The sequence below is a fragment of the Typha latifolia genome, chromosome 15 (genome assembly GCF_019914945.1).
Source record: "Typha latifolia isolate L0001 chromosome 15, TyphaL0001v2, whole genome shotgun sequence".
NCBI classification, from domain to species: domain Eukaryota; kingdom Viridiplantae; phylum Streptophyta; class Magnoliopsida; order Poales; family Typhaceae; genus Typha; species Typha latifolia.
Genome location: NC_133100.1, coordinates 510,614 through 637,135, shown reverse-complemented (window position 1 = coordinate 637,135; position 126,522 = coordinate 510,614). Strand labels below are relative to the sequence as shown.

Below are 126,522 nucleotides of genomic sequence, written 5' to 3'. Positions count from 1 at the left end.
GTAGCAAATTCCACCGCTGGGCGGGCCGTAGACGATCCTCGCCACACCCGCAGGAACGCTCTCTTTTTCTCTAGTCTTTTAGGGTGCTGCCTTGCAGCTCTAAGTGCTCAGAAAGTTATTGGCTCAGCTCCAATCACAAATAATTATTATAGAAAAAAATATTTAGTGATTTAGAGGTTTAATGGCTTGGATCAACAACTTTACTTTGTTAATAGCTCGACTGTACGATTTGCTTAGAAAATCAGCTCGGTAGTGCAACGACTCCATACATGGAGCCTAGACTATGCGACTTAGTATATTGACTAAAACTTGGTGAGGCCTAAGTATCTTTGTATCTAGAAAAATGTCGGTCATTTATGCAATCTATATCTAGCCTTCGGGATCTTAAATAATTAAAAAAAATATTTCCAAGAATATTTATCTTTTCAAAATGGCAAAAATATCATTGTATAATTTAACAAAATAGAAGAGTCTAAAAATAAAGTATAGGTATAATTGTCATTTTACTTCTATTTGCTTATATTTACATACATACTATACTATACTTACTATGGTTTGTTTTATGAATAATTATACTAAGATCATCTTCTTATGTATCATTTCTTTGGTACATGTTGAACTCCTAAACTCGTCAATATCATCTTAGGGATAAACCTTCGATCATTGGGCCCCTTAAGAGGAAATAATTGATGTATGTTAACATGATAATGAATGGTGTAGCTCTCTATTTTTTAATGTGAGAGTTTCTATAATGAGAGTAATTAATGGCAAAATATGTCTTCCTATCTAATACCATCCATAAGGTCTTCTTTCTTATCTAATAATATTAGGGAGTGATAAGCAATGTTTTGACTAATCATCCAAACCTTATCTAATTCTTTTTTTATTTTCTATTATTTATTCTAGTGAGGCGTAGTCTTTTAATCATTTATCGATATATATGGATATATTAAAAGTGAGAGAATTAAGATATCGTATACATTATCGATCTATTAACATATAGATCATCAATTTTTTTTATTAATTATCTGTCCATATGTAGTATATAAGAGCCTAATAAAGATAGACAAAGACATGATATATATTATTAATGTTTGCCACTTAATCTTTTCAATTAATTAGTTATAAGACAATATGTGAGTTACTTCTTGCATTATAAACGGGTTGAGCCATCTAACCAGTTATTAAAAAGATCATATTTATATATTTCAAAATTTAATCCATTTATATAACCTGCCAGCAATATTTATAACATGATCTGCCAACTAATTTAACACCGTCGTAACTCGTCTGCGACTAACTAATTTACTTATATCAAAATAATACATATAACTCGTGTAACTCGTTTGAGAAACATCAGTGGTTTATATTCCAACCCATTTACTTTTCCTTTTTTTAAATCTTTTTTATGAAATCCTAAATTACTAAGTTAGATAGCGAGTATAGATACTAATCATAGATTAAGTTAAGTCAAGATGTAAGGACATGTAGTGCACTCAAAAAACATCCACTAAATGCATCAAGAAATTGCTTTCAAGGCAGCTGAGATGAGATGGATCACTCCAAATATTATTTAGTTGCAACTACCAACCGTCCATGGGTTCATCACCCTTTCGTGCTACTAACTACAATGTTTGGCATTACTAATTTCCAAGTAGGAGACATGCAAGCCAATCCCACTGGGGCACCATTGGTGTGACTGATTTGAGAATATAAATTCCAAGGTTGGGTATTTAAGATTCATATCAAATTTAGATTAATTAATTCCACCATATGATTCTATCGTTTGTACTCTCTTTCTCGGTGTAATCGATCAGTTTGAGGCATTCATTAAAATTAAGATGACAATTGACATCTAAGTTTGAAATGATCTATTAATCTTAGTTTTAATTTAAAGCCTTACTATTTGACCAAAAGTGTAAATTAGAGGAGGACAATGGACCAGCATTTTTCCATTCGTTCATGTAATATTTGTAAAATTAATATTTTTCTTTCTCATAGTTTTGAATGTCAGGTCAAGTTTAATTCCTAAATGATTTCACCAATAAAGTGTAATGTTCTAAAAATTGAGATGGTAATTCTGATTAAGAAAAGAAAAGGCAGTCCCAAAGCTATTTGCCAACTGGGGCCCCCCCCCCCCCCTCCCCCCTCTATTGCATTACATGTAAAACGCCCTCCACGCTACTCGATAAAAAGGTCTCTCCTTTTGTCACAAACGTTTACTCCCATATCTAACTCTCTTCTCTTATCTTTTTCTCTTCTGTGCCTCTCTCTGTGTGTGTGTGTGTGATGGATTTGGTGAATGGGTTAGCAAGTGTGGTGCTGCACATCACCATTGCCGTGTTCTTGGCAGTCTACTTCCCAATCTCCCTTGTTTGGAGGATGATTCGCAGAGGGTTTGTGAAGCCCTTCAGAAAAGAGGACATGGCAGGGAAGGTGGTCCTTATAACCGGTGCCTCCTCAGGCATCGGAGAGGTCAGTTGATAGTATAACCTATATATATATATATATAGCTCTCTCTAGTCTCTATTCATTATCTATATTTCACTCTTTTAATCTATTTTGTTGTCACACTTGGTAATAGTTGAGCATTAGCTTTATGTTACAGCTTTCCTTAGTTTCTGTTTGATCTTTTCTTTTCATTAAGAAAATTTTACATGCTTGTCACACGATCAATTTTAGTTGATCTGGAAATGTTCCACTTATGTAAAGAGGAAACAATACAAGAGATGTTAAACATAAAATGGTAAGCTGGCATTTTCCATCTAAGCCATAAAGAGGACGGGGAGATTCCATATAGTTGAGAAGATCAAGTTTCTTCTGTTGAGAGTTGCTATCCTACTGAGATCGAAACATCCATCTTAGGCCTACTTTATGTTCTAGCTTGTAAACTTATTTTCACAATTTAAGAAAATTTTCAAATAACGCCTATATTTTTGTGATTTTGTGTTCGACACCAAAGCTTCAAGCTCTTTTAATCCGACCCCTTTTTTCTATATAGTTTTCATATTTCTGATTAAGACCTCATATTTGAGAGATATTCCTAGTGATCATGAAAGAAGTTCAGGAACATTACCTCGGATCCTCACAGAAAGAGGGAGGACTATAGAAGTTCAGGCATTGTAATGAACAAAAGGGAAACTTAAGCATAAGAGTTTACCTTGAAATGGCTACAGGCCTAGAAGAACTCTGCACCAGCTTCGTTACCACCCATCCTCTATGATACATTCAAAAATGAACATCACAGAGGAAGTTAAATGGAAAGAAACAAGATGGGTATCATGAGAAACAGTACAATTCATACCTCATATGCCTCGACGTGTCTTTCGATTGAAGGCTGGTTTGAAAAACAGTAGACCTTTACATCTAGTATGCTGCTAATCTAATCCAAAATTATTTATTTAAAAGGGTGGTTAAACATAATTATAGTCAAGCACATCCATTGCAACTTGCATAACCATATGATCCACCAGCAAATTTGACACTTAGGATAATCTAACAAAATGTCATGAAGCTCAAAACTATGAAGGCAAATCAATTGCAAACTACAAGAGCAGTAAAATGTAGTACATTTATGTATCTGAATAAGGTGCAAGTTGTATGTCATCCGCAGTTCTCTGTTTTCCATCGCTTCCTCTTAATTTCCGGCTTTCCACAGCAACTGGCTTATGAATATGCCAGAAGAGGGGCATCCATGGCTCTTGTGGCGAGGAGGAAGCAAGCTCTCCATGATGTTGCCCTGACTGCTCAAGACCTCGGTGCACCTGATGTCCTTGTCCTCCCAGCCGATATTTCCAACCCTGACGAGTCAAAGCGGGTTGTTGAGGAAACAGTTGCTCACTTTGGTCAATGTTAGTATAACGCCTCTCTTACTCGCTTTCCATAAGGTCCAGTGAGGTTTTGTTTGATTTACGAGCTTCTTTTGCAGTGAATCACCTGGTGGCAAATGCAGGCATTGGATCCAGCTGCTTCTTCGAAGATATTACCAATATCACTGCGTTCACCAAAGTGATGGTAACACATTATTAAAGTTTTCAATACGATGCATGAGAAAGTGCAGTATGCCAAGGATACAAGTTGATACAGATTACATTAAAAGTACTTTCAATTTGACATAATTTTCAAAATAATTATGTAAACCTTGAAAACATCATTTCTTAAGAGTAACAAAAGATCTTGTTGACGCTCAAATGAAAAAAAATGACAACTACTACATTTACATCTTTTTCAGCAATAAATTTACTATTTATTAACAGTTTATTAATCTACGGCAAATAAACCAGAACTACAATGAGTACAACAGCAAGGATCTACTTAATTGATGATTTAGGTTTTTTTAAATCATATTTTCCAAAAGATTATGAGAATTAAGTCATATTACCTTTTCTAGTAATATTGAAGATTAATATACTTCAAAGATAAATTATGAACGTTAGCTTGTCAATCACAATTAAAAGGATAATTTAATTTTCCACAAGGACATCGAATTATGCCACAAATTTTACTCAGGATGTCAATTTCTGGGGTGCTGTTTATCCAACCTATTATGCCCTTCCACACCTTAAAAAGAACAGGGGAAACATCATAGCAACGGCTTCAATAGCAGGACGAGTCCCTGCAGCAAGACTGAGCTTCTACAATGTAAGGGACAAATTTCCAACATATAGCACTCAATATTTGTCTTTAACACTAATGGTCTTCTAATTAGGCAAGCAAGGCAGCAATGATCAGATTCTATGAGACAATAAGGTCAGAGTTAGGCTCGGAGATACAAATTACAATAGTACTTCCTGGATATGTTGTTTCAGAGATTACCAAAGGCAAATTCATTTCAAACAGTGGTGAAGTAGGAATTAGTGAAGAGGCCAGAGATGTATGTTTCTAAACCCCTGTCACTAGTATCAACTCATCATGTAGAATATATTAAACATGTATGCCATGAATCAAATTTAACTTAATGATCTAAAACTGTTTGGATGACCAAATTGCAGATCCAAGTAGGTCCACTGCCTATTGGAAACACCAAAAGGCTAGCAACAATTGTCGTGGATAGCGCTTGCAGGGGTCAAGACTATGTGACATGGCCATCCTGGTATAGGACATTGCATATGGTAATGTGCCTTGCCCCTGAGGTAATCAACTGGTTCTCGTGCTCCTTCTACGTTGCAAAAGCAGGCAATCCATTGAGCAATATCCCCCTCACCAAGAGGATCTTGGAGGTAACGGGAGCCAAGAAGTTTCTGTATCCATCTGCTATTCATTCTGCTGCTTTTAAAAAAGATGAATGACTAGTGATGGTACAAGACCTAAGATTACCATTAGAGAAAATGCATGTATACTGGTCATCATCAAAGTTTACAACTGTCCCATGTGGACCTTAGGTCTGCTTTGCTTCTTCACATAATGACATAATAATGGTACATTGTACAATTTATTCACTTACTATTGAAGCAATGAGTAGCTTGAAATCCAATGATCAATTGAGAAAAACAAAGATATCAACTCCCCAACACATTAGCAAATACCTCGGAAGATCCAGAATAATTCGCCATTAATAGTCCACACTTTCATCATGCAATCCCTCATCGCCGTGGCACAAGGACACCAATACTTGGTTTTATGATTTTATCTATGTTTTCACATGAAATGGGTCCTAAATGATGTAGATCAACAGCACAGTAGCACTGGAAGAGAAACGAAGGGTTCCAGTTTATCATATGTAAAATTTTCTTAATATGAATCAAATCTACCAGGTTTGGGCTTGGGTTTTGCTGAAATTTGGACTGGGCTGGTAATTAGTATAGCCAACTAGACCCAAATTGTCACTTGCTGGTTTCTAGTATCAAGCCAGAAAGTAGACTCAAAAGTAAAAGTCAACGTGATTTTTGAAGTAGGCCAGATTTCCAGCCAAGCCAATGAGTCCGAATAAAGTTTGTTTTGCATCTGATCAGTTCGAGTTAGGACAGAGATCAATCCAAACCACTTGCAGCCATACTTATGTGCCGTCTACTTCGGCCTTGGCAATACTAAGAGCCTTTCTAACTTGGATTTTAGCAAAAGCAGTGAAGTGAAGAGATTTTAATTTAAAATGAAAACCAGTTCAAAATTATGAGAAGCTCATTATGGAAAAAAGAAAAGAAAAGATCTATATTAAGTAGAACCTATTTGATTACACAAAATATAAGAGTTTGAATGAATTTAAATTCTAATTGCGTTCTCAAGGAAATATGCGCATTAGTACATGGGTGTAATCGTCTAACTTACCTCCACAGAAATGACAGAAGAGATCCTGCAGAACCATCTGGTTGGCACTTGTTCACGGCCTGAACCTTGATCATTTCAAGCACTTATCTTAACATCTTTCTGCAAATACAAGGTAAATATATGGTTAAAATTTGTATCATACAAAAGAAAAATATTGATTGAGAAGATGCAACAAACCTTTTAACCAGTGATAACAAGGTTAAGCCCTTCCTCCCTACTTACATTGACAGATATGCCACCACTCGGGATGATGGCAAATGTGTCAAAAAGGAATTGTTTCAGCATTTAGCAATTAGTTGCTCATATCATACTTGGGAAAGAATTTTGCAGATAGATCCTCAGAGAGGTCAAACATTTTAACTTTTACTCCCATTGAAACCTTTGCTGGTTACATGGTAAGAACTTGGACATTCACATTCCATGCAAGTAACCAATGCCAGCATATTCCTGTCACCAAACAACTCATAATTTTAGATTTATCATTAATATCTAAAAATACTTAGTCACACGTATGTATTTAAACCCTAAGTAATATTTTTACTTCTTTGTTTAAGTAAATATGCTAAAATATAAATTATAAAGTAAAACAAAGCAAAGATGAACACCAAGATTTTTTACGTGAAAAAATCTAAACAAAAAAAAATTACGGATCTAAACTCGAATCAAACCAATCACTAAAAGCTTATAACACTTTACAAGACTGACTTATAAAATAACTCATCGATCCCCACGGCTTTGTTTTCCTCAATCTTGGTCGCTAAAGCCCACGATTTTCCCATAATTGATCTCCAATCTCACTAACCCTTGAAATTGATCTTTCACCTTAATGACCCTTAAGACGAAAATATTGATGTGTAGAAGATAAGACGGACCTTGTCGATGAAAGAACGTTGTTTCTTCAAAAACTCCACTTCAAAAGAAATAACCGTCTTTAGGGTTAGGGCATCCCAACTCTTATATAGATTAACAAGATAATATCAAATTCAAGTAAAAACAGGTCTCACAAAACTCCAGAAATTGCATGTTGCATGGGTGCGTTTGAACGGAGCCCAAGTGCGTTCGAACGCAGTGACTTATTTCTCAGGCGCGTTCGAACGCAGTTACTTATTTTTTAGGCACATTCGAACGTGCAACTAGACATATATATGTGTGAACAACTCAAGGGTGCATTCAAATGGCCAAAATACCACATCTGTATGTGTAAACATCTGAGTCAACATTCGAATATGATGCCAACGCGATGACTTATATGTTCCATATCTTGAAAATATTCAGTCTGAATATTATCAAAACTTATAAATATATTCATATACATAAATAAAAATACTTAGAATATTTTGTACACAATTGCCAACATTAAAAACCTAACATCTATATGGACGAGAAGGTAAAAGAAATGGATAACATTGCACAGAAAATGGACAGTGCACAGTAGACATTAATATAATGATATTTAGCTATATAAGAATAACTATGACAAAATAAGCATGGTACAATAATGTTAGCAGTGATTCATCATCTAAGTCTCATTAAGTTAATTATTAATTGCAAAGGAAACTCTGTAGACAATACTTATATTTATTCTTTAATTGTGTGGTACAATGTATAGGCATTTTTTTAATAATGCATTTCATGGTTTGAAGTTTCACCTGAGATGGAATATTATCGCGGAAACTTAATGAAAGCTAAAGCCGAAACTCATTGGTTAAGAGCAATCAAAATTTTTTGTTTTGACATCTATTTTGGTCTGTAATAGGCTAAACTCAGTCTAGTTTGGTTTGAAGTATTTATTTTTTCTAAGGGTTCGAAACCAACCGCAACTTTGAAGCATGATGCATTCAATTTGATCATAATGAAATAACAACAAATGTATTTTATGTATTAAGAATCATCTAGCAAACAAATGCAACAAAGCAGGGATAAGCACTTCCACGACACACTATATATTAAACACGGCAATGTTAGGCAGCTTTGGCCTTTTGGCTGTTTCTCAGCCAAAATAAAAAAGCTATAGACTGAGATTGTTTACTTCATTATATGCATATGCTTGTGCATTTAAATCAATTCAAGAAAAAGGCATGTTCAGAGTTAGTTCTGTAGTACAAATGCATGATCCTTTACAAGTTTCATGTCATCAAAATATAAAAGTGGAATTAGGTACCATTGAATAGCTATAACTCTTACCAGAAAAAAGATGTAACTATGGAGAAACATCAATGCATTCTAAATCTCTATGCCACAGATTTTGAGGTGTGAACTTCTTCAATCTTCTAAGAAGCAGCAATGGGTCTGATGTTGAGCAACCTTGGTTCATCTCAAGGACAATAGGAAGAGTAGAGTGTTCATTGATCTCCACAAGCATTGTACCCTATCATCAACATGAAATAACTTTTAAAATTGTCTAGTAATTAAAATTTCATGGAACAATTGGAAAGATACATGAAAAGTAATATGTCTATATCCACGAGCATTTTCTGATCGAAGCTCTCCACAAGTGCCCTGAGCTGCTGGCAGACACTATAGACCACAAAGTTCATGTATAACATAGGGAAATTAATGTGAAGTCCAAAGACTTGCTAGTTACAAATTTCAGTATACCTTTACAGTAGACATGTGAAATCTTTTATCACTATTCATAAAATTTCTAGATAGTTTGGAATATCTTTCTCAATTTCACTATATGAAATTATAATATAATAATAGCAAGACTGTAAGATTGAATAAAAGTTGGCATCTTGATTTTCGGTGTCGAACACATTTTGTATCCTGTAGTAATAAATTTCTGTAACTTAAATTTTATTTTACAGATACTAATCTTTCAAGACATTTGATGAAGTTTAGACCATTATTCAAACATCCATATGTATGTTTAAATATCAGACACTGCACATGCTTACTGTTGTGTGGCATTCATCAAATCATAGATTGCCCAAGATTGGCAATAAGTGAAACACTAGCAATTAAACGAGCAAATTTAGCTATTCTTACATCAGAATTTTACCAAGTAACAAAATCATTAAAAAGAACATGTTTATTATTTGCAATCAGTCAAAGTGCTATGTAATAAGCACTGAAAGAATCAAGAGTAAAGTTCCATAGGATGAAAAACATCATACGCAAGAACAAATAAAAATACATATCGAATATATATGTGTGTGTGTATTGAAATACACATTGCACCATGACACCTGCTTTCACATTTAAGTTCTCTACATGTACAAACAGCTACAACTTGTGTGCATTTGTCTATGTGTGATATATATTGATATGCGTGTTTACATATATAATTTTTTAAAGCAATACTATATTGGCTTCAAAATTGAGTAATTTACATGTAATATTTGATCCATTTTCTTCTGATATTTGTAGAAATGTATTGGGACTACTTTGATTATAGCAACAACAAGATAATCAATATTAACAATATATATCTACATATATTTGTGTATGTTGATATTTATAATGCGTATGTTTTTGTGTATCCGTCCATGTTGTTTTCTCTGTGATGAGCGCACATGAAAGTATATATGTGTAGTGGTTAGATAGTAGTTGCTTATGAAGAAAATAAAGGCTCCAATAGTTAAAAGAATGAATCTTGGGATTGAACATTCAAACGGCCCTTCAGGGGTTTGAACACCAATTTTCGAGAGCAGAAAAAAGTATTAAGACATTCAAACGGCCCCTACAGACATTTAAAGGCAAACTCCCGCAAGTAGAAGATTAATTAAGCATTCGAACGCCCTCAAGGATGTTTGAACGCATTTACCCGAGGGCTAGAAAACAAATTAAGTATTTGAAAACCCTTAAGACTGTTCAAACGTCCGACGACGAGGAAATTAGTTTAGGTGTTTTAATTAAGTGTTTTTGCTTATGTTAGACATAAGATTCGAGTTTGTTCGATCTTATTGCCAAGTCTAGTCAAATCAAAAATCTACTTATAAATAGATATGGTGTGCACCTGATTAGTCATCTTGGATTATTAAATTAGTTTCATAAGATTGTCTCCTTCCTCTTCGTTCGACTACCTTCAAGCCGTGGAAGCCCTAGCCACCACCAAGGCTGGCCACCGCCGCCTACCTCCTCGTTTGGCTGCACCCCCTTGACTCTAAGGAATGACTCTACTTCTTTTCTATCATTTCCCAATTGATTACATCGATTTTCACCATTGTCATCACCACCTTACCATAACCCCTAGGTCATTCGCCACCTCTTAACTTTAAAGATTCTCAGTAACCCTAACTTTCTACTTGTGAGTCGGAATCCAATTCTATCTTCAAATTTGGGACTCATAGTGTCTTCAGATTAGTCATCTTGGTGTATCGGATTAGTTTCATAAAATTGTCTCCTTCCTCCTTGTTCGACTACCTTCAAGCCGTGGAAGCTCTAGCCACCACCAAGACTAGCCACCGCTGGCTATCTTCTCGTTTGGCCACACCCCTTTGACTCTAAGGAACAACTCTACTTTTTCTCTATCACTTCTCAATTGGTTACATCGATTTTCATCATTGCCATCACCACCTTACCATAACCCTAGGTCATTCACCACCTCTTAACTTCAAAGATCCACAACAACTCCTAACTTTCTACTCGTGAGTTGGAATTCAATTGTCTTCAGATTTGGGACTCATAGTAATCGTGGGGTTAGGAAGATGATTGTTACAATATGAGGATGGCTTACAATGTTCCTAATAATAAATACCAATATGGTTCACATGTCAGATATCTGTAATGATGATTCTAATAGTTCATCATGATATAAAATCTTGGTTCTAGGAGCAACATCAAATTGTCATCCTGAAAAAAGATCTTGGTTTATGGTGTACAGTTAACTAAATAATTTTAGTTTGTGTCAATGTATTTCTAGACATCTAACATAACGAACAATGAGTATCAATGTCAACCATTAAAATCCATCTTGCACCCTATCTACTAGGAACAACCATGAGTTATTTCCTGGGAAAATTAATGTTGTCCTATGTATGAGTAAAAGCTTAACAAATTTGTGCATGTATATGTACATATATATTGCAATTCGTGAATAGAAAAACTGAGCCACCTCAAATTTAGCCAAGAAGAGCTGAAATCTTCTCATAGTTTCCCTCATATCTGCTACTATTTTCTTGTCTGAAGACAAAAGAGCAGCAGTAACCTCCTCAGGAGAATGACCTATACCATTCTGTACAACCTGAAGAGAAGAGAAATCATCGGATAAGACAATCAGCCGACAGATTTTATACATATATAACCTACTGCAATATATAAGAAGTCATAAAATTCTCCGCAGAGATATATACATGTAGACTCACGTTGTGATCGATGCGGACCTCAGAAATCAGACTGCCGTCATCGACATAAACGTCAAGTTCAAATTTGTGGCGTTCTTTGAACTGAAATCCCTTGACTCCTGTCAAAAAACACTGCAAGACTTCCTTTTAGCATTATGACATTAATTTGTTATGGTGCATTAAATCAGTTCACTATAACGGATTATCGTAATTAAGATTTATGTTATAGACAACTAAGCAACAAGAAGTATAAATAATTATATGCACACAGTTATGAATTATGTATTAAACATAATGTTATAGAAATACTTATTGGTACTCCCATTAAAGAGGCATAAGATCCAAAGCAAATTAAGATTAATATATCGACACATCAGAAGCAGTATGAAAAGCATTATTACTTTCTCTAATAAGGCCTTCAAAGTTTCAAGTATATTTGATTATATTGGACAAAAGTGTGATAATATCAGTCGTCTGCAGCTCCATTTTCACAAAACTTTTGATACACTGGATAACAGGCAGTAGACCTTTTTCATTTGTTATATAAGGTGGCTAATGAATACAACTATTTACAGGAATCAAAACCTTTTCTTCTTATCGATCACAAAATTTTAAATGGAAAAGTAATACATCTGAGAGGTAATGGTAAACCGTACATTTCATTCAGTCTAAAATGCTTGTTGGGGAACTAATTTTGTGGCAAGTCAAATGACAACAAGTATTAGAATGTAAATATGAAAATCTTGTCTAGAAAAAACCATATTCCTACACACAAGAAATGAGAAAGAAAGCTCAAATCGCAGAGACAAGATAAAATCACAAAAAGGTTTAGTGACTGATTGGTTAGATAGTAGGTGTCACTGCAACCAAACAAGTAAAAGCCAAACGCTGAAGAACCTTGATTTTCCCATGAATGTAGGGTTTGCTATCCTTCTGGGTTGTCCATTTAGCCAATAAACAAGCCAGGTATGTGAAAGGCATTTCTTTGCCGGCACTTAAATTGAGAGGATGCTCCACTACATCAACAGCATCCTCAACCTCCGAAGCATGTGTAACCTCAACTCCTGAAGTAGCAGGACCAGCAAATTCAGGGTCAATATCTGGTATGTTGTTGACAGAATGAGGTTTTCCTACATTATTTTCTCCAACAAAGGGAGCAGCAAGCTCTTCCATGGTAATTTCTTCAACATGCAGAGGTCCATGTTCTTCTAAATTGTTTTCTCCAGCAGGAGGATAACTGGATTCTTCAACAATAATACCTTCAGCCATAATTGAAGTGGTAGGAAGAGTAGCGGCTGCAAAATGTCCAACGTTTATGTGAGAAGTATATAAGATTGTATAACACCATAACAGAGGTGTAACGCTTAGAACAACAAGTTCAAAAGTTGCAAATTATTTGTAATATTAAAAATGCAAGAGAACACATCAGAGGCAGCAGCTATCCCACTAATGGGTAAACAACTTTGGGGTAGCAGAGAAGTAATAATTTATTAGATGGACAAATAGCCTTTGGAAACCAAACAAGAAAACAAAAATGGGCATTCTTATAGAGCATCACCAACCCGTATAGTCAAATGAAATGAATGCCAGATTATGACATAGTGTTATATTAGACCAACATAATAAGGATGACAAAGTAGACGTTACAATGCATTACTGATCGGCGGTCACCAACATCCCCAGGCATTGAAACATTTCCTGATGCACCATTATTTGTTGTATCGGATGACCAAGCAGCAAGAGAAGCTCTTTTGGGCAAAGGTAGTGCGACTTGCTTCCTACATATATAAAAATCAGAGTTATAAGACTCGGCAAGTAATTGTTTTATACATGACAGCTAGAAGAAAAGAAGATGGAAATTCAGTAAAAATGGGCATGCGTTTGCAGTTTTGGAGACCTTAACTGTATGAAACTTAATTTTGGTGAAGAGAGAGAAAAATATAGCATAACCAAGATCACATTGAGATTTAAGGGAAAAACAAAGAAAATGCTCAGCATATCAGTCAATGTAGCAAATTGAAGGCTATGTTTCTCATATTAAAATCTGTATTGTTAATACAACCTAAAATATAGAACTTAGAACCATTCAATGGGCTATCCACCAAGATTTGCTTCTTGATATGAAGAGATCATGTAAATAAGTACCTTTTGCCTCGAGGGGGCTTGTTTACTTCATTAACAAGTCTCTGGCGTGCTGCATCCAATGCATCAACCAACCCTCCAAGAACATGCAGAACTTCAGGGACTAGCATCAGAAGTCCTCTCCGTATGTGCACATTTCTGATAACAATCTACAATTTCTGATGTATGAGTCTTCATGAGCATTTATCTTAAGTGTAATTTGAACAATTAACAAGCATAACAACAATCTCAAATCCTAAGAACATATTCCAAAACTAATAAATTTATAAAAAATAAGTCATAGTATAGGGAAACAGAGTGGCAATGAGAAAACTTCACGAAGCAATAAATGCATATCTCAATTGCCCATTAATACCAGAAATTAATTAAACAGGAGAGTCAAGTTACCAGTGCTAAAATTAAAATTCAGAAAAAGGAGGCAAGGCATGAACAATGCAATGATATAATAATAACCCTCCGACCATCCCCTTGTACACATCATTCAGGATATCAGTCAAATCATGTTCTCCCCTCCAGTAAATCTGTCTTTTTATTAAGTGAACAAATAATGAAAGACTGCTGGAAGAAAATGGTTAAGATTCATATATTGTACTCTACAAACTACAACTGATGCAATGCCTATATTACCTATGAAAAACTAACAAAGCCCATCTAAACAGTATTCAGCTCACTAGGTGGCTCTTTTAAGCTTGTGTAAAGACTGGGTGAAGCCTATGGATGATGATGCTGCTTAAATGTAAGCAACAAATGAGTAATCTCAGAATAATTGAAGCTTTCTTACAGAGAGTAAGCGCAAGTATTAGTTCATCTTTAAAAAGCCTTATTTGAGTAGCTTGTGGGGAGACTGGGCCAAGCCTATGGATAAGCATGAGGGATGTCAGAATAATAGAAGCTTTCTTACAGCAAGTAAGATAAAGCATTAGTTTATCTTTGAAAAGGCTTTTTTCGAGAGTTCTTGAAGACTCCTCGCCTATCAATCCAAATAGTGCAGTACTTGGCTTGGATTGACCCATTTGCAAAAGTGAGCCTCCACTCCAGTGTCTCGGAAATTATGACAAACATATATCTCATGATAAATAAAGTTGAGAACCAGTTGAAAATAAGTCCTCAAACTACAGAGGTACAATGGATGGTAAACCTTGTAGAATTGCAGATTAAAGACTAAAAGATACTGAAGAATAAGAGAAAGATAAAAGTGGGAAATAACATCAAGTAACTCATCAACAGCTTCACCCAATAAAGAATGATCAGTTTTGTAGGCTGCTAAATCTAGAAAGAAATTCATGGAATGTGAAAAGAAGCAGATGAACATCTATTTTGATCCCAGAAGAAACAAGGAATTCTTGATTATCCTAGAAAATTGTCATCCTTTCTCAAACAGATGGTCATACACAAATGGCTCATATAAGGTCAAACCATTTCTTTGGTAAAAAGGTGACTGCGTCATGGAGTGTGAAAAGCAGCAGATAAATAACTATTTTGACCCCAGAAGAAAACAAAGAATTTGCTGGGGTGTCCTAGAAAATGATCGTCCTTCTTTCTCTAACAAATGGGGATAGCTCAAATGAAATCGAATCTTTTTCTAATAAAAAAGTGAATGACCATGGACCATGAAAAGCATCAGAAAATTAACTATTTTGATCCCAGAAGAAAACAAGGAATTTATAGGGGATCCTAGAAAATCATTGTTCTTCTTTCTTTAACTGACGGCCATAGCTCATATGAGGTCGAATCCTTTTCTCATAACAAGGTGACTAATCGTCGGGTTTCATTAAGGAACTATGAAAGTACATACTTTCCCCAGAAGTATTAAGCATGAGCTCAAATCCTATGGGAATGCCCATGAAAGATCAAAAATATTTTTCTCTAATGACTAGCAGTGCCAAATTGGTTTCTCAGGTAATGATCCTCCCAGATTAAAAAGCCATGGCCAGGAAAAGAGCATCTCCTGCATATTAGCGAAACAATTAGCTGGAAGAGAAACTTGATCTCTTTTCCCCACAATTTGAATATGACAAACCGGTCAAACAAGGAGCAACCTCCAATCATTTAAAAAACTACATTTGTGCCAAAAGGTATGCTTTCTTAAAATTATGGACAACCATGAATAGCTAAATACTACTTGCAAAATATTCAAAACTAACCTTAAGACCAGCAGGAGCAAGAACTTCCAATTCTTTGATGGGTCTATATTCCATACCAAATACATGCTGGACTCCATCAGTCATTGACAATTTTAGGCACCTCTTAGTCCCAGTAGGTATATCATGATACCTTTCTCGAATAGGAGCAGAGACGTTGACAATTTCATCAACCTAAAAGAAATGGTTGATGTAGGTTAAAAAAGTTGCATGCAGCTTGGAATAAATTAACATGCAAGTCAAAAGGTTGCGGAATTGCAAATTAGAGTTTATAACTGTAGTGAACTGTAAACAAAAGAAAACAAATCTAACATGTGTGAGAAAAGTAATATATCTAGATATGTAGCATCGGAACCATATACGTGTAGACAAATTGTGAACAATAATCAACATTATGATGCTTATAAAGTACTAGATAAACTTTACTTTTTACTAAGATCACATGCAAATACATACTACAAGATGTATACATGACGGATCTCTGGAATATGGTATACCATATTGATAGTAGAAAAAAGCTAGTGCATTATATAAAATATATTTGTCGCTTCATTTCAATTAAATATACAAATTACAAGGGGATTCAATGTTTAGAACTGCGTCTGCAGTAAAATAATTCATGTGATCATTTAAGCCATATATTATTCTTTTCAAGCCCTGTCCCTCTTCAATGTGAATAAAAAGTTGGTATGCAAGCATGACCACACTTATTACAAAGTCAACAGGCTTTTGGGAAGACTTGCTTACGGTATCAACTTATGCCCCCCTACCTTCTCCTAAAGTACGATAGATGAAACATGTCTAATTGTCTACATTGAAAATACATCATTTATTTTTCATTCATGGTAAAGAAAGTAGTCTCTTTCATTCATATTCATCTCTTAGTCTCTAATATTTCTAGAAAGTTAATTAAACGCATCAATGTATTACATATTTACATTACGTATTACAGCTTCTTCAATTTTATCGGATTGGAGGCATTTTCTAACTCTAGCAAACCCTATTCTCTAGCCCTAAAATTAGAAGCTTCTAAATCTTAGCTCTTTAAGAAGTAGATGAAATTAATATCGTTCTCTTTCACATCACAACAACTGAATCCATTCAGAAAAATAAAAGAATAAACCATCAAACAGCGCACCTGAAGAACAAAAGGCCCCTCGAGCTCCGCCTTGTGCATGCCGCCAACGTTCTCGGGAAGCACACCGGCGCCGCAAATATTCATATCAGCAAGGAGGAACTGCTCAAAACACTTCTTGGCCATTCCAGCGACGTCCAAGCCCTCGAATCCGGACCCGCCGCTCGCGAGGCCCGCGACGCACGATTCCAGCCAATCCGGCCGGAGCCGGAGCCCAAGATTCCGGAGGAACTCATCGATCGGGCATACGGATCCAGTCCCGCCGTTCACCGGCACGGCGGCGGCGGGGGGGATCGCGGAGATCGGGGGAGACGAAGAGGGCGGAGAGAGGTCATCCGGCACGTCGACGAATTCGTCCTCGTCGTCAGAGATCTCGAGGGGAGGAGGAGGAACGGGGTTAGGGGTAGGGTTATGGATAGGGGGAGGTAGGGTTTCGAGGAGGTGGTCGTCGTCTTCCTCGTCGGAGGAGCACACTACCCTAAGATTTCTTCGCTTCATCTAATTTCTTTCTTCTTTTTTTTCTCCCCCTTTCTTTTCCCTTTTTTTCGAGTTTTAAGGCTTTTCCCTCCAAAAGCTCGATGGCCACGATCTCGGCTATTTATAATTGGACCTCGCGCTTCACGTGCGTAGCACGTGCATCTCAGTAAGGTCCATATTGCATATTGTGCTTTTCTTTTTTCTTTTTTCTTTTTTCTTTTTTTCCTTTCTTCTTCTTCTTAGAATTTTCAGAATTTAATTACAACAAAATATCAAATTATGTCCCCATATCTCAGTTTAACAACAAAAAAAGAAAGTGATGGATAAATAATATTCACAGGTTTGCGGGCCAGGCCCACCATGGTTATACTAATGGGCTTGGGCCGAAGAATCAAGCGGACCGAGCACAAGAAGCCATTAACAAAATGTACTTATTTAGGTAAGATGTGTCGAGTTTTGCACCCCGTTTGGAATCAACAAATTCATAAAAATTTAATTAATTTAAAATTCTAATTTCACCGAGCTCGCATTCTAGGACTATTAAGCGATGAGATATCAATGAATTTGAATGGAGTTCAGTATATACAATGAAATTCGATGATTTAACAGCTCAGCGGTTGAATCTTATTAGATTTGATTCTCTCTATAAGCATTAGGATTGTCGGGGAGGCTAAACTATATGTCTAGTTTATAATCAATCTAATGGCTTGTAAGTATATTTATTTTTCTGGAAAAAAAAAAAATAGACTCTCATACTCTCTTTCCTATTTGGTTGAACATTACATCAATCATTTGTTTCCATCTAAGCTGCTCAATGGAGTTCAACCAATGGTTGGGATAAAGGTGGAAAGCTTTTAAACTTATCGATCATCATCAACATCACAGCATTTTGCCTTCATCCATAGAAGAATAAGAAGGAGAAGGAGAAGGAGGAGGAGGACGAGGAAGAGGGATGGTGTGATGTAGACATTGTTCTTATCATGGATTCTGGGTATGTGGATCATAGCATCCATTTGCATCTCCTGATTGGCTCCTTTGATTCCCTTATAAATGCAACATGAAGACCACTTCTTTGATTCCCTTAAAAAATGCAGCTATGATGACCACTTCTTCCCTTCCATTCTTTTCATTTTCAGATAGTTTCTCACCACATAAAAGAAAATAAAAATTATTAAAAAAAAAGAAAAAAAAGAAGAAGAAGATGATGCCAATTGAGATGGAAATTAACCCCAATTTCTATTGATAAATACATGAGGATCTATAAAGTAAAGCATAGAATTTGGTTTGCATACATCTTTTTTTATGCACCTTTTATCAAATTTGGTAGAGTTTCAACTCCATCCTCAGTGCCCAGACATGATAGATGATTCTATTCTTCAAACTTAACATTTATTACAAATTAAAGAGCTAATTACACTTAAAATTCATATTAAAAAACATAAATGCCTATTTTATTTTCTTTTCTTTCCATTCTTTAAAATAAAGGTACGACGGCTCTCGGGGTTGCTAAAAATTGATCATGCGATATTTTCTTAATGAAAATAAATAAACGGGCAATTAGGGAAGGGGAACTCTGCAAAGTATAACGTAGTTTGGGGGGTCAATATCCCTAAATTAAACACACCAAAGTTTTTTAAGTGGAGATTTTTGTATAGCATAAGCATTATGAAGCAAGGAGGGTGCATAATTAAGGGCTAATAAGATATTACTCCAAACAGGCTGCAATGTACTGGCTCAAGTATGAAGTGTATATTAAACAAATGACCCACTTGGTGTTAAAATGGAGCCTTTTGAATGATTCTTGTAAGTGGTGCATGTCATTACTTGGGAGATGCCAATAAACTAATTTACTTAGATAGTATTCTAACCCCTTGACATGTTCCAAAGATCTCCCTATATACTCCATTGAATTGAGTTGAGCATCAAAGCATAAGGCTATTACTGTTTCTCGCCTTCCAATCTCATTCTCGGAGATTTTGAAGCTTTGAAAGCTCTCCTTCTCTGATTACTCTAAGATAAGCTTTGATGAGTTCTCTATCCTAACTATCCTGTAAAGTCTTAATATGTCTCTCGTCATTATATTCGTCACTTTATTATGAATAAATGTACTTAAGTTAAGCTCACTTTTCTTAGAAAAAGAAAAGAAAAAATATATGCATTGAAAAACTTATCTATTTAGTTGTGATAATGGAGAATTTGGTTATTTGATTCCTCTTGCACTCTCACAAAAAGGCCTTATAAAAAGACTGCCTATCAGAGGATCAAATGAAGCTAAGTCATTAACACCCTGGCTTTTAACTTTCATAAATCTAACATAATCCTGTGTTATTTAAATGTACTAAAATGCTCTTAAGAAAAATACTGTTGAATAAGTTTGGGACCATAGGAAAGGATATCTTGGAAGTTAAATAAAAGAGAAAAACAAGTAAGAATTGATGTGGCATAAAATTAATATTAAAGTAATAAATAAATAGTGAATATGTAATGGAAATTAGTGATATTTTAAATCATATGATAAAAATACTCTCGATAGAATGTAAACAAGTAGTAATTATGTGTTATATAATATAGGGACAAAATAGAAATTCTAGATTATTATTAAATTAATTTTCAAAATTTGTATAAAAAAGAGAGAGAAGGATTAATTAGTATATAAAAAAACTAAGTTATTGTTTGGTTATTATTATATTATAATAATCAGGTTTATTATAGAAGAAGGTTATTACTATGCCACCAATGAAGGAGAGCTTAAGAAATATGTTCTTAAATCACAAAATAGAAATTCTAGATTATTATTAAATTAATTTTTAAAAATTGTATAAAAAAGAGAGAGAACGATAAATTAGTATATAAAAAAAACTAAGTTATTATTTGGTTATTATTATACTATAATAATAAGGTTTATTATAGAAGAAGGTTATTACTATGCCACAAATGAAACGAGAGCTTAAGAAATATGTTCTTAAATAAGTTTAGTAGGCTAGCAAAGAATATTCTCGAAGTTAAACGAAAGAAAAAATAATAATAAAGGCAATGGTATGTTTGGTATTTTAAAAATCTCCCATTGACCACTTAGGAAAATTTATAAAACAAATATCATAATGTACCATATTTATCATTCAACATCTATAGAGCATGTTCTATTGCTTATGAAAATAAAAAATTAAAATATCTAAACTTTCCTCATATATATTTATTTTAATACTTTAACCTAAAAAAAACTTATTCTAGTTACTTTATCCCCTATATATGATAATTGTCCATTAAGAAAATTATCGGCGACGTATTTTTAAGATATTTTATGTAAACTACAGAAGTCGAATCATATAATTCGCATAATAGAATAGAGTGTGAACGATAATAAAAGTAAAATATATAATGTTTCTTATAGCATCTTCACACACACCTACCATTTGTTCTTCAAACACCAACCAAAATTAAAGCTAAAGTTGAATACTTTTTCCATTCACACAAAGCATCTTTTTTTTCTCATGAGGTTGAATAACTTAAAAAAGTTTATTCGGAAAATTTATCATTCACACCTATTGTATCTTAATATCAAATTAGGAGTGTTTTAGATTTTTTTTTTAAAAGGTGATGAAATATTATGTATTCTTTTAATTGTTGTTAAATGAAAATGAACTCTGAATATTTTTCAAAACAATTTTTTCTAAACTATGTTTTCAATTGGTTAGAGTATATAATAAAAAAAATATGCAGCTATCTCTAAGAATAATGAAGGGAGAAGAAGAAAGTGGACAAGCAACCAATTTTTAGTTGCAACTATTTTGACCTCTGATTTTATCCTTTTAATACTTCCTCCCAAATGGACCAACAACAAGAATTAGGCTGGAAATCTCTATCTCTGGAGAAATTATGCTTGCTTTCTGTCATTTCTTTCTTTCTTTTTCTCTCCTTTTGAAGATATCATAGCCATGATATGAAAAGGTATCACTTTCTATGTCCACATGAAAATATAAAATAAAAAGATAATTATATTAGTCCATCTAAACTATCATTAGTTTGTATATGCTTTACATGAATTCTTTCAAACGGACTATCTAAACTATTAAAAATATCTAATCTCCTGACGTCGTAGAAGGAAAACTAAGAAGACTAAAATATTCCCTGAGAAGGTAATGATATTTTGATAAACAAAAAATTCTCTCCCTCTCTCTTTTTTAAAATAAAATATAAGATGAATATATCATAGAATTGCTCATGTGACTTACACGTGACAGATATATGGATGGAAAAGATAATGAAACTTAATATAATAAATATTTAGATATTTTTAATAATTTATGAGGTTTTAAAAAAATATTTAGCGGAGATATATGGAAAAGAAAGATAGTTCATGAGGGTCTAAATATAATTAACCCTATTATTAAATCTCCTTTTGTAATGGAAAGATGGGGTTATTACTTTGTGTCATTCTCAGAAGAAGCAGTTCTTTTGGCATTAACCAAGAAGTTGGGAGTGGTTATCCAGAAGAATAGTAGGACATCTCTCCCTCCACATCCAAGCAATCTATAATGCCATCCTCACACAAGAACTATTGAAGAGTTCCAAATTTAAATCTAGCCACTACTTTAAAATTTCATCCTAAAATAGAGAGAGAAATATATTATTATTATTATTATTATTATTATTTACACCTTATCATATCATATGGTTTTTTAGTATTCAAATCTTACATTTTGACTTTAATGGACTCAAAAATATTCGGAGTAAAAATATTTTGTTACTTTTAAATAAAAAATAAAAAATATCCTTAATTTGATCTTAAAATATTGTTCATTTTTTACTTTTACCTTAATCTTAAACAATAAACTTAAGAATGTTAAGATTATTTTATACATCTTTAGTTAATTTAATTCATCTATATAGTAACCGGTTGTTACAAAAACTAATATGTGAATATTTTTCTAGGCATTAAAATACAGGAGTCAAATGATAAATATTGGTAAAACGTGGGTTAGCTTTTGATATATTTCTCTTAAACTTATAATCATCATCATCAATAAGAGAGAATATGATTGGTCTTTATTGATATTAGGTGAATTATTAGTGAATTAATAATGAGATATTCATAATTGATATGAGAAGTCATTTATCTTAAATAGAATAATTCAAATAATCATTCTATCAGGGAATATATAATGATTAGTTTAAGAACTTTTGAAAGAGAGTATAGTGACTATGCTGCTAAAACTAAAGAAGAAACTAAGCCACCACTCTGTTTAAATGCCTTTGTAGCTTCTCCTTTGTCTAAAGCTTCAAATGCAATGATTTAAAAAATAAGCAATCAACCTCATTCATCTCTTTGCCAAATGTTTTCATCTACCATGACTTCTCTCTAAGAACAATTCAATAACTCATTAATTGCTAGAGACCTTCTTAAGCTTAGAGAGAACATTTTCTACATCTAGAACTTACATATTTTAGCGACAATCTATGACCTAACAGTCTAGGCTTTAGCTAAACTTTATATTCTCGTTAAAATTATTATAGTTTTCCAAAAACTTAATTTGCGCTGCAACTTCTTATCACAAAATAATACACTAACTCAACTTATTAGATAAAAATATTTCTAAATTTTTTTGAATCATTTAAGAGCCTGAAGATATACGTATAAATTAAACAAAAGACTAATATTTTATAAATCCGGAGACACTTAAGTTTCACTAAATTTTAGCCAACATATAAAGTCTTAGTATAGATTTTAGGCCATATGTATCATTGATGTTGTTGCTCGAAATTAAATACTATTGAGACATTGCAGGAGGAGGCTTCTCTTTGGGAATTCATTGCTTAGACTCAATGAGGTCTTTGGTTGCAAGGTTCTGCCTCTTAATAACTTTTGCCCTTCCTTTTCCTTTTGTGTAAAACTTTCCCCTCTTATGAAGCATGCACCTGCAATGAATGATAGACATAAGGACAATACTTGATAGTTGATACTACCCCTCACTCCTTTGTTGCCAAATGTTGCCCTGCTACAGAACCACCTGGAGCCTGGAGCATGATTGCCTTTTGCTCTCCAAAATGCTAATAAATGGATAACTATTATGCCTCTAGTCATAGATGCAAACTCCTCTTGACTTGGAGAAAGAGACACTAATTGCCAAATGCACCTTTATTACATATTGGAAAAGTCTACTTCTGGGTTCCCTCATTGCCATAATAACAATTGAGACATTAGAGAGTAAAAAAAGGAAAAGAATTTAGTCTGAAATATATTTTTCACCTTCTATTGAAACAAAGAAGACAGAAGAACATAGGGGGGCTAAACTGTGAATTTACTCAGAACAAAAGCCTCAAATAGGAAAAGCTAGAAGGAAGACAAATGATAGTTTAAGAGGGGGGGAAGAAAAAAACACAAAAGGAAGAAGAGATCCACAAAGACAGAGTAAAACTGAAGCTGGTCATCTTGGGTTTCTCCTTCAGCCTTTTTTATTTTTCATTCTCCTCTCCCCTCCTTTGTTGCCTTTCCAATCTCTAATAATATCTCTCAATTCCTCCCCCAAATCCAGTTCATGCCCATCTTCCATAGCACAAAGTTGCCTCCTTTATTAAACTAGACCCAAAAAGATCCCACCTTTTTGCCCTCTATTTCTACCTCTCTCCCTCTCCATGGATCCCAAATCCTCCCCCCAACTACCTCAGGAGGTGGTGCCCAAGTTCCACCATGCCCTGGGCCTCCCTAAGCCATCAGACAAGAGTGATCCCACCACCACTGGCTCCACTCCTCCAGAGAGCAGAGAGCTCCAGATAGCCATGGCTTCCAGGGATGGCCAGCAACAGCAACAGCAGCAGCAGCAGCAGCTTGTATCTACTGAGAAAGGTGAGTCCAGAAAGCAACAGCAACAGCAGCAGCAGCAGCAGCAGCATCTTGGACCCAAGAGGAGCTCAAACAAAGATAGGCATACCAAGGTAGATGGAAGAGGGAGAAGGATAAGGATGCCTGCTCTATGTGCTGCAAGAATTTTCCAGCTCACGAGAGAGCTCGGCCACAAGTCCGACGGGGAGACGATCCAATGGCTCCTCCAGCAAGCGGAGCCGTCCATCATCGCCGCCACCGGCACTGGCACGATCCCGGCGTCGGCCATGGCCGCTGCCTCGTCCTCTCCCGTGCTCCACTCCGGCTCCGCCACGGCCTCCGCGGGTCTCCACCAGAGCAAGTTTGATGAGTTGGGTCAGAACATTGCTCCGGCCACAGCCCGGCCGGGTTGGGCTATGTTGAATTCCGGCCTCGGGCGGCCGCAGTTCTGGCCTCCGGTGACGGCGGGAGGATATAACCTGGGCTACATGCAGTCCGCCGTGGGGATCTCGGGGTCTAATTTGGGGGGAGAGGGGGATGGATCAGGTGGCATGCCCAGGATTGGGTTGTATGGGATGGAATTGCCGGGGGTAGTAATTTGGGGGCGATGAGCTTCGCGTCGATGCTTGGCGGACACGGGCAGCAGTTGCCGGGGCTGGAGCTTGGGCTCTCGCAGGATGGGCATATGGGTGTCTTGAGCCAGTTATATCAACAGATGGGCCAGGGTAGGGGAGGTGCAGGCGGCGGCGGCGGTGGCGGTGGGAGTGATCAGCTGCACCAGCAACATCAACATCAACAACACCAGCATCAGCAGCCTCCACCCGCGAAGGATAATTCGCAGGGATCAAGGTCAACACAGTAGGATGGAATTGAGTTTAGGGGATTTGAACGGGCAGTTGGGTAGTATCACGAAGATAATTCCATTCCGTTTGCGAACATGGATGGCTCAGTGGGTGTTTTTCTTCAATTGGGTTGGTTGGTTTTCTTCCATATGCAGATGCAGAAATGCTAGAGAAAGAGGAGATGGAAATTGGCTATTGAATCTTTCCCTTCTTTCTCATTGAAATTTTGAAAGACTCTCCCTTGGTTACCATTTTTTCTGTAAGTTTTATACTTAGAAATCTTTACAAAGTAGTTAAAAATCTCTGATTTATGGTAGTTTATTGTTTTCAAAATGTAGGTATATATTGCAAATTGCAAGTAGCTGAATTGCTTGGGATGGAACCAAATACCTTATTTGTTTTGGGGTGTGCAGATAAGAGTTGGAAATCATCATGGAACCAGATGTCTCTATTGTTTTGAGGTGTGTACATAAGAATTCAAACCATTTCTTGCTACTTTTGTTGTCCACTTTCGATGGAGTGATGATTGCTTGTATTGTGACAAATAAATACTAGAGTACCATTGTTGTCCCTTTATCAGATTTCTGTTGGAGTTTCATACTTGTATCTTTCGTCAGTTAAAGAAACCTTTCCGTAATACCTGCGAAACCAATCTTTACTGCTTTTCAATGTTTGTTTCTTCTAGAGTTGTTGAGAGCATTACTGTAATAACTGTGAGGTCAATCTTTACCTGTCAATATTCTAACTTTACTTCTTTTCTGGTTAATGTTTCTAGATTTCATGTTGCTTAATTTAGTCTGAATCAAATCGAAGTATTGACCTGGAAATTTTTTGTTTCACTATGCATAGCTGTGATAGAGAAGAGCATATACGTAATGATATCTCTTTGGGAGTGATCAATATGGACTACTTTGCCATTTTTCTTGAAGTTTTATGCAGATGCTATGAGGTCCTAGTGACTTCAAACCGTGTGATGATGTTCTCAACAACCAGGGGCGGATGCTTATATCTCATAAATTTTTCTTATTTGGCTCAAGAATCTGAGTTACAATTGATTTCAAAATAGGGTTTACAGATCATGACTCATGGTGCTTCTCTCTTTAATAAACTATAGAATCAAAGGCTATTCCTCTCTATATGCTTTTTTACTGGACTGAGAAATCTAGCATAAAGTGAAGGAGTAGTTGGTGCTTGTGATAAAGTTTGAAAGTGCATCTGATCATTAACTCAGCTTTTGGAACGATGTAATTACAAGGATTGATTTTGCACTGAACTAATATATGTTTATGCTCTCTCACATCATATTTTTAAACATGCAGTTTTCATTTAATTGGCAGTCGACTTTGTAATTCTTCTTTATGGTGCTTCTTGCCATATACTCATATAGGAGAATCAGACAAAATTTGTTCTACATAATCACGATCTCATTTAAATCCAGTTGAACTATCCCTTCTTTTTCTCTGATACTTAGTTTTTGTTTTCTCGGAAAAAAAATGTAGCACTTGAACAATGAATTTTGAGTATAACTACATAATTTCTAAGATAAACATCTTACTAGTGATATCCTGCCACCCTTAAGCATGCAAATTTAGTTGTTCAGAGCTTTTGAGAGTCCTCAATTAAGAAACTACCTCATAACAGTGACACATCTGCCATTGTCATATGAGAACCTTTGAAGTTATAATTGCTTCATGGTATGAGATAGAACTTATTTGAACATTTGAGAAAGAACTAATGAAGAATGTTAGATTTTGCTTTCCATGTGCACTTCATATATAAGCATGTTATCATAGATATAATCTGCTGAATGGTTCCTTATCAATTATTCAAACTTGAGCAAACTCGAGGAATTTGAAATAAAGCAACCATAAAGTTTTTAATTAGTTACTCATGCATTCAGAGGTATCAACCAAGTGATCAAGTCTCTAGACAAAGATACAATACGCCGAGTCAAATAAATCTACATACTGATACAAGGATTTGAGGAAATACCATATCATCACATCAAACGATCCCATAGATGCTATATATGATATAACATAAGCCATCAATGCTATATGTGTGTATCACAGGTATACCGCCACATATAAATATATAACATACACTGTCAGTGTACTTACTGTTGTCTCGTTTGGTTTTAATGTTTCTTTCTTCATAAAATTAGAGATTAATTACTTTCCTTATCTTGATATTTGAAGTTGATATTCCTGCTCTCCTTGTGTGTTCTCCTCTACCAAACCAGGTCCATTGTGCTGCTACACTATCTACACGTTTAAGTTATTAGTTCATTATCTATCAGCTTAAGTTTTTAGTTTTTGGGTCAACCGGCGTTGCACATCCTATTATCTATTATTTATCAATGTACGATATTAGAGATTCGTTTGTTTACTTATTAGCTTAAATTTTTTGGTCAACTGAATATCTAAAAGAGACAAACAATGTTGTTATTGCTGATGCAGAATCTTTTTGAGTTCTGAGTTCTATAAGCATAACATGCAGATGGCACCTTACCATCTCTACTTTCCTGGAAGTTTAGTTTCAAGTCTAGGAGAATGTAAGAAGCTTACATTCAATTCATTCTTTGGTATAACCTTTCTTTTCTTCATGCTTTGTTTATTGTCATCAGCTGCTTGCTTGCTGTTTTCTGGCAGAAATATAGGCAAAGTGTAGAAAGTGTTGACTTCCTTAATAGGAAAGTTCATGTAGCTTTCCTACTAGTTGGTTTAAGAAGTGTCAAGTGGATGATGGATGATGGATGATGGACATATTGGCATTTACATTTCCCATTGCTCAAAGAACCATGGAAATAATATATTATTCCATCATATAGAAGGAAATTTATTGATTTCAATAGTTTTTTTAATGCCTAAAAACACTTTGAATTAATTTTCACTGGACTTTTATCAATTAAAAATCTAAAATCTAAAATATATAATTTTCATTTGACTTTAAAATATTATTTCTCTTTATACTTTTATCCTATCATTAAAAAATTTATTCGAGGCTGAAAAACTTAAAAAATAAGCAAATTTAGGCACCATTTTTAAACCTTTGCTTATCAAAATATTGCGAATAATAAAGTTAAAACAAAAAAAAAAATGAACACTAAGCTTTTTATATAGAAAAACTTGAAGTCCAAATTTGGATAGAAAACCAATCACTAATCAAATGTTGTAATTATTTCTATCATATCATATGAATAATTATCATTCGACCTTTATATTATGATTTTAATGCCTCAAAAACATCCGGAATTAAATTTAACCTGAGTTTACCCCAACAATAATGGATGGAATATAAAATATTTCTTTACTTTCAAAATTGAAAAGCTTAAAATACCCAACACCATTAAACTCACATTTTTATTTCAACTTTGTGGGGTTGGAGATAAAATTGCTTAGCTAGGCGTGTAAACAAATAAGGTTTAAATCATAAACAAATTAAATAATTATAAAAATTATTCATCAACAGCGTTTGTAGTCCAACGGTTAGGATAATTGCCTTCCAAGCAATAGACCCGGGTTCGACTCCCGGCAAACGCAATCTTTTTTTCTAATTCTCCTTTTGCAAATTTCTACATGATAGTAGTTGACTTCGTCCTTTACCTTTTCATATAAAAGTAACAAAATGGATAGAAAAGAGCATTGGTTAGATTCCGTCCAGAAAAAGGAATGGGAACCCAAATGGATTCCCCCAATCCTCTCAACAATTTGTGTATGGAAAGGAACAAAGATAGCATCCTATTCTCCATCTCTCCAATGTTGCCACAATCCCTTCCTTGTATGGAAACATACCCATGATTCATTTCTTTATGATATAATAATACCTATTTGACCACCAACTCCTCTCTTTTTTTTTTAAAAAAAAAGAAAATTCTTTCTCTCCCTCTTTCTCTATCTAGAATCCTATCTTATTCGGTTATTCCCTTTCTCCCAGTGAAGAGCCGCTTATCTGTCCACACTCCAACATAAAGGAGTCTTATTAACATTCCATTTCCACTGCCTCTTTAAGGAAGGATACAAGTCCACTCCTCTCTCACTCTGTCTCTCTGTCTCTCGTTTGGTATGGATAGTGGGTCTTTGGCTGACATTGATGATGAGTATGAGAAGCTGGTGATAGGAATGAACCCTCCAAGGTGAGACCTTTCTGCCTTCTTCTGCTCTCTCAGTGCATCAATTGAATTGGGTAGTTGTTGTTTTGTGGAAATTGCTTTGGGAACTGTAGAGCATTTGTATGGCATGCCAAGTGTTTGATCTTTTGTTGCTCTTTCGGTCTTTCCGCAGGGTCACTGTGGATAACACTTCCAGCAGCAGAGCCACCTTGGTGAAGGTCAGTTGCGTGGTTTTGTTCTCCTTCTTGGGGGCTCTTAGACATGAGATTTAACTGAATTGGGTGGCGGTCTGTTTTCGTTGCAGGTAGACAGTGCTAATAAACATGGCAGTCTCTTAGAGGTTGTGCAGGTCTTGAATGATCTAAATCTCACCGTGAGAAGAGCTTACATTACCTCTGACGGCGAGTGGTTTATGGATGGTAATTAATTCTCCTCTTTAAGCTCTCTTCTTTGTTGATTCTAAGTGTTCCTCTCTCTCTCCCCCCTCTTCTTTCTTTTAATAACTTGTGGTGCTTATTCTACTCACAGTTTTCCATGTTGTCGACCAAGATGGGAATAAGATTTACAGCAGTGAAGTAATTGACCGCATTCAACAGGTATCAACCCACATTGTTCATATCTTATCGTGTTGAGTTTGTACTATTTCATGAAGGGATTTGACTTCTAATGGAATACATTAGTAGTTGGTGAGCTTGGGCTATCTAATAATTTCTTTTCTTTATAACAAAAGAATAATAGTTAGTAAAGATATCACCACTTTGTTGGCTTTTTGGGTGTGGGCACAATGGTATGGTTGTTGTTGAGTCCCCATACTGTAGGGATATGTGACCAAATACATTCTTCACATCTTCTTTCGTGGGTTGGAAGATGACTTCTTGGAAGTCTTTATCAATCTACTCCTCAAACTAAACTAGTTTTGTCTTGCAAATTCTGTTAAATCACACCATTTTCAATGTCGCAGTCACTGGGAGCGAGAACATTTAGTTTTCAACCATTAAAGAGATTGGTGGGTGTTCAAGCCTCTGCAGAGCACACCACAATCGAATTGATCGGCAGAGACCGACCAGGGCTTCTCTCTGAGATCTTTGCAGTTCTTACCGACCTCAAATGCAATATTGTAGCCTCTGAGGTCTGGACTCATAACCTAAGAATGGCCTCGCTAGTTTACATCACAGATGAAGCTACTAGTTTGCCAATTGATGACCCTGACCGGCTCGCGAAGATCAAACACCTTCTTCGCTATGTGCTTAAGGGTAACAGGGACAAGCAGAGTGCTAAGACTGCCATTTCTTTCGGTGCCACTCACACTGAAAGGAGGCTACATCAGATGATGTACGCTGATCGTGACTACGATAGGGATGACATGGATGGTGAAGAGGCGACGATTTATCGGAGCAAGCTACTTGTTATCGTCGAGAACTGTACCGACAAAGGATATACAGTAGTAAACATGAGGTGCAAAGATCGGCCTAAGCTACTCTTCGACGCTGTCTGCACTCTAACAGACATGCAGTATGTTGTTTACCATGCGACTGTCATTGCTGAAGGCCCAGAAGCATATCAGGTAAATTCCTTGTTAGTAGTAGTTGTGAGTTTACATACTTTGTGCATGGATCAGACCATGTGGAACCTACTTGTGTTTAAAAGTTTGTTACAATATGTAGGAGTACTACATTAGACATATTGATGGATCCCCCATTAGCTCTGAAGGAGAAAGGCAAAGATTAGTTCTTTGTCTGGAGGCTGCAATCAGAAGAAGAAACATTGAGGTTTGTGTGAAATTGAAAGTCAAAAATTGCTTATCCTAATAAACATTAACAAGTACTGAGCATAGTCTTTTTACTTCTTTTTTTTTCTTCAAAATAACATGACTCAGGGTGTTAGACTTGAGCTGTGCTGTGAAGATAGGATTGGTCTCCTCGCCGATGTTACGCGCATATTTAGAGAGAACGGGCTCGTGGTTAAGCAGGCTGAGGTCTCCACCAGGGGATCACAAGCCGCGAACGCATTCTATGTTGTTGATGTATCGGGGAATCAAGTTCGGAGCCAGACGATCGAGGCTGTCAGAAATGAGATTGGGCAGACAATTCTGCATGTAAAGGATGACATGTATCCAAGTTCTTCATCACAGGATGCAGGAAAGTTTTCATTTGGAAATCTCTTCAGATCCAGATCAGAGAAGTTTCTCTATAACTTGGGCTTGATTAGATCATGCTCTTAAGACAAGCAGCTTGCCATGGCTATTCCAGTGATCTATCTCAGAAACTCCCAATCAGCAGTCTTGCTGATTTAAGATGAGTTGTTAGAATAAAATCTGGCCACTTGGATGCAGCTAAAGCCAAAGCTTTGAATGTGGCATTTTCTTTTAACTGCATGCACTTCTTCTGTAAGTTTAGGAGTGAGAGCAATTGTTGGAAATTGTGAATACAAAATTTTCATTGCTCATCTTTTCTTTGGTGTGAAAGATATCCTACAGAAGATAATTAATTTTTGATTCAATTGTTGTGGGACAAGCTAATCCTTTTGCAATGAAGCAGTGAAGAGGAAAAGAAGAAAAAATCTTAAAAGTGAAGGAGAAGCTCACAGCTTTTTCCTGCATAAAGTTCAGACCAGGGCAATTAAAGTTGGATCATGGACCATCACCAACTCCAGTTATCATTGGACCCATCATCCAATGCCACTTGCCAACAACATATGTCAGGGTACACTGAAAACTTTCAGGAAGACCAACTCTTTCCAGCCAACTCAAACTGGACAACAATTCTTCACTATAATTAGAAAGATTCATCCTCTTTTGAACCACTTCAGCCTCAATGCCAGATTTTTGGGTCAATTACTATTTACCTTTTATTCCAACTTTAATTTACTCTCATGCACTTTAAACTTAAGCAGGTAACAAGGATATAAAGAGATTTAATTACTCTAATATGACAGTTTCCATGTCAAATAGGATTTTGGGATAGTGTTACTTTTGCAGAAGAAAGCAAAGAATTCTTTATGGAGCATTGGTTTGCCCAAACATCAAACTGGCAGCTTAGTCCAATGTGAGATAGTGGGATTGGTGACAAAATGGATTCAAAATTATCTCCTGGAAGTCAATCAAATCTTCTTTATTTTAGTATTTTAATTTCTTCACTTCAATTTGTCACAGCCCTATTGCTGCAACTTGTGAATAAGAACAGGTGGGGAATCCTGGGAGGGGATCTTGAGAGGGTCAGGGTATTGATACTGTGACAAGTACTTGTCATGGAATAGGGCCACATTGGCAAGATTGCCAAATCCAATTGGTGCCCCCCCACTCTCTCTCTCTCTCTCTCTCTCTCTCTCTCTCTCTCTCTCTCTCTCTCACACACACACACACACACACACACACACACACACACACACACACACAATTTGGAATTTGGAAAAGCTAAAAGTGGGCACAACTTGGGGACCATTAAATTGCCCTTGTTCTTGGTAGTAGACAACCCCCCCCCAAAAAACCCTAATCACACCAATACTTCTTCCCATGTCCAAAAATTATTAATGACATCTTTGTCCTCCAGCCCTAGTTGGCCAACCACTGCACTCTCATACTCCAAAGAGGAGGATTTCCTTCCACTATCACAGAGATCCTGAGTCATGAGAGCTGTGTGGATATTAACAGCTCAATCCAAAAATACCTTGGATGGATGCAAGTTGCCACTTTGGATTCCAGGGACCAATTGGAATGTAGCTAGGACACATAGGGCTTTGCAGATATCCACTAGATCATGCATCGGATCCAAATCCGAAATATCGGGTCGGGTTTGTGTCATTGTGTGTTTCTCTATTTTGTTAGAATAAAATTAACTCAGAATAGTTTTTTTAGGTATTAAATATCAAATATATGAGTTGAATAAATAGGTATTTATTTAATGTGGTGTAAATGGTAAAAATTATTATAAAATCGCAATAATCCCTTTGTGAAGAGAAGATTATATCAAGATCTCTAATTGACCTTTTTAGTAAAATCGGTTTTTTGAGGAATTTATGGTTTACACCCTACTTTAGACTTTATTATAAAAAACACACTCAGTTAGCCAAAACCCAAAATTGATGGGAAGAGATACTCGCAAAATTTGTTGGGGATTATCTCTGAAATGTTTTAGAAGAATAAAATTAAAAGAAAAATATTGGGTTTTCTTAAATGTAATTCCCGGCGTGCGTCTTAATTTATTTGGTGAGAGGAGATTTGCGATCCTTGTATAGCCACGCAGGGCATGTACCTTAGACATCAAATGAATCTTTGGAGTTTGGAAATCAAGATTCTCCGACATATATTGATACGAACTAGGTCAGATCGGATCACATCATGAGGATATTGGACTCGATAGATCGAGTCTATTTATCTTTTAATTAATTCATGTTAATCTCTTATGTAAACCCTTAAGACAAGTCTAGTTAAGTCATATAATTTACTAAGACAAATTCAATTAAGTCACGTTAGTAAGGTAAGTTTAATTAAGTCATGTAAGCCTCTAAGGTAAGTCCTAGTTCGAATCATATAAGCCTTAAGGCTAAGTTCGAGTAAGACTCATTGTACTCAATCTCTACATATAGAGAGGCTGAGTTTTTTTGTTTATTCATCTAAGTATTCAAGTATTGAGAAATTATTAGTCTTAAGTTTATCTTAGGAGTAGAAGTAAATTAATCATAGCTATTTATTTTTCTAAGAGTAGATCTAAGTTAGAAACTATAACTTTACCTCCAACCCATAGCCATCATCACCTCTACGAACCATCCTACCTTACGGCCGTCTACTACCACCCTTGGCCATCCGTTATTTTCTGACGACCGCCACAACATCGGATATTTACCGTTCTGCTCGATTCTAACCCTACTCTATCTTTTATTTGTATATTTTTATCCCAACCTACGATTTAGGTGAAACTAGACTTATTATAATCCTAATTCACGAGGTTACCACTACCAAAATTTTCACAATTTTCTTACATCTGGATCGGTCTAGATCTGATTCGTAACATATATATGATGATCATAAGTTGTCTCTTGAAGCTTTTGCGCCAATTTAGTCTCGACAATTAGTGCTTAGCAAGATCAAATACGAAGTATTATAAATCACACCCTATATTTGACCTATTTTATGATTCACGTTCCGTCGTTGATGATTTTATAGTTCGACTCATTATTTTTTTCTATAATTTTTATTTGACACTATTGATTAACTTATACAGTACTAAAAAATATATTCTATTATAATATACAAAATATTTTATAAATACTTAAATTATTTTTATCTTCTTCATCTTTTTTCTCGATGATGCAGATGGAGAAGAGGTTAGATATGAAAAATGAGATAAAATAGTGGGAGTATTTTAGTAATTTGATCTACGTTAGTTAGTTAAAATAACTTCGTAGTGTTAAATTAAAATTAAGTCATAATATAAAATGTAAAAATTACTTAAATATATTATAATAACCTTCAAAATCTCAACCTCTCTCTCTCTATATATATATCCGTACATTAATTGATTTCCGCTTTTCCAAAAAAAAGAAGAAGTATAAACTCTTTATCCATTGAACAAACTGAAATCTTTCATGCAGCGACCGAATCGGACGCGCCGCCCCAAGACGATCTCCCCCCCCCCCGCCACGTGATCGCGGCAGCAGGCTTCAAAGCGGTGGAGGGCGGGCCGTACGCCGCAGGCTTTTAATGGCGGATATATGTTACAGGAGCGAACTCGGTGCAGAGTACTCTCTACCTTTTTTTTGCTGACCTGAGTCGTCGTCGTCGATTTCCCCAGTTGCGTGTTCCGCAGTTCCCGCCACGCTTTTGCTGGATGGGCCACTGTCGCCCGCACACGCCACTCCTCGTGTCCTCTCCCCCCCTCTCCCTCTCGTCCATTCCATTCCATTCCATCAGTTTTAATGGCATGTGTACGGATAGTGGGCGGACCACTGTGTGGGATGAGAGACGAGAGAGAGAGAGAGAAAGAGAGAGAGAGAGAGAGAGAGAGAGAGAGAGAGAGAGAGAGAGAGAGAGGGAGGGAGGGAGGGAGGGAGGGAGGGAGGGAGGGAGGGAATATGGTAATACTGTTGCTCGAATCCCGACTTGTTAATTTTAAAAATCATTTTAAAGTCCTTACTACTATAATAAAACCGGCATTTTTTGTGTGTGAAAATGAATAGAGTGCGACGGAATGACCAAAAATAACTCATTTTATAAATTTTAATAGTTACGAATTGACAGAGTAAAATTTAAAATGTTACCAAACGGATACTATTGAATTTAATAGAATTATAATATTTTATTTATATATAATTAATATACAAATATTAAGAGTTTTATAATAAATAAATTTTTTGTACGTCAAAATATATGCGGGTAAACAGATATCCGATATCTATATTTGAATCAGAAAAATATATTTGACCCGTATATGACGGCCGAACTCGGAGTTAATCCGACCCATTTTTACCCCTAGTTATATCACATGTAGAAATAAGATAAATATAGATTAAAAAATTAGATCAAAAAATTATCTATTTTACCTAATAAACACAAAGGAGTATTTTGGTTATTTAGGCGTGCTCCTCTAATTTGGATGGAATACAGTTTGAGACTTTTTGAAATAAAACGAGGGTAAAGTAATTTTAAATTTTAATTATTAATTTTTTTTATAATTTTATAAATTATACTCTATATTTTATATATTTTATAATTCATACCTATGGTGGAAGATTTTATAATCAAACTCCTCATCATTTTTAATTTTTATTTAACACCCTAACATTATTTTAACTAATTAATATTAATTAAATTACTAACTTCTCTGATCTCTATTTTCTCCATCATCTTCCTCTCCACTATCTTGTCTAGTTTAAGAAAGAGACGTCGGTAATTTATATATTTATTTAAAATATTTAATATGTTATATCAAAATATATTTTTATTGGTACCATTTACATTAATCTAAGGTGTTAAAAAAATGAATTGCTACGTTACAAAAAGACAGATTGAATCACAAAATAAATAAATATATGGTGTGATTTATAAAATTTATTTATTTTTATCAAAAAAGATAATATCTTTTACTTAAAAATATTCAAAAGAAAACCTTTAGTTAGCTTAAATTTGCATTACCCAAAGAGAACTGAATTAAGACGACGATAACTTTTGAAACGTTAAAAAATATTAATGTAAATACAACGAAATATTACTGTTCTTATTCTGTTAGGTAATTATGAGTTTAAGTTAACTTAGAAACTTCTTTTAATATTTTTGGTAAAAGATAGGGTTTTATTAGCAAAATTTTACTTTATAAAATTCACTTTATTTCTTTAATGAGTTTTTTTTTTAAAAATAAAATAAAATAAAAATTATTAATTTATTAAAAAAGATAAGTGAAAAAGAAATAGTAGGCGGCAATGGCATTGGATACTGCGCCACATAATCATAATCTTAGTGAGGATGCCCATCGATAATGGTATTTTCTCTTTCAAATATTCAATCATTAGGTGGACCCCACCCATCACCTTAAAGAAAGCCGCCATAATTAATTTGGACTTTTGTACAAAATATCTCTGGTTTTTTTTCAATCATTTATGATCTAAGACTTTTTTATTTAAATTATTTATGACGGTAGCTGAATAAAAAGTTAACCTCGACAGTTAAGTCTCACTAAGTTATTTTAAGTCAAATCAAGTTAAGTCAGCTAACATCCAAATAATTTGCTCGATATAAATTGTAAGTAAATACCCTGTTAATTTTCTAAAATTTATATGAATTTTTTTACCATAAAAAAGGGTGTCTTTTGCTTTTAATATTATTTACACCATAACTTACCAATATTTATTAATTGACTCCTATATTATAGATTTAATCATGAAAGATATCGTATTATTAGTTTTTCATACATTAGTTAACTTAATTTTAAATAAAAGAAGTCCAAAATACTCTTTAATAAATTTTTATTATTATCAAAGTCTCTCTTTCTCCTAATTGTTGATCTTCTCAAGCTAGTCTCTTTTCTTCAATGGTAATCATTGATAAATCTTCTCCAAAAGGCTAAGGACTCATTATATATATATTTTTTAAAAAATAATAAAATATTTTTGATCTAAAGACAAGATATTTTCTAACACATTTCTCTTATTAGTTTTTTGAATCTAATAAGCTTCAATATTTATATACAAAATTATGTGCGCTTTGAAAATTGCTGCTCTAATCAGTGATTTTTAAATATTTCAAGAAAATTAGAGGAATTTTTTTTTTCAGAATTAGGAATTTTTTAAATAATTTTCATATAAGTCGCTAACCGAATCAAATTATCATAAAAAATAAACTAAAAAGGTTTATATATAAATGAACTACAGTTAAGGAGTATATAGTGTAATGAACTCTACTAACAATGCAACATTCTTCAATCTGGCTAACATATATTTAAAACTTTCAAGCAAGAAAACAAAGTGCATCATATATATATATATATATTAGCAAAGAAATATAGAGAAAAAGATTATGATTTATACACCATATATTTTTATTATTTATAAATCGAGGCCTATGAATGAATATGTGCAGACAACACCCTATATTAGATTTGAACTAACACTGTGAGAATATTCGGTTAAGTAGAGATATTTTATTTCTAAAATGACTAAAATACTCTTAGTATGACTTAGTTGAGGGTATTTCCATAATTATTTTTAGTATAGTTAACTTAACTCAGATATTTGATTAAGTTTAACTAATTGATTTAACGGCAGGATATTTTCTACACATATTTACTAAATCGTAGAGCTCATTTTATAAATAGTGTAAATGTAGGATGTAAATTATAATTTCATTAAAAGACTGTGTTATATATAAATTTCCTAAAAAAATATATGGTAGAGTGTAAACTATTACTCCTTTTGTGTGACCTTTAAAATTAATTGAGATTAAGGTTTAGGGTGTAGCATACTTGCTTTAATGAAGTGTGGGCCACTATAACCTCTAAAGTCTACTCTTTTATTATGTACTAATTAAACAAGACTAGGATTAGTTGGTCAAGAGAAACTTGAAACAAAATTAAGTAACATCAACAACCAAATTCTTATTAAGGACTTCCATCTCCCATTTAATTCCTCCTCTCAAATCTCAATTCTTTTCATACTTCCATGGTCATTTATTTTCTTGGTATCACATCAAATTAATAGCATTTCTATTAACTTTGTTGGTTACTAACAAGTTGCCTACTAGCATGAAAAATTTATGCCATATTTTGCTCAACCATGCTTTGCCATTGATGAGTGACTCCATATTTTATTGCTAACCAACTTACTTCTTCATTGCAACCTAATTTAAATCCATTGGCAACTCAAATAGTCATAGGTTTGTGTGTTTAGTATTTAAGAAGTAAAGTTGCTACCTTTAAGTGAGCCTAAAACTAACTACCACCTAAATCATTGAGCTCTTTTTAGAAGTATTAATCTATCCAATTAATCATAAGCCATCATTATAGCTTAATGATTGCATTTTATTATCTCCTAACAAAGATTATTGATTCAATTTCAATTTCCTCATAAGCATTAAAGTTGAAATTCTGTAGATTTTTAATTGTTTAGATTCGTTGTGCCTTGTTCTTCTGGAGAGTATGTCTAATTGTCCAATCTATATATCGGAAAGAACATACTTCTTTATTAGCTAATAGCCTACAAGCTTATAATAGATAAGAAAAAAAAACTAACTAATCATCATTAATCGATTAAAATGGCTTGAAAGTTACTTAATATTATTCAGTATCACAATGTAAGAAAAGAAAAATTTTAAAGTTTTTTAAACATAATTGTAACTAAAATTTCTTAAAATATTTTAATCCAATATTTTTTATGCAAGATTAAAAAAAGAGCACTCTAGTCATTTACATACATTCATCAATTTTTAAAATAAAAACTATATGTTAGAAATGTTCATAGGATCAAAACCTAACCATGCTACAAACCTAAATAAAAAAAAGTCAAAATATTTCCAGTGGCAAATACAATATTTTAAGAAATTTCAGTTACAATTATGTTAAAAAAAACTTTAAGAAAAAGATATCACTATCAATATGATAGCCTTTTAGAGTTGTCCATTAAATCTCATCTATAATCTAGATAATGGATAGATAATAAAAGGATGGGCACACAAATCTACACAAAGAGACACATCTCAAAACTAACCTTATCCAACTACCAAGAGTGAAGCAATTGGAGCTAAACCTTGTGGCCTTATCCAACTCATACCAATCCCCAATTTAATCCTCAAAAACAAAAAGAAAAAAATCATTTATTGTCTATTGTCCTTTTTCTCGGGATGTTTACAGTTTAGAGGTCTATATAATACTTATTTTTTCTAATTGAGGAGGTGCATATGAGTAATAAAAAAAGTTCAGAAAGTATAAAATAAAAATAGCTCGGAGAATCTAAGATTCTAAATATTTAATTTTTCTTTCAGAAAGCTCCCTCGAACCCTAGAAAAGGGCGAAAGAATCCCATACCGGTTTATTTGGGTGTCCGTCCGTCGTAATTATCAGGCATACCAAACACAATTATATCGGTCGGATACCGGCAACCTATATACTGGCATACATAGGATAATAAAAGGATCAACAAAGAGATCCAATGTGAACTTCACATTTCACAACACTTTAAAAAGCGTGCTGATATTTGATTGGGCCCCCATTAATACCTTTAACCCACTTTTATCCCCCTCTAATGGGCTCTAAAGTGGGGGCCCACTACTAGATATTATGTGCCCACATCTCCCCCCTCGATTGGACGGTCGTGATTGTGTAGGGATGATGTGGACGTGCAGCAGCTTGGTACCCGGGAGATCGGACGATGGTGATGGTTTGATTTGGGTGACGTGGCTGGATTTGGGAAGGCACCTTCCTTATCCTTGGGTGGATAACGTTAGATAAGCAAACTGCACCGTTTAATTTAGAAAATTTACATTTGCCACCCTGAGTTATGCCTTTATTACGGTTTTCATTATTTATTTATTTATTTATTTTAATTCGGCCCAAATATCTAATTTAGGGCACTAATTACTTTTTAAATTATCGGAATTGTTAATAAGAAAGAAAAAAGGTTTGTTTTACCGGGAGAACCCGTCATGCCGCCAAGCAAACTGGCAGCTGGCCGGCTATCCCACGTCTCACACGTGGGAAATCGCCGGCCTCCTCACGTGGCAATATGCAACCCAAAAACTCCCCCGAGATTTATTCTAAAATAAATGCACCCGAATTCCACCGCGATAACGAACCCACTGATGAACCCACTGATAAATCCACTCCTCTTCTCCCCAAACACACCCTCTCTTCTAATTAATCGTAAGTCACCCTCCCAGCCTCCCTTCGACGCATTTCTAAATTAGGAGCAAAAATATCACTCTCGACCCCACCGAAACTAGATCACGGAGGTCCAACCGGAACGCGACACGTCATGGAAGGAGGTGTCCGAAATTAGAAGGATATTTAATCTAATCTAATTAGGACGGGTTTTAACGGCTATAATGAAAAAGCTCTTCCTTTTCCTACTCGGCTTTTCGCCATTCTCGACCTCCTTATGTATGTATAAATACACGCACATACGAGGATTTGTTTGTTTTAATTCCGTTCCGTCGTCGTCTCTCTTCTTGGATTGATGGATTGCTACCGAATTGGAGAGACGGATGATGATGAGTATACTAAGCTCATCAGGAGGATGAACCCACCAAGGTTCTTCTTTCCTTCCTTTGAATTCGTTATGTTGATCGACTTGGTTATCCTTTTTCTTTTGGATTTTATGGGTTTCTTTGATTAGAACCTCAGATGGGTTTTTGTTCGATTTTTGTTTTCGCGGTAGTTTTTCTTGACTGTTCGATTGAATTGCGTTCTGTATGGATTTATTTGAGTGACTCAAATTTCTCTTTCTTGCCCTCAGTTGATTCTTTTCTTGGTTTTTAATCTTTTAGTGTTACAGTTGATTGAAGAAAGAATCCTTCTCCTCGATTCTTCCCATGTTCTTACGGTAGACTCATATCCACTTCCTTTGGGTGCAGGGTTGTGATAGACAACGATGCTTGTGATAATGCCACAGTGATCACAGTAAGGCCAATCTTTCTGATAAATTTTGATTTTCTTGATAGAATCTCTTAAATTAGTCCTGTTGTAGGTAATACTATTAGTTTGCTTATTAATTCTATGGTTCTGTTAGGTGGATAGTGTCAACAAACATGGGAGTCTTCTTCAAGTTGTCCAAGTCCTTACTGATCTCAACCTTATTGTCACCAAAGCTTACATTGCTTCAGACAGCAATTGGTTTATGGATGGTAAAACCTCCAAAACTTCGAAAGATATAGTAAGCAAGAAATTCAAGTTTAATCAATTTTTTTGCTGAATTCTCGTCTCTTTTGATGACTCCAGTGTTCAATGTGACCGACCGCGACGGGAATAAAGTTGTTGACATCGATATCATCTCCTACATCCAGGAGGTATGCCACAGAAGAATCTAAGATAGCATCTTGTTGCTTACCTTTTTGTATATTTCGTTGCACTCATCTGATTAATTTTGTGACTGCTCTGCAGTCCTTGCAATCAGATACTTGTTTATCCTCGACATTTAGGAATTCGGTTGGCGTGGTGGCCTCAGAAGAGCACACATCGATCGAACTGACCGGCACCGACCGTCCTGGCTTGCTCTCTGAAATATGTGCTGTGCTAGCAAACCTCAACTGTAATGTGGTGAATGCTGCAGTCTGGACACACAACACTAGAGCTGCAGCAGTGGTTCATGTCACCGATGAGAGCACCGGTAGAGCAATCGAAGACCCAATGCGGCTTTCTCAGATCAAGAAGCTCCTATGCTATGTTCTCAAGGGGAGTGATGATTCGAGGGCCGCAAAGACGGCAGTCTCGATGGGTCTAACTCACACTGAGAGGAGGTTGCATCAGATGATGTTTGATGATAGAGACTATCAAAGAGTTCGTATGGAAGTTGAGGGATCTAGGCCTCAAGTATCAGTACTTGATTGCATAGAGAAGGATTATACTGTGGTCATTTTGAGATCAAAGGATCGACCGAAGCTATTGTTCGATACAGTCTGCACCATAACTGACATGAAATATGTTGTGTTCCATGGCACAGTCGAAGCTTGTGGATTAGAAGCCTATCAGGTACGACATACTAATGCACGACATGTTTTTTTTATCTGAAACAACTGAATACCGCATCTAAATTTTGGAACATTTTTTCGGTTTCAGGAATACTACATAAGACACATTGATGGACACCCAATAAGCTCTGAAGCAGAGCGAGAGCGCGTGATCCAGTGCCTCGAGGCAGCTATAGAGAGAAGGACCTCAGAGGTAAAATTGTAATTCAATTCAGTTTGTGTGTATCATTTTTATATAGTTATCAAATTTTGTTACTAAAGATTAATCCTTCTTTTTGCAGGGACTAGAACTTGAATTAATCACAGAGGATAGAGTTGGTCTTCTATCAGATATCACAAGAATATTTCGAGAAAATGGCCTCACAATCAGAAGAGCTGAAATCTCAACTGAGAGTGGCAAAGCAGTGGATACATTCTACTTATCAGAGATGTCAGGGTTCCCGTTAGAAGAAAAGACAATAGATTCGATACGAAGACAGATTGGGCAGACAGTTCTAAGAGTGAAGCAGAACACCCTTTCTTCTCCCAAACATCAAGAAGGACTAAGCTCCACCAGCTTCCTCTTCCCAACTTTCTTCAAGGGATGCTCACTCCAGAATTTTTGGTTGATTAGATCAAACTCATGACATGGAAGCTTAGTTGGAGAAAAAAAAATCACATTGACTGCAGAAATAGGCATCAACATAGCATTAGATAGATACAACACAATTTTGTAACTACATTCATGACCCATTGAATGATGTATCATTTTCAGTCTTCAGTTCTTCGGTTGCAACTGTACAAATATACTCCACTCCTCTTCAGGCAAATGTATATAGCTACTCTCAGGATCTACACGTGGAATTAAAGCATTAGGATTCATTCTCTTGTTCCTTCTATTGTTTCGACGAGTTGTTAGTAACCTAACTCTCAGTGACAAATTTTAAATTGTACTCAAAGGCTGGAGACTACTACAATACAATTTGCACTACTTTTCTTCTCAAACTTGTCATTCTTTAGTCCTGCTTTTGTATCTACTTTGTAGTAGAAAAAAGAATGGATAATTCTTCTCTCATCAGACTTTCTGTTCCAATATGACAGAATGTGGAATCTTATCAAACTTTCCTAACTGACCGCCGTTACTTTTTTTAATTATTTTTTAGGTAACAATCATAGAGCGAACGAGCAACGACTCTTTAACACAAACTCTCAAAAAAAATAAAACGTGGTCTAAATAGTTTCACACGAGCAAAATTTGATACCAAATCTTCCGGTCAAATTTGAATTTCAGCAAACTCTAAAGAGATCTAAACAGAGCTTCTTGTTCTGCACACCAGTACCACCTAAGAATTGAGTCAATAAAGAGAAGAATAAAGTTGGCCGCGTGCACAAGAGCATGACTGACATCTAACTAGAAAACGAAGTCCACTCTTCGGAGGTCAATAAGTCAATGAGTTGATCATTCTATATGCAAAGTACAGTCATCATTTTATTCGACACAATAGATAAACATAGATTCCAACATGAGATCCAACATGAGATCCAACAAAGCATCATCTAATAAAGTACAATCCAATTTCTAATTTAAAGTAGTTAGGAAAGCTAAAGGGGAAAAGACAGTGGAAAGCTTTGCAAGTCAACAGTAGTCTTCCAAATCTACGTATATTTCTACCTGCAAATTATGTATTTAACTGTTAGATTTTCTATCTAAAACTAACCCTCTATCTATAAACTGGACTATATTATTATGAGTCTTTTAACGTTCCAGTTGACAATTTGATCTGGACCAGAGGGGGTTACGCGTTTTAGTTTGAAATATATAGACATAAACTGGAATCAAGTCTATTATTATTATACTAAACTATTGTTATAAAAACTGAAAAAAAATCTAGATGCAAGTAGAGTGGGAATCTTAGGTTCCCATAGAGGAATATATTATTTTTCAATAGAATTTGTGCTTATTCCTTGGAATTCCAACCATAATTGCAAATATATAGAAGGGGAAAATATATTTTACCTACTAATAGTTTTACTTCTAGAGTATTGACTTATATAAAAGTGAATATGATTTTCTAAGGTTGTCAAGTTTTTAGCATTTTATTTATTTTTTCTTTTTGAGATGTTTGCAATCTCTAAAATTTGAAAATGAGTGAGATTTGGTATGAAAGAATGCTAAATCTCATAGATTTTTATTGCTTTTTTAATTGATTATGGGATAGAAGGGCATTTGGGCTCTTTTATGTTTAAACTGCTGATTGTTAGAGTAATTAGGCTGTCACATAGAAAACAATATTAGTAATAAGGGATTTCAACATAATCGTCACTAAAACTTTTAAAATATCATAATTTTCACTGAAATTATTGTGCTCTTTTAAAAATACTAGTGTTAGTTAAATCTAACTAATAAAGACTAAAATTTACAATAAAAAATATTTCACCTTTACATAAATTAGTTTATATGGTTTAAAAACTATCTAACATCTTCTTTTATACAAGGCAAAAGTTATTAATAAATATTTTACATTCTAAACTTTAAAAATAGATATGGTTATGAGTTGGGCTCGATCTTGAGCTAGAGCTGACTCGCTCAAGCTGAGCTCGTTTACAACCTTAACGAGAGTCGAATCAAGTCCAGTGAATTAATTTTGTGTATTATTTTTTTAAATTTAAATTAAAGTGGTTAATCCGTGGATGTAAGCCCAATTTAGCTAATTGGATTCAACCGGCTATGACTCTACTTTTATAAATAGATGTGGTTATGAGTTAATGAGCCACCACTCATATGGCCAACCTTGACCACCTCACTGTCGTTCACAACCTGCTAACGACCACCTCAACTTCGGTATTTCTATATCTGTCCAATTTTGATCTTTCTCCGCTCTTTCAATAGTATGTTTTTACCTTTAACCTTAGAATCATTTTATTTTAAAGCCATTGAATTCGAGACTAATCACATAAAAGTAAATATAGACTATGGAAAATTTCAATTTTATAAAATTTAATTTGACCTAGACAAACTGGAACAAATATAATGAAATTCTGAATTTTATACTAAAAAATATTTAAGCAATTTTTCTTAAAAATAGCAAAATAATTGATTTTGAGACCTAAATGATGGAAATTTGGCCAAAATCCACCTCTGATTGTGATGAGCTTTGATTAGATGAATCACATATTTTCTTGAAATACCAAATCTCCCTAGGATCTCATGTCCTTCTATTCAAACTCCAATCTCTTTCCTTCTCAAAAGTATATTTTCTATGAGATTTGATTTCTGATCATTATCTCTTCAATAATTTAGTGAATATTATTTCAATCTTAGTTGCCATATTTCTCAGTGGCTGGAAATAAATGGTCATACCAAGAATTACTATAAACTTCCCTAAAAGAAACAATAAAGATCTCTATTGAATCCTTGGGTTTAAATTCTTGCTATATAGAGTGCTTATTTCCTCTAATTTAATTCTAAATCTAATTAACTTTTCGTATATAAACACTAAGCTTCAATCTATCTAATATCAACCAGTGAAACATCTAACATGGCAGCATCTAATAGCTTCCATCTAGTTTTAGCTTCTATTCTTCTTTTCTCCATCTTTAAAGGAGGTCTTTTTTTCCTTTAATCTCTCTCTCTCTCTCTCTCTCTCTCTCTCTCTCTCTCTTACTTCTATTAGGAATTTGACAGACTAGTCTTGAAATTTTCAGGATCTGCAGAATGCTCCCTGTCAAGTATCACTGTGGCTCAATCTGGAACTGGAGCAATGGTATATGGACAGCCTGAGTTTGAAGTGGTTGTGAGTAATGACTGCATATGCTCACAATCTGAACTGCAGTTAAAGTGTGAAGGATTCGACACTGCTGAGGCTGTCGATCCTGCCGTCTTCCGGCCGGTAGGTGGCGAGGAATGTAGCATTAACGGCGGCCTGCCGGTGTTCCAAGGATCTCCCATCAAATTCAAGTATGCGTGGAATACTCAGATCAACATGTTGCCAGTTAGCTCCCAGATCAATTGTTCCTGAGATGAACATTTGAAATTAAGACCGATAATTAGTACTAGAAAGATCACATACTTGTTCTTGTTACCTTGCTCTCTTTGATGAATTGAAAAGAATAAGATTTTAAAAAAAGTCCTTTTTGTCTCTCTTCTATGTGCATGTTTCTAAGCTAAAGAATACTTTATTAATTCATTAACTACTTTAAAAGCTTAAACAAACCGTCAATGATAATTACATATATATATATATATATTAAATTTGCCAAAAAAAAATCTCGTTATCTTTATGAGTTTATAATGGTTCGTTTCTGAAAAAAAATTACCTTACATAATAAAATTTAATTGATAATTTAGGTTAATTTTAACTCAGTTCATCTAAATATAATAATCTAGAAAGAAATGTTCAAATTTCAATCTTATTCAAGGTGATACTTTTAAAATTTCTAAGTTACTCTTGCTAATACCCAGAAGATCTTACATGTAATAGTTTTACCCTTGTAATTATATAAATTTTTCCCTACTAATTTTCATATTTGCTGATTTTAAATTATTCTTATATCAGTGGATATTCAAACTGTTATCTCGAAAATAGTATTTTAATAATTTGAGAAGTATTGTTACTTATTTTTATGATGACATTAGAATGTTATAATAGTAATAGCAGTATTAATTGGATATTTTCTTATAAAATATAAGAATTCTTTTAGAAAAAGCAATAAAAAGTGTAGGATTTTTTTTTCTTTCTTACAATTAATTCATTTGAGACTTAACAAATTTGGTGGAAATCTTAGGATCAGATTTGATAATTGATTAGATCCACTAGATTACTCATTGTCAACTACTTTGACAGGTTTGGCAGTTACAACTATTTAACTAGGTAATCCAGTGATTTCCTATAGCCATATAAAATTATATTATAACCATAACCACTGGATTCTTTTCTGCCTCAGCTGCATGAATTTTCTGCTGCTGAACATTGTGTATAAAAATACTGCAGTGAGGATGTAGCAAATTCCTACAACCATGACCCGGAGGATATAGTGTCTTGGTTTAAGAACTTTGGTCCTCGTCAAAGAGCAGTTCTTGTCTCCCTATCAACCATGGTGGCTCACCTACCAACTCTAACCAACTCTAATAGAGTTGGTATGTATTCTCCCACGATTAAGAAGGTCATGGGATCGACTCCAATTCAGCGATGTGATTGCCTTAAAAAATAGTTCGACAGCGCGATGGTTTGGAGTAGATTTCGACAGTATTTAGTTTGGAGTACACATGACTTGAGTCTAGATTAGACAGATTATTATATTGACTAAATTTTGATGAAACTTAAGTGCCTCTCTCTAGAATGTTAGCCCTTTATCCAAGTTATATTTAATCTTTCGGCTCATGAATGATAAAAAACACAAATCATGGTGGCTTAGATCAAGGAGGTTGCATGGTCGACTTCAATCTCAAATAATTATTATCTAATTATTATCTTAATATCATAACTCAACACGGTTGATGACTCACGATAAGGTGACTTAAAAGAGCAATTGGCGGGGTCTAATTTGGACCAATTGCTTAGCAACGTATATTCTCAAAAGTAGATTAGACAATTTAGTATATTGATTAATAGTGAGGTCCATGAATTAATTCTTTGTCCTGAAGAATTATTCTCCACTACATCCTCACATGCAACACTAAGACAATCTACTCAAAAGTCATCAAAATCCAATGCAAGTTGGCATAAACTTCCACATGCCATGTGACTCCATGGTAGAAGACAAAGCCTCACACTAATCTAAGAGAAAAGTTTTCTAAACAAAAAAAAAAAAAAATACTTGAAATATTATATATCTCAGAGCTCTGTTCCTATCTGAGCTCTTTGATTCAGATAACTCCATGTGCAGATAAAGATAAAGGTGTTTGTTCTTTTAACAATGTTGAATCCAAGGTCAGATAGATAAAATAAATAAATAAAAAGGGTTCAATTTTAATCATTTAGCTGCAGTAAAAGATCTAGTTTGGATCAAGATCTATTGGCATACTGCTATAAATAAGCTTCTTATCTCTTTTGTTGTCACTGCAAATAGCCAATTCCTGGAAGAAGAAATTAAGCATGACAAGAGGGGCAGCCACCCTCACTCTCTTCATTGCTACTGCTCTTCTTTTCCATATAAATGAAGGTAAGAAAAATTAAACTAAGCACTGCATGCTGCATTGATCTTATCTATTTTGATGTACTTTTTTCTTCTTCTTGATGATGATCAAATGCAGGCCAAGGGGGGGTGCGATGTGGGCCGTCGGATATAACGATCACGCAGTCGGTGACCGGCGGCGTCGTCGAAGGCAAGCCGGAGTATGCGGTGGTGGTGCGGAACACGTGCACGTGCGCGCAATCTAAAGTGGTGTTGCGATGCTATGGATTGAGCAGCGTCGAGTCGATCGACCCTAGGGCAATCAAGCCGGTCGACGACGAGCGATGCATCGTCGGGAATGGACGGGCGATATCTAGGGGCACCCCAATTAGGTTTAAATATGCTTGGATGACACCTCAGGACTTTCCATTGGTCAGCTCCCAGATACACTGCTGATTGAGTGAATTGATTGTAGAATATGTGGAAAAAGTCTTAAAATATAAATGAATGCAATTTGTGTAGTAATTTGTTATGAGGAAGAAGGTCCTTCTCTTTTTGCTAAAATCTATCAATTTCTCTCTTCTCTCCTTCCAATAAATTATCTCAAGTTTTACAATAACAATAACCAAACTGACTGATAATAAAAAGAAAGAAGATTAATAGTGTTAATAATGTTAGTTTAGGGTTGTCCTTGGAATTGAGGACAAGAAGGGTATCTTTTCCCACATGACATGTGACTTTCTTTTTTTTTTTTCTTTTTTTTTTTTTTTTGATTGAATGAGCTGTATTTAGCTATTGATGATTGGCTCCGGTGGGTTAAAGCCCACTTGGCCCAAAGCATTACATATCCGGTGGGTTTAGACCCACTTCTCCCAAGTCATACAGTTCTTGAGGGATTGGGTCCCCCTCTCGGATCGATCCGACCCGGGTTGCACCCAATCCCCTCCATGCCGCCCAATCGGCTAACCCGTTACACCTTCTCCCTATGTGCGCTACAGTACACTCCACAACTCTCTCCAGTTGGTTTTTACACTCGCGGATGATACCTGCGATCCGCCACGGACACGGCGTTTCCTTCGCCGATCTTCACCGGGACCTCGCATCCACCTCCACGTCCACCGGCTGCTCGGTCCGGAGAAGGCTCAGCCCCATTCGAAGTGCCCATGCTTCTGCATATAGCGGTGACACTGCCGGCGCTGGCTCCCATCGAACTATTATAAGCTTTCCTCTATCGTCTCTGACAACAGCCCCCGCTCCTGCTTGGCAAGCATGGACGCGGAAGGCTCCATCAGTGTTCAGTTTGATTCGCCCTTCCGATGGTCTTCTCCACTCGCTCTGCTCTTGTCCCGCCGCCGTTACAGCGTTTGACGTCTCCGTCGCATATTCATTAGTCATGAACAAGCCCCGTTTCGCCACGGCGGATGTCTCCTCCCCTGTCTCTCCGAAAACCACCCGGTTCGCCGTTTCCATATACCCCAGCACGTGGTCGCTATTAGCGCTCGTATGTAGTCGTCACTCACTGTACTCCTCCCCCAAGCCGTAGTTATCCACTCCGGGGTCACTGCGTCGCACATCCCCACCGCCTCCGGTAGCATCTTGTCCAGCTTTGCCCACACCTCTTTGCTGTATCTGCATCCATAGAACAGGTGATCAATGGTCTCTCTGAACAGACCGCAAAGGCTGCACCTGTCTTCTCCACCTAACCGCACTGCATGCAGCATTCCCTTAGTAGGTAGTCTCCCCCATAGGAGTTTCCAGCATCCAGATGTAGGAATTGGTTGTCCAATATGGGACTGCCAAGTACCTCAAATGCAGTAGGGATTGCAAAGAATCCTCTCACCCAGTCAGTTTTGCCAAATAATTCTTCGTTATCTGGGGGTGTTTCTGAAAATAAGGGGCTTGAATGTAAATGTAAGAAAAGATAGGGTGTAAAATTTATTTTTCGAAAAAGGGGAAATTTTGTAATTCGCATCCCTGCCCCCGGCCCCACAAATGCCGCCGCCGTCACCGCCTCCCCCTCCATCCCTCTGCGCGGCAGCCCGCCGCCTCGCCGGAGCCCTCCTCTTCGCCGCCTCCCACCCCACCAATTCCTCCTCCTCCTCCTCCTCCTCCTCCACCACCATTGAGCAAACCCTCCTCCTCCACTCCCCGCCTCTCACCCCTCCACTCCTCGCCGCCACCATCGACCCCCACCTCCTCCCCCATCCCCACCTCTCCTCCTCACTCTTCCACTTTGCCTCTCGTCTCTCCTCCTTCTCCCACACTCCGGAGACCTACATCTCCTTCCTCAAATCCCTCTCCTTCTCCCGCCAATTCCAATCCATCCACTCCCTCCTCCACCAAGCGTTCTCCTCTTTCTTGGATTCCAACAAGGCCCAGGAAGCCTTTTTGCTATACGAGTACACCTCCGGGAGTAGCTTTATAAAATTCCCCGTAGAACTCTATAATACTCTTCTTGCCGGTTTCGCGTCTAATGGGTATTCGGCTCATGCTTGGAAGATGTTCGATGAAATGCTGAATAGAAATGTCGCATTTAGTGACTTAGGCTTTGGTGTTTTTATAAAATGGGTTTGTAGGGAGGAAGAATTGGGGAGGGTTTTAAGTTTGGTCGAAGAGGTTAAGAGGCGGGCTGTTGGGATCAATGGGTCGATTATTGCATTAGTGATTGTAGATGGGCTTTGTCGGGTGGGGAGGATTGAAGACGCTTGGCAAGCATTGGAGGATCTAAGGAGGAGAGGGTGTAAGCCAGATTTTATTGCGTATAGGATTGTTTCAGAAGGGTTTCGTGTGGCAGGTAGGATGGAAGAGGCAGGAAGGATATTGAAGCAGAAGAGGAAGTTGGGGGTGGCTCCGAGGGAGAAGGACTATAGGGAATTTGTTCTTACTTTGGTGTCACAGAGAAGGGTTCTGGAGGCGAAGGAAATTGGTGAAGCTATCGTGCTCGGAGATTTTCCAATTGAAGACTGTGTGCTTAATCCGTTGATTGGGTCGGTTTCTGCTGTTGATCCCGACTCTGCAATCTCATTCTGCAATTACATTATTGGAAAGGAGCGGTTTCTAAGCCTTGAAACACTGGATAGTTTTGGTAGGAATCTTTGCAAGCATGGGAAGGGCGATGATATGTGGAATATCTTTAGGGTACTTCTAAACAAGGGATATTTTAGAGGTGCAGATCAATATCATGTAGTGGTGTCATTCTTGTGCAAAGCTGGAAAATTGAGGGAAGCTTATGATGTTCTCAAAGGGATGAAAATGAAAGGTTTTGATCCTGACATTGCATCCTATAATTGTCTGATGGAAGCTTGCTGCAGAGATGACCTCCTGCGACCTGCTAAGAAATTGTGGGATGAGATATTTATCAATGGATGTGCTGCAAATTTGCAAACTTACAATATCCTTATTCAGAAGTTGTCGGAAGTAGGTGAAGCTGAAGAGTCCCTGCACTTATTTCATCACATGATGTCGAAAGGGGTGATTCCAGATAATGTAACCTATACAGCACTTATCAAAATGTTATGCAGAGAAAAGAGGTCGGAGCAGGCAATTGAGGTTTATAACAAATCTGTTGAACAGGATGTCTCACTTGCTACTTTGGCATTGAGTACATTAATCATGTCACTCTGCAAAGAAGGTACATCTTCACCAACGATATTTGGAAAATATATTTTCTTACATTCAACTAATTATTCGTAAAATCATATGTAGTATATCACTTTGATATGCATTAAAGTAGTACGTCGTGTAACTTCTAATAGCTCTTAGCACTTTGCAGTTTCAACTTTCAACTACCTAGGCATGCTGCCTGTAATCTATAAGCTTTTGTCCATGCTGGTGCATATGATTCGAGAAAGTGATATTGTGGCGATAGCAAGTTTGCAAATAATTTCATGTCAATATATAAAGATGCCTCATAGTTTATTCTGCTTTTAATTAGTAAATGTAGAGATTAGGTACCTTGGTAATTTTTTCTCACATACTTGAATCATATTTATATTTCAGGTAATTTTATGGCAGCTTCTGTTGTTATGCGTGGTGTTCCTTCTGATCTTGAGAACACCAGTTCACATGCCATTTTCTTGAAGAGTTTAACAGATGCTGGAGAAGCTGAGCTAGCTCTTAAGCACATTGAATGGATCAGGACTAATTGCCCTTCTCAGTTTGAAACAATATTACATGAGCTTGTAGCTTCACTTTCTACTGCCCCAAAGCTAGAGCCAATTGTACAGTTATTTCAAGCAATGTATGCACGGGGCCTCATTCTTGATTACAATCCGTGGACAAGTTTGTTTGAAAATCATTATGCTTGATGTATGATACCTTGACATGCTCAAGGTCTACAATATCACAAGTCTGATGTCGTTTTCCTCCAATGTGGGTAGGTAAGCTCATGTGTCTGTCATTTCATTTAGACACCAGAATCAGTATCTGAAATTTCCTCTAAATTATATTTCAGTCTGCTATCTATGCCTAATGAACAAGGAAACTGAAACACTCAAACCTCCAAATACACATGTAAACTGCGTGGGTAAATTTCTCCCACGCAGTGCATCACATGACCTCTTATACTTCCTCCCACGCGGTGCATCACATGACCTGTTAGTATAAGGATTTCACAAGGCACACAACAGCATAAATTCACCATAAATAAACTCAACCATAAGAGTCCGAATACAAGTTCCACAGGCCACAACAAACCTTCTAAATATACATCCAAAGTACAATGCTAAATTCCAAAATACATTATCAATTATAACGCCCTGGCTTAATACAGCTAATAAATATACTGAAAGAAAGAAAGGCAACTACTCCTCGCTACCCACACCTGCGTCTCCTAGCTCTGAAATAATGCCGCCACGAGGTGGAAAGCTTACAGCCCAACGAGTAGGATCCATACAATTTAAAATAATGAAATCACATGTGTATATCCAATATATGCCTATATTTGCTAGCAATAATAATATGTTTGTTGAAATAACTTACCATGAGTTACTAAATTAATGCAATCGATAAAGATTATCAGTCACTATCCTGGAACATGCTAGTTCTTGAACGTATCACGATAAGTCAACACAGATATAAGGCTTGATACAATCTCTTATTCGTACACATTTCAATCATAATATTTACATGTTATGTATAGCAATAAAAGAGCAGTTTAGTCATCTCATGCCTACCAAAGCATTAATCATACTTATCATTGCTCACCGAGTTATTCACCACACAGGGTAAATATTCTCAAGAAACAACCGGTTGTCTGTGGCCATCAGAATAAGGACCCCGGTTGTAAGCCCATATCTCACTCTCTCTAAATCATTACCGCCCTTAGCGGGAGAATCGGAAGCCCTCGGCTCATCAACAGACGTCCTAACCCTGCGTCGCCGGGTACCGCTAGAGTTATATTCCCGTCTCACAATCATGTTCTTCTATCATCATAATCTAGTCCTGACTATGCAGTATAACTACATGAATGCCACACAGGCTCCCAACCTCAGGTGTAGGCCGCTAATAGTATAGTCATATAAAATACACTCTACCCTTAACCCTGGGCTGAGGGAGTAAGGGTACTACCTAGTTAGAACCCGACTAATAAGTAGAAGTGATGCAGTGTCTATGAGTGTCATACAGGATACATGCAGAGCATCATCACACTAATGCTTATGCTACATTAACAATCTCATAATATCATGAGCAAATTATCAATAATTGCATATGTAAAGATATAACATGGTATGTTAAATGCATGTATTTATACCGACATTTCCTACAGTGTCATGACAGGTATAATGACTGTAACTACATTATTCTAAACTTGTATAAACTCTACTTGCCTGGGGGGTCTCCACAGTATGCTAAATCTCGTCAGGTAGCTCCTCCGGAATCCCAAAATCCTCCTCACGCAGTGTCAATCCTATTAATTGTAACGTGATACGTAAGATTAGCGAACTAAGAGAGGACGGGGGGTGGCAGGCGCCTGTGACGCACACGCTCGGCGTGTGTGTTAGGGGAAATTTTTTTTTTTTAAATATAAAATGGGGTGTTACAGAAACCAAGGCAAATATCGCCTTTTTAATTTCACATATCTTGATGCATATGTTGGACTTCTTTGTGACCATTGTTGTTAAGTCCATTCTCCTTAAATTTTCACTCATGGCGTCTTCAAGCTACATGGTGATTAGACATTTATTTACGGTATGTGCAGGAGATAACACATTTACTGTTGGACAAACAACTTATATAAGGCCAGACGCAGCATCTTGGACACAAGGTACTCACTAGATTCTAGGCAATCAATGACAGCTGGTGCTTGCACATTCAAGAGTTGGATGCTGGATTAATATTAAATATTTCTTAATTCGGTTGTGATTAACATGTTAGAAGTTTGCTTGAGATGGTCCATGCTTTCCATAAACTTTTATCCTGCCAAAATGTAAGCTTCTCCCTTATGTTTGTTTATCATGTACAGATTATACATGACCTGCTCAATTTAGGAAACTGCTGTTCAAGTTTCAAATGATTGTTGTTCCTCAATTTTCTCACTATTCAGTGATCCTAAGAGATATACAGGATAAATGGTTTTATGTGGTAGATTGGCCCACATGTACATGAATGCTATATCTCATTCTGTGCAATTGCATAGAACTCTAACTGGCAGCATCATCTTTTGGCTATGCTGTTGCTACATTTATGTAAGCTATAAAGCTATTGGTTTTCTGATATTCTTTTGCATGCATTGGACTACCTTGAAAATAATGATAATTAATTTTGTATTCTCCCAGTTTAGAGTTTTACTTAGTTAGAGGTTGTATCCTCCTGGTTCTGATATCCAACATTATTCTTTCAGACAAAAGCATATACACAAAATCGCGAATGCTTAAATATCCATGCCTATATGTATGTAAAATATGATCTTAAATATCTATACATGAATGTTGAAATTGCATTATAATACTGCCAACCATTACTGTGGATCATGGTGCTTTCATTAGCTTTTTCCAAATCATTTGTAACAGTTTTTAACAACAAATTTACTGTATTCATGGAAATCACTTACATCATTTTCATATTCCCTCTTATATGTTGGGGAGTCTAATGATTGGTTATGTACTAAATTGCTGATTTCCACACAACTTCTAACAATATTTAGTATGCCTAAGGTTCACCAAGTTTTACATATGTTAGTTATTGTAGAGTTGCATGACATTTCATTTCAGAAGCCGCTGTTGAGATTGAACTTATCTTTCACTCTTTTGTCGAGTACTATACTTCTCTTGGCAAAAGGGCATTGTTGACTAGTATGTTTGAACGTCAACCCTGATATAGAACTCTGCCATGTTCAGGTATCTGATTGTAATCTCTTTCAGCCACGATGGTGGAATTCTTCTCCACAATTGGTTATGCCTTCGGCTTATTCATTCTCGCTAGCTGGTATGTGAACTGAAGTCCTCTGTTACTGCTTTCACACAACTTTTGTAGGAAATATTTGGTTTACATGCTTATGTTATATAGCTTATACCAATTTTCTGATTGTATTTTCTTAAATTGGCTAAAAGTTTTATTGCTCTGAATGCCTCTGAAGGTCATCCTTATAGGAGCTTACTTTTAGTGGGCATGCTCACCAGTATAGAACTTATATAGAACTAACTTGTGATGTGGAATTCTTTCAAGAGGTACTGCAAGTCATTTTCTTTAATCTGCTGTTTCCTTCCACTTCATTTGCTACATAATAACTAATGCACAGTCTGATTTTTCTACTGCCTGTTGAATCATATTATTTTGTTCTTTGGAATTTGTTCAGAAGATGCTCTTCAAAAGATACATGAGAATGGTCGTCGGTTTTGAGTGTGTGTGTGTAGTACCATGGCAGCTTATTAAACCTTGTTCCTGACACAGATCATATACCCATATTTTTGGCTTATATCTTTATTCCTTGGAAGAACATCATATTTGCGTAAAGTAAAATAAATTGTAGAAATATTCTTCTAATGTAAATTCAATATGAATCTTTGTCTGTTGTATGCATGACAGCCAATTTGACCGGCTACTACTCATTTTGATGTAGTGGGATCAGTTGACATCGATGCGTGTTGTTGGCTTCCATGTTTTACAGAAAGTTTCAGGGGAGATGGTGTCTAGGGAATCTGGGCCTTTGTCCTTATTTATTTGTATTTTTTTTTTACTATTAGTCAAGAGTCCGATTAAAGAGGAAGCATGTTTTGATTAGTGATGGTAATTAGTCATTTGGTCCGACAGAGAAGACTTGAGCCTCTTGGGATTCGCAAAGAGGATAAAGGATTGAAAGTAATGGAACAAGTTGATTGACTTAGTGATGGATTTAATTGGATGGAAGACTTGGGTGTGGACTAAAACACAGCATGATATATTAGCCTTTCCTCTTTCCTTGTCTGGACATACAAGTTGAGGCTGTTGGGATGTTCCTTTCTTCTGCATTTACCTGATGTACTTTCTAGTTAAGGGCAAGGTATTGAAATAGTGTCAGTTTCCACATGGAAGTTTCCTTGTGTGCACTTAATTTGCTCTGCTACAACTCCATTTCTACATTGAACTTACATTAGGCACAGTTTTCCTTCAAGGAATGTCTAGAGAAATTATGAAAGGGAAAGTATGCTCCAAATGAAATTTCTAGGCATTAGGCACCCTTCTGAGTCAGCACTCACACGCACAAACATGCGCTCAGATGCATGCATAGACACACTCGTGTGGATCATGTGGAGTGCATCCAGGTGTGTCGACATGCACAAAGATATGCATGCAACGCACAAGCAGAACAATCCAGCCTTGACTTAGAGTCAATACTATCTAATATGGTATTAAAGTAGTTAAAGACTTGGACCCGTTAATAAACAAATACTAGGCACATGCAGTGGGAACATCAACATATTTTCCTCTTTGTCTTTCATGTCTGCTGATTTGGACGTCTTTTCAGTCATGAATATCCTTGAACGACTAACAAGTGGAAAAACCCGAGCAATTTCTCCTAAATTTATATGAATCAATCTCTGGGTAGCTTCTATCTCTATAAATATCCACATGAATCCTCTTCACATAAGACAAACCAAAGACATGATGGCGCTTGCTCTCAAGCTATTCTTTGTTGTGCTCCTATGCATCTTTGTGGAAGGTACTCTTTCTCTCTCATATCTTCGGCATCCATCTCAATAATCAGAATTACAAGATTATGACGAATTAAGTGCCATATCTAGTTTTATTCTGAGGTTATCAATGGATACAAACTCTGTTCTTATTCTTCTATATCTTCTCTTCAAACATTAAGGTTATCATCTGAGTATCATGGCAGTTAATTATGTTGTTTCAAACTACAGGGATGAGCCAAAGTTGCACCCTTTCAAGCATACAAGTTCAGCAGACCAACACAGGATTGAAGGTTGGCTACGACCCCGTCTTCGAGGTAGAGGTGAAGAATCTTTGCAGGTGCACATTGACGAACGTATACCTGCAGTCCAGAGGGTTTGCAAGCTCTATGCTGGTCAATCCCAACTTATTTCGACGCGAGGGAACTGGCTACCTTGTGAATAATGGGCAGGGAATTCCAAGTCTGGGCTCGTTCAAGTTCCGTTATGCATGGGATAGGGCCTTCATGATGAGTCCCGGAAGCTTTCAGGCTGGTTGCTAGGGACTCATTGAATAATCTGGGCATTTACTCCATGGATAGAGCTTGCAAACCCCCGAACTTGGATGTACCTGTTACTCGTAGGAAAGAAAGTACTCTCTGTAAACAGTATTCATTATGTATGATGAATAAAAATGCATGGATGTACTTGTTACTTGTGAGTGATGAGAAAAGCTACCATATCACGGAGACGGTTATCTGGATATAGTTGTGTGTATTCCCTGTTGTTATGGATTTATGTACATGCTTAGGATTTTCTTTCTTGATCATGAGTCCAAATATTAATTAATTAATTAATTAATTAATTATAAGTTAGACAAAAGAATTAATCTTCTTCAATATATGGGTTAAATAACTAAGTTGACTAAATCAATGTTCACCATAGAGGATTAAACCCATAATTTCTGTTATAGCTAGGTGGCCTCGTGAGTAGAAATTTTTGTTCTTCAAAAGAGTTTGGGGGGTTTGGGAGGTTGGAGGTCATGGGTTTGAAAATCTTTTTGTTGGTCAAAAAGTTTGAAAAGAAGCATCTTTATAGGATCGATAGTCTGAGATACAATTTATAAAGTTATAAAAGTGAAAGATCCGTTTTATCCCTTTGCTACGGAGAGATCTTTTTTATTGTAATGACGAGTAAAGCTAATGACTTTTAGGCAAATTTAGTCAATTTTGCTCTATCGACTATCGAGTAATGCTTAAAGAGTCTTTATATTCCAACAATATCGATTTGACTTCTTAAAGCGCGCGCACACACACACACACGCCACGCAGCTTTAGTTAGGTAACGACCTGGTATGCTCCGTTTGTGAGCTTCATGAATCTAATAAAACATCTCAAAGCAATCCACCAAATGGCTATTAAAAATTTTCTTTCTCTTTTCCTGAAAAAAAGAAGGCTAGGAATTATCTATAAAAGAATGACTGCTTCTATTGACATTATGGGGGAGGGGGGGATTGCGTTTGTGCAAGTGAAGCGGATGGATACCTAATACTTCAAATTGCTATTAAAGAGTTGAAACTATTTCTTTTACAGAATAGCAGCCATAATCTAAATCACACATCACCTACTATTCAGATCTAGCTCCCCAGCTTCCCGCCATTCATCCTGCATTCCTGATTCTCCATTCTGAGGATCGTTCTCATCATTCAGAAAATCTTCTGATGGTTCTTCATCGTCTCTTTGAGCATTTCCCCATCCATGAATTTCCTCCATGTTGCCGCCCTGATCTTGCCCAATATCATGCCCAGAACCTTCGTCGCCCTGAGATGCTGCAGCATTTGCTCTCATTGGAGCCCGGGAAATCATTTCAGCATGGGCTTGGGCCTCAGCTTGAACCATCGCCATTCTCATCTTAGCCTCAGCTGCTTCCCTTCCAGCTTTTTCCCTTGACTCAATCTGTGCTCTTAGCTCAAGCAGGGATTGCTTCTCCTCCTGTAGCAAAGCTTGCTCTAACATGAGCCTCTCCTCTGACCTGAATTCTCCAAGGGCTCTCTTCCGTGTCATGATATTGAAGGCAAGCACTTGTTTCTCAAATGTTGTCGTGAATTCTGCAATTTTAGCAAGGATGTTATGGTCCCATTGCTGGAGACGAGAAGGAAGCTGACCTGTAGTATCGCTATCAAGGATCCTGTCATCTTCTTCAGCCTCATAATCGGACACCACATGATATGGCAACAACCTAGGAGTATTATAGCAGTGAACATGAGAATGAGATTTCCTCACAGCTATGTAAAACAAGTTGGAGTTTGAAGTTTAGAAAGGGAAAATTATATAAAAGAAGAGAGAATCAGACAGGAGTACAATCAATAAAGTGTAAAGTAATGCAGTACAAGAACTTGATCTCATATGTACACGAGGTGTTCAGTTCTCATGCGATCACATTGAACATCCTTACTATTTATTTATCTTGTCAAAAATGCAATCTTCCTGCTACTAAAGGAAACTAAATTAACCAACATTTGGATCCTTTCTAGTGAAATCCTTCACAGTCCAACATCAGATTGATCTCGACTCTAGACACATTTGACACTTGTACAAACACTCATATGACAAAACTCATGAACTACAATAGATATTGAAATCTTAAATTCAAAGCAGAGTTATGTTTGGTGCACAAAATGTTACATTAATTGTTCCAGCAGTCATGAATCCTACATGGCCGGATGTAATATATACAGCATATGCATAAGATGATTTAAGACTCTAAGGTCGATGGCCAAACCGACTTTTACTTTAAAAACAGCAGAAGTCTTTTTGCGAAATGACTACATGGAGAGTAAGTTTTCAAAACAAGTATTAGAAACTCAAAAAGAAAATTTTTTGAGAAAAAAATAGAAATTTTGTACTCCTTTAGCTCAATATTGAACCTTTGTAAGATCAAATTATGATATTCTATATGGCCGTAATGATTTATAGTATACTCAATATATAGTAGCAAAATCAACACATGCTAATGCATGGATGAGTAATAATAGCAACAACAAAATCTCCGAGATGACAAAAGTGAATTAGTTTCTATGATAATTTTAAAAAATAATACATAATATAACAAAAGTGAAATATTCTCAACATTTGCCCGTCTTTTCTCATCCTCTTTACCACAAGAAATGTCTGCAGCAGCCAGCAGAAAACAAGTTTTCTTTATACAAGTAAAAATTTGTACAATTTTTTATGAGTTATAATCACCTATAAGCAATTGTTAGATTTCAAGGGGGCCAATTGAATAATTACAAGAAAATGAGCAAGGGAAGTAACTCAAAAAAAAAATCCCTATACCATAGCAGAAAGGATAGATATGAACACATAAATAATTAATGCACCCTGCTACGAAATATTCACAGAAGCTTGGTTTCACCTATTTGATGCTAGCCTAGGAGAACATTTTGGACTCCTCTTGGAAGTCCAGCTTTACAGGCAGTGTCTTGAAAGAAAGAACTAAAAATTGAAGGGAATAGAACTTGAACATAATGGCATCAATCATTTAAAGGTTTCCAAACAATCTTTGAAGAAAAGAAAGAATGTAAAGAACAGTGAAGACAGAGAAAGTCCCAACTGTAGTTGTAAGCAAGCAAATGTATCCAGTATCAAAGATATACATAACAACAAGATGCTAGTTCCAAGTATTTATTGTAATCTCTAAAGATCTTTTTTCTCTAATTCTATTAAATATTGACATATATTCATGTATTAATGTATACATCACATAAGCCATTACCTGCCATGTAGCCAGAAACTATTGTTTATAATTCCAATCACGGTATGAAGCACCTAAGATGGAACAATACCAATCAAAACTTATTAAAAACTAATGCAAAACGCCTTTTGTCAGGTCAAAACTAGCAAGATTGCTGGTTTTGACCGTTGTTTCGGACCACTATCAGCCAAAACCAATATATTCCAGCCCCAACTTTTGTTTTCTTCTAGGGTCAAACCAAACCAACTGAAACCAACTGAAATCGAATCCGAAACTAAACTTTGAACCATGATTCCAATTTAAGACACTAAAGACCCTCTAACAATGAATTGCACTTTCAAAAGTAAGTTCCGGATGCTTGGATCAGGAGAATTGACTAACATATGCAATTATGCAGCAACGCTGCCGAGAAAGGTACAAGCAGTCAAAGACTAGGCAAATGCGCAGTTGATAGATATTTAAGGCTTCAAGTACAGGCCACAGATTATCCTTCTGAATTAAGACCAAAGTACTATCTTAGTTCCTCACTGTACTTCCAACGTTTAGTTTGTAGAGATCAATAATTTAAGATTATTTACTCTATAGTGATACCATATTGATTTATCACCATCCAGTAAAGTTGCTTATCACATTAACGTTCTTCCTTATTGACCATGTTTTTTGGATGATCAAATCTGACGGCGCAATATGGCAAGGAAAATTGTTTTACTGACATAACTTCTTACACACTATAAATGTTTCTCTGAATTCACTTATTAGTGATTCTTAACATTAATGATGTTTTACAATTATCTTGGTTCTCTACAAACTTCCCACAATTTACTCATTCCTGTATAACAGAATAAGAAGAAACTACCCATCTCTTGAGCATCACTTTCCCATTCTTTGCTACACAAATCAAAGCTTGCATATATTGATTTTTGAAGCACTTCTACAAACATCAAGAAGAAAAGAAGAAGATGAAATAACCAATACACTCATATCATCAACAGAATGAGAAATTAGGTCAATGGCCTGCTAGAACCTTAAACCTTGCCCTACTCAGCTTGGCAGAGGAGCAGATACAAGAAAAGGCTGCTTATCCTGGTGTTGGTAAACTTGCCAAGTGCTTAAAACATCCCTTCAAATTCTTAAGGACTCAAGTTTATCCTTCTATGAGGGACTAAATATTACAATGTAATACCACTTAAACTGCCTATTCTACCCTTGTCCCAATATCTAAGTAAGAGACAACAAAACCTTGATTCATCAAGTAAAGGAGAAATATTGAATCAAATGCAAGTTATATTTACAACTCCAAGAAAATGTTCAGTATGTAAATCATGTTAATGAATTAAAGCACATATGATTTTAAAAGAAGATCTATTTGGAAGCATCATTATTCTCCCACTAACAAACTAACTGTCCATCAGCGCCTGTATAAGATCCATTGCCTATTACTCCCGACCAAGAATATCAGTAATAAATCCCATTCTACATTTCCCGCATTTAAATTATGTTCATTTTACTCCCATCCATTTCCAACATGCTACATTTCGAACATAATAAAATCTTCTAACACCAAACCAAACCCTAATTCTCGCTGGAGAGGATAAACGACAAAACCTTAACCCTGATCCTAACCCTAGTTCTTGCCAACGAGCAAGAAGGACAAATTCCTCCGCTTTCCTCACCCTAATAAGTTCCACGTCAGCACGACACTATCCAAATCGTTCTCCTGTCCCAAAACCCTAACCCTAATTCCACCCTAAAAAGAACAAAACAAAACCCTAACCCTAATTTGTTTCTTGTTTTCCTTAGTACCTTAGGACGGCATCCTCGACGGAGGCGAAGGGGCGCTTGACGTCGGGGTTACAGACCTTCAATGCGTCCTGCTGCGCCATCTCCACCTCCACCGGATTCCTCGATCTCGCCATCTGCGACTGCTGCTGCTGCTGCTGCGGTTGCGACAGCTGCGATTGTGGCGGCGGCTGCGATTGCTGCTGCTGGGATGGCTGCTGGGCTAGTTGTTGGGGGTGGATGTGGAGGGATCGGAGGCCGGGAGAGCGGAGATGGGCGTCGATGTTGGAGGGGAAGCGGGAGATGGCTTGGGATTGTAACTGTTGCTGCTGCTGCGGCGGCGGCGGCTGCTGCGGCGGCGGTAGTTGTTGGGGTTTGGGCAGTTGTTGCTGTTGCTGTTGTTGTTGTTGCTGCTGCTGTTGCTGCTGCTGCTGTTGCTGCTGCTGCTGTTGTTGTTGTTGTTGTTGTTGTTGTTGTTGTTGTTGCAATTGGTGCTGTTGTTGTTGACGCATGAGGAGAAGTTGCTGCTGGTGTTGTTGGAGGAGTTGCTGCTGATGCTGCGCCATGGCTGCAGCGTTGTTGTTGTTCTCCATTTCCTCTCCCTCTCTCCCTCTCTCGCGATGGGGGTAAAGTCGTAAAGCGGATCGAATATTTGTAGGATCCGATAGGTCACTCTATTGCTAATCACCAATTAGGCAATTATTAGTCGTAAATCTCGTGATACCATCCGTAGCCAATTAAATTTGAATAAAATTACATATAACACCTTACATTTTTATCTATATTACAAATAAAGGCCCTAGTGTTATTTACAATTTAATCATTAATTTGTTTTTATTGTTTTGTAAATATAGTGGCCAATTTGAATGAAAAGTTCGAGTGGTAAATTTAGGCTCTTTTACATGTGTACAATCATAAAATTAAAAACTTATATTTTGTATATTTTATATATATAATTTAGATAAATAATACATACTATTTTTCACTAGATTCTGTTACATAAGACACGATAGTTTTTTTTATCTTGTTTATGGCCAAATGAGTAAAATATATTCGAAAGTATAATTAAAAAACTGAGGATCCCAAAACGGCTATCTGTGATATAATCGAAAAAGACAAGGGTTAAATTGGAAATAGTGAAAAGGGAAGATGGGCCCACAAATGGACGGTCCACAGTAACCCATGTGCTCTTCTTCCATCGCCATAGTTGCAGCTGAGATTAATTTAATAAATCACTAATTGGTAATGGCCTCAGTACCCACCTCTCTCTCCTCCCCCTTCTTCTCCAATTCGAAACTCCTCCTCTCCAACACCAAAAGCTTCTCTCCGTTCATCCCCATGGCCTCTTCCCAATCTATTCCTTCTTCCGCATCTCCTAGTTCCAAGATTATAGACTCCCATCTCCATGTCTGGGCTTCTCCCCAAGAGGTATGCCAATGCTTTTTATTTACTTGGGTTTTCTAAAAAGCAGCGAGTTTTGGACTCCTTTTGCCTTTTTTCTGAAATGGGCCTTGGATGATTAGGCTGTGGAGAAGTACCCTTACTTCCCGGGGCAGGAGCCGTCGCTACAGGGTGATGTTGATTTCTTGCTTAAGGTATTTACGATTTTGTTTTAGTTTTGCGAAATTATGCTGTTGAGTGATGTAGCAAATATTATGGAATAAGGCGCATGATTGATGTGGTTAGGCATATTGCATTTCGAAAGTATAGATAACTTTATGAAATTGATTAGCTTTTGCGGCATCCTATGCTTACCCACTGTTGTCGTGTTAAGAGAATACTGCCAGTCAATAGTTTGAGGCAATGCCTATGTGGTATTTTGCGATAACCCATTATTAATGTGGTGTTGGAGCCAATAATTTATAATGTAGGGCAGATGAGATAGCTACTTTATGCCAAACTTTGTGACATTGTTGTTGCTTTATTACTCTTCCTTCTACCGCTCTATAAGTTGTGGTTGTCCTTGTGGTATTGAACATTTTGTCAAACTACATTTAAACTTTTTAAGGCCAATACTTTGAACTCCCCAAGTGTGTTATTTTTTCCCTCAATTTAGGGAAGGATGATATGAAAACCATAAGAAGCAATAAAGGGATATTTTAGTTGTGATGAAGTGTATTTCTTGAAACTATACTCATGTTAGATGCTCTGGAGTAGAATCATGCTCTAACTTCTACCATCATTTCTTAGTGTATGGAAGAAGCAGGAGTTGGTGGTGCTCTTGTTGTGCAGCCTATAAATCATATGTTTGACCATTCCTTGGTGACTAGGTAAAGATTCATATCTTTGAATGTAATGGAATTTTGATATACTTTCTCTATTCATAGTTATATATTTATCCAAATTGAATGTGAGTAACATTACTGACATCTCTACTTTGAATGGTGGTAACAGTGATGCTTTTCTTTTCTTGTCTTCTTCCTTTTCTTTTGTGGCAAAAGTTGAAGCTTAACAAATACATGCTTAGCATTTGACAATTTGTTGTCTTTCTCCTTTTCTCTTTATCACCACATAAGAAAGGTAATTTACATGTAAACCTTTCCATCTCATTATTTTATCTCTTCACGGATTAGTGTTCTGAAGAGGCATCCATCCAAATTCGCTGGTTGTTGCCTTGCAAATCCTGCAGAAGATGGAAGTGGGATTAAGCAGTTTGAGCATCTAGTTGTGAAGGTCAGTTTGAGGAAAGTGGCCCTATCATATCCCCATGTATGAACATAAGAAGAATCATCTAATGCGTTGCTCTGGTTTTTCTTTTCACTAGGACGGATACCGTGCTGTCCGATTCAACCCGGCTTTATGGCCTTCTGGTCAAAAGGTTCGTAGATGCTTTACTGCTGTTATCAATCTTCTGGCTTTTGTTAAGACTTAAGGGTTTGAATCAACAAATGAAATGTAGTTGTATAGTATAGAGAGCATTACTTATTGTTCTCTAGCATCTTAGTTTTCTGAAGGCAATGTTTGCTAAGGCAGGCAATGTATAGATGATTTGCTGACTAATAATCCTCAACTGAACAGATGACAAATGAAGTTGGGAAGGCAATGTTTGCTAAGGCAGGAGAACTTGGAGTGCCTGTGGGAATTATGTGTATGAAGGTAGCTCAATATATTTTCTACTTCAGGCATGTATATCAAGTGTTTCATCCCTTGCTAAGTGAATGCATATTGTATAGTCATGATGTATATAGTCTGTCCAGGGGTGTCAATTTGCATTACATTTTTTTTTTCGTTTTAGAAAAAGCAAATATGCGTAGTTGACTAGGTCAAATTGAGAAGGCATGCTAAAATTCTGCTCTCATCTGGGCCATGTTTAGTTCCTATCGTCTGCGTCTTTGAAAATTTTCCATTGCAATATTTACAGACAGTTAGTTATTCCGCAGGGCCTCAGTTTATATATTTCAGATATAGAGGAGCTGTGCACAAGTTTTCCTTCTACTGTGGTAATAATTGATCACATGGGTTTCTGCAAACCACCTATGTGAGCCTGTTTTCAGATGTGGAGGCAATTAATTGATTTCTACATTGCTTAGGTCATTAGAGTTGTTTAAATGATGTTATATACTTGTATTTACAGAAATGACGAGGAGCACAGGGCTTTCTCTTCGCTGCTAAAGCTCTCCAGATTCCCACAGGTAATCTTGCAATCTTATGAACATATTTTTCATCCCAAAAGATGCTGTGAAAATATGCAAACAGCTAATCAGATTTACTATCTCTCATTGTCCTTTTTTTATATCGATCAGCTGATATGTAGCATTTTTGTAGCTTCTCCTGAAGTTGAGTGGGCTAGTGGCGATAACGATTAGGTTGTCACAACCCCTCAGTTTAGCGGCTTTCTAGTGACCATGTTTCAATCCACTGCATCAGAATTAACTATTAAGAGTGTATTCTCAAGGCACAACAAATTATTGGTTATGTTGTAAAGATCTATAAAACTTAGTCCATTATAGCACCCATATGCAGCAACTTGTTAGTGCTCTATTTTATTTCTTATAAATTGACCTTTTTCTGTTGCTTTTTGACTGATCATTAGCTGAATGATGTTGCCTTGGTGGTCTAGTGTAAGAGTTACTAAATCTCAAACTGTTGCCCAGAATACCTAAATTCATCACTTCCATTATTTGGTTTTTTTTGTTGAGAATTTTATATTATAATTAATCTATTTGCGAGTTATTAAGATCTACTGGGAGCAAGGAATTCAAAGAAAGAAGGATTAAATGATGGAAAACAATGATTCCTCAAGCGTGTACTTTCAATTGTGAATTTGTCCCTTTAAATGTTATTAGACCTTAAACTCTATTTCAAAAAGTTATATTCCTTCAATGATCTTTTGTTGAAAGTAAACCTTTCTTTGCAAAGTGATGGTTAGATTTCCAGGCAATTATGTAAAAGTTGTTCACTTTTCAATGTGTGGTGACTGGCTGATGGTAATTGGTTTCCGGTGCACTTGTTATATGGTTCAACAGGTCTATATCAAATTCAGTGCCCTATTTCGAGTTTCAAGAGAACCGTATCCATATGAGGATACACGCAATACTCTTTCCCAAGTCCTCTCCAGCTATGGGGCCAACCGCATCATGTGGGGAAGGTACTTCAACTTTTGACAAAATTCTGTAAAGTTTTTATTTAACCTTTATGTTACTAATCAGGAAATGGCAGCTTCATCTGAAAGCTGTAGATTCTCCAATCTTAGTTTTGTTATAAACAATTACATCAATATACTAGAGCAGTGTTGGAGAACTTGTCCCTTAATTTCAGTGTTACAAGTTACATTGCAGCTAAAAGGGTTAGCAAAGTCAGAAGGGAAACAGATATCTTCCCGCCTCAAATCACAGCCAAATATCTATCTTCAGAAATAGTGGCCTAATTCGACGTTTCAAATTTCAATTGTCAAACCTAAGCTATTGTGAAATTTCAATTGTCAAAGTCAGTAGTTCAGATGAAATGTGAACTATGCTTTAATTTTCTTTCTAGGTCTTGAATCTTAGTATCCTTTTTACCCCTTTTCTGCAGTGATTTCCCCTATGTTGTTCCAGAATGCGGCTACAAAGAGGCAAAGGAGGGTATCTCTTTCATTGCAAAAATGTTACCTTTGTCATTATCTGATTTGGAGTGGATTATGGGCAAAACAGCAATTCAACTCTTCCAAGATTCATGGAATGCTCTCTAGGTAGCTTGTTAGCCAATTTTACATTTCCTGAACAATTCTAGTGTTTCCAAACTGTTAAGACTACACTTGTTCCTGTGATTCAAATAAATTGGAATTCCTTAAAGCTGTTTTTTTTATCTGATATTGCAGACTCCAGTTATAGGATGCAATTTTTAAGGAATAAAGTCATCCATATTATTGCTTACAGCAATAAAAGAAAATGAAGAATAGAGAATCTACATACTATTTTGCAGCAATTAAAATTTACTTGAGTTGCAAGTTGCAAAAAATGAAATCAAAATGGCTATCTGTAAGGGTTCATATTCTATACATGTGTTCACCTGAACTATCATTTACAAAGGGCTCTCCCATTCCCAAAACTGAACCCTCCTTTACAATTTGATTCAAGGTTGAAAGAATATGACAAAAAATTGGAAGAAGAAACAACTTTACATGAAACTGTACATCCAATAGAATTGAAGAGACAGGAGTCAAATAAAATCACCAGGGCGGTGGATTTCACCCATCATAATACGGTTGCTATGAACCTTGAATCCGAGAAGAGAAGGGTCAATCTGCCTCCCCTTTTTCCCTTTCTTCTTGCCACTTTTACCAACTGTACTGGAATCAGTAGAGTCTGCAGTTCCAGTAGAAACAACAGCTTCTGTTACAGCAGGTTTCTTCAGCATATCAACGAAAGAAGCTTCTGGTGGGTCTCTATCACCATAGGAATAGTCCCCGTGGAACCTTGCATTGCTCTTGCTCCTGGCTGATGTCTCCAGGACTTTTGCATTCCCTTCATGCTCTTGTCCACCTGTTCATTAGGACAGTTCTCAGGACAATTAGAATTAAGGCAGGAAACTACTAATAAATTTGTAGGCAATTTGGTCATACATAGGAAGATCATAGGCGTACCATCAGAGGTTGCCAGGCTAACAGGGCCCTTCCCTTTTATGGGGAAAGGAGCTGAAACTGTCGCCAAGGATGACACTTGGGATGATGTAGCATGTGAGGCATGTGCTCTCTTCAGTGAGGATTCATCCATTCCTTCCAAAAGGATGCCAGATATCCTGCTAAAGGAGGGGAATAGAAAGAGATTCAGTCCAAGGTAGAAGAACAGAAAGTACAAAAAAACTTGTGTCAAACTCAAGGAAAGTTGTCAGTAAAGAATGCCATCCCTAAGTTCATCATGTAGGATGATTTTAAAGATAATCTTGGATCACCCATTATACAACTCCGCATATATGAATATACATGGATAAATGAATTCAATTATGCCAACATTATAATCTAGCAAAAGTTGCAATATTTGGGGAAGAAAGACTTGGATTCCATCATATGACTAATTAAGAATAATAAGAGCCACAAGCAGCATCTTCATGCAATGTCCAAATCAAGAATCATCTTTAGTTGCATCTTCACACGCCAAAGTTCAAAGCTGTCAAGCATCTTGAATAACAAAAGAAAATCTTCATTACTTTGATACAAGATTACGAGGTATAAAATGACATTCATTAAGAGGAAAACTAGCTGTCAACCATCTTGAATAACAAAAGAAAATCTTCATTACTTCGATACAAGATTACGAGGTATAAAATGACGTTCATTAAGAGGAAAACTAGACTATATTAGCCAAACAAATGAAGCATAAATAGCAATATTAAAATGAAGTAGCAAAGAGATAACTCTTATGCATTCTGAAGGACTGGAATCTGGTATTTATGACATTAATCAAGTATAAATATCACAGCATTAATCAATCTTCAAAGGTTCATTGACACTAATCATCTATAAATTGACATTCAATTTCAAAGCATAAAGAAAAAGTACCTGTCATTGGACATTGACTTATCATAAGCAATATCATCTTCCAGTCCATAGCCATAAGAACCCAAACTTCCACCTGCATGATTTGATGGTCATGTTTCAACTTTCAAATATCAACAGACAGAAAAGAAACTTCCAAAAAGCTTACCAATGCTGTCAAATGAAGCAGGTCTGATTAGCGTGTTGTCATTTAAATCTCTATGATCCATCAGCGAGTCTTCTCCCAAGTTGTTCCTTTTCCTGTCTCTCAAATCTGATAGAGATATATTGCGACCAATATAATCTCCATGACCATATTTTCCCAACTTTACCATATCCAGTGGTTCAAATTCATTTGATAATCCATGACTCATTTGGATATCCAATTCTCTGTTTGCAATGTTATTGGCATGTTCTTTCACATCTATATTTGCTAAGCTCTGTTGCAATGTCTTTTCTGACTGAGAGAAATGATTAAGCTCCACAAAAGAGTCAGTGTCATATGATTTACGTGCAACATGATTATCTGCTGCATAATCTGAAAGGAGCCGAGCTGGTTCCCTGATTCCATATGATGAGATAGATGCCCCTTTGGCCATTCCCAGTGTTTGGGAAATTTGATTGACTTGTTTGTGATGGAACAAATCAAGTCCATTCATTAAGTTCTCATTTTCTCTTGCAAGTGATGACCATGCTTCTTCATCGCCTAAAGAGAAACCTTTATTCATATCTCTCTTCTGCTGCTGCAGCTCTAGATGTAACTGATTGAACCGTGATTCTACTAAAGGAAGCTGCCCACTGAAAGCTATCTGTTGGCCCCTTATGGCATCCAAATGAGGAGCGAACTGATGTGAATTCTGATGTTGATACAGTTGTCTCTCAGAGGGGAATTGCATAACCTTGTCAGAAGGATACATACGACCAGACTCTTCTTGGACATTCAGCCCTTGATGTGCTATAACATGAGCAAGATCATTATTTGACTCAGGATTACGTGTAGACAAAGAGATTGACCTGTCAAAAAATTGTAAGTTAGGTTCAATATTTCCTTGTTGCAGTCCACCATGCATCATAGAGACCTGTTCAAGGTAACTCCGTTGGTTCAAAGATAAAGATCGCTGATGTTGCTCCAGAAAATCTAATTGGCCAAATCCATTGCCTTGACTGTGAGGTGGGTGGAAAGCTGTCTGGGAAAACTGATCAGATTCACCAACTGGCCAGACCCTGCCTGAATGACGTTGTTCTTCTATCCTGGCCATCTGTTTTGATTTCATGGAGACCTGATGAGCTAGTAGCTGCTGTTGCTGAATATCTAAGAGAACTTGTTCTTCTAAAGGAAGAATATGCTTATTTCTAGGATGAGAGAGAACATCCAAGCGATCATTCTGACGCTCATCATGATAACGATAGCCAGCTTGTATAAGCTGCTCTAATGAAAAACCATGCTGCTGTGAAAGATGATGAGATTGGTCCTGCAATTCACGTAGTAATTTCTGCCTACACAGATATTGATCCAGCACACTATTTGGCTGGCGGGTGTCCATATATGATTGTCCAAAACCAGCATCAAGCAGTTGTTGATTCCTCAATTGCTCAACTAGTAACTGCTGCTGCAGCCGCTGCTGTTGGTGATGTTGATATTGCTGCAACAGTTGCATCTTCTGATGATGGAACTGCACTTGCTGCTGCTTCTGATGATGGAGCTGCAGTTCAATATCTGGTATTGCTCGTCTGATAAACTGTTGATGGCGAATAGAACCCTCAGCCTTATCTAACAATTTTCTATCTGCATGCATGGTTTGTTGAGGAAATAACAAATGGTGCTGCCGAAGCTGCCGGCTTTGCAATTGTTGAGACAGAAGGTGCTCTTCCAGACGGCAATGATCAGAATCTAGTTCACTATGAGAAAAAAGGCTAGCATCCATAAAATTCTGAAGTACATTTGAGCTAGTGTTTCTTCTGCCATTAGTCAGTGATGCATCATTACCAGAGAAGTTAAGAGCTGAATTTAGTGACTTATGTTTTTGACCAGAGAAAGATGCCTCTCCACCCACAGCCAGATTGGCCATGTTCTGATCAGTAGTGTTGCATATGTTTGATGACAGAGGATGTCTTAAATGAGTTCCTTCAAGTTCAGACAACAATAAACCAAAACGATTTAATTCATTATCTGCTGGAACCATCTGATCGGTAATTTTCATTTCTTCCATTCCACCTGCCAAAGAAGGGCTACCACTAGTAGTAGTATATGGCAGATGGAGGTTGTCAAAAGACTTACCTAGAATATTTTCAGTACTCATAACAGGCATTCCGGGACACAGAACCCCTGCAGAACATTAAGAAATGGAGAATTCTGAGAACTAAATAAAAAATGGAAACTAAGAATTACCAAAATAATGGAACAGGACATTGATGACAAAGGGCCAGACAAAACAAACCTTCTTCTTGGCTAAGCTCATGGAAGTTTTGCCTCTGGGCAGTAGAAATGCCAGCCAAAGTTTCAAATTCTGGATGGTGCAACCACCTGTCATCAGAGTTCCTGAAGTCATGATGTTCAAAAGTACATTGTTGATCTTGACGGTCCAAAGAATCCATGAAGTCAGTTGTCGCTAACTGCTGGCTGTTTACAGAAGTTGAACTACTTATATCAGCAGGAATAGTACTAGTCTCAAGGTTCCCTCCTGCAGCAACTGACATTTGAGATTGATCATTCACATAAGGTACATAGACTGCCTGGACTTTATCTTTCAAATGTGGCATTACATCGCCCAGTTGCTGGAAATTTGCACCTTCTGGAGCACCAGACAAACGTACAGGTAGATCTGTACCAAAATAACCTCGTTCAAACCAAGAGGTGATATCAACTCCTAAAAATGGTCCCTGGATCTCTCCATGGGGATCCAGGTAAAACAAGCTCAACTCCTTAGGAGGAACACTCTGTTCGGACATCTTTACTTCATCACCCTGTTCAGATATCTTTACTTCATCATTATTGGTTCCGTCCTGCTCTTTCCTACTAGGATGTTCCGAGATGAATGATTCATCAAGCAGAGAACTAGAATCAAGAGGTATATTAGGAATTCCATTAAAAGAATTAGGTGAGTTGATATTCTCATTAGCATTCTTTGGAAAAGCACCAGAAGGGTCCACAATTTCATCAGAATTTCTAACTGGCACACCAACCTCCAATTCATATTTTGTATCTGTATATTTATTGGCTAGATCTCTGATATTATAATAAGCATCATTCTTTGAATTACTGGGAGTCACAAAACCTCTATCATCTTCATCATTATAAGCATTGGTCTTTCCTCGATACTCTCCGAGGATCGAGGTTCTGTCTGAACATCAGGAATCAATAGTTCAACAATCAAATAAATAGAAACATGTACAACTTAACTAGGAAAAATAAACAGATTAGGTAGAAAGACTTTACCAATTACCATTTAATAAACAGATTACGTCTGAAAAGTCTTTTGGTAATTACCATTTAATAAATCTTCCTGTTTTTCATGATAAGTTGCCAGAGAGGTAATGAATACCTCATCAGAGGAACTCTAATGGATTACGTGTTCCTTAATATCTCCTAAATTAAAAATAGTGATAATAATATTGAGTATCATATAATCACATGCAACAGATTACCTGCTGTGCTGCTATTGACTCTTCTATCAGCATTTCTGCATAAATTATTGCAGATGTCACTACCATTAGTGTTGACTTTGCACATATTCTCCAGTATATCCTGCAAGACAGATAAAAGGAAAGCATGATGTTAAAAATATGTAGGCCCTGATTCAAGAGCAGAAGGAGAAAAAAAGAAAAAAAAAGAAGAGAGATCAATTTGTCTTACAACCACACCTGTTCACAATAGAACTACGAACATAATTAAGTATTAATGAAGTGATCAATACATAAGAATTGATGCAGTGATCAATACATAAGATCATCCTGTTAGAATTCTAATATTAGATTTAGGGACATACATAAGAATTGATGCAGTGATCAAATGTCTCAATTATTAAATTTAGGAAAGATACACATCACATGGCCAGCTTTTTTTGCTGGACTATGTACCAGAAGAAAGATAAAGAGCATCTCTTGAGATGCTCAGTCTTTCTACAGTATTTTTGAACCCATTATGATTACAGTTGACTCCTTGTAAGTCCTTTTACTTTTGAATCTTTCAAACAAGGACGCAATAAGTGTCGATCAACAAATCTAAACAAGGAGCTGAAGCACAAAAAGCAAGTAATGTAAAGGTGACACAGAGCAGCCTTAGTTATGAAGCAGGGAAAAATGAAATCCAGACTAGCAAGAATGCCCTCCTTACACTGCCGTCATGGGTCAAACAGATAGCACAAGTTAATGACCATCAGGAAAGAATGGATGGCAAGGGACACTAATGTTACAATTTTGTAAATCTAGCGTTACCTTACTCGCTTGTTAGAGAGAGAGAGAGATATTTTGCTTGTATTGTTACTTTCTCGTTATACATGTTACCTAGAGAAAGATTTACATTATCTATTCATACAAGCATATTCAGGTAACATGACGTACCGTGTACTTATATACATTGCAATATAAATATTTGGCACAGCTTCACTCCGATATTCAAAAGTTACTAAAGATGATAAAATTCCTATTATGTCCTTTAACTTGACTTGTCATTCACTAACAAACCCTCAACTCAGTAAAAAATAATAAAACTAAGAGTTAGAGTTGCAATTAAAAAACTTGAGAGCCTACCTCTTCATCTGCATCAGGCGTGGTAAAAGCCAATGGAGCTATAGAACTTGATATTGTTATAGGAGGAACTTCCTCAAAACCCTCAGGAGTGGAATCAAATGATGATAACGCCTGATTCTTCCTATAAACATCAAGAAGCTTTGCCCGTGGATAGCAAAATGTTTCAGCAGATAAACTTGACTTCTCATGCCCATATGCAGCACCAATAGGATGACTGCGAGAAGATCTCTTGAATACAGATGTCTCAAGGACGTTTGATCTACCCCTTCCAGGAGCAAAGCCAACATTTGCACCCTCACCACGCCCTCCCTGCAAGCCATAACCCGGAGCAGAATGATAAACAGATGACCCACATGAAGGAACTTCTTGACGATGACGTGGTCTCCATTTATCACGGGAATCAGATTCAGATGCCGTACGGTTGCTGCCAGGAATATATTGTTTTTCATCTGTAGTATCCTCCCTATCAGCATCTAATTTTCTGTCTATACGTGTATCTTTCTCTTTCCCTTCTGGGCCCCATCTAGATGACCATTTGCTGTCCCATCGACTTTCATTTCCCACAATACAGTTATTAGCATCAAGCCACTGCTCAAATGACAAGTTCCTTGAATCAGTCATTTCTTTAACAGGAGCACTGTCAAAACAGTGTTCGTTTTTACAGTATCCATTTTCTCGATCTCCTTCCTTCCTTCGGTCCCTCCTGCTGAGTAGATTGGTTTCCCTCTCTTCTTCATGCCAACTGTGGTTATTTTCAACATCAGGTCCAATTTGTCTTCCATCCTTCATACCAAGAGACCCATCCAATGCCAAATTATCTTTCTGATGGCAATCAAAAGAGGTACCACGGGGCAAGAAATTTGATCGATGCATATCCTGTCAATGTCGACCGTGTTAAAAAGCAATAAAAACACTACGGTATAATGTCCTGAAAAAGTACATACAATGTCATTCAGTTTTTCTAATTGCAGTATAATGACCATAGCAAGTTACTTGTCAAACTCAGCTTCAACAGTATACAACTAGAACTATCTGTAACCTAAAAGTCCTACCAACATGCAAGAATATGTTTGATAAATCATGATAATGCAAAGGTTTACAGGCTAGAAGATGGCATGGAAAGTAGAAGAGCAAAACATATAGACATCCCAAATAGGAAGATTTGCCAAATAGTTGATTGTATAGGAAATTTCCTGCTAAAAACCAAAATTATAAGGATACTTATTGAGTTAGTTCCAGTCAGAGCACAGCCAAGACAACCTGAGCAAACACATATAATAATGCTAAAAAAGATTTATTTTCACATTCATTCATAAGATGCCACAGAGAATGTTTATATCAGATCTTCAGTATGCAATGACTAAAGGCTTCAACATCAGGATCCATGTTACACCTGTCAAGTTTCATAAGAAAAAAGTAGCTTACAAAAGAACTAGAAAATACAACAGGAGGAAAAATGCACAGATAAGACACAATATAACTAAAGTATAAAACTATAATAAATAAGTGAGTTGATATAGAAAAGATGGTTATCATTTGGATGACTGATGCAGGAGAAAGACTGACCTTGCTTTCATTGGGTCTTGAGTAAAGCCACTGAGGCGACAAAGGTATATTGTTCTCCGGCATTAATTTATCTGCAGCATTTCAAACATATACATACACTGAGGATAACTAGAGATCACTGTGAGTTCATAAATAAATCAGCTCATAAAAATTTGAAACATACTGCAAAATGTAGGATATATAACTAGCCAAACTCCATTCGCAGAGATAAATAATTTGTTCCACCCAGAAAACGAACACACTTCTTTCACACATATAGGTGCATGCAAATGATGTTCAATACTATGCTTCAATCAATCGGGAATTTTCTCCACAAAGAAAATAGAATATTTGTAGATTTTTTATTTTTCAACTAATTATCAACAGGCTAGCATAAGAATGTGACCTTTGCAAGGGGTAGATGAAAGAAGCTCTTTGAAGAATCTGCATCCTATGTACTATGTAGCAAATTTAGCAGAGAAAAATTATGATAAGTGGAACATATAGCAGGTATGAGAATTAACTGCCAACAAAGTGATACCTGATAGATAACAAAAGAAAGTAACCTAGATAACAAGATAAGATAAAAAGATTGTAAACGCTAGAGTATTCTATACTGGAATCATCAACAATAATGCAATTATCAAGGAGATTAAATAACAAATGTTAGGGTATTATCATAATGGATAGTTATGTGAGAACAGAGTAAGATGATTTTTAATGTCCGATGAAGGTGATATAATCATATAATCATAGAATGATGCCATTCAATTAGGTTTTATGAGAGGGAGGAAATAACAAAAACTAACTCGAGTAAATTAGTCAAAAAAAAAATGTGGTAGTGCTTGATTTGATGAACACTTGCATTAAAAAGAGAGAAATGAAGAGAAATGAATTATACAGCCGACCCCAAATAAGTTACCATTATTCTACCAAATGAGGATATTGAGTTATGATGAAACATAATATTTTGAACCAGCACCACATAAATACAAAGGAGCAGACAGTGTGAAATGTATGCTGATAACACAGCAATGGCAATGACACAAGAGAAAATGCAAGGATTGTCATTGTAGAAACAACCATCAATTTAGCAGTTCCCTCCTCCCACTTTTGCCATTGGAGAAGAGAAGGGAAACCAAATTCACAAATCACAATATCCTATTGTTCCCAGGTAAAGTAACAGCAAGACAATAACCAGAACCATGCATGTGCAAAATAGAATGGTCAAAAGCGACTGTTAGACAGCTACCTATAGTTTCTGCAAGAATTCCTGCGAGCCCCTTGCCATCACCATTTTCCACGGTTGTGTCATCTGCGCAAATGGAGCAACAACTCAACACTTCACTAGTCAACATGAACACTTAACGCCCAAAAGTTAAATAACATTTTAACGGACAGAAAAGCACGGTAATCCCAGTTATCATGCACTACCAACAAATAAACATAGGAATTATTTTATAGATAAACCAGGAAACAGTATCAAGAAAACTAGACCAAGATAAGATCCAAAAAAACAATGCTGGAGTCGCTCCACGGAATCAACTTCTACGTTCATTACTTCCACATGATGATCCGCTATAAAGAACTCAGATGAACCAATCTCCTCTAGTAAATAAAATAACTACCAATTATTCCACGAAATGAGGAGTGAATAAGAGATTTTAACACCCATTGTCTAATTTACTAAATAAAACCCAAAACGTGAGCAGAAGATTGGACACCAAAAGATATACATATATAGGGAACGATTGCAACACGATCCTATCGTTCCATTACAAGAATAGCATACAAAAAAGAATTGATCCGAAACCCAAATCCATACCTTTCGCCGCCCGTGCCTCCTCGGCCAGCTTCGACGGGATCAGATCCTCCGGCAGATCAACCTTGTTCGCCACCATCACTCAAAACGCACCCGAATCGGAAAGTGGGGAGATCGTAATGGGGAGAGTCGAGTTAGGGTTCCAAACCGGAGGGAGGCGGAGGACCCGAGGGACGAAGGGGAGTAGAAATGAGGGATCCGAAAGGAGAGTGGAATGGGGTTGAATAAGAGGATGAGGTTTTGGACGAGTCTAAGGCTAGGGTTAGGGTTAGGGTTTTGGGAAGAGGAGAAGATAAGCGATCGTAGGAGAGAGGAGCCGAGGGAGAGAGGAGCCGAGGGAGCAGCAGCGGAGCTGAGAGAAGCCTAAGCCCTTGTTGGTTAGAATAGGAACCAGAGCTTATAAATTTATAAATAAATAAATGGCGTTTTGCAATTGACTACCTGCATTTCTGAATTATTGCAAAAAAAATCTCTCTTTAATATATATAATTATATATAAGGGATGTTATATAATTCTCAAATTTTAAGCGTTGTTCACACGTGGAATAAGAAAATTTTTGTTCTAATATAAGCATTTTAATACTAATATAGCAAGTAAATAATCACTTATCTCAATATTAATTCAGTAATATTTACTTCTCTCTCATCTCCTCTTTTATCTAATACTTTTATATTTGTTAATTACTATTTTACCCTTAAAATATATCACTTTAATAGACTCTTATTTAAATCAATTTTCTCTTTCCTGGTTATCTTATCTCTCATATTTATATCCATCCATTAAAAATAGTATTTTAGTTATTTATAAAATTATTATTTTAATTTTATATCACATCAATTATTATTCTGCAATAATTTATAAAAAAAACATGATAATAGTTTATATTAGAATAATTTTTTTATGTTAATATTAAACATTAGCATAGCTATATTAGTGTTAAACTTATTCTAGGAATGAACGGACCAAGAATATCGTGATTATCATTGCAATCTTTGTAATATTATAATTCGCACCAAAATTATCACTTTTTAAAAAATATAATTTTGTTTAATAAATTGAACTAGTCATTATAAGAATGTTGCTCATGACATGCCAAAATCGGATATAAACTTCGACTTGAAGCTCATCTAATCCCAACACTTTTGTTTCAAGAAAGACTCCACAATGTTTTTTTTAATCTCATCGAGTTATATTAGGGATGTCAACATTTGGCCTTCTTGTTCAGATATGTTATTAGAGGTGACATCCTTCTCAACACTCCAAAACCTAGTGAAGAAGGAAACGAAGGTCCTACTCACCTCAACTGAATTCTGGGCCCACTCATATGTAGAGTGTAGGACACCTATGATACTATTGCGACTACATTAGATAGAATAATTTAGTGTTTTTATCCTTGTCGTGCACTCACCAAAGCTTGGATCTATGTAGCCATTTAATGTTGAATTGTTTACTTATAACTATTCTTCAGTTATATAAACTCTTTTAAAAGGTCAGGCATGCAACGTCCAATGGCCCAACATCATCCATCACCTCAAGCTTTGAGATATCGTATTTGGTGGCTTCTTAGTTCCCCTCTAGATTGCAAACCTCATTCCAACATGACCTACATAAGGCTCCTTGCACTTTTCCACAGTATGTCGACAACCCTCGTGCTTAAGCTAGAAAAACTCGAAATATAATGGTCAAATGACTCTGTTGGAGGAAAATTAGACAACGAAGAGTGTGGGGTATGATATGAGGCAGATATATCAAGGTGGATGACTTTGTAGTGAGGGTATGAGTTTAGCTATAGCAGGTTTGTCAATATCCAATAAGCGAATCCAAATTCAGTTGGTTCCCCTTAATTATTACACCAAGTGAATGACAAGCCTTCATAGCCAAGATCGTATAACTTGGCCCCCTCAACAAACTCTTTGAACAGCTTGCATTTTGGCTCCAATTCAACATTATCGTAGCTCTTCTTCTCCTGCATAGGGAGATAGACATTGAAGTCACTGTCGATAGCCCAATGAATGCTTAAAGGGTAGACATTGTAATGAGCTCATCCCATAATTTCTTTTGGGTTTGAAGATTATTGCTGGCATACACAATCTTTCATAGCTAGGTAAAACCAGCATAGTGGTGATCGCCAAATGGACAACATAGTAGGAGATAACAAGCACATCCACCTAATTAAGCTTGATCTTCCACAGCAATATAATTCCATATAACAACCCCACCATTGGGATCACAAAACACTGTCAACACTGGCCCAAGGCTCTAGCTACCTTCTTCACAATCTCCCAATTCGAATGAATCTCTAACAAAATTAGAATATCAAGATTTATGATCTTTGTTCATATCTCGATATTAGTCAAATGCTTCCTTATTTATAACACTCATAGAATTCTAAAAAAATGGCTTTAATCATTAAAAACATGGCAGAAAAATAGAGACCATGACTCAAGCAGTTTTCCCCCGCTTAGCCGTAGCATGTCATGTGTCACCCAAGCCCTCAACGTCCATAGTCTCAGTCTTTTTCTTTTGACAGGTAATATTTCACTAGCACCAGTTGTAGGTCTTCTTTACTGAGAGCCATGTTGTCCGGGTCCTCTAGACGATCCCCTTGGTTGAGAGCACACTTGAGCTGGGTGACCACCTCCTCGTGCTTCTCCGGGGGAGGGTGGGCGAGCGACAAGTAGAAGCAAAGCTATCTTGGACTACTTTCGAAAGGTAGGTTCTTACATACATGGTCTTGGAAGTCCTAGTTTTATTCAATTTTACATAAGTGCGGCAGTCTCAAAACGTGCCAGATCCCAACCTAATAGATAAGTCATTTTATGATGGCAATTTCAAAACCTTGACTAGAATTTCCACAGATTGCTTGTTTATAATTATTTGATAAGCACTTGTGAAAGACATTAAATGTCTTTCCAATGTGTCAGTCTAGGCAGGCTTCTTATTTTCATCCCTTCGTTTTTTTTATTGACAGATAGTTAAATCATTTTTAAATGATTGAAAGTTTTGGAGTGTATCTGATGGTTGACTTGAAAGAGGTCTCAACAGTGTCCATTTTGCCTTTGACTTGTCTGCAACAAGCTATTGCATTTTTCCATATAAAATTCCATCATTTTTTGTCTAATATTGACGAGGTTTGCCCGCATCAATGTTCTTAGTAATGGTTTGCTTAACCAGCCTCTGTGTGCCTCCCATTCTATTCTTACCAATTGTTATAGGGGGGATCTTCTCAAGGCTCCCAACTCTAGTAGCACCATTTCAATATTCTTCCTCTATTGCTGAGACGTTCAGAGTGTCTCAGCTTTTGCTACATCATCTCCCTCGCTATATCTACTCGGCAATTGCTTTGATTAACCCATCCAGTCAGCCTAGCAATACTGTATTGCCTATCATCTTTCTACCATTACATTGGACAATAAACCAATGACCGTACATGGAGCTCATCTCCTATATTGGTTCCCCTTGAGCCTTAGCCCCCTCCATTTGTTATGGTGATGGCCGTTGATGATCCTCGACCTCTAAGGCGTATTCTATTTTAGCACTAGTGTATGTCTCCACTATGTGATCTAAACTATCATTTGATCGACTTTCTTTTTTTTTGGACCCAAATAGACATCAATTTTGAGAAATCAACTTTAATACACACTCTTCCGAACCTAGCCCAAGTGCAGTCTAGTATTATCTCATCAACCCTTAGAGGCTTGCCAAAGTATGATTGAACGAGCACCTCCAGCTCCTAATACTCCTCAGGAAGATTGTGGAGCTATATCCACACAAAAGCAGCTATGAAAGTTCCTCCACGGGATAAAGTTAACATATTCACTTGGTGAGTGCATAATTTGGATTCTCGTGGTTCTCAAATTGGAACACATAAACCTCTCATCCATATTCGAAACAAAGAACCCATCAATATCATTCTAGAGCTTGGCCAAGACACTCTTCAACTTCATAAAAGGAATACCCCTCCCCCAAAAAACTGCCAAAAAGAGAGAGCTTCAATCAAGCTCTATATTTCTCCAGTGTCTCGAGGTCAATCACCACTAAGTCTTAAAGATGGGTTTTGATATCGATCATCACTTCTCCAGGGATGTGCCACGCCTTGGTAGTGGACCGCTGCCCTCCGACAACCTCCGACGCCTAGGCCGTGGGCCTTCCTCCGATATTCTAGTCAACTAGGCCGAGGAGGCCCACTTGAGGAGGACATCTTCGCCCTTGGCTCACTCGAGTTGGGATATAAGCTTATTCTCACTCAATTGGGATATAAGCTTCAATTAGCTTATTCTCACTCAAGTTGGAAAATAAGCTTCAATTAGCTTATTCTCACTAATGATTAAAGGCCACGTGCACTGAGTTAGCGGGATGAGAAAAAGCGCGGGAAAATTGGGTTAGAAAGCTCATCGTCGCCTCCGCGCGTCCCTCCCATAGAGAGGGTTCTAGGGCTCCATTCCGATCCAAGCTCGCTCGCTCGCTCCCGCTCTCGCTCTCGCCCTCGCCCTCCCTCCGCTCCCCCCCCTCTCTTTCTATTGGGGCGATCCGCCATGAACGGCGATGGAAGGAGGAGGGGTAGATATAGCTCCACCCGGAACCCATCACAGCAGAAGCTTCGTCTCAGCGCCGAGGAGGTCCTCGAGAGCAAGCTAGGGTTCGCTCCCTTCATCGAGGGCGAAAAGAGGCTCGGGTGGCTCCTTACTCTTGCTCCAGTGAGCGATCCACTCTTCTTCAATTTCGATCTTTTGTTTCTTAACTCGTTCGACCGTGTAATCCATGCGTTGATTCATCTGCAGTCGCAATGGGAAGATCAGGAAACGGGGAAGATCTACAGCTGCGTTGATCTCTACTTCGTTTGTCAGGTGAATTCCTCAAGTTCATATTTTCTTGTGATCAATGTATTTGCAATATTCATTTTTTCTGGGGGGAAGACAATGTTCGATCTGGTTTGCAGGATGGGTCGACGTTCAAAGTGAAATACAAGTTTATGCCTTACTTTTATGCTGCCACGAAGGTGAGAGGAAAAACCTAGTTAATCCCATTTCGATAAGGGGTTTCTCCTGTTTGGGTTTGTTGTACTTATATTAAATTACCGTAGGACAAGATGGAGTTGGATGTCGAGGCATATTTGAGACGACGGTATGAAGGAAGAATAACTAACATAGAGATCATGGAAAAAGAGGATCTGGATTTGGTAAGATCTTGTTGTATGAATTCATGCCATACCCATTTGTGTTGATATTATAAATCATGTAGAATGGAGGATTTATAACACTTCCTACTGTTCAATCATCAGGTTGTTCATTCTTCCACTGTAGAAAGGTTCTGAGAAAATTTGAAAGATTGTAGGCAGCAGGCATTCAGATGAAAAACCACCTAATGCCTAGGCGCTAGGGTGTTGCCTAGGCGCTAGGGTGTTGCCTAGGCGGACACAAGGCAGTCCAAAAATAAAAGAACAATGTAAATAATATGTAAAACAAAAGTCGAGATTAATATGCGAATCCTAAAAAAGAAATGTTGTTTATTTTTTTTAACTAACGGCAAGACAATCATAATCTACCAATCAAGCAATACCTCAACAAATTTGAGATTCAGGATCAACCTACAGAACCAAAATTCATAAGAGATGTTGAGATGGACACCGAGGCAGACCTTAGCATAAAGCAGGTGCCTAGACCATAAGGGTAGTCACTTTTTTAAAACAATAAGAGATATTGAGATGGAAACCTAGGCAGACCTTAGCATTAAGCAGGTGCCTAGACCATCGGCAGGTGGTGCATGTTTTTCCTTTTCTTTTTTTGTTGTTGTAATCATCTTTATTGTGACCATGCTTTTATTTGATAGTGGCATAACTATTCAGAGTTCTTACTTTATTTCTTTGTATTACAGAAGAATCATCTCTCTGGTTTGCATAGGCAATATCTAAAGCTCCAGTTTGATACTGTTCAGCAACTGATGCATGTAAAAAATGACCTACTGCATATTGTTGAAAGAAACAAAAAAAAACTAGATGCTTCTGAAGCATTTGAATCCATCTACTGTGAGAAAAGGTAAGTTTGTATTAAAGATTTTTTTACCAAATGTGTGATTAGAACTCTTTACATGCATGCACTGTAAGGTTGCCTTCGCTTCATGTTGTGCCTTGTTACTTGTTAGCTACTTCGCTTTAATATATTTGTCTGCTTTTCCTTGGGTGCTAGGCATATTCTTTACCTTTCCTCTTGGAACTACTCACTGGATTTCTATGAATTTGCAGCAAAGAAAGGCTTCAGGATTATCTTGATTATATAATTGATCTACGTGAATATGATGTTCCATATCATGTTCGATTTTCTATTGATAATGGTACGTCTTGTAAATTGTTACACCATTGATTTGTTTGCAAACTGACATCTACATTGCTGTCCACAACTTTAACTGTGCCTTATTTAGCTCTATTCCTGTTGTATTGTACAGACATTAGATGTGGGCAGTGGTATGATATTAGTGTATCAAGTGCTGGTACTTTGCTTGAGAAAAGGGCTGATCTTCTTCAGCGTGCTGAAGTTCATGTTTGTGCATTTGATATTGAGACAACGAAACTACCTCTGAAATTTCCAGATGCTGAATATGATATGGTAATGATGCTATCTTACATGATTGATGGGCAAGGATACTTGATAATCAATCGCGAGGTGAGATAAAGTTCCAGTACTTTGTTCTTCGTAGCTTTAAAGTCTAACATTAGGTTTGCTCTGTTACGACATGGGCATATGATGTGCATACTTACTTTCTTACCATTATATTCTTTGATCAACTCAAACCATCAAGTTAAAGTGATTATCCAGGTTATAGTAAAAAGTTCCTTGAACAATGGAATAAAAGGCAAAGTAATTATATGAATGGTTATTATGCTATTTTGGAACTTCAAGTTAGATAATATTCCAATAAAAGAGTAGTTCTATTTGTTTCTTCATGTAAAAGTTTTAAGTTCTACTTGCTGAACATGACAACTCAAGCATATTTAAACTTATAAATGAGAATGTTTGGTTGTTCGCAAGGGTATTTAGACTTATAAATGAGAAAGTTTGGTTGTTCGCAATTGATGATGTTATGTTTATTTTAAAAGTTGTCATTTATTTTATTTTTTGGCTTATGTTTTCTAGATTCTAAAACATCTTTGAAATCTCTGTTTGCCTCTTTCGTTCTTAAGAAGAACAGTTGTAATACTAATTTTTTTTTTCCGCTGAGCTGGGAGTCTGCAAACAAACACAAAGCATGTTAAAGATGGTGATCAGACAAGTGCATGCAAATGTGCTTTCTGCCTTAATTCCAGATTCTGAGAAAAAGTAAAAAGAACAAAAGAGGAAAATGCTAAGAGTACTCATTACTCTCTTAATTCATTAATCATCAATAGTATTAACATTTGACAACTTATATATCAATCATAGTGATTTAATCACAGTTTAAAAAGGCATTGTGCAAGGAAATATTTTTGGTTGTCCTGTCTTAGAACAGTGATCACTTGTTATGTCAAGCTTTATCTCTGGCTAGCAGAACATGCCATGTAGTTACGGCATGAATATAAGCTGAGATTTAATTTTTCAACACTCCACACACTTCCTGACTTCCTGTACTATCTCACCTTTGCTCCATATTTAAATATATGTGAAGTTTATGTTTAGGCTTTTTAGCTTTTGTAAAGAATCTGTTGAAGCCAATAATATTTTGGCTTAAGCTTGCTGGAAATAAAGAGATATCATGAAAGAACATCCAAAAAAACAATGACTTCAATGGGTACCTGGCCCCTAATCATTATTGTGAGGATCGTATTTCCTTGTCATCTATGCTGTTTCTGAAAGTCATTTAATGCTTATGATATTGAGGAACAGTATAAAAAGTATCATATAATTGTCAACAATCATGATCCAGTATATCCCAGCATGTTTCTTTAGCCATTATTAACATCTTGTTTACCCAACTTAGGTAACCTTTTTTTTTCATGTTATTTATGTACTATATTATTCTTATAGTGTGTAGGAGAGGATATTGAAGATCTGGAGTACACCCCTAAACCAGAATTTGAGGGGTGCTTTAAAGTTAAAAATGTCAAAAATGAGGTAATATATATTATTTAATTTAAGTTAGGTTCTTCCTTTTTCAGTTCATTTGTTATATTGGCTTTATGTGAACTCCACTTCCTTCATACCTCATACTATAATGTTACAGGAAGACCTACTTAAAGCATGGTTTTCTCACATGCAAGAGGTAAAGCCTGGTATCTATGTAACATACAATGGTGATTTCTTTGACTGGCCATTCCTGGAGAAAAGAGCTGCTCTCCATGGAATTAAGATGAGTGAGGTGTGGTATTCTTTTGCCTCCTTTGACACCCAGATGTCTTCACATTCTTGTTGTCTACTAGGAAGCATCGTTCTTATCTAGATTGCAATGATTATGAACATCTTTGATTATTTTATATTATCTATAGTATCAAATTGCCCTACTTCCAACTTTTATTTATTTGTGTATATTTACAGTATCATTACTCTACTAATCAGCACAAACAAATGTATGTAGTTGAATATTATCCCAGATTATTCTTTTATATGTTCCAATCCCCTGACACCAATCACGAGAAACAACTTACTGAAGAACTAATCTACTCCAAGACCATATAAATCACTATAATAAAAGGGCATTCAAATGCATGTGGCTCCTATCATTGCAAGTTCCTTTACTAGGTTGCGTGGCGGTAGCTGGGTAGGTCTTACTGTCATGCTAAGTGACCAGCCTCCGGGTAGGTCTTACTGTCATGCACAGTATGTGTTTACTAGGCATCTTTTTTATTACTTATTATATTTAATTCCTTTAGAAAGAAAAACAATCAGTAGATTCTTTTTCATTTGCTTTACATTAAAGAATGCAAACGACGTGTTCCCATAGTGGCAGCTTTCTTGCATTGGTGAAAGACAAAGTGAAAGCATGTGCTAATAAAATGTTGGTCATGATAGTATTTAAAGGTGCAAGTGAGTGGATTGGGACTAGAGAGAGCAATCAGGTGGATAGGCCAGCTTAAGTGTGAGAGAGGATTTTGTGTGGGGAGGGAGGACAATATAGAGATGGTAGAGAGAGAGATATGAAGAAGGGCTAATGTTCCTCTAGGATTTTCAAATTTTCACTTTTAAGCGAAACAAAGTTCTATCTCAATGACTTTTATAATATTGGTAGTAAGTGAAATAAACAACCAAGGATGACATGCTTAATGCGTCAGATTATATGTTTCTAGACACTCGAATAAAAAATTTGGAAATTATACGATGGTAGATGATGCCACACTCTTTCTATATATACCTATATAACTTTTCCTTTCAAGTTATTTGATGGAGAAATAATTGATGTTACTTAGCATTTTTGACTTTATACTCTTGAATCATTGCTTTGGCAGCTCTTTTACACAGTTTGCTATTACTTTATCCTTTGCAGGAAATAGGTTTCCAGTGCGACGCTAACCAAGGAGAATGCCGTGCCAAATTTTCTTGCCATCTTGATTGTTTTGCTTGGGTTAAACGTGACAGTTATCTTCCTCAAGGAAGTCAAGGTCTTAAGGTGAATAATCGCATTGGAATTTTCAATGAATATGCATGATTACAGTTGCCTCTTAAATTCATATGCATGCAGAAGGTTTCAGTTGTTTATCATTTTAACGATCTTTTTTCTCAGTGAAATTGAGCTCTATAGAATAGAACTCTCCTAAATTCCTTATTCTTATTCATGCAAAGGTTCTTGTTTTCCTTCCAGGAAAGACTACCAAAAGTTCCAGGGTCCTGGCTGCTCTAGACAGAACTTTTGCACCTCCATGTTTTTCACACATGTCTGCAGATGACCTATTGGTCAGGTGGTGGAGGACATGTTTTGTGTTTCTTATCAGACAGCCTGCCATTTTTCCATGAATTTTAGTAAAACAATAGTGATGATGGGAATTGAAACATGAACATCATTCTTATGAACTTATGAAGCTAGCTCAAGGACTAGGTCACCGGCACCAAAGTAAATGTGGACATCACAACAATAGGCACTTTCATACCATGCAATATCCTTATCACTGTGTCCCCAAATTGCAATTTCCTGGAATGATTCGGAGCACTAAATACCTACTTCCACTACCTTTACCCTTTTCAGTATCTTCTAGTCTAATTTGTCCTGAAATAAACTTTAGCAGTTTAGCTAATGTGCTGACTTCCTTTTAGTGATAACTAAAAAATTAAAGTATTTATCTTGCATCTTACAAGATATTGATGAAGCGTAATGAATTGTAGGGACCTCGGTCATGCATGATCTTTCAAATGGCTTATTGGAAATTTGAAATAAGTAAATGATCCTGTGGCTTGGTGGTTATGTGTGCTCATGTTGTTAGTGAGATTTGTAGTCTCCAAATATGCAGTCTATTCTGTAGTTGATTAATCTCTTTCGACCTTTTAACATTTTCTTAATGAATGGCCTGACTGTAGTTACTCTTTTTTCTGTCAATCATCAGGCAGTTACAAAGGCTAAGCTGGGCTATGATCCACTAGAGGTGAATCCTGAAGACATGGTTCGCTTTGCCATGGAACAACCACAGGTACTAGTGTTAAAAGATGGAAAACTTTTCCAGTATGGTATATGCCTGATTGAAACAATGAATATAGATCTGCTTTGTGATTGCTAATGGTCAAGCATATGCACTGTCTAATAGAAAATTAGAAATAACCTGACTGATGTTTGTGCTTAACACATTGCCAACTGCCTATCCATCTAACTAGTTACACATCTAATGCTTTTCTTTGACATCAATTTCAGACAATGGCTTCCTATTCTGTGTCAGATGCTGTAGCAACCTACTATCTGTACATGACATATGTCCATCCATTTATCTTCTCTCTTTCAACTATAATCCCTATGCCGCCTGATGAGGTATTGAGGAAAGGAAGTGGGACACTTTGTGAAATGCTTCTCATGGTGCAGGTGAGTGTCGAAGTATTCTATTAATTTAGTGGCTTTTTCCACCAGAAGGCTGCCAAATTGATATTGCCATATTGATTTTGCAAGTATTATTCAGTCAGTAACTAAAGCTGCAGGACTTTCTTTCTTCAACCCTTCTTCTCTTTGAGGTTCCTCTTTTTCAAGTTGATCAAATCTTTGGAAGCTGCTTTGATTTGATTTATATTAACAAGTGGTGATACTAGGGTGAAAACGGGTCGGATTAATTCCGACCCGACTCGCTATCCGACCCAATTCGGATCGGATTCAGATAGAAAATTTCTATCCGATTCAGATACGGATTCGGATACGGATAGAGTTTTTGAAAAAATTTGGATACGGATTCCAGATACGGGTTGGATATATTTTTCGGATTCGGATACGGATATCGGATATCAGTTTACCCGCATATTATTTTGAATGATTTACATTTTTTAGTTTACTTATTTAAATAGTAAATATTAAAATTATTACTAATAATACATTATATATTATTTATAGAGATTAATTTCTCTAATTTTACATATTTGACATACAAAAAATTTATTTGTTGTAAAACTCAATATTTTTGTGTTAATTATATCTAAATAAAATATTATAATTCTTTTAAATTTAATTAATATCCATTTAAGATCCTATCCTCTATCTGAAAATTATCCGTATCCGTTTAGTTAGGATATGGTTTTAAATTTTGCTATCCGTCCAATATCCGTATTCGAATTCGTATCCAGACTAAAAATATGGATCTTGATATAGGTTGAGCACTATCCGATTCGTATCCGATCCGTTTTCACCCTAGGTGATACACATGTTTTTGACATTTTCATGCTAAAATAAGTATTGAGTTGCCATCGTTTAGATTGATCCTTTTGTCTATTTTTTTATACCCTACTATTTTTTCCTGTCTAGGAAGTTCTAGGACCTGATAAATACAAGATACTGAAGAGCTGCTTTCCTACTTAGTTTACAGTGATTAGCAATTAAGCATTACAGATGTAGATTGTTGGGGTTCAATTTTCATATCATGAATGATGATTGCTAACTAGTCACTTGACGAGGACGATGGGATGTTGTGGAGAAATGTTTTACTTTTAATTTGGGACATTTTCACTCCTTTGTTTTTCAGGAATATGAGTTTCAAACTGGTTATCGGGATAACTGAAACTCAAAGCTATGTTGTCACACTCTCCTTAAGTTGCCATTCCACCATTGCTCCCAGTCCATTCATTATAAGTATTCTAGTATGCTTCCCATCTTCCCATCTCCATTATTCCTACTCTTTCTTTTGGCTTAGACATCTAAACTCAGTATAGTCCCATTTGAGTCCTTACATCTTCAATCTTGTTGACTTTTGGTCTTCTTCACCATCTCGTCAAGTGCTAATGCAGAAGAAAGCAAAAAATCTTTGTTTAGGAGAAAATTTTCATGCAAGTTTGCTAGTCTAAGTCTATTCATCTCTATTAAATATAGACTGTAAAAAACACGGTTCTCTAACAACTTAAACTTTTAAAGTGATTGATAAATCAATATGATATCAGATCTGAGGTCTGAGTTTGAATTGCTGTTTAAAATATAAAATCTCCACACATATAAGTCAAGCCTTATACTTAATATGACATCTCAACTTAGAAGCAAGGGGCAATGTTAGAATATAAAAGAAAAAATAATATATTCTAACAGTTTAAACTTTCTTTTAGAGTAGTTGGTGACTCAACAATTTCTAGTTTACAAAAGCAATTACCAACTTGTACTTGGAGTCTTGGACATATTAAGCTATATTTTGATTGATCAAACTTGATAATTTCGTCGTCTATCTAGATGGTAAAATCAAGTTTGGTGCTGAATAATTGAATTTGTTTTCGAGAATTACACTAATCACTATCATTTGAGTTTGACTTAGAGTATGTCTCGTTCTTTAATCAGATGAAGTTATTAACTGATAATCTGATAAAAGTAGGTAGCTATCGACTCATCTATAAGGTCCAGTATATGTAATGAAAGGTAGGACTAAAAAACATTATCTTGTCACCACAAGAAAGAGCATTCTTATTATGTATCATGTGATTTTTTTAATCTTCAATAGCTATTCGTATCTGACCTTTTGTTAGCCTCAGCCCTTAGAGGTAGGGATGTCAAAATAATCAAGCCGGCTCGATAATGCTCGATCAAGCTCGGCTCAAAAATAGGTTAAGCCGAGCTTGATCATTAAAGCTAGGCTCGAAATTAAATTCGAGCCAAGCTTGATCCTGAGCCGGCTCGATTGAGTCGGCTCGATAAGGCTCGAATATATATATAATATGAGTAATATTAAACTAACATGAACCATCAGATCAAAACCCTTTCACCATTCAGAATTTCAGCCATTATTTTCTGACACAATTATCTTTATTGTTTGTAATTTATATTTTGGTTACTTGTAGTTTTTTGACACAATTATCTTTGTAATTTGTAATTTATATTTTGGTTGCTTGTAGTTTTCTAACCCATTTATCTTTATTGCTTATAATTTATATTTTGGTAATATTTATATCTTTATAGTTGAATTAGGTTTTATTTCAAGCTTGATTCAAGCCTAAATTAATTCAAGCTTGCTCAGGCTAAAAAATAGTTTGAAATTGATAAGGCTTGAAATTGCTAATTGAGCAGCTCGTTTAAGCTCGAAATTGGCTCGAGTTCGAAATTAGCTCGGATTGAAATTATTTTAATTCAAGCTTGATCACAAAGATATGTTCAAAATTAATTTCAATCCAAGCTTGATTAGAGCCAGGCTCGATCAAGCTCGGCTTGTTTACACCCGTACTCAGAGGTTGATATGACTCCCTACTGGCTTAGATAAAAATTATCTTCTTTCTCTCTCCATTGGATCTCTTAACGTCTATATATATATATATTTTAAAGGTTTCTTCTGTTGCTTGAGGCTAAACTCTGACTACTAGAAAGAGTACTCTAGAAACCCGCATGATTCAAAATTTTCAGCAAAGCTCCTCTGATGCCCAACCTCCCTTTAGGTCAAAAATTTGGCACCGACTTCTGCCGGATTAATGCTTGGTTGATAGGAACTTGTGGAAATGTTATCAATTCTCTGAGAGAGCCCTTAGATATAATGGCAACCCTTGCCAAGCATTACTTGTTTGAGTCATAGAACAACTTATCCAGTAATGGGGATATGGCCCTGTAAATCATGCCTTGCCTAGATTCTTTATTCCTCGACCCTCTTTCATGGAGATGCTCTTGATGGGAGCCTTCTCAAGTTTGATTTGTGCTTTGACACCATATTGTTCAGAAAAAAAGGCTTAGAAATTTCTAAAGATCAGGAAAGATAGTTTGTAACTTTGTAACAATTATTAGAAAATTGTTATTATGGATCCACATATATCTTCAGAATATCAAGAGAATCTTTGTGCGTCAGTTATAGTCCATACTGTTTGGGATAGTGTTGCATAAAAATGTAAATGTCTCTCTGTTAAACATCATTATTGCTTGTAGACGTCATCCTAGATGTTATTGATAAACTAATCATGTGATGCTGCAATATATAGGAAGCAATGGGCATGCCACACATGCACCGATTTGCAGGCTGCATGGTAAATTTATTGCGATGTAATCTAACACTGTAACCTCTGATAAGGGATGATTGTATCTTCTCATCAAAAGATGTACCTGCTATACATGCAAAGAATATTCTAGGAAGATGCTTATAGAATTTCACTCTCATTCCTTTTCTGCATTGAGCTGTGGATACATTTTGAGAATGAACTGGTCAATGTAGCAATATATTCATTTCGTGATCTTTGCTATGGCTCTTTTTGTGTTTTGAGAATGCCATTTTGCATGTCTACTTTTACGTGATATTGCCCCATTGTGTGCAAGAGTATAGTGCGATGAAGAAAGTATCTGTGGTACTAGCATGTATCTGTTATTCTATTTCAGTTCTATTTAACTGCCTCTATATTCACTACAGTATATTCATCTAATTTACAGGCATACAAGGCGAATGTTATTTGTCCAAACAAGCACCAAGCTGATCCAGAGAAGTTCTACAATAACCGCCTTTTAGAAAGTGAAACATATATTGGAGGACATGTTGAATGTCTTGAAACTGGTGTTTTCAGATCTGATCTTCCTACAAAGTTTCAGCTTGATCCATCAGCATATGAGGTTACATACCTTTTAAAAGATCATGGTTTCTGAAATTGACAAATTACAATTACAATGCTACATTTGGAATTGTGTCACTATCCAACTTCCACGGGCCTTTTTGGTTTTGTAGGAACTAGTTGTTCAAAAGTTTAAGAAATAGCAAGCAATTGTATTTTCTAACATATCAAATGTGAGAACTATAACAATGTTATTAGCTAGGTTTGTTGTGTTATGGAATTTAAAATAATGGGTGTTTTAAAATAATTGACAGGTAGGGCTGGTATGGCTTGAACAATTTCTAAAACTTCCCTGATTGTCTACTCAAGTCTAAGCTGTTAAAAACCTTAAGCTGTTAGAAGAGGTGAAATTGATTATTTTTCAGTACTCCCACATGCAGTGGCCAACATGCGAATTTTGAAATAAATTAAACGGATATTAAGTAACATTAAGGCCTTATTTGCCTTGAGTTTAGGGTCTCCCTGAACTGGTTTAGGGACTCCTAAACTGGTTCAATAACCAAGTATTCTTTTATTTTTTTCATATCTAATCAAGTTTACTCTTTAAAAAATCAAGACTAAGAAATAAGACTAACTAATCAAGTTCGGAGCTTAGCTTCAAACCAAACAAGGCCAGAAGTTTGAAAAAATTTGGCTTTGAACATAAGATCTCATTCTATGGTACCATGTTAATCATCCGTTATTCAAAATTTCAAAATATTTGAGAACAGTGAGTCATAGACAATTACATAATACACATTACATATTAATTGTCCCCCTAGGCTCAAGACTGGAACTGTGGGACACAGGTTCTCATTGAAAATTGACAAACAGTATAGTGGCCTGGGTGTTCAAACTCAATGCGCCCCTACTTCAATAAAGTGTGAAATAACTGATTTCCCCAAAATCTGATCTATTTGTGTAAATATTGTCAGGTTTTCTGGCACACGATTTTTGATCTATGAACTACTTGATTTTGCTGATGATATATGCCTTTTATCTTACAGAAACTGATCAGGAACCTTGATCGTGATTTGCAATATGCCATAACTGTGGAGGGGAAAATGGACACTGATTCTCTCTTGAACTATGAGGAAGTGAAGAATGCCATAAAGGAAAAGGTGATATTAGACTTTTAGTCACTGAATTTTTTCTGTCCTAGATATTATCCTGCATGAGATTTCGATAAATCTTATTCTCTAACTTATTTTGTTATTGCATAAACTTGTGCTCTACGTATTAAAGCTTTTATGTACTAGTTATCCTGTAGAGCTTTGGTGACAAATTGCTAACTTAATAAGGATTGTTGTTTGTCAATGATGTCATACTGAAAACTATTTATGTGAAACTATGGATCGGATGTAGTGTAGAGAAGGTAGTGGATGAAGATGCAACAAAAAAAAGAGGAATGAGGTTTCACACCAAATATCACAAAGTAGGGAAAAACTCAAAATTCTTCATTAATTCTAAAAGGGAAAACAGTTGGTCTATATATAGATCTTACAATGACAATAAGTGAAAAACACCCTAAACACCACATAATAAAAGACGACATAAATTAGATACCTACAGGAAGGATCATCAACTGTCGGTGTAGTACACACGCCAATGTGTTTGGTTAGTGATGTCGACATCAACTATCTTTTCCTTTTCTATTGAAACTTGTAAGCATGTTTAGAAATAGATAAAATCATTTTAACAAGAAACTTGATGTTGGCTCAATTATATTTCCTTTCATTTGGCAGCTCATTTTATTGAAAGACCATCCAACACGTGAAGAGCGTCCTCTTATTTATCATCTTGATGTTGCTGCAATGTATCCCAATATCATTTTGACAAACAGACTTCAGGTATTCTCTTATACTTTTGGATGGTGTAATCATTTTCATTTATAGGACATTATCACATTATAGTAGCTTTAAGGACGATCGTGTTGATCCCCAGTTGGCATGCTCCTATGTACAATTGGCATGCCTTAAACACATATCTAATATATTTTAAGGGTATTTAAAGATTTTTTTACTTAAATATATATTAAAACTTACATTATGGTCTTTTATTCTTAGATTATTTTTGTAAATGATCTATTTTTGTCAAGATATAACAATAATCAAGTAGAAATAGTATTCAACACATAATATGATTGAATACATTCATGAATTGACAATAGTTCAATAATTAAAATTAGAACATAGTTGAATGTAGAATTATGAGGATGATGAAAAACTTTATTTGCCGGCATAAGAATAATATAAGAATGTTGCATCAAATACTATAGATAATCTTTCAAACTCATCCATTGATAGTATTGCTTGTTGTAATGACTCAGATACTTTTCATACAAATATGAGTTTTGTAATTCTCGTATGACGTGATAAGCATATTGAATATGCATGGGAACTATCGGAATAGGCGCACTATAGCCAATTGTAAATTGTAGAGATGGAGCATAATCAGATTGTTGTGGATCTAGTGAATGTGGCTGATATAATAACAATGATGACGATGGAATCTAAATTTGCTAAAAATTATAAAATTTGGGTTCAAATAAATTCATACGGAGTAATTTAATATGTTCCTAACTATTTTTGACCTAATTTACTAATCTGACATATGAATTTTGGAATTTTTGAAATTTGGGGAAAATCTAATTGTACCTTTGATTCTTATATTTTAAAGACTATTTTTTATAAATCTACCATCAAAATACTAGATCTATGTAGAATGATCACTACAATGATAGATTTAGTAAAATTGAGCTAGATTTAGTATTCGTACGCTCCAATTTAGTTTTTGAAGTATACCGAAAACTTAAGAGAATGAAAGAAAAAATTACCTTTTTGTTACGATCCGACCACATGGGTTAAGTCAAGTCAAGTTAGTTAGCTTTATCTTATTGTTTGAATTTCAAATAAATCGGATAATCAGCATATGGATCCGATCCACTAGGAAATTTTACTCTTATAAATAGGAGTGGACATATGTTGATAATCTAATTAAGTTAATTGAGTCGGGTGGGGTCCCTTGGATTCAAAATCCAAACTCAACTTGAATCCATTAACTTAAGGGACGAAAGCGAGATTTGGGTTGCCTGAGTCTGCCTTCTTCATCCCGAGGAGAGAAAGGGAGAGAGAGAAACGCTGGTGATCATTGTCGCTGGGAGTCCGTTGGCCATGCCGGTGTCTTACTTGCAACTTTGATGACTTGAAAGAGGAGAGGGAAGATCGGCTATGGCAATCGATGGTGGGAGGTCTTCCATCTATGGCCGAAGGCGATTGGAGCCACAAGGGCTCCAAAGGAGAACATCTATGGCATGTGTCACGACCCGAAATAGGAATCATGACCGGCCATGCATCTTAATATGCTTGAGATATACGAAGTCTTATTAATACTTTCTACGTGTACGATGGCAAAATAAATAAATAAAATGAAAATCTGTTTTATTAAATTCAAACTAATTGCAATAAATATAAAACAATGTTAATGTTTTTGAGTCTCTAAACTAAATAAATAAAACTTCTAATCTAAAGCATAAAATCTAAAAGAGCGGAAAAATAAATAGCTGAATCCTAAGTGGAGGTAGAGTCCATGTATATCTCGCTCAGTCGCCCCGCTGACTATTACCTGAGATAGATAAATAAATACAAAAAAAAAAGAATCCATGAGCCAACAATTATAACTCAGTGAGTGGAATCCACTCGAAAACCAAATAAATTTTAAATCATATTAATGCTGAATAAAATTAAACTAAAAACAACAATATCCATAACAATATGCAATATGCATGCTCTTTAAATAATAACAATGATAACCAATGTTTTAAAAAGCGGCCGCGGGTGGCAGGCAGTCACCCCACCGCCTAGCGCCTAGGCGGAAGGCGGGCGACAAGACGGGTGACAAGGCGGTCTAGCATTTTTAATATAAATAAATAAGTATAGTATATATACTTAAATAGCAGGCAATTAGTAATTCTCCCAATTAATAATGCATGACAGTGAAAAAAAAAATCCTTCTCTGTAATCTTAATTCAATAATTCATAAAGCAATTAGCAATTAACTCCTCTAAATTGGTTAATTTTATTAAAACCCGACCTGCTCACTAATAACCGCATCTCGACTTGGCGGGCTGAAGCGCTAGCACTATTTAGCACTATTTAGCACCTAGGCAGCTCGCCAAGGCGCTTGGCTGCCTTTTGCCGACGCCTTTCAACATGGCGGCCGCCTTTTCCGCTTTTCAAAACAGTGATGAAAACAATAGAGAGAGTCACAACTTGTAACCTTGCACGGTTTCAACATATTAACATCTTTTCAATATTGATACTATCATATGTCTCAATGAGTTTAAACCCTGTGGATCCACATCAACTAGAAGTCACCTCGAGATGACGTTCGGGATTTTTCTTCATAGCTGATCCGGTTAGGGTCATCAGATGGTATCACTATGTGATCAATATACTGTCTTTTCCACTAATCGTTGAGAGAAGTTAGAGTCACCTAGGAAATTTCTCATTCATCCTAGGATTGTTTCCTAAATCCTAACTTCGCTAGAGTCACCTAAGAAAGTCACCGCAATGATCTGATTTAGGAATTTCCCGTGGACTTCCAGATAGACTTGAGTCACCACGGAAAATCGCAAGCGATTTATACCGGGACTGTTATCTAAGTCGTACCAATACTAGTCTCATTTTTCTTTTCACTAAATTTAATATTTGCATAAAATATGGTGATGCACTGAGTATAATGATGAAATGCACACAGAAAATATAACATTAAATTTTTGCACGTACGGATGAAATAAATAGATTTGCACACAGAAATTGTAACAATTAAATTTTTGCACGTAAGGGTGAAATAAATAATTTGCACACAGAAAATTTTACATGGTCGACAAAGGTACGAAATATAATAAAATAAATATGTGAGTGAGCCCACTCACCTGAGTCTAGGCAAGACAACCGAAATCTCAAATCTCTAGCTTACGTACTAAAAATCACCACCGGGGAGGAGTGTGATGGTCCCAATTTCCTCTGGCGATGCTCCGACGGGCTAAACCCACGTCGCGATTCCGACCATAAAGAAGAAGAAAACGAAGGAGAAGAAGGAAAGGGAAAAGGAGGCTGGGGGGGGAGAGTTGAGGAGAGAATTATGGTTTTTTATTTGTAAGGAGAGATCCAAATCTGAAACAGATTTGGATTTGGCCAATCTGTTGCGCCTCGTCGCGTGCCGGAGAGGGAGAGGGGAGGGGCTGTACGTGCAGAGCACGTGCGCCCTCCTCTCTCAACCCTTAGTTAATTTTTTTTTTGTTTTGGTTCTTACAGCATGACGCCAACTACGTGAAGCTTTCAGTGATGGAGCAGTAGCGACCCGAAGCCGTCGGCCGGCGGCCGACGTGATTCGTCGATGAAGCCGCAACCTCACAAATTAGATATTTCTAATATACCCTATTAAACTAAATTAAATTTAAGGGGTGGGAGAGGGCTTATCGACGATCACGTAGTGGTCTGCAATTCCTCCGATGATGCTTCAACGGTTTGATCCCACATCGTGACTTCGATGATAAAGAAAGAAGAAAAAGAAGAAGATAGGAAAGAAGGGGGTTAGGGTGGGTGAATAAAATAAGATTAGGTTTTTATTTATAGGTTAGGTTTTAATCTTAATCCTTAATCCAAATTTGATTTGGAGTGGTCGGAAATCCCGCAGCCACTCCCGTTGCGTGATTGAGAAGGATAGGGGAGGGAGGGTGCACGTGTATTGCCCGTGCGCCCTCTTCTCCCATTTTTTTCCAGTTCTTACAATTTTTCTTTGATTCCTAGATTTTAAAGAGCATTTTTTATAGATCCATGTAGAATGATCTTTACAAATAATAGATCTAGAAAAATTGAGCTATATCTATCATTTGTACACCCTAAATTAGTTTTTAAAATGTAAATAAATAAATAAACCCCTTGCCGACCAACATAAATCAGCACACCTCGACACAGAGTTGTGCCTTTGGCATAGCCCGTGTTGAGTGCCGTTACTCTATTAGCCCGATTATCCTTAATTTACTTCCTCCAGCATATCTATATTATTAGCATGGTGCCTCAGACTTCCCTATTTCATCTGGAAGTCCTCTAAGTTCTAAATCTTCAAGACATTTCGATCGAAGAACTTGACAATTATATCTGAATGTTTTGTGTCTACAGCCACCATCAATAGTTACAGATGTTATATGCACTGCATGTGATTTCAATCGTCCAGGAAAGAATTGCCTTAGAAAGCTTGAATGGGTTTGGCGGGGAGAGATGTTCATGGGAAAAAGGAGGTTCATTTCTAATGCTTTCTGAATTTCTTTTTGTAAGTTAAACTTATATTCATCCATATAATGATCTGTTAGATTCATGTCTTGTCTTTAGTGATTACTATCACATAAAAAGACAAATCGAGTCGGAACTAGTTGATAATGGAGATGGTCAGACCTCAAAGCCGTTTCTTGACCTCTCAAAATCAGAACAGCAATTGAAGTTGAAGGAACGCTTAAAGAAATACTGCCAGAAGGTAGATTCAAGTTTGTAGTTGTACCATCATATTTTCATCAAAGACAACTGACTCTAACTGCTATCTCCAACAGGCTTATAAAAGGGTTCTTGACAAGCCTATTACAGAACTTAGAGAAGCTGGAATATGCATGCGTGAAAATCCTTTCTATGTGGACACTGTGCGGAGGTTTGTAAACTTTTAATTCCTCCAAACCCTTTCCTGTTGCTAATAGGCTTGGACTTGCTTACTGAACTTAGGGAATCAGATGAGACTGGTCTTGAACCTATAGTTTTGGATTTCCTTGAAATATATCCAATGTAGTGTTTCCTGATACCTACCCTAAGAAAAATGCTTCCTTAATCTAGGTTCACAAATTCCTGGTCTTATGCTTTTCATGAAAATATTTCCTAAATATTGCTTATTTCTACTGTTGTAATCTCAGCTTCAGGGACAGGAGGTATGAGTACAAAGGTCTTAATAAGGTATGGAAGGGAAAACTAGCAGATGCAAAAGCCAGTGGAAATTCTATGAAGATTCAGGAAGCACAGGTGTGGGTGATTGTTTCATAATCCACACGTTTAAATTTTTTTATCATATGGCTCTTCTCAGTGGCTTTTCTCTTGTCTCATTTGCAGGATATGGTTGTTCTCTATGACTCTTTACAGCTTGCTCATAAATGCATATTGAATTCCTTCTACGGATATGTCATGCGCAAGTGAGTTTTCTTTGGAATGTGTCATACTGCTTATCTTGCATGTATCTAGATTTGGCTCTCCATATATTGCTTACATGGTGGTGATTAGTGATTATTGACACTCTTACCTGACCATTTCAAAGGGGTGCAAGATGGTACTCAATGGAAATGGCTGGAGTTGTGACCTATACTGGCGCAAAGATTATTCAGAATGCTCGTTTGCTTGTTGAAAAGATTGGACGACCACTTGAATTGGATACAGATGGCATCTGGTGTGCTCTTCCTGGCTCTTTTCCTGAAAACTTTACCTTTAAAGGAAAGTGAGTACATAATTACTCTTCTAAATTTTGTGCAAAAGAGTCCAAATATGTTTCATAATTGATGATAAATGTTCAATTATAGCATGTTTCGTATTTATCTAATTACTCCTCAAAATGCTGATTCATTTTCTTCCTCCAAGTTGCAAAAAGAAATTCAGCTAGAAAATTATGTGATAATAATTAAAATACTTATTTTTCATAGGAATCATTTATATTTTGACATCATAGAATCTAGTACGAATAATTTTCATCTTTTTAGCTTAATCAATGGTTCTCCTGTTAGTTAGAGTGATAGATTTTGATGGCTTGTTGCTGACTTGCTGCCATGGATACAAACATTTTGGTTGGGTTTTCTGAAGGGGATTTTCTTTTTCTTTTTCTTTTCTTCTTGGCTCTTTCTTTAAGTTGATTGTTTGGGAAAGGTTCTAAAATGGTAGAACTAGGTTTATATGAACTTAGTAACATTAAAATTATGCTCCATTCGAGTTAAAAAGGGAAGAGTAGAGTTTTGTTTAACATTTACTAAAATTTGAGAAATTCAAACAACTGGCAGAAAGTAAAGAAAACTAGTGATAGTTGCAAGGCATATATTTAGTGATATATCCATATACTTTCCTCATTTAGTGATATGTGATAGATCAAAATATTTTCCTCATTTGGTGATACATGCAAATATTTCCTCATTTTTTACCTTCATTTTAAAATTCTAGGAAAATGAAGGAATAAGTGAGTAAACTGCTCACCACTTAATACTCAGATCTCAGAAATCTACTTTCGAAGGGTCTAAACATAAACTTCATAAGTTTTATGTGAAACTGCATTTAGAATTTGGAGTTTTTATTTTGCCAAATCTAGGTTGTATTGTGCTCTTTTGTGTTTGCAGCTTATCATATGTTGCGCTAATGATAGTTATTATTTCAGAGATGGAAAGAGAAAGTTCACTATCTCATATCCATGTGTGATGTTGAATGTTGATGTGGCGATGAACAACACTAATGATCAATACCAGGTGAGAAAAGAAAAAGCAAAAGTTGATGTTAAGTTTGAAAAATGTGCTTGTTTGCTCTATGTCTTCCAAGAGTAAGTTATGTAGCTTCATCATGCTATATTTTGAAAGTCAGTTACTTAAATCGAATTCACTTAAATTTGCTTTCTGGATCTCCTATCAGATGCTTAAAGATCCGGTTAATAAGATTTATACAACACACAGTGAATGCTCCATTGAATTTGAAGTTGATGGACCATATAAGGTAAACCTTCTGCAATTGAAGTACCTTTATTTAGTATCTGCTTTTGTGGATAGTACATACCTCTCATGCTCATAATGCTTGCCTGCTAACAGGCAATGATCCTTCCAGCTTCAAAGGAAGAGGGAATTTTAATAAAAAAGCGGTATGCTGTTTTTAACGAAGATGGTACCCTAGCTGAGCTTAAAGGTTTTGAAATCAAACGTAGAGGTGAGCTGAAGCTCATAAAGGTTTTCCAGGTAAACCTGTTCTCTCTTTTAAGGATATATGCTTTTGTTTTTGTATTGTGGAAGAAAATATGTCCAATCTACTAGGAATATTTAATTGCTATAAAAAGACCTGTGTGTATTTCTTTGGCTTAATTTTGAAATTGAACAATTCATGAATAATGTAGTAGTCTGCTGTACTAGCATTTGCCTTTTCCTGTTACCTTGTCCTATTTGATGCACTATTCATATGACTAAACACAGTCTTTCTCCTTTTCATGTGAATCAAGAAAAATCAACTTCTATATATGTAGTCATCAAGGTACCAGATATACTTTACAGTTTACACTTTACACTAAAACTTAGCATGTTATGTGTGGATGTGGTGTATTAGTTTATCTATGCGGGTTTGCTTCTTTCTCAAATCAGCTAGATTTCTTTTGTAATATATTGTGATTCTCTTAGATTGGCACATGAAAAACATGTTCTTTCAAAATGGAAATGAAGAATAGTTAATTTCTTGCTATAAATTCTGAAAGCACACAATCGATATCCTTCATAGATGTGGAGAAGTATTAACTCTTCTATTTTGAGATGAACAATCTTCTTATTTGGTAATCATCTGAGTTCTGACAAATTTAATAGTTATACAATTTGTGCTTTATAGTTATACTATGGCAACTAGACTATTTTTAGGATCATATAAGCTCTATCAGAGTAGTTCTGACACTGAAATCAATCATGCCAAGTTGCCCACCGAAGACTTCAAGATACCTCAGTGCTGCCTCTCTTTTTTGCCTTTTACCTGCCTCTCTTTTCTGCAAACTTCAACCTTATACTCCCCATTTCTGTCCCTTACACCCTTCACTGATGCAGTTATGATATTCAAACAATATACTTACATTTTTATGTAGTACATAGTACATACCACTTTTTTTTTTTTTCTGTTCACAGGCAGAGGTTTTTGACAAGTTTCTTCATGGATCTACCATAGAGGAATGCTATGCAGCTGTGGCATCTGTTGCAAACCGTTGGTTAGATCTTCTGGATGTAAGAGATGAACTTGCAGAAGATATTATCTGCTACTCCACTCTCTTTTACTAATAATAAGTTGGACAGATGGGCAATGCATGTCATATAACTCAAACTATATATCTTTTTCCCAGAATCAAGGAATTGATGTTGCTGACAGTGAGCTGCTTGGTTATATATCAGAATCAAGCACAATGAGCAAATCTTTAGTTGATTATGGAGAGCAGAAGTCATGTGCTGTAACTACAGCAAGACGACTTGCAGATTTTCTTGGGGATACTATGGTCAAAGACAAAGGACTACATTGTCAATATATAGTTGCACGAGAGCCACAAGTAAGTCGTCCTTTTCTAGCTATTGGTAGATTTGCAGAATTTTACCAAGTCTCAACTTCTTTCTGCTTCATATTTAATTCCGTGAATGTTAAAAGCATGGTATACATAATGGCCTGCTATTTAATAGCTAAGTTTTTTAGATTAACCAGTTATCTAACATGGTATTAGCGCTAGTTGGCAGTCATAGGTTCTAACCTCATCGGCCCACTTTATTCCCTAATTTCTGATTTCTATTTTATTGTGGTATGATGGACTACATATCTTATTGTCTATCATCTGTTCACACGTTGTATTAGAGACTGCACATGAAGGGGGCATGTTAAGGCATGATAGACATTGTTGGTCGGTTTTCTAATAGCTTGGGTCAACTGGTTATCTAACCGTGAAGATATCTAGGAGATATGAGATTAAATTGCCTATACCTTACTAAGTTCTATAAAGATTACAAATGAGAGGAGAAAGAATATAATAGCTTTACTCAATTTATTGAAAGTTTGAAACAAGGAGATATATCTAAGCTCATTATCATGGCATTAGTCTATCATACAATTAGAGTTTGGGAAAGAATTATAGAATTAAGTCTAACCTAAGAAACCCAAATACTTCTTTACTCTTGTCGTATTTGTCTTCAGATGCGATACTCATCGGATACTTCCTTAAAGTATCCTAATTTTAATCAATAAAATTAATAATGTGGATATTTTCCAGATACTTCTTGGATATTTCTTGGACACTTCCAACATTCCTATCAATAGAGGCCAAATCGAAAGAGAATATCACCTTTCATTTCTTATTGAATCTAGAAGGTTTCTTGTCGTGAAAGAATGAGCTTGGTTGTTTATTTTATGATTTATATTAGGAAATCATGTCTATAATAGTCAATTTCTTTTGATTTATAAATTGAATTGCTTGTTTATCTTACATCTTAGTTGATAATATACTACATAATACTAGTTCTTTGTTACGAATGATGGTTCTTTTAATAAATTAATTGAAAATCCTTATATAAACTATCATACACAAAAATAATACATAGTTCCTCAAGAAAGCAAAAGCACAAAAGTTCACTAATTCAATCTATAAATCATATATATATATATATATCCTAGGCATATTGTATCTTTATTTTTTAAGATTTGCCATATTGATGTATTCGTATCATATTGTATTCATATCCCGTATCCATATCTGTGCTTCATATCTAATAATGTAATTTTGTTTCTAAGCAATAGCTTCTGAAGATCGATTTCACTTCATACAGGTTAGCTCAGCTACAGAAGCTGTTACTTAAAAAGACTATTAATGAAGTAGTATAAGGAAAGAGAGAAACTTGCATGTGTATGTAATGATCTATCAATAGCTTATATTATCACCTAAGGAATAAATGTGGGGGATTGGATTTTATTAGAATTCATAGTGTAAATATGGGGGATTGGATTTTATTAGAATTCATAATGCATGAGTTAGGGGCTTAAGGCATTGTTACGTACCAATTCATGTTTTGGAAATTACAGATATCTGGTTTATTTGAGCTAAGGTATAACTCTTTTCTTTCCAATTATCTTCTTTCTGTTCGAAACAAAATTTTGGAATCTTTTTTGTTCTTATCATCTTATTGGCAGAAGAGCCATTTTATATAAGTAGTTTATATTTGATTTCCTTGTTTCTTGAATGTCTAAGAGACTTTGGAAGTTTCATGTACAACTGCAACTCTTATTCTCTTGACCACTAATTCTTCCAGGGCACTCCAGTAAGTAACCGTGCTGTCCCTGTTGCAATTTTTGAGACAGATGCTGGTACTGGCTATCTCTCTTTTCCATGATATGTTTCAATTTTTTTGATATCAAAACTTATGAGGTGTCTAATACATTGCATCCTTCATGTCCATTTACATTTCCATGTAGCAGAAATTGCAAAATTCTATTTACGCAAATGGTGCAAGATTTCATCTGATGCGGGGATTCGATCTATAGTCGATTGGTCCTATTACAAGCAACGTCTTAGTTCAAGCATTCAAAAGATCATCACAATCCCTGCTGCAATGCAGAAGGTTGAACTTCGAACTTTTCTTGGTGGTTTGGCAACAGTTTTAACTCATTGTGACAATTCAACTATTATCAGGTTTCTAACCCTGTACCTAGAGTTCTTCATCCTGATTGGCTGCACAAGAAGGTTCGTGAGAAAGAGGACAGGTTTCGCCAGCGTAAGCTTGTTGATATCTTCAGTGCATCAAGCAAAGATGAGACAATACAAAATGTGAAGGAACTTACCGATTTGGAAGACTTGGTGACTTCAAAGGCCGCTTCATCGATTGTACAGAAGCCGGTTATTCACAATTATGAAATAAATAAAGAAAATCATCCAACTTATCCATCTTTCACAGAAGCCGGGATGCTTCATACCAAGCAGCAGAAAAATATAGTTGCATGCGCGTTAAATAAACCACTCATGTCTCTGAATCAAAATGATGCATCCAGTGAAAATGTCGACAGAAATATTGATTATCAAGGATGGCTTGATGGCAAGAAGAGAAAATGGAAAGACACTCGTGAGGAGAGAAAGAAGCGCAGGTAGTGTACATATTCTTTTTTTCACAATCTGTAGAGTTGCAACTTCGTTCAACATCCTGTTCTTTTTCATTGGAATATTCCTGGCCAAATTGCAAAAAAAAAATCTTAGGATTGGTGTTGCAGATGATAAGTACCTCTTATCTCTAGCATGGATGGCCGTGCCGGCGGCGTACCGGCACGTGGTACGAGGGGTGCCGCACGGCACCCCTCCTAATTTCTTCGTTGCGCACCATTGACCTCGTCGTCGAGCTATCAGTCGCCGTCGCTTCATCAGATGCCCTAGCCACACACACACACACACACACCGGGGGGGGGGGGGTGGTAAAACTTAAGTTGCGGATATGGATTCGGACCGGGCGATTGACGAGCAACGAATGATGGCGATTGCAAAGGCAAAGGTGAGTATCCCTTACCTTTTTCTCTCCTTTTCTTACGGCACGGCCGGCAAGTGCTGTGGCATGTGCCGTGCCATGCCGTGCTGGTCGGCACGGTCCGTGCCTGTAGCACGGATCGTTGATCTCTAGTGTGGCCTCTTGGAATAACTTCTTTCCATTTTTTTGATAGAGAAAATCCATTACTATGAATTAACAAAGTAAACAACAAGAATGCACCATGTATTAAATATTGATACAGCAGTTCCAAATTCTTAATGAATAGTTGGTCTTGTTCATTTTGTTGCTAGTCAAATTTTCTCAAACGGTTGACATTCTTTTATATTATGATTCTTTAAGAACTTACTGGAAGTTGGAACAATTCCAAATTTCAATTTGCACAAAATGAGGTGGTATACTAAACACCACTTCTTTTTGACTGGTTGGCAAAGGTATGCCAAAAGCTGGATAGTTCTTGGAATGTATCACTGGCCCGAGCGCATTTTAGAATAGGAACCAGGCAAGTACCTAATTGCGTTTGTTCCAAATATTACATTGTTTTTAGAGGTTACTACCCCTCAAAATGTGCAAGGGATCATGACCTTGTTAAGCTTAAAAATGATGTCAATTCCAACATATGTACAGTCAATCCTTGGCAAAGGTTTGCCATTTTATAGACATAAAAAGATTAAAGAAGAATCAACTTAGAAAGTACTTCTGTAGACTGTCTGCAGGCTGTGCTTGAAATATATATGTTTGATCTCCTAAGACAATCATAAATTTGCAATATCTTGATCAACGATTTTCTTTCGTTCTGTTTTGAGAAAAAGATCAACAAAGTTATTTTGTAGTTAAAGAAGTCGTAAGTTGCCCATATGTATCCTGTCAAGTATGCTGAACCTTTGCTTACTATCCTAATAATGTGCTCCTATCATACAATATTTTTTCTTCTTTTTTCTAATTTGGTAGATCGTTGATCTTCAATTGATTCACTAATTACTTATCATGATTAATTTCCTAGATGTGTCTAAAAATAATTTCAGTTATCAATTGAAATAAATTAATCTTGGATATCAGGCTCTCTTGTACTACTTAATTTTGTAGCCTTTTGCAGCCAAAAGTACTTTTCTACAAAAAGAATGTTTTACTATGAGGTTCTGAACTTTTGTCACGTAATTCTTTTCTTTCTTGTGTAAATATGCCTTGTTGTCTTTCAGATTGGCTAGCACAGTGGGATCATCTAAGTCTTCTGGTGAAAGTAAGTTGTCTACCTCCAAGTTCAACGATAGGCATGACAAGGATAGGAATCGCCTTACATCATTTTTCAGAAAAAATGAGCTGGCTCTTGTTAGATCTCACTGGCAGGTAGATGCATTTGGAATCAATTTCTTCTGTATTGGGGGCTCTATTTCTTTGTTTATGTCATCCTTTCATGTTTGTTGACTGATTCTTGATTAGCGAAAGTAACTCATGCACCAGATAATACAACTTGTTTCAAGTACACAACCTGGACTCTTTTATGCATGGGTTGTTGCAGAAGGTGCCATGCTTAAGGTTCCAATAAATGTTCCAAGAGTGTTCTATCTCAACTCGAGAGCACCTATTACAGAAGAATTTCCTGGAAGACGTGTAAAAAAGATTCTTCCTCATAGCAGACCCAGCTACAATCTCATTGAGGTATCACAGTCTTCTAAGAATTGAATTGCTTCAGATTTAACAGCAGGATAGGATATATCAGCATTACTATCTGAATGATCTAATTGTTAGTTATTGTAGGTGGTAACAAGTGAAGATCAATTCAGGGCTGAAAGCAAGAAGCTTGCTGTTCACCTAGCAGACCCCGAAATTGAGGTAATCTTTTGTGGCATTTGTGATATTGCTCTTAAAACCTTGTATTTGTTTCACAAGTACATTTGGAGTTATTTCCTTACTTTAGTGACATGACATTGTAATAGGACTTCAATGTGTGATCCTATAACCAAGGGAAAAGTTAGATATCGATGGTTCTTTTCTAGAATTTTAGTAGGTCATCCTCAATTCATTATTTTAGTTAACTGTATAGAAATCTATCATCATTTCAGTTCATCTGTTCATCTTGGATTCCAAATATCATTTGACAATCTAGCACTAGCCAGTGAGCCATGTTTTCAGTATAACTCCAATTGACTGAAAAACATGGGTATTCCCAGGGAGTGTATGAAACAAAGATATCATTAGAGTACAATGCAATCCTCCAAATCGGTTGTGTGTGCAAAGTGGACAAGACTGTCAAAGTCCGTAATGTTCAAGATGCATGGGATCTAAGTGAACTACAAATGAAAACTACAGCTGAATGCTCTTACCTGGAAGAAACAATTTCCTTTTTCTATCTGTATCACAGGTATGTTGTAATACTTATTATTATAATGTATCCATATGTCTAGTTGAGGTTTCAACTTTCAAACTTCCAATTCTTAAGTCTCAACTTTCATGCTTTGACTATGCTCTCTGTCTCTTAAGATGTACTCAGAGAGTAATGTATAACTTCTTTGATAAATTCACGAAGAGGTGCGAGTATTGCAATTTGATTTTTTAAGTTTCGTCTTATATCAATTATATAGGCGCACTTTTAAACTGCATTATATTTAAAACAAACATGCCCTTATTTTCAGCAAGTGAACAGTATTTTGGGCCTTATAAGAAAACAAAGTATCAGATGGATTTATATTTCCAATGTTTACATGCCTATGTCATTGTTCATTGTTAAGACTGCAAATTGTCCTTTCACAGGAACAAGTGCAAGATTTTCATGAAACTGAATTTTCTTCCTGCCTTGTTTTCTAGCTTATCTGAGGGAAGGGCTATATATGTTATATATTTTCCTATGACTTCCACAATAAATGCTGTGGTTGTCAATCCTTTCCAAAACAAAGAATTGTCTTCAACACTCCTTGAAAAGCAATTTCGCGAAGCTTGCCAGATGATGTCCCTTGATGTCCTACTGCCTGGAACTGCTACATTCAGGGTATATAGATCATTTTCTAAAAGTATCCAGTTAATCCTTTCCTTTAGCATGTCTTGGTTTCTAATTGATCTTTATCATTACTGTATTCAGGTTGACTATTTCCGAACAATTGATGCTGGTAGAAATTTTTTGCAAAAATCATTAATTGATTACAGGTTTGTCATGCTTTGTTGTTCTTTAAATTAAATGTCGGATATGATGAGATCAATTTTCCTTAAAATACAGCCTTCTCAGTTAAAGATCCTTTTGCTTGTTGCCTAAAGTTTTCTGATTCGTTATTCTTTATTGCTCTTCTGGGATAATGGTAAAGTTGTACATGGATCTTTTTCATAGATTTGATCAATTAGCAACAGAAAAAAGGTTAAATGGCTGTTAATATAGTGGACTCACCTTAAATGATTGAGTATCTAGATTTATTCTTGCATCTCAATTATTAAATAAAAATTGTGAAGTTTTAAAGTACTGAACCCATACCCGTTATGCTAGGAATTAAAGAATTGGAAGAGATTGTAGTTCATTGGTATTAGAACTTTGTTTGGTCCCTTTACTTGGCTAATCTTTAAGAAACCTTCAAGTTTTCCTCTAACGCATAGTTACTTTTAACTAAAACACTTGCCTTCGATATGTCAACGCCATAGAATTATTGATTTCCAATCAATGGTGACAAAGGTAGGAGACTTCTGATTATGATATGAAAACAGTAAGTTATATAAATAAATGAATTGGAAATAAATTCATAGATCTCTGGCCTATTTTGCAAGTATACTTTACTTGGATGAAATCAAAAGACACTATCACCCAAATTATAACATATTAAAGTTTACATTAGATTCTTTTATCTTTAGATTATTTTTGTAAATGACTTATCTTATTAAAGACATGGATGGCTGTGCTAGTAGTGGCACGGTCACGTGCTGGCTATTGTGCTATGTGAAGCTATATTTTTAAATTTTTTTTTCTATTTTCATCAATCACTATCAAATCAACCGATCAATTGATCATTAAGAAGGCTTACATAAAATTGATGATGATGATGATGACGACTACGACTACGACTACGACTACGACTACGACTACGACTACGACGACGATGATGATGATGATGATGGTGATGGTGATGGTGATAATGACGAGATTTAGTCTAGTGGCGGTGATGATGGAGATAAGATATGCATTCCTGTCACGACTCGAAATAGGAATCATGACTGGCCATGTACCTCAATACGCTTGAGATACACGAAGCCTTACTAATACTTCCTAAGTGTACAATGGCAATGATAAATAAACGAAGAAGATCTACTTTATTAAATTAAACTAATTGCAATGAACATAAAATAATGTCATTGTTTGTGTCTCTAAACGAAATAAAATTAACAATTAATCTAAAATATAAATCCAAAAGAGCGAACAGGTAAATAAGTAGGTCCTAAGTGAAGGTAGGGTCCCGGTGCATCTCGCTCAGTCGCCACGCTGATTATTACCTGAGATAGATAAAAAAAAGAAAAAAAAAAAGAAATCCATGAGCCAACAACTATAGCTCAGTGAGTGAAATCCACTTGAAAATCAAATAATTTATAAACATTTTGTAGTATTAATAAAACCCAAGTTCAACAATATAAATAACAAATTTCAACAGACATGCTTGTAAATAATGACAATGATAATAATAGAGAGTTATAACTTGTAGCCTTGCTTAGTTTCAACATATTAACATCTTTCCAATGTTTATAATGTCATTTGTCTTAATGGGTCTATACCCTGTGGATGAACATCAACTAGAAGTCACTTCGAGATGATGCTCGGGACTTTTCCTCATAGCTTATCCGGTTAGGGTTATCAGATGGTATCACTATGTGATCAATACACCCTGTCTTTTTAACTAATCGTTGAGAGAGGTTAGAGTCACCTAAGAAATTTCTCATTCATCCTAGGACTGTTCTCTAATCCCGTCAGAGTCACCTAAAAAAGTTACCGCAGTGATCCTATGAAGACAGTGGCTGAAAAGCTTAGGACCAATGATATCTGAGTTCAGCAACATGTGAATGACATTCTAACAAAACGGCAGGGTGATACGACTTGAGGGGGTGAAAGCATAGGTGAGCTCGACTTTGCACTTGATGGAGGGGCTACCTCAGCCCCCTTGGATAGGGGTACACATGTGGAGAGGGACTAGGCCACCAACAACTCCATCGAAGATTATAATGGAGGCGACATCACGGGGGCACGAGTTAGGCTAGATTCAAACCAACTTGGAGCGTTTCCCAACTAATCACCTTGAGAAGGAAGTGTGGTGGACTATTATGACCCCAACCATGAGGATGAACTCAATTCCATTTGAGTTCAGTGCCTAAAGGTGGTCAGGGGCATTTATGTCTTTTCTCCCAGCTAGTTATCTATTTATATTTATTCTTGCATTTCTTGACTAGTTGCTTTTGCTTTAACACTCTATGTTTAGTGTATTTGCTTTCTAATCTTTTGCTTATATATATTCGTCATTGCTTATGTGGATTAGTTGGACTCAAGTCTGTTCGATTCGACTAATCAAGTTAGGTTCAAGTTTAATTGTTAATTAGAGTTGTAATTGGTTAGGCCTAGAGGCTAATATGTGATTGATGTATTAGGTTTGGTTTGAGTTGGTTGGATCTAAGTCGAAGTTGGCTAGGTTGACAAGTCGAGTCAGGGAGCCATCTTTAAATGTTGTGGTATGCACCTGAGTTTGTCATTCTTAGATTATTGAAATCCTAGTTGGTCTCTCTCTCTCTCTCTCGCTCCCTCTCTTTCTCCTTCATTGTTCAACTATCACCAAGCTTGGCCGACCACCACCCTTAGGCAACCAAGCTGCCTATCTGTTCGTCCGACTTCTCCCTTCTCCTTTCTTTCTTAAACTATACGTTACAGCTCTACACCACCATTGTTCCTAACATTTAACCACCACTTACCTAACTGGCACCACCCCATCTCAGCTGGCTTTTCACCACCATCCCACAGTTAGGAGTATGTGCCTCCATCCACGAATCCCCCAAAATCAATTTGAAACTTTATCCCACATATTTGTCCATCCCAACCTCCATCCACTAATTCGACGATATCTCTCAATATAGCCATCCAAATATCGAGATATTAGATTCGTTGGAAAGCTCTTTTCTACGGCTACAACATATCAAATCAGATCAATCCAACTAGTAGATTGTCCGAAAGATCTCCCGAAAGTTTTGTCCTAATTTCTATCCAGAACACATAGCAGATCAGAATAAGCCACTTCGAGGGGAAGATCATATCACAATAATTTTTATCTTTTTATATTCTAACATGTTGTCTCACTTCTAGGCTTGAGACTTTTTTGATAGGTTAAAGACGTAGATTTGAATCATTTTATATAAATTAATGATGGGTTTTGTCACGACCCAAAATAGGAATCATGACCGGCCATGCATCTCAATATGCTTGAGATGCACTAAGCCTTATTAATACTCTCTACGTGTACGATGACAAAATAAATAAATAAATTGAGAATGTGCTTTATTAAATTTTATGACTAATTGCAATGAAGATAAAAAAAACAATGTTAATGTTTTTGAGTCTCTAAATTAAATAAATAAAACTTCTAATCTAAAGCACAAAATCTAAAAGAGCAGAAAGGTAAATAGGTGAATCCTAAGTGGAGGTGGAGTCCGGGTACATCTTGCTCAGTCGCCCCGCTAATTATTACCTGAAATAAATAACAATACAAAAACAATAGAAGCCGTGAGCCAACAATTATAGCTCACTAAGTGGAATCCACTGGAAAACCAAATAAATTTTAATTCATATTAATGCTGAATAAATTAAACTAAAAGCAATAATATTCATCACAATATGCAATAGGCATGCTCTCTAACTAATAGCGATGATAACAATAGAGAGATGTTACAACTTGTAACCTTGCACGTTTTCAACATATTAACATCTTTTGATATTTATACTGTCATATGTCTCAATGGGTCTAAACCCTGTGGATCCACATCAACTAGAAGTCACCTCGAGATGACGCTCGGGACTTTTCTTCATAGTTGATCCGGTTAGGGTCATCAGAGGGTATCACCCTGTGATTAACACACTCTGTCTTTTCCTCTAACCGTTAAGAGAAGTTAGAGTCACCTAAGAAATTTTTTCATTTATCCTAGGACCGTTCCCTAACCCCGCCAGAGTCACCTAAGAAAGTCACCGCAGTGATCTAATTTAGGACTTTCCCCTGGACTTCCAGATAGACTTGAGTCACCACGGAAAATCGCAAACGATTTATATCGAGACTGTTCTGTCACGACCCAAAATAGGAATCATGACCGGGCATGCATCTCAATATGCTTGAGATGCACGAAGCCTTATTAATACTCTCTAAAGTGTACGATGGCAAAATAAAATAAAATAAAATGAGAATGTGCTTTATTAAATTTTATAACTAATTGCAATAAAAATATAAAACAATGTTAATGTTTTTGAGTCTCTAAACTAAATAAATAAAATGTCTAATCTAAAGCATAAAATCAAAAGAGCGAAAAGGTAAATAGGTGAATCCTAAGTGGAGGTGGAGTCCGGGTACATCTCGCTCAGTCGCCCCGTTGACTATTACCTGAAATAAATACAAAAACAAAAGAACCCATGAGCCAACAACTATAGCTCAGTGAGTGGAATCCACTCACTAACCAAATAAATTTTAATTCATATTAATACTGAATAAATTAAACTAAAAGCAACAATATCCATCACAATATACAATAGGTATGCTCTCTAAATAATAACAATGATAATAATAGAGAGAGATGTTATAACTTGTAACTTTGCACATTTTCAACATATTAACATCTTTTGATATTTATACTGTCATATGTCTCAATGGGTCTAAACCCTGTGGATCTACATCAACTAGAAGTCACCTCGAGATGACGCTCGGGACTTTTCTTCATAGCTAATCCGGTTAGGGTCATCAGAGGGTATCATCCTATGATTAACACACTCTGTCTTTTCCTCTAACCGTTGAGAGAAGTTAGAGTCACCTAACCCCGCCAGAGTCACCTAAGAAAGTCACCGCAGTGATCTAATTTAGGACTTTCCCCTGGATTTCCAGATAAACTTGAGTCACCACGGAAAATCGCAAACGATTTATACCGGGACTGTTCTCTAAGTCGTATCAATATTAGTCTCATTTTTTTTTCACAAATTTCAATATTTGCACGAAGTATGGTGATGCACTGAATATAATAATTAAATGCACACAGAAAATAAAACAATTAAATTTTTGCACGTATGGATGAAATAAATAAATTTGCACACAGAAATTACAACAATTTAATTTTTACACATAAGGGTGAAATAAATAATTTGCACAGAAAATTTTCATGGTCTGACAAAAATACGAAATACAATAAAATAAACATGTGAGTGAACCCACTCACCTGAGTCTAGGCAAGACAATCGAAATTTCAAATCTCTATCTCACGTACTAGAATTCACCACCTTAAATAATAAATAATATTCAAATTTTTTATTTGAATAATAACAGTATCTGTTTAAAATTTTAAAAAATAAAACTAAAAGAAAAACTAAAATGGGTTTAACCCACCCATTAGATTGGGCTGGGCTACTGTTGGCCCGGCCCATTCCAAAAATAAGGCTAATCGGGCTGGGCCAAAGCCCAGCCAAAAGAAACTAATCGGGTTGGGCCAAGGCCCAGCCAAGAAAATGGATTGGGCTGCGGTTTAGCCCGCAGCCTATCCAATTTAATTAGTTCGGGTCGAGTCTGTGGATCCAAAATTCGAACCCGAACCCAATTCGAATTTAAAAGAAAAGGGGGTTGGTTCGGGTTAAACCCGAGCCCAACCCATCCCTTCTCTCTTCTCGCGTCCGACACGAGGAAGGGAGAAAGCTAGAGAGAGTGGTCGCCGGTGACTCCCTCTCGTCTCCCTCGTCGGCTGCTCACCAGGCTACTCTCTCTCTCTCTCTCTCTCTCTCTCTCTCTCTCTCTCGTGGTGGAGGAGAACCCACTCACCGACGGCCGACGTCGAGGCCAACGTCGATTGGAGCCACGAGGGCTCCCTAGAAGATATCGCCGACACCGGGCTTGGAGCACGAAGCTTCCGGTGACGATGTCGTTGCGACCCGAAGCCGTCGGCCAGCCTGATTTGCCGAAGAAGCCGAGAACCCCAATTTTAGGTATTTTCGATTTCCCCCTTTATATTTAAATTAAACTAGAGGGATGAGAGAGGGCTCATTGGGGAGGAGTGTGGTGGTCTCAATTTCCTCCGGTGATGCTCCGGCAATCCGATTCCACAGCGACGACTCTGACGGTGAGAAAAGAAAGAAAACGGTGGAAGAGAAGAAGGCTGGGGGAGGGGGTTGAGGAGAGAGAGAGGATTAGGGTTTAATTTATAGATTAGAAGAGGATTAAATCTAATCCGATTTGGATTAGATGAAATCCCCCCTTATCAGCGCCTCGTCGCGTGCTGGAGAGGGAGAGGGGAGGGGCTGCACGTGCAGAGCACGTGCACCCTCCTTTCTCAACCCCTAAATTTTTATTTTTTTTAATTTTTTTAATTTTTTAATTTTTTTTATTTTGTTTCTGGTTCTGACATGTTCTCTAAGTCGTATCAATACTAGTCTCATTTTTCTTTTCACAAATTTCAATATTTGCACGAAGTATGGTGATGCACTGAATATAATAATTAAATGCACATAGGAAAATAAAACAATTAAATTTTCGCACGTACGGATGAAATAAATAGATTTGCACATAGAAATTGCAATAATTTAATTTTTACATATAAGGGTGAAATAAATAATTTGCACACAGAAAATTTACATGGTCTGACAAAAATACGAAATATAATAAAATAAACATGTGAGTGAACCCACTCACCTGAGTCTAGGCAAGACAACCGAAATCTCAAATCTCCAGCTCACGTACTAAAAATCACCACCTTAAATAATAAATAACAATAACATTTTTAATTAAAACAATTATTAAAAATATTTCTATAATTTAACCCAAGAATAATTAATTTGGGCTAAAATAAGCCCAAATCGGTTGGGCTGGGCTGCAGTTGGCCCGCAGCCCACCCAACTATTACTTAAATGGATTGGGCCAATGCCCAATCCAATTAGCTAATGGAACCGGGTCGGGTTCCTTGGATTCGGATCCAACCCGACCCGAATTCAAATACTAAAAGAGAGAATATCAGACCCGAGTCTGTCTTCTCCAAGCCGAAGAGAGAGAAAAAGAGAGGAAAAGAGAGAGAGAGAGAGAGAGAGAGAGAGAAAGAAAAAGAGTCCATCGGCGACCGCTGCCGTCGGCGGTCGCTAGCCAACTCTAGCTCTCCCCCCTCCCCCATACGGTGCCGCCATCATTGCGAGGTGGGGGAAAACTCGCAAACGGCGGTCGATCCCATGACCGACGGTGACTGGAGCCACGAGGGCTCCAACGGTGAATGCCCACGGCCCGAGGCCAACGACAAGATACTTCAAGACGGAGCGACTGCGACTCGAAGCCGCCAGCCGGCCAGATTTGCCGGTGGAGCCGAAATCTCAAATTAGGTATTTTCGATCTACCCTATTAAACTTTAATTAAATTTTATGGGTGGGAGGGGGCTTACCGACGAGTCGCATGGTGGTCTCTGATGGCTCCTGCGACGCTCCGGCGGACCGATCCCACAGCGATGACTCCGACGGTGAGGAAGAAGCAGAAGAAGGGAGGAAGAAGAGAGAGAAGAGGGTTATCTGCGCTTCGTCGCTGACCGGAGAGGGAGAGGGGAGGGGCTGCACGTGCAGAGCACGTGCACCCTCCTCTCTCAACCCATTTTTTTTTTTTTAATTTTAATTTCTGGTTCTAACAGGTTTCTTTTATTTAATTGATAAGGTAGGTCTAGTGAGATTCAAACATAGAACCTCCTGCTTTGATATTAGGCCAACAATGTATTCGTAGCTTTAAGACGCTCCTTCACATGGACAAATAAAAGATAATAGGCTGCGGCCCTCCGAATGCCATGTTAATTAATAACTATTCTAAAAGCATAAGTTGTTAGAGGATAGTGGTTTTTACTTTTTATGTTCTAACAAATACATTGTTTCAGCTAATTATATCCTCTTATGCAATCCAACCAAACAACCAAGATCAGATGATCACTAGGTATTAGCCCATGCATCTTTAAATACATGGAACAATATATGCGTCAACCAAATGCCCCCTCAGCCAAAGCGATCCACTTAGAAGCTTGCCAAACAGTAACAGGTTGCTGACAAGTAACAACAGCACCTTTATAGTTTATACTATGTCACCAAGCTGGTGGTGTAACTACTAATTCGTATGGCGCGTGCCAGTTGGCCCAATTCTTGTCTCATATGATATGTTCATACTTTGTTGAAAAAAATTTCACCAGTAACATTTTCAGATTTAGATTTTCCATTAATCTATCACACAATTAAAATATTTTGTGCCATTTTTTAGATTCACTTTTTTTTTTGAAACTGATAAAAAAATTCCCTGATAGGCATCAACATCCTGGACCTGCTATTGGTGTCATAGAATGCCCAAACATCCCAGCTATTAAATCATCTATACGAGCTCTGGATGATTTTCCATGTCTCAGCATACCTTGCAATGCTCGAGACAGCAATTATCAGGTACTGCTGAGCATTCATAATAGTTAATTACTTCTAAATTTGTTTGCACTATTGTTTGGCATCAATTACAACTGTCAATCAACTTTCATTTGTATCCAGGCTCTTGGTTGGCAAGTTACAGCTGGCAAAATTAGCATGCAAAGATGTGCTGCATCATCCAAGTGGTTCAATGAAAGAATTTTGCTATCTAGATATGCGCATGTAAGATTTCTCTCAGCATGTCCTGCGAGCTGTAGAAAGTGGTCTGATTGATTCATGCAAAAATAATTTATGTATAATACATTATGAAACAGGTGCCATTGGGGAATTTCGAACTTGATTGGCTTCTTTATACTGCTGATGTCTTCTTTTCTAGGGCATTGAGAGATCAACAGCAGGTTGGCTCTCTTCTTTTAGTAAAATAACCTATGACTTCTTGTAACTTATTGCAATATTCAACCAACTCTCTCTATTGCACTGATTAATGAGCTACAATTGATATCAGCTAATTAAATGTTAGATATAAAGGGATCTTTTTTCTTATTGATTGATTGGCCCATAGGCTAATCATATATTAGACATAGAGGGTTAACTCTCCCCGATACATAAGTTGGACATATAGACCAACTCTCCGAAGAAATGGGCCATAAATGGGCTATATCACGAGCCACAACGAATCAAAGCAAGCGTGCACAAGTGCATTTCATTTTCATTTTTTGCATGAAAATTACGCTCATAAATGCTCAAACCCGTAACCGTTTGTTACGAGTGGGTACGCTCCTTCCATTGCGCTACAATGGTGGTCGTGATAGCTTGATATGTGCAAGATGCGCAAATAAATTACAAAGGATCTCCTGAAGTAAAAGATATATAAAATGATTTCCATTATAGCTGTATAACAGCTTGACATATGCAAGATGCACAAATGAAGTACTACAAGTCTTCATAAGTGAAAGTTATAGAGATGATTTTCATAAGATACTTTGGATGTTAGTGATTTATCTCTTGTTCAAATTTTCCGGTTTTCCTTGTGCAGATACTTTGGATATCTGATGATGGCATTCCAGATATAGGTGGCATTTATGAGGGGGATACATGCTTTGTTGATGAAGTAAGCAGCTCATAAATAAATGATTTATTTATAAATGACTTTCTGTATTTCTGAATAGTTGTATTAATTTAATTTCAAGGCTAGGTCATCTTGTAAATGGAACTCCTACTTCAATTTTTCTTGGTGCATTTCTGGTTTCACTCATGGGTGACTTCTGTTCCCTAGGTCAATCAACCAACTTTAACTTACCCAGGGGCATATAGAAAGGTGACTGTCGAATTGAAGGTATAGAACAATCATGCCTTGGCCAATATACTTAAATGTTAATTGTAATGCTCTAATCCTTTCTTTTATGGGATATTCATGTCTATTGTGTTTCCAATGCTTTCTCTTTTGCAGATTCATCACTTGGCTGTTAATGCTATTTTGAAGAGCAGCCAAGTTGATGAAATGGAAGGCAGAACTGTATTCGGACATGAGCATGACCGGCAACCAGGATCATATGCTACAGAAACCGGCTTTGATGATGCTAGCTCATGTGCACCTGCATTCCAAGTATTAAAGCAACTGATCCAGAGATGCATTTCAGATGCAGTAGCATCTGGAAATGCATTTGCTGATGCAATACTGCAGCATCTTTACCGCTGGCTTTGCAGGTAGAAATTAGTACTACAGTGCTTTTGCTATTCGCAAGTTGCTTTTTAATCATTTCATCTTTTGGACATTTCAGCCCACTGTCAAAGCTTCATGACCCTTCTCTCCATCGTGTTCTTCACAATGTAAGTTGCATTCTAAAGAATACTTGCTGTTACATTTGGTGCTCCTTAAAAATGACTTGGAAGTGATAGATGCTGCATGATTCATATTATATTTCTTATTTTGGTTACTATTGTTGAATATTTACTCAGAGGCCCTTTACAGTCCTCCGTTTTCTTATGTTTTACATCCTCAACATCTGACACATACTTATCTGTGGTCATTCCATGCTTAATCTTACTCTGTTACATGGCTCCACAACAGGTCATGAGAAAGGTGTTTGCTTTGCTGCTGGCAGAGATTCGAAAATTAGGTGCTACAGTTATATTTGCAAGCTTCTCTAAGATCATCATAGATACAGGGAAGATAGACTTGTTAGCAGCTCATGCTTACTGTGACTGTCTACTGAAAACACTACAGACAAGGTATGCACTAGCCACTTATAATCTGAAGTCTGAACTGCTTAAAGTCCATGGACTCAACCTTTCTCTTGCTTATGTTTAGGGAACTTTTTGAGTGGATTGAGCTAGAACCTCTACACTTCTGGCATTCTTTGTTATTCATGGATCAGGTTTGTCCTTGCAGCTTTGAGATTGTAAAAGGAATACACTTCATGTCAGTTAAAATTATTTATCAAATGCCGGTCTATCTTCGATCTTTCTACTATGACAAAAAAGGGCATATCTAAGGTTCTAAAACTCAATATCAGGATTGACCATCCGAAAAAACGATACATATCGACCATATCAGTCATATCAGCTGTATCGGTTGCTCGTATCATATTGGACTATTTTTTAATCATATAAAATTTAAATATTATTTTAAAATACGGAAATATTTATCAAAATTTAGAAAACATATAAGAAAATAATAATTATTTACATATGAAGTTTAAAAATTAAAAATTACGTTAACTTATTCAAAACTTTGATGAATACCGAGTTGGCTCTCCCTTCTCTTTTCTCCTCTCTTTTCCTTCCATTCTCTATTACTGTCAAGGCAAATTTATTTTTTTTCTAATTTTCTGTCATTTATTCTCTCTAAATTCTCTCTCTTATTGCCATAAGGCAAATTGTTATTTTTTATTTCTTCTCTCCCTTCTCTTTCTCTCTCTCTCTTCCTCCATCTCTCTTATTGTCACAAGATAATTTTTTTTCTTTGATTTTTTTTTCATTTCTTCTCTCTCCCTTCTCTTTCCCTCTCAATCTCCACTCTCTCGTCTCTCTATCTCACTCTTTGTTACTGCAGTAACAGAGATTGAAGGAGAGAGACAAACAGGGAAAAAGATTGGAAAAAAGAAAGAGAGGAAGAAGAAGAGAGAGGGAGACGCTAGAGGGAGAGATTAGAGAGAAATGAGAGAGATGAGGCACTGGTGAGAAATAAATTTTAAAAAAAAACAGAGACAGAAGAGAGATGGAGAGGGAGAGCCCGTATCGGGCGGGATCAGCCTAAACTTGGAACCATGAGCATACCTTCATCCTACCTGCACAAAAAAATTATGTACTATTGTTTATTTAATTGATAAGCATATATAAATACTCATTTTACTTTACAGTTGCTGAAATTAATTGTTTGAAGTCTTAATTGTATATTTCAGTTCAATTTTGGAGGAATCCAGGCTAAGTTACCAGCTGGTTGTCTTATTGACAATATAGAGGATGAATCTCAAGTCGACATAGTTTCAAGTTGGAATATAGCAGAGTACTTACCTAAAGCCACTCAGGTAGTTCGTTTGTTTTCTGCAAATGGCATCTTCTAGTGCTTGAAGCAATTTCTCTTGATAAAAGGCATATATGCATAAACCTAGCAGTTTATGTTATTTTGTTCTATGAATAAATGATTGAACAAACTGAAGAATTTAAGGAAATATGAAACAGGATCATTTTGTGTTGATCGTATCCGAGTTTTTGTATATCCCCTGGAAGCACTTAAAAGAGCAAGTTGCAACTCGGACAGCTGCAAGAGATGATACCAATTGTACTCCATCAATCACAATAACAGCTGCTGAAAATCTTGAAAATTGTATCACAGAGTATCTTAAAGACCAGGTAATAGCACAGATTCATGTTGATATTATATATGATTCCTCTGCTCTTTCGTTATTAGAATGGCTTTGTTGGATACTGTAGATCAGCATTTACTTCACAGAAAAGCTTCTTAGAATTGTCCGTGATACTCTTCACCACTTCAAAGGAAAGAACAAACCGGGGGAGGATGAACATGCAAATCATGCATTATCTCAACCAGTTGATTCTCAAGTGCACAAAGGAAATGCTGCATTAGAGTTCATTAAGCATGTTTGTGCTGTTCTTGCTCTTGACCAGAATGTTCAGCATGATATTCTGGTAATTTTGCAATCTAGCTTATCTCCAGGCATGAAGCATAAGCTCATAATCATTTAACTTCCTAGATAAATTTGATTACTCTGTTTCCAAATATCTATTTCATGAGAAATTGGTCATTTAATATACATTTGATAACTCTTCTGACATATTTCCGTCTTACTTCCTATCTCCCTCTTATTCTAATGAGCATCATATACTAGTTATTTATTATAATTGTAAGATCTAATTATTCCAAAATGTTCTTTAATCATGGTAGATATTTGACAATTTATGGCAGTCAGTACTATAATTCAGAACACCCTGTCACTAGCAGTCTAGGTGACCAACAAAAATTAAGAGCAAGTATAGAATGCTTCTGCTAGCTGGACCTGTACAATGCACTTCAGGAATTTTTCTTAATGCTGGGTTACCTTAGCTGTTTTCTCGTCTTATGGGACTCTAGAATTCCTTTCCTCTTCCTTTTGCTTCCAATTGAATATCCAGAACAAGTGTCAGAATCTACCATAACTTTAAGTACCTCAGATAAAGTAGTCATAGATAAAGCTAAAATTAGCATTACCTTTTCCATTTTGAGCCGGATTTAACAATGTAGATCTATTCTTTAACTTCTAATAATCCTTGGGCCTTGAATGATAAACAAAATCCAGCCTATTCATTCTACAGTTACACTAGATAGTTGGCATCCATCGGCTCCTTCTTGCTACCATCCTTCTTACTCTTATATTTCCACACAACATGGTTACTTGAAATTCATTGCTTTATTTTGAAGCACATATGTATGAAAATTACTTCTCGTAACTATTGTTGATTTATCCTTCAGACATGTAGTTCTTGCTATTATCTTTAGCCACAGGCTGCTTATTTTATTCTCTATTTGTCAGAGGATGAGAAGGAATTTGTTGAAATTGGTTCGTGTGAGAGAGTTTGCTCCAGAAGCTCAGTTTCACGATCCCTGCCCATCATTCACTCTTCCAAATGTAATCTGTAGGTATGACAAACCAATATTCTACCAAATTGTCTTCTGTAGTGGTGCACACCTTATGGATTAGCTGAGCAGTTTCTTTTTGGAAGTAATATATTAATCATGGAAACCTCCTGTTTGCAGCTACTGTAATGACTGTCGGGACCTTGATCTATGTCGTGATCCAACACTCGCAGAGCAAGAATGGCGCTGTGGAATTCCGCAATGTGGACAACCATACAACCGCGAGCAGCTGGAGAATGCCCTCCTCCAGATAATTCGGCAGAGAGAGAGGCTTTATCACTTGCAGGATCTGGTTTGCCTTCGCTGCAGGCAAGTCAAGGCTGCTCATTTGGCTGAGCAGTGTCCTGCCTGCGGTGGTTCATTCAGGTGCAAGGAAGATTCGTCTGAATTCATCAGCAAAATGCAGGTGTTCATGAATATAGCGAATCGTCAAAGATTCCAGCTGCTCCAAGATTGCACATCATGGGTTCTAGAAGTCAGATAGTGTTCCATGGAATTATCTTCGGCCATGAATTAGAGATGCATCAATCCAAATGTTGATAGTTTATACAGCTGTTGCAGAAGAAAAATATCTCTATACGTGAATCGGAAGAATTGGACTAAACTGGAGCGGCTGAATTCAACTGAGAACGATGCCTCCTGCTTTGTTCATATTATTAATCTGCTGATCCAGCTGAATGTTTATATCTTAAGCTAACTGATCTAGCCATCTGTAATTGCTCTTGTTGCTGAAAATATAAATGCAGATCTGTAACCCAATGCTCGATTTCTCTTGTACATATCTTTATATATATATTTACGCTGCGCTCGGACACTTTGAACTAAATTGTTACCTGCTATCACTAATTTTTCATGTTGGAAGAGACTATATATTGTCACGTGCTCAGTATGGAATGATTATGACCAGATGCAAAGTAATTCTTCCAGACCGTCTAAGCAAATTACCATCTGCTTAGAATATACGCACTACAGTCGAGGGTTTTCAGATCTAATGTGGGTGTTGAAATACAGTGATAGTACTTCAAATTGGAAGAGTCCAAAAGTACCATCAATACACCCATTCCATTAGATTTTATAATTAAAAATAATATAAATATCTGAAGACCATTTTATTTTTTATTTTAGAGGTTTTCTTATTAACACTGTATGTATCTAAGAAAATTTATAATTTAGAAGATTAATGTGTACCAAAAAATATATATGTGAAAAATGAGCTCAAAAGGGTTTTAGTATAATTATCCTCTAGAACATCCACTACTCTCTTTGATATGACCATGAAAACTGATAGAAAGTTCTTGTAAAACTAGAAGGCAAAACAGTCACAGAACCAAAATCTCAAAACCCAATTACCTGTACAACACTAACACAAGAAGTGGGGAAAAAATAATATCGAAGGAACAACAAAAAGGACACTCTGCCCACATTATCTTTTAGTACACTCTTCACCATTGCTTCTTTTGACAAGAAGAGAAGCTGTTCCCGCCTTGCCTCCTCTTCTTCTTGGCCTTCTCCTCCATCCTCTGCACTGCTCTCTCCAACTTCTCCACTCTTTGCACCAACCCTCCCATGATCCTGCACTGCTGCGCGCTCCTCTCGCAGAGCTCTGCCATCAGTCCTTGCAGCTTCTCGCTCTCCGCCATCACCTTCGCCATCATCTCCTTCACCTCCCGAGAAGAGCTCGATTCTGATGCTTCTTTGGCGGAATCCGTTGCAAGATTCGATTTTGAAGCTTCTAAGCTCTCTTCTGCGGTAGTGACAGCACTTTCGGATGGTTCGGGGGCTTCGTCTCCTTCCATCTGAACCATCACGAAGCCTTCCTCCTTCCCTTCGTGGGTTGCTTCCTCCGCAACATCCCCGGAGGTCTCTGCGGCATCTGAGATACTGGATTCTAAGGTTTCGGGAGTTTCTAGGGCGAATTCCTCAATAAGATTCGATTTGTGCTTAGTTTCACCAAAAACTAGGGTTTCTCCCGGGCTCATGACCTCAATTGAGGTTGGATCGAGGGTTTCTTCCATCAGATCCTCCGCGGCGCCCTCTTCGGCAACCTCCATGGCCTCCAGGCCGGCTTCCGGGGTTTCCTCCGTCTCCTTCGGAACTTGAGATTCTGCAGCAACTTCTTCCAAGCCTTTCTCTAAGGTTTCTCCAGCAGCGGAGACCGCATCGACGACCTCCTGTAACGAGATCACCCTCCGGATCACCTTCTTCCTGTAATCCCTCACCCCACGCACCGAATCCAGGCGGAACAGACACCGCATGAGCATCTCGCTAACCCTAACCCGCTCCTTCGTGTCTCTCCGCATCACCTCCTGCGCCGCCAGGATCATCCTCTCGATCTCGTCCGCCTCCGCCTCCACCTTGCGGACGATCGCCATGTTCTTCCGCACCAAGAAGCCGCGGAACACCTTCTGCACCTTCACGGCTGCAGCCGCCGCCATAGCCCCCTCCATCACCCGTCTATCCAGGGCCCGCTCCGGCGCCGGAGGCGATCTTTTCTTCACCACCTCAGGTTCCGAGCCGACGTAGTGGACGGGAATCGAGACGACCTTTGGCTTCTTCGCGGGCTTAGAACTAGAGCTAGGATTTGGTTGGGGAGGGAAGCTACTGCGCGCCGCGCTCCATGGATCGTTGAAGAAATCCATCTCTCTTTCTCTTCAAGCACTCCTTCCTTGGGAATTAATTTCTCTGCTATGAGAGGTTCGGAAAGGGTTCGCTTGGGTTTATAAAGGGCATAGAGAAAGCGTCCGAGAACTAGAAAAGGAGATTTGGAAAGTTCGAGAGAATTCTGGGAAGAAGTTCAAAAAAAGAGCGCGAAGTTTCTGGAAGGGAGGAACTCGGACGCCTTGGGTAGGATTAACAACGAGAACGAATTAGAAGCTGACACATATATATATATATATATATATATATATATATATATATATATATATATATATATATATATATATATATCTATCTAAAAATTACTGATTGAGTTAGAAATTTTATTTAATTTAAATCACTTTATCTGTGAACGATTTTAAGTATAATTTTATTTAATATAAATTACTTTCTCCGAGTAATTTTAAGTACTCATTATTTAGTAGTGCATAAGTTGCTGAATTAGAGCAGGTCCTAAGAATACTTTAATTTTAGCTAAGGGCATCAAAAATCCTAAACTGAGTTAGTAATT

At 36.6% G+C, this 126,522-nt stretch overlaps 10 protein-coding genes, 1 non-coding gene and 1 pseudogene across 17 annotated transcripts; 8 read left to right on the top strand and 4 right to left on the bottom strand.

Annotated features, from left to right (window-relative positions):
- Positions 1–2,190: 2,190 nt before the first annotated feature.
- On the top strand, positions 2,191–5,473 carry LOC140802440 (11-beta-hydroxysteroid dehydrogenase A-like). Its single transcript, XM_073157976.1, has 6 exons — positions 2,191–2,475; positions 3,659–3,851; positions 3,929–4,014; positions 4,510–4,641; positions 4,709–4,873; positions 4,992–5,473. Exons 1-6 carry the CDS (start codon positions 2,290–2,292, stop codon positions 5,286–5,288), a joined length of 1,059 nt encoding a protein of 352 aa, XP_073014077.1. The 5' UTR covers positions 2,191–2,289; the 3' UTR covers positions 5,289–5,473.
- Positions 3,384–17,536, bottom strand: LOC140802439 (recQ-mediated genome instability protein 1). The gene is made up of 11 exons (XM_073157975.1): positions 16,971–17,536; positions 15,836–16,006; positions 13,695–13,840; positions 13,197–13,327; positions 12,447–12,844; positions 11,571–11,681; positions 11,321–11,449; positions 8,449–8,632; positions 6,442–6,711; positions 6,265–6,363; positions 3,384–3,994 (listed from the first exon to the last, which is right to left on the bottom strand). Exons 1-8 carry the CDS (start codon positions 17,463–17,465, stop codon positions 8,465–8,467), a joined length of 1,749 nt encoding a protein of 582 aa, XP_073014076.1. The 5' UTR covers positions 17,466–17,536; the 3' UTR covers positions 3,384–3,994; positions 6,265–6,363; positions 6,442–6,711; positions 8,449–8,464.
- A 6,396-nt stretch (positions 17,537–23,932) lies between these two features.
- Positions 23,933–25,758, top strand: LOC140802446 (transcription factor TCP20-like; annotated as a pseudogene).
- Positions 25,759–28,576: 2,818 nt separating this feature from the next.
- On the top strand, positions 28,577–28,648 carry TRNAG-UCC (transfer RNA glycine (anticodon UCC)). The gene has a single exon. It is a non-coding gene; the product is annotated as a tRNA-Gly (tRNA).
- A 168-nt stretch (positions 28,649–28,816) lies between these two features.
- On the top strand, positions 28,817–31,735 carry LOC140802033 (ACT domain-containing protein ACR4-like). The gene is made up of 7 exons (XM_073157442.1): positions 28,817–29,241; positions 29,390–29,435; positions 29,522–29,636; positions 29,746–29,813; positions 30,179–30,781; positions 30,882–30,986; positions 31,094–31,735. Exons 1-7 carry the CDS (start codon positions 29,171–29,173, stop codon positions 31,436–31,438), a joined length of 1,353 nt encoding a protein of 450 aa, XP_073013543.1. The 5' UTR covers positions 28,817–29,170; the 3' UTR covers positions 31,439–31,735.
- An 8,999-nt stretch (positions 31,736–40,734) lies between these two features.
- Positions 40,735–43,366, top strand: LOC140801977 (ACT domain-containing protein ACR6-like). The gene is made up of 7 exons (XM_073157381.1): positions 40,735–40,946; positions 41,270–41,315; positions 41,425–41,539; positions 41,634–41,701; positions 41,796–42,383; positions 42,471–42,575; positions 42,664–43,366. The coding sequence occupies exons 1-7, from the start codon at positions 40,873–40,875 to the stop codon at positions 43,006–43,008; spliced, it is 1,341 nt and encodes a 446-aa protein (XP_073013482.1). The 5' UTR covers positions 40,735–40,872; the 3' UTR covers positions 43,009–43,366.
- Positions 43,367–49,243: 5,877 nt separating this feature from the next.
- On the top strand, positions 49,244–52,845 carry LOC140802445 (pentatricopeptide repeat-containing protein At5g14080). Its single transcript, XM_073157986.1, has 2 exons — positions 49,244–52,106; positions 52,475–52,845. Exons 1-2 carry the CDS (start codon positions 50,468–50,470, stop codon positions 52,780–52,782), a joined length of 1,947 nt encoding a protein of 648 aa, XP_073014087.1. The 5' UTR covers positions 49,244–50,467; the 3' UTR covers positions 52,783–52,845.
- Positions 52,846–59,103: 6,258 nt separating this feature from the next.
- On the bottom strand, positions 59,104–63,765 carry LOC140801657 (uncharacterized). Its single transcript, XM_073156874.1, has 2 exons — positions 63,121–63,765; positions 59,104–59,802 (listed from the first exon to the last, which is right to left on the bottom strand). The coding sequence occupies exons 1-2, from the start codon at positions 63,687–63,689 to the stop codon at positions 59,184–59,186; spliced, it is 1,188 nt and encodes a 395-aa protein (XP_073012975.1). The 5' UTR covers positions 63,690–63,765; the 3' UTR covers positions 59,104–59,183.
- Positions 63,766–64,320: 555 nt separating this feature from the next.
- Positions 64,321–73,307, top strand: LOC140801892 (uncharacterized). 2 transcript variants are annotated; one of them, XM_073157256.1, is made up of 11 exons: positions 64,321–64,524; positions 64,620–64,691; positions 65,287–65,366; positions 65,670–65,769; positions 65,861–65,914; positions 66,115–66,192; positions 66,477–66,574; positions 66,671–66,728; positions 67,563–67,684; positions 68,110–68,266; positions 70,801–73,307. In XM_073157256.1, the coding sequence occupies exons 1-10, from the start codon at positions 64,342–64,344 to the stop codon at positions 68,264–68,266; spliced, it is 1,002 nt and encodes a 333-aa protein (XP_073013357.1). In that variant the 5' UTR covers positions 64,321–64,341; the 3' UTR covers positions 70,801–73,307. The 2 variants fall into 2 exon arrangements, with proteins under 2 accessions (XP_073013357.1, XP_073013358.1); XM_073157257.1 differs by lacking the exon at positions 70,801–73,307 and adding an exon at positions 68,396–68,535.
- LOC140801891 (uncharacterized) lies at positions 68,526–78,531 on the bottom strand. Of its 3 annotated transcripts, XM_073157255.1 has the most exons (11): positions 78,171–78,531; positions 77,598–77,660; positions 76,367–76,437; positions 74,801–75,676; positions 73,697–73,796; positions 72,490–73,392; positions 72,330–72,377; positions 70,221–72,176; positions 70,076–70,148; positions 69,161–69,318; positions 68,526–69,059 (listed from the first exon to the last, which is right to left on the bottom strand). In XM_073157255.1, exons 1-11 carry the CDS (start codon positions 78,244–78,246, stop codon positions 68,737–68,739), a joined length of 4,647 nt encoding a protein of 1,548 aa, XP_073013356.1. In that variant the 5' UTR covers positions 78,247–78,531; the 3' UTR covers positions 68,526–68,736. The 3 variants fall into 3 exon arrangements, with proteins under 3 accessions (XP_073013356.1, XP_073013353.1, XP_073013354.1); XM_073157252.1 differs by having other exon boundaries at positions 70,221–72,377; XM_073157253.1 differs by having other exon boundaries at positions 69,161–69,315; positions 70,221–72,377.
- Positions 78,532–82,597: 4,066 nt separating this feature from the next.
- Positions 82,598–124,112, top strand: LOC140801786 (DNA polymerase epsilon catalytic subunit A-like). 4 transcript variants are annotated; one of them, XR_012111512.1, is made up of 49 exons: positions 82,598–82,865; positions 82,950–83,015; positions 83,108–83,167; positions 83,252–83,347; positions 84,043–84,203; positions 84,410–84,498; positions 84,610–84,827; positions 86,166–86,252; positions 86,362–86,496; positions 87,619–87,741; positions 88,670–88,753; positions 88,972–89,136; positions 93,133–93,309; positions 94,295–94,408; positions 95,033–95,137; positions 99,473–99,591; positions 99,683–99,824; positions 99,898–99,992; positions 100,249–100,354; positions 100,442–100,521; positions 100,644–100,820; positions 101,742–101,829; positions 101,990–102,070; positions 102,163–102,306; positions 103,228–103,323; positions 103,440–103,640; positions 105,382–105,436; positions 105,548–105,690; positions 105,762–106,210; positions 107,799–107,946; positions 108,061–108,258; positions 108,358–108,432; positions 108,771–108,961; positions 109,405–109,585; positions 109,676–109,740; positions 118,105–118,237; positions 118,337–118,438; positions 118,531–118,614; positions 119,253–119,327; positions 119,493–119,552; positions 119,667–119,923; positions 119,998–120,046; positions 120,288–120,448; positions 120,528–120,594; positions 121,621–121,746; positions 121,901–122,071; positions 122,217–122,368; positions 123,250–123,356; positions 123,474–124,112. XR_012111512.1 is itself a non-coding variant. In XM_073157068.1 (49 exons), exons 1-49 carry the CDS (start codon positions 82,704–82,706, stop codon positions 123,835–123,837), a joined length of 6,642 nt encoding a protein of 2,213 aa, XP_073013169.1. In that variant the 5' UTR covers positions 82,598–82,703; the 3' UTR covers positions 123,838–124,112. The 4 variants fall into 4 exon arrangements, 2 of the variants coding, with proteins under 2 accessions (XP_073013169.1, XP_073013168.1); XR_012111511.1 differs by having other exon boundaries at positions 122,172–122,368; XM_073157068.1 differs by having other exon boundaries at positions 100,255–100,354; positions 122,153–122,368.
- A 510-nt stretch (positions 124,113–124,622) lies between these two features.
- LOC140801787 (uncharacterized) lies at positions 124,623–126,093 on the bottom strand. The gene has a single exon (XM_073157069.1). It carries the CDS (start codon positions 125,990–125,992, stop codon positions 124,796–124,798), a length of 1,197 nt encoding a protein of 398 aa, XP_073013170.1. The 5' UTR covers positions 125,993–126,093; the 3' UTR covers positions 124,623–124,795.
- Between the last annotated feature and the right edge of the window lie 429 nt (positions 126,094–126,522).

Bases quoted from the DNA above. Each gene is read 5' to 3' on its own strand.
- LOC140801787 (XM_073157069.1), bottom strand. From the start codon at position 125,992: ATGGATTTCTTCAACGATCCATGGAGCGCGGCGCGCAGTAGCTTCCCT.
- LOC140802445 (XM_073157986.1), top strand. From the start codon at position 50,468: ATGCCGCCGCCGTCACCGCCTCCCCCTCCATCCCTCTGCGCGGCAGCC. The intron at 52,107-52,474 runs GTACATCTTCAC...TTTATATTTCAG, and splicing joins CATGTCACTCTGCAAAGAAG to GTAATTTTATGGCAGCTTCT.
- LOC140801657 (XM_073156874.1), bottom strand. From the start codon at position 63,689: ATGGAGAACAACAACAACGCTGCAGCCATGGCGCAGCATCAGCAGCAA. The intron at 59,803-63,120 runs GTACTAAGGAAA...TAATACTCCTAG, and splicing joins GTCGAGGATGCCGTCCTAAG to GTTGTTGCCATATCATGTGG.
- LOC140801892 (XM_073157256.1), top strand. From the start codon at position 64,342: ATGGCCTCAGTACCCACCTCTCTCTCCTCCCCCTTCTTCTCCAATTCG. The intron at 65,915-66,114 runs GTTCGTAGATGC...TCAACTGAACAG, and splicing joins TATGGCCTTCTGGTCAAAAG to ATGACAAATGAAGTTGGGAA. The intron at 66,729-67,562 runs GTAATCTTGCAA...ATGGTTCAACAG, and splicing joins AGCTCTCCAGATTCCCACAG to GTCTATATCAAATTCAGTGC.
- LOC140801786 (XM_073157067.1), top strand. From the start codon at position 82,704: ATGAACGGCGATGGAAGGAGGAGGGGTAGATATAGCTCCACCCGGAAC. The intron at 102,307-103,227 runs GTAAACCTGTTC...TTCTGTTCACAG, and splicing joins AGCTCATAAAGGTTTTCCAG to GCAGAGGTTTTTGACAAGTT. The intron at 122,072-122,152 runs GTAATAGCACAG...TGGATACTGTAG, and splicing joins CAGAGTATCTTAAAGACCAG to ATCAGCATTTACTTCACAGA.
- LOC140801891 (XM_073157252.1), bottom strand. From the start codon at position 78,246: ATGGTGGCGAACAAGGTTGATCTGCCGGAGGATCTGATCCCGTCGAAG. The intron at 72,378-72,489 runs GTTTGTTTTGTC...AATGTTCTGCAG, and splicing joins TGAGCTTAGCCAAGAAGAAG to GGGTTCTGTGTCCCGGAATG. The intron at 69,319-70,075 runs GTACTTTTTCTT...CCCCTCCTTTAG, and splicing joins AAGTCAATGTCCAATGACAG to CAGGATATCTGGCATCCTTT.
- LOC140802439 (XM_073157975.1), bottom strand. From the start codon at position 17,465: ATGAAGCGAAGAAATCTTAGGGTAGTGTGCTCCTCCGACGAGGAAGAC. The intron at 12,845-13,196 runs GTAACGTCTACT...GACATTTTGCAG, and splicing joins CCGCCGATCAGTAATGCATT to CCGCTACTCTTCCTACCACT. The intron at 11,682-12,446 runs GTTCTTCAGCGT...GAAGTCTTGCAG, and splicing joins ACATTCATGGGAAAATCAAG to TGTTTTTTGACAGGAGTCAA.
- LOC140802033 (XM_073157442.1), top strand. From the start codon at position 29,171: ATGGATAGTGGGTCTTTGGCTGACATTGATGATGAGTATGAGAAGCTG. The intron at 29,814-30,178 runs GTATCAACCCAC...TCAATGTCGCAG, and splicing joins TAATTGACCGCATTCAACAG to TCACTGGGAGCGAGAACATT. The intron at 30,782-30,881 runs GTAAATTCCTTG...TACAATATGTAG, and splicing joins AAGGCCCAGAAGCATATCAG to GAGTACTACATTAGACATAT.
- LOC140801977 (XM_073157381.1), top strand. From the start codon at position 40,873: ATGGATTGCTACCGAATTGGAGAGACGGATGATGATGAGTATACTAAG. The intron at 41,540-41,633 runs GTAAAACCTCCA...TGATGACTCCAG, and splicing joins CAGCAATTGGTTTATGGATG to TGTTCAATGTGACCGACCGC. The intron at 42,384-42,470 runs GTACGACATACT...TTTCGGTTTCAG, and splicing joins GTGGATTAGAAGCCTATCAG to GAATACTACATAAGACACAT.
- LOC140802440 (XM_073157976.1), top strand. From the start codon at position 2,290: ATGGATTTGGTGAATGGGTTAGCAAGTGTGGTGCTGCACATCACCATT. The intron at 2,476-3,658 runs GTCAGTTGATAG...GGCTTTCCACAG, and splicing joins CCTCCTCAGGCATCGGAGAG to CAACTGGCTTATGAATATGC. The intron at 4,874-4,991 runs GTATGTTTCTAA...ACCAAATTGCAG, and splicing joins TTAGTGAAGAGGCCAGAGAT to ATCCAAGTAGGTCCACTGCC.